This window comes from Dysidea avara, chromosome 13 (genome assembly GCF_963678975.1).
Source record: "Dysidea avara chromosome 13, odDysAvar1.4, whole genome shotgun sequence".
Lineage (NCBI taxonomy): Eukaryota > Metazoa > Porifera > Demospongiae > Dictyoceratida > Dysideidae > Dysidea > Dysidea avara.
Window position 1 is genome coordinate 11,905,380 of NC_089284.1, and position 104,623 is coordinate 12,010,002.

At 37.7% G+C, this 104,623-nt stretch overlaps 6 protein-coding genes across 7 annotated transcripts; 2 read left to right on the forward strand and 4 right to left on the reverse strand.

The window, feature by feature from the left end:
• Positions 1 to 13,712: 13,712 nt before the first annotated feature.
• Positions 13,713 to 24,006, reverse strand: LOC136242241 (uncharacterized). Its single transcript, XM_066033657.1, has 7 exons — positions 23,972 to 24,006; positions 18,283 to 18,694; positions 17,742 to 18,223; positions 16,598 to 16,653; positions 15,857 to 15,967; positions 15,457 to 15,797; positions 13,713 to 14,108 (listed from the first exon to the last, which is right to left on the reverse strand). Exons 1-7 carry the CDS (start codon positions 24,004 to 24,006, stop codon positions 13,713 to 13,715), a joined length of 1,833 nt encoding a protein of 610 aa, XP_065889729.1.
• An 11,604-nt stretch (positions 24,007 to 35,610) lies between these two features.
• LOC136243189 (uncharacterized) lies at positions 35,611 to 37,794 on the forward strand. Of its 2 annotated transcripts, XM_066034708.1 has the most exons (3): positions 35,611 to 35,737; positions 35,795 to 36,106; positions 36,165 to 37,794. In XM_066034708.1, the coding sequence occupies exons 1-3, from the start codon at positions 35,735 to 35,737 to the stop codon at positions 37,710 to 37,712; spliced, it is 1,863 nt and encodes a 620-aa protein (XP_065890780.1). In that variant the 5' UTR covers positions 35,611 to 35,734; the 3' UTR covers positions 37,713 to 37,794. The 2 variants fall into 2 exon arrangements, with proteins under 2 accessions (XP_065890780.1, XP_065890781.1); XM_066034709.1 differs by lacking the exon at positions 35,611 to 35,737 and having other exon boundaries at positions 36,010 to 36,106; positions 36,149 to 37,794.
• Positions 37,755 to 39,867, reverse strand: LOC136243190 (uncharacterized). Its single transcript, XM_066034710.1, has 2 exons — positions 39,451 to 39,867; positions 37,755 to 39,229 (listed from the first exon to the last, which is right to left on the reverse strand). Exons 1-2 carry the CDS (start codon positions 39,659 to 39,661, stop codon positions 37,830 to 37,832), a joined length of 1,611 nt encoding a protein of 536 aa, XP_065890782.1. The 5' UTR covers positions 39,662 to 39,867; the 3' UTR covers positions 37,755 to 37,829.
• Positions 39,868 to 43,415: 3,548 nt separating this feature from the next.
• Positions 43,416 to 70,491, reverse strand: LOC136242970 (uncharacterized). The gene is made up of 7 exons (XM_066034475.1): positions 70,355 to 70,491; positions 48,159 to 48,546; positions 47,526 to 48,013; positions 46,535 to 46,590; positions 45,608 to 45,718; positions 45,210 to 45,550; positions 43,416 to 43,930 (listed from the first exon to the last, which is right to left on the reverse strand). Exons 2-7 carry the CDS (start codon positions 48,540 to 48,542, stop codon positions 43,538 to 43,540), a joined length of 1,773 nt encoding a protein of 590 aa, XP_065890547.1. The 5' UTR covers positions 48,543 to 48,546; positions 70,355 to 70,491; the 3' UTR covers positions 43,416 to 43,537.
• LOC136242242 (uncharacterized) lies at positions 54,095 to 57,164 on the reverse strand. The gene is made up of 4 exons (XM_066033658.1): positions 57,002 to 57,164; positions 56,356 to 56,900; positions 56,074 to 56,284; positions 54,095 to 55,971 (listed from the first exon to the last, which is right to left on the reverse strand). Exons 1-4 carry the CDS (start codon positions 57,162 to 57,164, stop codon positions 54,095 to 54,097), a joined length of 2,796 nt encoding a protein of 931 aa, XP_065889730.1.
• A 5,366-nt stretch (positions 70,492 to 75,857) lies between the features above and the next one.
• Positions 75,858 to 76,604, forward strand: LOC136242243 (uncharacterized). Its single transcript, XM_066033659.1, has one exon. The coding sequence runs from the start codon at positions 75,858 to 75,860 to the stop codon at positions 76,602 to 76,604; it is 747 nt and encodes a 248-aa protein (XP_065889731.1).
• Positions 76,605 to 104,623: the final 28,019 nt, after the last annotated feature.

The following is a 104,623-nucleotide window of genomic DNA, read 5'->3' on the forward strand; positions in this document are numbered from 1 at the left end:
TTGACATGGAATGACCTAAAAGCCATTACTGATTGTTCAGATTGACCCGACAGTGATGTCAGGAGACTGAAAATACCAACAATAGGTAGCTAGATGTTACACTCAATGTAAATGATATTTCCAGTGAAAACAGTTTGTTGTGAGCATGCAAGTCACAATTTATACCAAGATAAATTAAAAAAGAAAATACTTCTATAACAACGTAACCAAGTAATCTTGTGTAGATGGAGCAGCCCTATCTCACTATTTTCAAATTCAAATGTAGCTATAAAGTGTGATATAACTATTATGTACACTGTAGTAATTTCATGCAATTAAGACTTCAGATTAAAAATAGCATATATCTTAACTATCTCTTATATATACATCAACTGCAAAAAGTTTGTAAGTACATGTGTGTGTATGTGCATGTACGAGCTTGGCTCCAGCATGTGTAGTGCATACTGAATTACCTGTGTGCATAAATTATGTAACTTTACTATTTTTAAACACAGACTATAACCATCAAAAAGTCTAGGGGTGCCTAGCTATGTTGTGTCACTCTATATAGCACCTTATACAGTTACAGTTAGGGGTCAACTGAACTATAATGTACATGCATGTGTATAGCATTAATGATTCTGTTACTAATAAATGATTAAATCATATGTACTGCATGCATAGACCATACATTTATTGCTGTATGCCATTGACTATTGCTAAGTAACTAAATCAACCATGGACACCAACAGCTATGTATAATCATATCCATCATGTAAGTCCATTAACTGTAACTGGCATGCATCATTAATATAGCCATGCTTGGGTCATGCAGGTGCTCAGTTCCAGTTATATCACTGGCATTCTTTGCAATAAACTCATGCCAATTACCAAGAGGATAATAATCAATCAATCAACTGAATATTTGCAATAAACTGAACACTGGATCATCAATCTTGAGGAAGTATTATAGTTAATTATTCATCAGTCACAATATTAAATATAGGTAGAGCTAATACAGTCCTAACACCTTGCTTGTTAGGATAGGTAAAATTGATTCACAGTTTATATATTGTCAAGGATTTTTTTTAAAAGCACGAGGCTGCTTGGTGCTTTTTTGTTTTTCATTATGGGTGTTGAAATGTGTAAAACCTTAGAAGCTATATGCATTTCAGCTGATTTGCTCACTATTTTATTGAGCTAAAACAGTAATTATACTAAATATACAGTCAAGTTGGAAGGGAGACACTGGGAATAGTGGGGAAGGATGAATACAGGGTAAAGGGGGAAAAGTGGGAACTGGTAGGTACTAGTGGATTGAATGAAGAGATAAATGGATGGAATAGTGTGTAGCATTCAAGTCAGAAGTCAGTTCGTAAATAGATAGATCTGGTCCAGAAAGTGCTAAAGGTCTACTACTAACTGTAGGCGGATGATAAAGGGGCAATTCTAACAGGTAGTGAGCTCGATACAATTCACTGATTTAGCTATGGTCACTACCACACATATATATATATATATATAACCATTGGATAAGTAACTATAATGGAGCATCACTGCTGGTTTACTGCATATGAAATTACACCGAATCTCTTGAGTACTAAAATGAGAAAGTCTGCTAATTATAAGCTATAAGTACCCAGCACTCATGTCCCAGATTTTCTGTAAGATATGAACACATGTACACACACTACAAGAAATTCGACACTGCTTTATTAGAGAGTTTTGATGATATTTAAAAATATTTCTCTTCTGTTGTCTTAGCAGGAAACCTTATACTTGTAATTCCTTAACAGGTGGTCAGCTAGCAGCTTATCTAGCTAACGAAAGCCATATAAGTGTCAAAATATATTCATAAGAGGTCTTGAGAAGGCACATTGAATTTCTTCGCAAGGCATTTTTTTAATATTGCAATGAATAATATTATCTATATGTCAGCTTACATTACACTATAAGAGGAATAAATAGCAGAGATCAATAACACTTGCCTTTACTCTGATGCAGTTTTAAAACTCTCTAATAGAGCATTCAATAATGACCTCAATTTCTTGTAATGAGGTGCCCATGGAGTAAATTATGAGTTACAACCTATAGACTCACATACGTATGCATTAATGCAGTCTGGCTCACTTGTACCCGACTGTTCTATTAGAGTATTTAAAGTGAAAGGGTTGAGAATCATTGGACTTTCGCTACCTTTTTACTCCTCTATCTGCAAGCTATATGGTATTAATCTGCATAATGAAAATTATGGAGCAATCTTATAATACCTTGTTGGTGGTGATGATAAACAGTGAATTAACTTTGCCTGGCCTCAACTACCTATAATATGTAGCTGTTACCAACGATGTCACTATAGTCAAACTTATTCACTGATTTCAATACATCCACTTATTTTATGAGGCAACGCCTGTCTATATTGTCTTGGACTATATAAATAGTCCAATAGAACACATGCAATACTTGTGCAGAGTCTGTAAGTATGACAAATCAAAAGAAAAGACATAAGCCACAAATCATAATTATATATATATATAATACAGTGGAACCTCCCTTATCCAGACCTCTATTATCCAGGAACCTCCATTGTCCAGACAGCTCAAAGTAGAGTCATGTCTAATGAAAAAAAGGGAAAAAAACAAGGAAAATTGAAACTTTGGTGCCTATATCTCAGTGGAGCGAATTCAATCAAATAAATTTTGCTGTGTAGCCTCACCTGGTATATAGACAGCTACAATGCAAAATGGTATGCTTTGGAGAAGGGATGATGGGTAGAACTACGCATGCATGAAATTGTGTTTTCTTTCTCTTCCTGTCAATATATGCACTGTATGGCATGCCAGTTTCCTTGGCCACAGGACACACTACTTTGTGTCATGATCAACATCAGAGCTAGTATGCAACCCATGCATATATAGTGTACATATATAGGATACTCTTTGCACAAATAAGTATATGGATTAAATGTTTTGTGGACATACAGTGGCACCTCTTTTAACAAACTCCCCAAATTAAGGACACAATAGGAAAAATCTCCTTAATAAGGACAAACATTGTGCAGGTCTGGTTAACAATTTTTTTTATCTCTGAAAGAGGAAAACCTCTATAATACAGCAAAAAGTGGCCAAAATTCTGGGTCCCAAAATGTCTGTAATAGAGAGGTTCCACTGTAAATTGAAGAAAGTGGTTACTCACTGTACCTCCTCTGAAGGATGGCCGGCCCACCAAGTTTACTTTGTCTAGGGCCCCATATATCTAACTGACTTGAAAAGAGTCCATCCGTGCACGTGCATGTCTAGGCATGTGTGCAATAATTTTGGGAATGAATGGTGGCAAAAAGCATTAGGAATAATTCAGGAATAATAGGATCTAATCCAAAACAGCCAAGCTGTAAAAAAAGTGTGCGGCCCTCAGAAAGGCTATGGTGAAAAAAGATGTGAAATCCAAGGTGGCGGCCAAGAAATGGCTGTGATGGTAGGTTAATGGTTACATTTTAATAACAACAATTCAGGTGAATTTTGTGCCACTTGGTCTTGGCACCAAATTCACCTGAATTGTTGTTATTAAAATTTAACCATTAACCTACCATCACAGCCATTTCTTGGCCGCCACCTTGGATTTCACATCTTTTTTCACCATAGCCTTTCTGAGGGCCGCACACTTTTTTTACAGCTTGGCTGTTTTGGATTAGATTTCAATTCTTTTTGTATTTGTATACCCCAAAGCCGGCCTATGGCCAGCTTTGGGACTTTTTTAACCTATGTTTTTTTCTTTACTACAGGAAGAAGAAAAGATGAAGTAGATGTACTTTAAATATTTTATCAGTAAATGTACAAATTATATATACTGTATAATACATATGTGACTGGATTTGCGAAAAGGGGTCTTCCACACACATCCAATTTGCCAACTTTGACAATTGATAACTTCACATTAGAAAGAACTATTGCCTTGAATTTTGGACAGTGGTGAGCACCACTATAGCTGAATACATGGTGAAATTTTCAGGTTAATATGTTACTTGAACACTGAGTTATGGTCTCCAACGGTTACGGAATTGGATGTGTGTGGAAGACCCCTTTTCGCAAATCCGGTCACATAATATTATATTGATTACAGAAATCTCCATGGTGGTTTCTTTGTAACTGAACACTCTACAAGGTGACTTCTTCTAATTGCTCTCTCTACAGGGTGAATTGTTTGTAGCTGAACGATCTACAAGGTAACTTCTTCTAGCTGATCTCTCTACAGGGTGATGTGTTTGTAGCTGAATTCTGTATAGGTGATTTGTTTGCAGCTGAGCTCTTTACAGAATGGTTTCTTTGTAGCTGAACTCTCTAAAAGGTAACTTCTTCTAACTGATCTTTCTACAGGGCAATTTGTTTCTGGCAGAATTTTCTACAGGGTGATTTCTTTGTAGCTGAACTCTCTACATGGTGGTTTCTTTGTAGCTGAACTCTCTACAAGGTAATTTCTTCTAGCTGATCTCTCTACAGGGAGATTTGTTTGTAGCTGAACTATCTACAAGGTAACTTCTTATAGCTGATCTCTCTACAGGGTGATTTGTTCGTAGTTGAATTCTGTACAGGTGATTTGTTTGCAGCTGAGCTCTTTACAAAATGGTTTCTTTGTAGCTGAACTTTCTCCAAGGTAACTTCTTCTAACTGATCTTTCTACAGGGTGATTTGTTTGTAGCTGAACTATCTACAAGGTAATTTCTTCTAGCTGATCTCTCTACAGGGTGATTTGTTTGTAGCTGAATTCTGTACAAGTGATTTGTTTGCAGCTGAGCTCTTTACAGAATGGTTTCTTTGTAGCTGAACTCTCTACAGGGTGATTTGTTTGTAACTGAACTATCTACAAGGTAATTTCTTCTTGCTGATCTCTCTACAGGGTGATTTGTTTGTAGCTGAATTCTGTACAAGTGATTTGTTTGCAGCTGAGCTCTTTACAGAATGGTTTCTTTGTAGCTGAACTCTCTACAGGGTGATTTGTTTGTAGCTGAAATACATACAAGGTGACTTCTTCTAGCTGATCTCTCTACAGGGTGATTTGTTTGTAGCTGAACTCTCTACAGGTGATTTGTTTGTAGCTGAATTCTCTACAAGGCAATACTTCTAGGTGATCTCTCTACAGGATTCCTTGTTTCTAACTGAACTCTCAACAGGGTGATCTGTTCATAGCTGAACTTTCTACTGGGTGATTTGTTTGCAGCTGAACTCTCTAAATGGTGGTTTCTTTGTAGCTGAACTCTCTACAACGTGACTTCTTCTAGCTGAACTCTCTACAGGGTGACTTGTTTCTAGCTGATCTCTCTACAGGGTGACTTGTTTCTAGCTGAACTCTCTACAGGTGATTTGTTTGTAGCTGAACTCTCTATATGGTGGTTTCGTTGTAGCTGAACTCTCTACAAGGTAACTTCTTCTAGCTGATCTTTTTACACTGCATATTTGTTTGTAGCTGAGTTCTCTACAGGGTGATTTGTTTGCAGCTGAACTCTCTACATGGGAGTTTCATTGTAGCTGAACTCTCTACAATGTGACTTCTTCTAGCTGAACTCTCTACAGGGTGACTTGTTTCTAGCTGAACTCTCTATAGGTGATTTGTTTGCAGCTGAACTCTCTACATGGTGGCTTCTTTGTAGCTAAACTCTCTACAAGGTAACTTCTTCTAGCCGATCTTTCTACAAGGTGATTGAGTTTTTTGCAGCTGAACTCTTTACATGGTGGTTGCTTTGTAGCTGAACTCTCTAAAAGGTGACTTCTTCTAGCTGAACTCTCTACAGGATGATTTGTTTGCAGCTGAACTCTCTACGTGGTAGTTTCTTTGTAGCTGAACTCTCTACAATGTGACTTCTTCTAGCTGAACTCTCTACAGGGTGACTTGTTTTTAGCTGATCTCTCTACAGGGTGACTTGTTTCTAGCTGAACTCTCTACAGGAGATTTGTTTGCAGCTGAACTCTCTACATGGTGGTTTCTTTGTAGCTGAACTCTCTACAAGGTAACTTCTTCTAGCTGATCTTTCTACAGGGTGATTTGTTTGTAGCTGAATTCTCTACAGGGTGATTTATTTGCAGCTTAACTCTCTACAAGGTGACTTCTTCTAGCTGAACTCTCAACAGAGTGATTGATTTTTTTTGCAGCTGAACTCTCTACATGGTGGTTTCTCTGTAACTGAACTCTCTACAGGGTGATTTGTTTGTAGCTGAACTCTCTACAGGGTGATTTGTTTATAGCTGAACTCTCTACAGGGTGATCTGTTCATAGCTGAACTCCCTATAAGGTAACTTCTTCTAGCTAATCTTTCTACAGGGCGATTTGTTTGTAGCTGAGTTCTCTACAGGGTGATTTGTTTGCAGCTGAACTCTACATGGTAGTTTCTTTGTAGCTCTACAATGTGACTTCTTCTAGCTGAACTCTCTACAAGGTGACTTGTTTCTAGCTGATCTCTCTACAGGGTGACTTGTTTCTAGCTTAACTCTCTACAGGTGATTTGTTTGCAGCTGAACTCTCTACATGATGGTTTCTTTGTAGCTGAACTCTCTACAAGGTAATTTCTTCTAGCTGATCTCTCTACAGGCCGATTTGTTTGTAGCTGAACTCTCTACATGATGGTTTCTTTGTAGCTGAACTCTCTAAAAGGTGATTTCTTCTATAGCTGATCTTTCTACAAGTGATTTGTTTGTAGTTGAACTCTCTACATGATAGTTTCTTTGTAGCTGAACTCTCTACAAGGTGATTTCTTCTATAGCTGATCTTTCTAAAGGGTGATTTGTTTGTACCTGAACTATCTACATGATGGTTTCTTTGTAGCTGAACTCTCTACAAGGTAACTTCTTCTAGCTGATCTCTCTACAGGACAATTTGTTTGTACCTGAACTCTCACATGATGTTTCTTTGAAGCTGAACTCTCTACAAGGTGATTTCTTCTAGCTGATCTTTCTACAGGGTGATTTGTTTGTAGCAGAACTCTCTACAAGGAAACTTCTTCTAGCTGATCTCTCTACAGGGAGATTTGTTTGTAGCTGAACTCTCTATACATGATTTGTTTGCGGCTGAATTCTCTACATGATGGTTTCTTTGTAGCTGAACTCTCTACAAGGTAACTTCTTCTAGCTGATCTCTTTACAGGGTGAATTGTTTGTAGCTGAACGATCTACAAGGTAACTTCTTCTAACTGATCTCTCTACAGGGTGATTTGTCTGTAGCTGAACTATCTACAAGGAAACCTCTTTTAACTGAGCTCTGTACAGGGTGAATTGTTTGTAGCTGAACTATCTACAAGGTAACTTCTTCTAGCTGATCTCTCTACAGGTTGATTTGTTTGTAGCTGAATTCTGTATAGGTGATTTGTTTGCAGCTGAGCTCTTTACAGAATGGTTTCTTTGTAGCTGAACTCTCTACAAGGTAACTTCTTCTAGCTGATGTATCTACAGGGTCACTAGTTTGTAGCTGAATTCTCTACATGGTGGTTTCTTTGTAACTGAACTATCTATAAGGTGACATCTTCTAGCTGATCTTTCAACAGGGTGATTTGTTTGTAACTGAACTCTCTGCAAGAAAACTTCTTCTAACTGATGTCTGAACAGGGTGAATTGTTTGTAGCTGAACTCTCTACAGGGTGATTTGTTTGTAGCTGATCTCTATACAGGTTACTTATTTCTAACTGATCTCTTGAATTCTGTTCAGGGTGACTGCTCTATTAGGATGACTGCTCTATTAGGATGACTGCTCTATTAGAGTATCTCGATCTCGCACTTGCTACACCAAGTTGGATTTCGTGTTATAACTCCGTGGCTTTAAGTCTGATTCTTCTACACCATTGAAGATCCTTTCTAAGATGATAACTCCATCTGTACAGCAATTTTCAAAGCATTACCACAAGCGGTTTATCTGGTAGGCGTGGCAAGCATAATAATAATAATAATAATAATAAATTTAGCTAATCTCGATTGCGTAATTGTTACACACTGTTGATTTTTTCGCTGTATCTTCCTGGTTTTTAGCTCGATTTCTTTCAAACCACAAAAGGTTTGAGGTTCAATAGTTAACCTATTCACCCACCGATTTTCAGCTTCTTCCCATACGCGGTTTACCCTGTAGGCGTGACAACATATTGGTGTTATTTTTCGTGCATAATCGCTCATAACTCTTTGCCTGTTTATGGTATTCCAGCCAAAGTTGGTACAGAGATGCGCCTTTATATCCCCCTTCTGTGTGCCAAATTTCAATGCAATCGGATAACACGTTCGCGTTTTATAGCAGTTTTTGTAAGTGTGCGAAAAGAGGAAGAAAAATAAGAAGAAAAAAAACGAAGAAACTAAGCCAATTTTTGAAGTCGCATATCTCAGGAATGCCTGAAGTGATTTCGCTCAAATTTGGAATGTGGAGTACTGAAGTTGGAGGGAATGTACACAGCAAAATTTGTCTTGTTTCATCAAGGCAGCACAGAGCTACGGAGGTGCGAAAATTGCGTTTTCTTTCTTCCTGTCAATATACTCACGGGGTTGCGCGCCGGCTTCTTGGGCCGCACGACACACTACCGTGTGTCTTGATGTCAGATCTTCAGCAATATTTAATTTAAAAATTCCATATTTTCCATGAAGTATCAGAAAATGTGCATTGTCAACATTGCTAGCACACAATCAGATGAAAGATTGATAGGTACAGTCACCCAATTCATATGTGACTGTAAAATTAGGGTATCTCAATCTTGATGCATGGTACGGTATTAAATTTATGCTTGCAGATAATCATGCAGAAGAAATTGTATGCATGGGTCTGTTCATTTCAATTGTTCAGTTCCATGAATCTTGAGGAAGAGTACAATAGCTGTACTCGTCATTACGTAGCTACACACTTATACTAGTAATTTCATGCAATTAAGTCTTCAGATAATTATACAAACAACAAATCTAACTATATATTACATCTCATGTATGGCTAAGTATACATCAACTGTAAATAGTTTGTAAGTACGTACATGTGTGCGTGTGCATGTACGAGCTTGGTTCCAGCACGAGAAATACTGTAGTGCACACCGAATTACCTATTATAGACCAGTCACTAGGCTTGAGTCTATTATGCTTCAAAATTTGCCTATTATGCTTTTTGAAATTTCCCTAATTTTCTGTCTATTATGCTTGTTTATGCTTTTCAGAAATGCATTATACTTTTATTTTGTTTTTTTGTGCAGAGAAGTTCCTCATTATGATACAACGTAAATGGAGAAGTGTCACTTCAACTGCAACATACAAATAAGAGCAATAGCTTGAAATTGGATGTGTTCCAGAGTTCATCATATTACAGCAGGGAGTCTGGGGGCATATCTATAATCCCTCATAAGCTATAGACATTTTATTGTCTAATATCTTTGTAGTTTTGTATGCAAATAAAATATTGTGCATCGCTTCTGATTGATCTTCTGAGTTGTAGCAATTGGTATTCAAAGGACAGCAACTGCTCAGTATAATACGTAACTTACATTTGCATCACCATCCCAAGAACATATTAGCCAACTGGGGATATGGTTGTCATTATCTCTGTTGCATTCGATGACTGTTCTATTAGAGTGTTTGACTGTTCTACTAGAGAATCTCGATCTTTTTGAAATACTTTCCTGGTTTGATATTAACCTCAGTCTCACTCCAGACCTCATGTACTATTTTCAATGTCCAGACATTCACTAGCTATCTGACTCAACACTGCTTCTATTGTATTGCTTTCCAATCGAGCTTCCAATAATCATAATCATCATATCATTCAAAATCAGACGATGAGACGTGTTATATAATACCAAATTCAATGATTGAAGCTCAGCTATACTGTTTTGCCATGCCTTGGTGCTAGTTGGGACATGACTGCATGTGTTCTATAAAACTCAAACCCACAATGAAAAATATTCATTTCGTCGAGGTGTAAACATGTAGTTAATCATTTTTCTACTCGTTATCAGGATTGGTTTCACCATCCAAAACAGGTTAGCCCTTGACTTTGTAACTGTTATAGCAGAAGTTATACTTATTGCACGGTGATAAAACTGTCTTGGAAGGAGTACAGCGTAAAGCTGCTCGATTTATATGTAATGACTTTTCAACCTATTCAAGTGTGACATCAATACTGAATAATCTAAAGTGGAACTCTCTGGAAGATAGAAGGACTCAGTCAAGACTTATTATGTTCTATAAAATTATTTATAAGATAGTGGAAGTTAACTTTAACTCATATCTGCACCCATCTGGATCAATAACTCGTGGTCATCAATTAAGGTTTGAACAACTTCAAGCAAGGGTAAACTCATATCATCGCTCATTTCTGCCAGCCTCTATACGTCAATGGAACTCTCTACCAAGAGAAGTAGTTAACTCTTCTAGTTTACATGAATTTACAAACAATTTGTCCAATTTATATATGCACACATACACTCATGTTTGAGTTCTGTGCATTACAAATAAATAAATAAATATTGTGGCGGAAATTTGCCCATTATGCCAGCTTTATGCTTTTCATCCCCTATTATGCCAGCATATAATTGACGCAAGCAGTGTTGGGCAAGTTACTTTTTACAAGTAACTAGTTACATATTACATATTACTTGCAGCTGAACTATTTAGTTACAGTTACATATTACCCATAAAATAAAGTAACTATAATAATATTACATATTATATTACTTTGTGTCCGCAGCCTTAAGCTGTCACGTGTGAAACCATCACCTTATTACGTGACATGATTGCGTTGTTGGACAGTGTGCTATGTGCAAATGTTGGTTATAAGTAAGAAGCTAGTGAATAAGCTTCATTCAGTAGGCTTCATTACTTCGTTGTGGCTAGGCGTTACTCAGTGGATAACTAACGAGATTAGTAACTTTGTTACTTATAGTAATAATATTACGTAATATTAGATTTGTTACAGTAACTATATTGCTTGGTAATGTGTTACATTTGTAAGTACAGTAAAGTAACTTGAGTTATATTACCTGTTTTTATAGCATATTTTGTTATATTACTTAGTTATCATGATAGTAATAATATTACGTAACGCGTTATATATTAAGTAGCGCATTACTCCCAACACTGGACGCAAGCCTACCAGTCACCCACAATGTATGCATATAAACTATGTAACTTTACCATTTTTAAACACAGACTATAACCATTAGAAAGTCTAGGGGTGTCTAGCTATATTACGTCACTCCAGCACCTTACAGCTACATAGTATACTACTGTTGGGGGTAGCTATAGTGGCAACTGAGCTATACCCTGAAAGCTGGGCTTTTGTGCTAGCATTAACAATTCTGTTACAAATAAATGGCACACTGCATGCATGGACCAGCATGCATGGACCATACAGTTATTGTTGCATGCCATCTGTAAGAAACAGACTATAGCTATTTCTAAGCAAGTAACTAAATCAACCATGTGTACTAACAGCTATGTATTATGATATCCACCATTAACTTTAACTGCATCATTAACTATGTGTGGGTCATGCAGGTGCTTAGTTCCAGTTACACCACTAGCATTCTTGTAATAAACTAAACATTTGCAATAAGCTGAGCAATCATCAATCATGAGGAAGTATAGTATAGTTAGTTACTCATCAGCTATTCACTCCTAATATCTTACTTGTTAAGCTAAGCTAGGTAAAGTTGATCCACAGTTTATCATCAAGGGTTTTCAAAAAAGCAAGAGGGCAGTTGGTCATTTTTTGTTTTCACTATGGGGATTGAAATGTGTAAAACTTTATACATTTCAACTGATTTACTTTATGATTCAAATGTAAATGGTCACTGCCGTTTACAATTACCATTGTATAGCAGGCCTTTATCTAGGAAATAACTTGAGGGAGGGGGGAGACAAAAGAGAGTTTTGTGAGAGTATGGGGGGGGGGGGAATAGTGGAGGCATGCCCACCAGAATTTTTTTGTATTTAAGATGCTTCTGGTGTATCCTCAGTTGCCTAAAATCCAGAAATTTTTGGACTTTAGACTCTCTTAGATTGCTTCTGGTGCATTCTCAGGCAGCTGAGAATGAAATATTCCAGAATTTTTTTGCATTTTAGACTCTCAGATTCCTTCTGGTGTATTCCCATGAGAATAACACATGCTGCTCTTGCATTTTAGACTCTCATAAATTACTTCTGGCACATTCTCAGGTACTTGAGAACAACATGCCACTCCAGAAATTTTTGGATATTCAACTCTCTTACATTGCATCTAGTGCGTTCTCAGGTATCTGAGAATAGTATGCCACTCCAGGAAATATTTTCAGATTGCTTTTGAGGCATTCTGAGGCACTTTTATTTCAACTATTGCTTAAAATTTAAGGAGGGGGGGCTCCCCCCAAATGAAACCCTGTGTTGGATGGGGTAGCTGCAATGGAGAATCACTGATACTTGACTGCATAAAGTTATTATATGCAGGTATTATAATGAGAAGCCTGGTAACTATAAGCTACAAGTACCCAGCACTCATGATCATGTCCCAGATGAATCCAGATTGTCCATGAGAAATGCATGCATGTGTGTACAGGTGGAGTAAATCATGAGATACAACCTATAATAGACTATAGCATTAAACTAATTGTCTTACAATGCATGCAGTCTGACTCACTTGAAATCAACTGTATCTGAAGTGAAAGAGTTGGGGTTTCAGTCCACATAACTGCCCTTTTACTCCTCTATGTAAGCTGTATGCTATTGTTAGTATGTTAGTATTCTATATATAATTATTCAAATTGTCACATGATAAAATAATGAATAATGAAAATTGGAGCAATCTTATAATACCTTGTGGGCAGTGATGATAAACTGTGAATTAACTTTGCCTGGCCTTAGAAATTTCTCAGATTATGACAACATGCCAGTCTATACATATTATCTGTTATAATATGTAAATGAAAGAACTGTTAGCGACAATGTCACTAGTTAAAACATATTTTACCTTATACACTGATTTCAATGTATCCATTTATTTTTATGAGGCAACATCACTTTCCTATCACAGACTGGACTATATAAAATAGTCCAATAGAATACATGCACACACATGTGCAGGGCATGCAAGTACGACAAATCAAAAGAAAAGACATAAGGCAACAAATATGCACTCAATATATTCTGCCAGATATACGTAATAACACCATGTATACAATACTTCTCCTTATAATGTCAGATAACACTATTATTTCATGTGCATGTACCTATAATGCTTGTACATATAATATGCCTATTTCACTATGTGATATACACCCAGTTTGCAGGTAAATCAATCTTTTAATAAATTGGTAGGTTTTGTGACCAATGCAAACTGCCATGTTGGTATGATCAGTTATAATAAGTGTACTTTAGTGAGGACTTGTACTACAAATGATAATGTCCAGGGTATTATTTATTTCAGTAGGATATTTTACTTCGTCTTATTACCAAACATGTTTAATTCCAGGCTGCACACTGACTTCTCAAAGTCATACATTATGTCACCAGAGTAAAATTGCATTGCAAGTGCAACTTCTCTACCTTTTATGTCTCTGTTCATTTGAGTATGATTACCAACTAGACTATGTGTGAATAAAGTAATGTTAGGTAATGCCAGTAAATTTAGAAGTCAATTGCAATGCAAGGTAGAATCAATTTATCAATGCAAAACAAGATCATTTAACTGTCATCATAAGCATGGAAGCATTCATTGCATGCACTCATGACTATATATAAAAATAATGTAATAATATCAGTTTATGAATTCGCTGTTGCTCCAACACTACTTTTAAGTCGTCTTGTTAATCTTCTAACAGACTGTTTTACCTCATCATACTGCAAAACTAGTGGTAAGTTTGACAAGTTGAGAATTGCATATGTTGCAATGTTTGCTGCTAACAAGTATGGGTGAGAGAGTGCTTCAAATTGTCTTCTGTCTTCTTCACAATCAAGACCTAAACGAATTCCTCCAAGGTTGCATTGTATATAGTTGGTTATGTGAAATAAAGTTCTCTCAAATGAGCTAATTTGAATACTGGCACTGATCCACAGTAGTGCTAATACTACCAATAAGAAGGAGAATGTTACAAATATCTTCACTTCAGGAATAGAGAAACATTTTTGCTTTAACATTCTACTCTTTCTCTTGTAGTGCTACATAAAACAACGTGTAACTTCACAAAGACACAATACATAGATGAAAGGTAACATTTTTATAACAGAATTTTGTTATTGGGCTTTGACTGAAGCACTAGGCATCAGAACATCAAGTGTTATCCTTTGCTAGTCTAATAAGCCAGCCAGTTTTTATGTGCAGTGTGAAAACTTTCTGACATGTAACCTTCACCAGTATTTTGGGACTGCTAAAATTATGGCAAAAGTCATAGTTGGCAAATGTAATGAAACAGCATGACTTGGTGACAAAACAACTATTGCTAAAGATGCATATATAATTTTTACTGGAGAATAATACTTTCTGACAACAAAATACTCGTGAAAGCTGGTGTTTTATCACATTACATAGATAAATTTCTTTGCAATTCGTACAATCAATAACTGGAACAGTTTACTTAACTACATTGTGCAGTCCTCCTCATCTGTCAATGTTTTTAAGAATTCACTTGACTCTTACTGGAATGATAAACTGTATAATAGTGTGTCTGTGGGTTGTATAAACTTTCATTCTTCTGATGCTCAATCCGCAAACTAGCAAGACTAATCATATAGCATGCAATACAAAATTTTGACAAGATAACTTTGACAATTTAACTCGTTGGCAGTTAATACTTTTGGCAAATTGCTTATGTCATACTGCATTCTCTCTATTTGGTTGGTTAAAGAGTAGACAAGACAAATTGATGTTGATATAGTAAATTTGCCAAATTTTCTACCACCAAAATTTTGTATCGTGCAGTACAGACACTGTCAAGTTTAAAGCTACACACATACATTGGGACAGTCAAAGGCAACACTATAATTAGTGTTGCACCAATAATCAGTACCCCGGCTAATATTGGCTACCGTAGCATTTTAAGTTATTTGTTAATGGTTTAGTTGTGACTACAAGCCATGACCAAAGTAAACTGTGAGGCTTTAGGTTTCTATGTAGTACCAGCCACTTGTGTCAACCATATAGTAGAAGTATAATGTACATAAGTAACTTTTATACTTGTGGTATACATCTAACTTTAAATTTTATTTTCTGGTATGTAACCTTCTTGGCACTTTGGCACTTGTAATAGTTGACAAACATAATGATACAACATGAATTGGTGATAGAATAACTATTGCTAGCCTAGAATGATCTGCACATCAATGCTCGCAAATACAAGTTACTTAATATTGATGAGGATGAGTGTCAGTGTTATTAGTGTATAATTGGATTGGTTATGGGTATTGGCTAAGTTTGTGCTAATATTGGTATTTGGTTATCGGCACAACACTACTATAATTATAGGCAGGCACATGATCTGCTATTGTACTATACATACTGATGACTCACTCCATGTATTCTTTGTAACACAAGTAACATCATGATTAAACTAGCACAATTAATGACAGCAGTTGGAAATATGACCCCATAGAAGTTCACATTAACACCAGCTCCACAAAACAGTGGAGGAAACTTAATAATCTGATACTGTGAGGTTGCCAGAAAATATATATTTGGTGTTGTCACAATAATGATCACAGCTGCCACCTCAATAACATGAGTCACTCTACTGGTGAGTACCTTGTTAACTCGAGATGTTTTAAGTGGGTAGATCATTGTCAAGTAAAGATGTAGAATATAGACAAACCAAAACATACTGTACATGACTATAGTGATGATGCCTATGAATGCTACAAAACACAAAAGTTATGCATTATAGATACTAGAAGTTTACTTGACATGAACCAACCTTGCATATTGCAATATGTTGTTGAGTTATCAGTAACTTTAAAAAGGTATTTATCAGAACACAGTGGATTCCATTCTCCCAGTGTAATGTTTGACAAGCTTCTAAGAATTGCTGTATAGTGATAATTACAATGATGATAAACATCGCACATAGAGTCTCCACAAACAAATATGCATGAAGCATGTTGTGTTGTAGTAATTTAATTCAAAGCAGCTATGCTGTGAAAAAGGGTGTGGCTTTCCAAAAACAGGTTAGTCTGAATAAGGTGATATCAAAGGTGGAAGCTAAGAAATTGCTGCAATGATGTTATAATGTCACTTAATTTGTGACAAATTATTAATTGACATAATATCATTGCAGCCTTTTCTTTGCCACCACCTTTGATATCATATACGGAAAAATAAAATAAGATATTCAAAAGCCAGCACAAAAAAAGATGATATCTAATTCAAAATATCCAAGCTATAAAAAAGGGTGCAACCTTCCAAAAATAGGCTAGCTATATAAAGGTGATATCTAATTCAAAATAGCCAAGCTGTAAAAAAGGGTGCAGCCTTCTAAAAATAGGCTAGATATATTGGAAAGCTGTACCTTATTTTTGGAAGGTTGTACCCTACTTTGTACTTTTATATTTTACTGACGCATGCAAGAAAACAGTTTGTACACTGCCAGGTACATCCATGCATACTACATCACGTCATCAATTACACATCCCAGTGATGCCACAATTACATAACTTACATTGAACAGTTATCAGGATAGCATTTATCACCAATAATATTTGAGGATACTTAAACCTGCAGAATGATTACACCATTATCAAACAAAGCTCTATACATTCAAGAATAAAACAATCATTGTGTCCCATGAATGTATACCAGTGGCGGATACAGGGGGGTTGCAATGGTTTCAGCTGAAGCCCCCTCTGAAAAATTGTACGCGCCCCTAATTTATTCACCAATCGTGTGAGTTATAAAATGACCAACAGTTATGCATAGTGTATCACATTGGGATCCTTTCTACTGGCCAAAATTTCATACTTTACCTTTGAAATCACTAGAAATAGCATTACGGTGAAGCATGGTAAGCGCCTCTAAAGATAATTATCGATTTAGTGCTGTTTTGCTTTAAAACTTTCTGGGAAACAATGTTTTGGAGTGATTTTTACAATTCACTATAGATCTAGGTAGCCATAGGCTACTGAGCTATAAGACTGCGTTAACAACCCCAGCTGGACTCTGGTGGGATCACAGTTATTGAAAACTTCCTGAACTTGAAACCCCCTCTGAAAATTCCTAGATCCGCCACTGTATACACATAGGGTTTAGCATGGGAGGGGGTGCATCATGGTAGTAGTCATATGGAGCAGGGGGTCTGGGAGTGCAGCCCTACCCCAGAAGCTAAAGCGACTTTGTATTAATTGTAATAATAGCAACAAAGTATTTTAATTGTAATTAAATGCTTTGGAAAGTATTTGTATTTGCATTTAAATACTGTCCTGACAAGAGTATTGCAATTGTATTAGGAAATTTTCTAGTATTTGTATTTATGATTAAATACTATGCACTGTATTTGACCCAAAGTCTGATGTTTAGTTTCTCTGTACGGGGGGGGGGGGGGGGGGGGGGATAGCTATTAAGCATATGGTGTCTAACTGTTACAATTTTATAGTTAAGGCCACCAGAAATTTTCAAAAAGTGACACACCAGAAATTATTGTAATGTATGTAAACTGTGCAACACACTGGTTGTCTTTTGTCTTTAACTAAATAACAAAAGAAGCTAGCATAAATGCATAATTTTCTTTTATAGGAGTGCAGTTATAGTACAGCAAATCGCCTTATGTAGTATTATGCCAAATGAGTTAACAATTTCAGTCCACTTACATATTCCTTCTGTTCCAAATAGCTGCTATCAATACAATGATTCCCCCAATTGCATTTATTAGATGAGCCAAGGCACTATCAACAACCAATATAGTGGCAGCAACTTCTCCATCTTGAGAAAATGATTTACAAAGTGGTAGACAAACAGAATCATTGTTGTCAAGATCAAATTGATCAGAACAATTCAGTTGGATAGTCTCTCCATATCCATCACAGTCAAATATCCCTTCAGTTCTATTTGAAACTTCTAATATTCTCCATTCTGAAGTGCAGTATGTTTGTCGTATCTCTTGACACACTATCTCCCCCACTAAAGCTAGGTCATCACATTTTCTCAGAGCATCACAAAACAAGTCCTGTGTTTCTTGAATGCAAAATGGAAATGTTGACTCACTCTCATTACGAAGAGTTTCATAAGTGTTTATGACATCTCTTGTACAACTATTTGCTATTGAAAAGTTGCACACTTCCAATAAATCATCCTAATAATATAATGTATGTATATACAAACAACAATGCATGTGTATGCATGTGTGCATACCATTGACATTGAGGAGCTATTTGCCATGTTACTATCTGGACTAGGTCTGATATAGAAGAACAGAATGGGCAATGCGAACAATCCAACAATAAAACAAATCCCAAGTGTAGCTGCCAATCTGTGTAAGACGGTGAGGTTTAACCCATTAACATGAAATCTTGTAGGCTTCATGTTATCCTCAGCACTTAAATCAATTGCACTGACATTAGATGCAGCAACATTCTCAATAATACTGTTTGTTGAACAATTGGAATTGTACATGACAACATTTTGTATAACCGTATGATGGTTTATGAAGTTGATTGTAGTAAGACTGTCATTTTCAGCAGTGGTACTTACGGTCATTTTAACTTGTAACTGACGTCCACTGTGCTCCTCTGGATCAAACTGGTATGTATTCTCTAGCACAGAACTGTAAATATATAGCACATTACAAACTAACTAACATACTAGTAATTATAATCACAGGGTATATTATGTTACATTATAGAACTTTGCGTAGGCGAGATCAAAGGGAAAAGTGTACTCAGTTTAAATTTCATAAAGTACACTCTCAGCCGGCCAACAGCTTCATCGACCACAAAGAGTACTTTATTGCACGAATAAAGCAAAGAGTGCTTTATTCGACCGCAAAGAGTGCTTTATAAAGCAAAGAGTGCTTCATCAACCGCAAAGAGTGCTTTATTGAACGAATAAAGCACTCTTTGCGGTGCAATAAAGCACTCTTTGTGGGCAATAAAGCACAGTTGCCCACGTGCTCTAGTGCAAGCTAATAGCCTGCAGGGCTCACGCCAGTACGACTAATCACCTAAACCGGTGAAGGCTGATAGCCTTGCCGCGCTGAGTGATCAATCACTCCAGCCAATACGGGTTTCACCATTGGATTGCGTTTATATAGACATAAGAGTAATGGATACTTCACTTTTCAGATGATAATTAATAAGATTGGGGTGCAACACCATTTCTTTTTGGTATGCGTAGATTGTAGAGGTGCTTCCGGAAAAGTACTTGATTCGAAATGCTGTGTAATGGGTTGAACATAGCTGACAACGAAGCGTAATGGATACTTCACTTTTCAGACAATAATTGATATAGCTGGGGGACGCGGTGCCATTTCAGATGTGGTATGCATGGGTTCACCAGTCATAATAAAATTATTTACACAAAAAATTAACAAACAAGTACACGAAAAAAATTGGAATTGTCAACTAGAGTAGGAACCATATAACACATCGATAAAAAGTATTGAAACAAGTTGGAGTAGTCCATGATATTAAATCACAGTAAAACAATAAGAAGTGTTATATCCCTACTGTGCATTTCCGTTATGGTATCTTGAGCACAGTAGGGATATAACACTTCTTATTGTTTTACTGTGATTTAATATCATGGACTACTCCAACTTGTTTCAGTACTTTTTATCGATGTGCTATGGTCCCTACTCTAGTTGAAAATTCCAAATTTTTTTGTGTACTTGTTGCCAGTATAGCTACACGACAATTTACTATGGGGAAGGTGAAAACTATAACAATAATTTGACTTACAGTAATCGCAAGAATTGTTGTATAGCTAAAAGAATTACAGCCAGGGTAAATATTTTCATATGTCTCTGCATGGATGTAAAATATTAATTAATATTTGCAACCCGGTATGACAAAACCAGTCTTTTGGCCTTTCCAGTTTGATAAGCTGTAACTTTTTTTTGCCATATACAGTATGTATCTATTTGAAACTTTACCACATATAACTGTATTATGCAATAGCTTAAACCAGACAAAGTTTCAAGTTGCTACCTTATTCATAAGACTATTAAGTTATGAGTTGTCAAGTCTAATTGGAAAGGCTATATAGGACTGGTTTTGTCAGACCGGGTCACATTTTTGCTCTGAAATTACAGACCATGCATTGGTACATGTGTATGTAGCTATGCAAACATGATGAACTAGGTTCATGTTTATCCATTATATCATGGGATATTCATGGCTTTAACTTGCATATAGTTTCATGCAGCTAAATCACTTTTCGTACTTCTCTTCAGTGTCATAGTATTGGGAATTTATTTCACCAGACCTTTTTCTTCTTGATCCATGACAAAACAAGAAGAGTGGTCTGGCTGTGTGAGGCTATCGGCTTTGTAACATCATGGTCAGTTGGGCTAGTGAATGAATGGCAAACTGCATTTATATGACTTGGTCTGACTAAACCAATCTTATAGCCTTTCCAAGTGGCATGACTTGACAAGTCGGTAGCAACATACCACCTTGAAGTTGTTGCATATACAGCACTAACACGTGTGAGTTTCAAGTAGCCAAAGCATGGGAAGTTATGGGTTGTCATGTCAACTGGAGAGGCTATAAGACAGACTGGGTCACATAATTATGCCCACAGAATGTTATATCACATATTCCACTGACTCAGGAATGGTAATTAGTAGTTATACAATGGGAATGAGTGTGCTGCCTGGTATAAGTGCACAAGCCATATTTATTCCTTTTCTTGATGATGCACAGAAATGACAACGGTTATTAATCCTTGCCAGAACATTAAAATGTGCCATTCTATGGATGATAAGGCATACTCTGTTCGGCAACTTGCATTTGCTGTTGTATGGCAATCAATGGTACATTTAAACCTATTCAAAGGACTTGCATGCTGAGAAATAACTTTGTATTATAGTTAGCTGTAATCAAAATACCTGCATGGCTTGAGAGTTGTTGTACTTCTTTCACCAGAAACAGCAAGATCTTTGTACCAGAGCGATTGTGTAATTTCTAATGTAATTTGAGGTACTGTCTTTCAACTTAATTGTTAGTGATGCTGGAGTGTTTTGAAGATCATACCTCATACTAGATCAACAGTAATGTAATACGTACATTGTTCCTAGTGTGTGAATATGCTTAAGAAAAATTTGTAAACTTAAAGTTATAGATTAAAGGTATGGAGAGCATCAATATATAGGCTACACAAGTGTCAAAAGACAACACTATTATATCAACTGGCTCATCTTTCTATATAACAATAATGTTTATACAGAAGCATTCAACTTTGATGTCATGTAATCCGGCAACATTTAGAAAATGTATGAGTTGTAGCAAGTCTGCTATTGCTTGTCAAACAAAATACTCAAGGTCTATAATGTAAACCTTGTATGTAGGGACTTTTGTTATATACATTAAATTCTGTCCTATACTAAAGCAAGATATTATACGTAAGTGTTTCCCACTAGGGACCTGTGAGAAGACTGAAGCCTGTTAATACAGGGAGTCAAAATCTTGAAATCAAAACTCTGTGGAATACAGAAAATCATCCCAGACCCAATAGTGACTGGATCCTCAAACCTTCTCTGTATTCAACTTAAACTTTATCACTGGCAATGTGCAAATGCTGTGCATGAGAAAGATCTTGACAATGTAATGTTCTGTTGGATGCAGCAGATCCAGTGGTGTTTTGATTCTCAAGCAACAGGCATGCTGAGCCGGCAAAGTACATGACTTGACAGGTTTTCATTAATGTCACACTGCACTACATGGATCAAAAATTGAGAACTCCCACTGTTACAAAATGCCTTTTAAATTGTGTTAGTCTATATTTCAGATTCATACAGATATGGGATACTATAACTTCCCTTTAATACAAGCTATTAATATATTCATTACTTTGTAGTGCAGTATAGTGAGAAGTTGCTACTGTCACTTAATTGCACTCCCTATTACAATAACAGTGCAAAACTAGAACATCTAATGTTAAACTATGTCACAAGGTTTCAAGTACATAACTCAATCCAATAATTGATCTTGCCCTTTTCTGCAGTGCATGCAGTCAAGCAATTTTTTTGTCCTTGTTTTCTTTGTCCTTGTGCATGCATGGTAGGCTTCCTCTCTTGTAATTAGCCATCATTTATTGTAATTCATTTTTAGGTTATGTTACTGCATGCAGTTAAGTATTAGCTATAAAAGTAGTTACAGTTTTCATGCATTTGGCATTGTTGTCATTCAGAGTCATCTTATAACCTTTAGCATCTAATTTTGGATCCCACTTCTTGTATTAACATAATCTGTAGCTACTAAAGTATTAAAAGCAAAGACCCTAGTGCAGCTAAAACTGCATGCATGCATGTCATAGCAATTTACTGCCAGTTAGATTTTGTTGTATGCCTGATAAATGAGTACATGGGCTTGAGTCGATTAAGAATAATACAGATGTATACTATTGACGTTAATGCTATGTAAACATTACTACTAGTTTAAATAACACATGTTGCCAAGTACAAATCAACAAAATTATGAATTTTATACAATGGTTGTAGCTTTAGTAGCTAACTCACAATTCATGGCATAATGGGAATGAAAACTAACTCAACAGGTTGATTTTGCTATAATAGTTCCATAAAGCATAATTTAAAGCATTAACATGCAATGTGCCTATAAGTATATGTTAAAGCATAGCCGCGAGTGCTATATGAAAAATAAAGTACGAGCATCAAGGCCAAGCGCCAAGTACTTTATTTTTCATATAGCACGAGCAAGGCTATGCGTTACCTTCTCCCACCCATCATCGAAGCAGTTAGCTATGTTCAACCCGTTACACAGCAATACGAATCAAGAACTGTTTGAAAAGCACCTCTGCAATCAAAATAGCCACTATGAAAAATATGGACGATTTCCATTTCGAAGGGAAGCCATCACGTGCTCGCGCCAAATCAACACCTTTCCCTGTTAGCAAAGATTAATGGGACACAAAGGAGGACACTGGTAAGTCCATGAAGAATGCATTGTACATACTGCGGTATGCCAAAAGGCACTTGTCAGGCCGAAGCAACGTCGAACAGTGAAAAAATCAAGCCCGTAGCCTTAGCCGTTATTGAGTTACGCTAGTCTGAAGGCATCAGTCAGTTACTTAGTCAGTCAGTAGAAAATTCCATTGAATAAAATTTTTTTAAATTCTGTAACAACTAGTTGAAAGCGTTTTGGGTCGATCTGAAAGCTTGTTTGGGCTTAGTTTTACCTCACCAATACTGCCTCATCGTCATAAGGGAAAATTGAGGTTGGTTTTTGGGTGATATTATTTTGTGGGCCATGCCCACTTCTTTGTGGTCCCTACTATACAGTTACTATCGTACTGTATGATAGCTATGAATGCAATTTTGCTACTGGCAATTGACAGATCATGCAGATCACAAACGATGTAGAGTATGTATGTAAACTTCAACAAGTAAATGGAACTAGCGATCACAATTACAACTAGCTACCATTCACTATACCAGAGACAACATACAAAATTTTCATGAAATATTCATAAAAATTCCCAAGGTTTCTTTGATGAAATTTACCCAAGAAATCTCTGCAGTGCCATGAAAATACCATAAAATTCTGCCTTATGAGAGTACCCATGGTACCCCATGAGATGACTTTCATGCAAGGTAGCTACATTTTCACAACACTCTCACTGACTAGTTGTAGCTAAAGCTACAAACTTCACCGGCCACTAGCTATATGAATATGGATAATGTGCTGCCATGCATACAACATAATTGTGGCCAGAATCACGACACTGTGCACGTACGTATAGCCCATGTGCCACGATGCGACAACTATTAGTGATATGGCCTGTGGTTGTGTGTCTGTGCTGCCGGCAGTTTCTATCAACTCGCCGCCACACTATACGTACGTATTTATGTTCCGGCGCTTACTTTGATGGATCTTTGCTACTGGCCTCGAGCGGCATGTTAGCTGCTGAGCTCGCTCGGCTGAGCTATCAAGTGATCACTGCAAAGTTTTATAATGAAATGAACCTTCCTGCTGATTCCGAGGCTGATTCATCAAAGTTTTGTATCGAGTGAGAAGTTCAGTATCAGGTGATCAGTCACGCTTATAGTTCTAATGCTGATTCAAAGTCAGTGCATAGAGTTGACTCGGTCTGTACATGTATAGCTAGTCCGCTTCTTCGATTTCAACAGAACCACTTACAAAACTCGGGAGCATAAGTGATAATAAATCAATCATCAGGAGTGAGTGGAATGCACAGTCTTGGCGCCACCCACCCGTATGGCGGACGGCGCCAGACTCTGGAATGTATATTATCTATATAATAATTCTGTAACTCTTTTCCGGCACTGTCCCGTCGTTCTTGGTCGGATTCCAATCGGATCGGTACCATTCAAATCTAAAATTTGAGGCGAATCTTTTGATCCCGGATTGGTGGCGATTCGTTGAACTGCGGGAAATATCCTTTAAACCACCGTAGCTACCCGAGGAAGACACGAATGTGTCCAAAACTTTCTGGAGACCTTTATCGTGTTACCAGTCTTCCCCATCCCAGCTTACACCAGACGTTTCTCTCCCCCTGTGGACGACATAACTAGAAACGGAAAATCGAGGCAGTAAAATTTTTAAACAAAAACTCCTCCCTGGTTTTTCCCCCGATTAGCTTCAAACTCGCTAGACCAACTACCCGTCCAAAACAATGTGTCATAAGGTGGTTTTCGTGTCTGTCATTACGTGCTAACCTTGGTTGCGAGATACTTATCACTGTCAATGGCCATTATAAGTTTACGATATGCGTGTACGGCGTTCCGGTATACACGCGTTGCCAATAGTAAATCACGTGACGTATTGGTCTAAAAGCTTACAATGAAATAGGATCAATTACTTTTTCATGATTTAACCAATCACATCAGCGAATTTGATCATGTGATCTGGTGTGTACGCTATCATCCGGCAACTAAAAAAATTTTTTTTTAACACACCCACCAGTATAAAAGGAGAGTTTCGTAGTGGGTGTGGCAAGTCTACGAGCTATGATCGGGCTACTTGACAGTCTACAGAGGGAAGACTCGCCAGTAATACACACTCTGCACCCTGCTGTGCTGTCCACTACAAGGATAGAGAAGTGTCAGCTACTGCGACACGAATATAAGCAGGTCAGGGACTACAGACAGACCTAAAACGGAGGATTACCAACAACACCACTGTAAGGGAGAAGGAAACAGTGGTAGTAGGGGTGGCAATTTAACGAGCTATCATCACTCCAATCAGGCTACAGACTACACAAGGAAGATTCGCCATTGTGAGTGATGAAGAACGGAAGATTACGTTCAACTAATCTAATAAAACATACATCTACCTTACCAAGCTTTTATCTGGCGCCGCCCGCCCCTTCGCATAAAGTAAGGGTCTGGTGAAATACAGATACTAAATCATTTCTAGCGCCCAGATTCGGCGCTAGCCAATTAGTGCATGCCAATGACGCTCACACAGAAATCGCCTTGGCAACACAATGCTTTTGTTCGAATTGAAGTGCAATCATCTGACGTAACAAGCATTACGTGAGCCCTCTAATTGAATTCCTTTTGAAATGATTAGGTATTTGTATTTCACCAGACCCTTACTTTTTGCGAAGGGGCGGGCGGCGCCAGACTAACCAGGCTACGCAACGTGGACAACATCATGAAGTGACTGTTGCAATCTTCAATGTGTAGGGAGACATAAGATACGTTTTCATTCCTTGGTAACTCCACAGGGACAGCTGAAACTTCTAGAAGCTCTATTACTTATCTCCCTTGAACTACCCTAATAGAGCATACATCGCGCTATCTACCCTAATAGAACACACACAACCTCTCTACCAACAATCAATCAGTGAATCTTTCTCTCAACCTCTCTAGAGTAACCACTCTTCATATGAAGGATTGATCTTGGTAATGCACCTTGATTCACAAAGCAACAAAAGAACTCTTCTCTATCTAAATCCGCATGGTTGTGTTGACCTTGCTCAGTACAGCTGATAAACTTGAATACCCATACTCAATACTGTACTGCATACACACTTGGTCATGCGATAAGTAAACATTACACTACCATGACTAGGATGTACAAATAAAACTACAATTACTCAAATTGACTACATAAATATACAAAATGAATGTGTCAAATGCAAGTTGAATTAGAAGCTCATTATGGTGATGCACCAACTATTGGTAAATTGATCCTCATACCACACTCAAAGACTTTGTTAGTTCATGCAACATCATCAAAGTTGAGTACATCCCTGCCATTCAAAACTAATCTTTTTCATGTATGTGCATGGTTGTAATGGGACACATCTTGATACGCCACCTTCATGAGAACTGTGTTCTGCATGAGTACTGTGCAGAAATTCCAGTGTACAAGGCCACCAACATTACACAATTGAGGAAATTATGTATGCACATCAGTAGCTATGTGTAATCATGTCTTTGTTGGTATGTAATGATGTGATTACTCCTTGATCATTAGCAATGTTCAAATTTAACTGTATTCACACAATAGGACATAACAATTGTCTTAGTATCACGCGCATTTTGCGCGGGTACCACTAGTTATTTATTATTGTTACTGAGCAGACAGCACAGCTGATATGCTCAGGAAAAAAAGCAATCATAAGATGAATTTAGCTACGTAGTTACAAAGATTACAGTTATTGAGTTCCATACAATGTTTGCAGTTCCGCTGAAAAAGAGTCAATATTGTTGCTCTCAATGATGGAAGATGGTAAGTTGTTCCAATCCTTAATTGATCTGGAGAAAAAGCTCTGTTGGTATGAATAGGTAGATGAATTTGGTAGAATAAAATGATGTGGGTGATATATTCTGGTGGATCTTGTCATTGAAATAAAATGAGGAGGAATTGACAGTGAATAATCTTGATGTATAATTTTAAAAAGTGCTTGTAATCTGGATATTTTACGTCTCAGCTGAAGGCTTGGCCAAGAAAGATGCTGTAACATAGCTGTGACTGAGCTGAATCGATTGAAATCATTTAGGACCCATCTAGCTGCCCTACGCTGTACTTTCTCTAGCTGTTGAATATTGTTATGGTGGTATGGGTCCCAGATGACTGCAGCATATTCCATTGACGGTCGTACTATCGTAAGGTAGGCTGTTGCTTTGATGTTAGACGAGCAGCAACTCAGATTGCGTTTCAAGAAGTTTAATGTTCTATTGGCCTTAGCAGCTATATTACTAATATGTGGAGACCATGATAGTTTGTTGTCCAATATAACACCAAGGTAGGAGTGTTGGTTTGATGTACCCAAGTTGTGATTGTTTAGCTTGTAGTTGAAAATGATTGGTGATAATGATCTGGTAAACCGCATAATAGTACATTTGGTTACATTGAATCTTAATTGCCACTTAGTTGCCCATTCGTGTAGTTGATCAAGATCATGCTGAAGTTGAATGGCATCCTCCTTGGTGGTGATAATTCTGTAAAGTAAACAGTCATCAGCAAATAACCGTAGTGACGAATTTACATGTTCTGTTATATCATTAATGTATAGAAGAAACATCAAAGGGCCGAGGACCGTCCCTTGAGGGACTCCTGAGTGAACAGCTATCGAGTCAGAAAAAGTACCGTCCAAAGCTACTTTCTGTGACCTTCTGGTCAGCCAAGTATTGACCCACTGACAGATGTGATCGTTGATACCATAGTGTCTTAATTTAGCTAATAGTCTTTGATGTGGGACACTATCAAACGCTTTAGCAAAGTCAAGGAGAATGACATCGGTTTGTTTCTGTTGGTCTAGAGTATGTGACAAGTCTTCTATCAGTGAAATAAGTTGGGTAACACAAGAGTGCTGGGATCTGAAGTCGTGCTGGGTATCAATGAGAATGCTATTTGAGTTTAAATGATTCATTATGGAATGATATATAATATGTTCCATAGTTTTGGAGCATACAGAAGTCAATGATATTGGTCGGTAGTTTGCGGTACTAGTACGGTTTCCTTTCTTGAAAACTGGACATACATTGGCCATGAGCCAATCAGAAGGTAGTATACCTGTGTCTAGTGATTGAGTGAATATAACTTGCAGTATAGGAGATATTTCGTTTGCACAATTCTTCAAGATAATTATATGGATGAATGTTGTCTGGCCCACTGGCTTTGTTGGTATCTAATAGGGATAATTGGTGTTGGATACCAGCCACTGAAAATGTAATACTTGGCATAGTAGGCAGAGCATTCACAGGGTTGTTGCAACCATTCATGGAAGGGATATTAGATAAGTTTTCTTTAGTGAAGACTGACTCAAAATAGTTGTTTAATGCATTGGCTTTACTCTTTGTATCTGAGATAGATTCACCATCTACAATTAGGGTGGAGATATTATGGTAGTCCTTACGTTTTGCTCTAATATACTTCCAAAATTGTCTACGATTTCCATTAAATGAGTTGTCAAACATTCTATTAAAATAATTATTGTGTGCTACTTTAATCTTGCTATTTATAGAGTTTTTAATCTTGCGATAGGCATTCCAGTCATTACTAGATTTTGTTCTTTTAGCTATGTTGTATAATTGTTTGCGTCTCTTCATATCCCTCTTTATTTCTCTGTTTATCCATGGTAATTTGGAGTTGGAACATATAGTTTTGTATGGCACGTGCTTTGCAACACTGTCATTGATTACACCTTTTAGATCAGTCCAGTTTTGTTCGACAGTTTTACAGTAAGGATCATTCCCAAGAAAATAAGTTTGAAATTCAAGTAGATCTCTTTTAATATTCTCAAGATTAGCTCGGTGGTATAAAGCAACTTTGTGTTCAGATTTAGTATTAATATTTGTGTTATCTATATTATGATGAAAGACAACGGCCTCATGATCCGACATTCCTGGTGCAGTAGTTAAGTCCAAAATGGTAGATGAGGTAGAAAGTACAAGATAAAGTATGTTGTTGTTTCTAGTCGGAGTATTGACAAATTGATTAAGGCCAATATCATTAATTTAATCTTTTAGTGCTCGCATGATGCAGCCCACGTAGGCTTGCGTCGATAATTTTTTGGATAAAAAGCATAATGTTGGCATAATGGAGCATAATTAAGAGCATGATGGGCAAATCTCCGCCACATTAAGTATAACTTCTGTTATAACAGTCACAAATTCAATGGCTAACCTGTTTTATGATCCTTGATTGTAGAAAAATGCACTACAGTTTTGGCTACAAGTTTACACTCGACGGAATGAATGATTTTCATTGTGGGTTTGAGTTTTATAGGACACATGTAGTCACTGATGTGCGAACTAGTACCAACGCATGGCAAAGTAGTTTAGGTGAGCTTCAGTCATTGCATGTAGACTATTTGGTATTATATAAAGCGTCTCATCGTGAATAAAATGTAATAATTATGATGATTATGATTATTGGAAGCCATAGGCGGCGGAAAGGGGGGCTAGGGGCTAAAGCCCCCCTCGGTCTGCTGAGGGGGGCTTAGCCCCCCCTCAGAATGATATCACACCGAAATTATCTTTCTTGGAGTGGGGCTGAAAACCGTGATAAAGATCGAGATACTCTAATAGAGCAGTCACTCTAAATAAAGTAGTCAGTGTGTAGCGAGCTATGTAAGGATTTTTATGTACTTTATCAGCTAGAAATGGTAGCTGGTGAGGTGGAAAGCTCTTGTCAGTTGGTTGTAACCTTTTTTTTTTTTTTTTTTGGTCTCACCTTACCAAACTATAGAAGTAAGTCTGGGTCAGCTCAGCGGAACCCCCCCTCATATCAACTACTTCCTCCGCCGCTGTTGGAAGCTCGATTGGAAGACCGTCATAGAAGCTCTGATGATAGTAAAGTTAGTGGTGAGTTAGTATAGCTAGTGAATGTCTGGATATTGAAAATAGTGAAGTCTCTGCAGGTCTGCAGTGAGACTGGGGTAAATATCAAGCCAGGAAAATATTTCAAAATGATCGCGATTCTCTAATAGATCAGTCAGTAAAACGCTCTAATAGAACAGTCATCGCATGCAACAGAGAGAATGAGAACCAATTAAAGTGTTTGTCCCCAGGAGGCTAATATGTACTTGGCATGGTGCTGCAAATTTTTTTTGGTGCTGCAAATGCAAGTTACATATTATACTGAGCAGTTGCTGTCCTTTGAATACCAATTGCTACAAATCAGATCAATCAGAAACCATGCATAATATTTTCTATATAATTCTTTGCATACAAAGCTACAAAGATATTAGACAAGAAAATCCTTATAGCTTTTGAGGGACTACAGATATGCACCCCTTCTCTAATATTTTTTATTTATTTATTTTATTATTACTTTATGGCAAGTATGCCAAGGGTCTGCAAGCAACTGGTGCTTGCAGCCTAAAAACACAAGTTATACATACATTATAATTACTTTAACTAATTATAACTTAGCTATAGTGTTTGAAAGTTTGATGGTGGCGAGAGATCGTGACATTTGCTGCACGGACATAGATAATGGTAGGTACAGTGATTGTCATCGTCAAAATGAGTTACAACTCTGTAGCACATCCCAATTTCAAGCTATTGTCATCGTCAATATATTGTCAAGCTATTTGCTGCACGGACATAGATATTTGCTGCACGGACAAGACATTTGCTGCACGGACATAGATAATGGTAGGTACAGTGATTGTCATTGTCAAAATGAGTTACAACTCTGTAGCACATCCCAATTTCAAGCTATTGTCATCGTCAATATGCCTACCAACTCTGTAGCACATCCCAATTTCAAGCTATTGCTATTATTTGTATGTTGCAGTTGAATTAACACTTCTCCATTTACACTGTATCGTATGAAGAACTTCTCTGCACAAAGAAAAAACACAAAATAAAAGCATAATGCATTTCTAAAAAGCAAAAACAAGCATAATAGGCAAAAATTTTGGGAAATGCCAATAATAGCCGGGCAAATTTTGGGGTATAATAGACTCGATCCTAAGCCCAGGTGAGCTTCATTGTGTAAGACATGACCTATATGGTTATTTGAAGTGTAGTATGTACCACTTTAAGGCCACTCCAAATTAATTCCCAGTTTCCCATCCACTGCCCGCATTAGTTTCGTGTGGCCAGACCCTTTCCGCACAGCTGCTTATCGATAAAGGGTCTGGCCACGCGAGGCTACTGTATAGCTTAAATATTTCGAGGGGCAAATATTTCGAGGTTGAGCAATGTTGCTAAAAATGATTTTTTTTTGCGGATTTGCAAACACTCCCGAAATGTGCGACGGTCAAAATATTTCAAGGGTGAAATTTTCGCTGATAACACCCAAAACCACAAAATCAGTAAAAATTTCCCCTCAAACTATTTAGGTTGTACAGTATCTTGGCGATTGTAATTTCCAATCGATAAGCAGCTGCACAGAAAGGGTCTGGCCATACAAGACTATACACCCACATATGGTTTCTGTCAACTCCAAATATTCCATTATTTTCCAGTTATTCTTGCATTCTCTACAGGCTCAGTAAAAGCCATCTTGTAACAGTGTCACCTGAGCTCACGTGTCAGCAATGCTAGCTACAGTGTTGGGAGTAACGCGTTACATAAGTAACGCGTTACGTAATATTATTACTTTTGTGGTAACAAAGTAATATAACGAAATACGCTATGAAAACAGGTAATATAACGCAAGATACTTTACTTACAAACGTAACGCGTTACCTAAGTAATATAATTACTGTAACGAGTCTAATATGACGTAATATTATTACTAAAAGTGATGAAGTTACTAATCTCGTTAGTAATCCTCTGAGTAACGCCTAACCACAACGAAGTAACGAGGCCTACTGAATGAAGCTTATTCACTAGCTTCTTACTTATAACCAAGATTTACACATTGTCCAACAACGCAATCATGTCACGTGATAAGGTGGTAGTTTCACACGTGACAGCTTAAGGCTGTGGACACAAAGTAATATAATATGTAATATTATTACAGTTACTTTATTTTATGGGTAATATGTAACTGTAACTAAATAGTTCTGTTGTAAGTAATATGTAATATGTAACTAGTTACTTTTACAAAGTAACTTGCCCAACACTGGCTAGCTATCAGGTCGGCAAAATTCATGTTCGTGTTATTTATTTAGGAAAGTACAAGCATTAAGCATGTTTTTGTGCAGCTTTTGATGGTTGTGCAAATTATGGCTTAAAAAGCTGCAAATCTTATAATGGAAATGGACAGCCTGCCCGCATGCAAATATGCCTGAGTCCGGGACGGGAATTATTTGGAGTGGTCTAATAGGCCTGTCTGGTTGACTTTAAATACGTAGGTCAAATCAAATCAATCACTTCAAATAAGGCCACTCCAAATAAATTCTCCCGGTGGTTCCCATCCTGGACTCAGCCGCATGTGGGCGGGCGGTCGGTCCATTTCCATTATTTCATTCTAAGATTGGCAGCTTTTCAAGCTATTATTTGCATAGCACAACCATAAAAAGCTGTATGATTAAGCTTATTCCTTCCTTTTTAAGTTGCAAAAATAACACAAACATGAAGTATGTGCCGACTTGATATAGCACTGCTCAGGGGCGGATCCAGAGTTTGGAAAGAGGGGGGCACCTTGCTGAAAAAAGTTGAAGAACAAAAAAAAAAAAGGTCAACAATAATAGCTAGTTATTCTTTACCACAATTATATATTATATCATGTATGTTATGCAAAATAAAATCCTATTTATAGCTTCATAAGTAAGTTGCACTGCCTCATGAACATTGTGACTGCTTTATTAGAGTAATTGACTGCTCTATAGAGTATCTCGATCTTGTATGCAATTTCTTGAAGGGGGGGAGGGGGGCATTTGCCCCAAATGCCCCATCTTGGATCCGCCATTGCTGCTGACACTGTTTCAAGATGGAGCCTGTCAGTATGCAAGAATAACTGGAAAATAATGGAAAAATACAGAATAATGAAATGCTTAGAGCTGATAGTAACCAGATGCGGGCGGTGGACGGAAAACAGAGAATTTATCTGGAGTGGCCTAAACTACCACATGCATATCCTCGCCACATATGTCCAAAAACATGTAAAAAGTTTTATGATTGCCATCTTTTCTGATTTATTAAGTCGAATCAAGTCAATCAACTCACTAAGGTTATTAAGTCAAGTCACTGTGCACTCACATACACTTTTAAATTATGTATGTGACTGCATTAGGACTCCTCAAGGAGGACACCCTGAACTGTGGACACCACCTTGATAACCAGGACACTTGTTCATGGTCCCATTTAATCCTAAACTCGCACAAATAGTTATGCACGCAAAATTTAAGGTAGTTAGTTAACACATTTATTTCCTACATGTGTATCTGCACAAATACAATTTAAGACTTGCTTGTTCTGATATTTAATTTACAGATGGGAATAGAATACTTGAAATGCTGTAGCTAGCAGTTACTTTACTCATTGAGTTACAAGTAATGTACATGAGTTGTGGAGCCTTTCTCCTGCATGGAACCATGCATATTAGAGAAACTAAAGAAGTTGATAAAAAATGCATGTACACCATCGATAATGGGACTAGCTAACTTTCTTACAATGCATGCAGTCTAACTCAGTTGTACCCGACTGTTCTATTAGAGTATTTGAAGTGAGAGTATTTGAAGTGAAGGAGCTGAGAACCACAGGGGCTTCACTCCTTTTTCACTCATTATTATTGTAAAAAAGTATTCTACACATAATTATTCAAGTTTCATGTCATGTGATAAAACTAGACATATTAAAAAATTTAAAATTTAAAATAAGAAATAGGGATCGCTGAAAAAAGCCACAAAACAAGAAGGGATCGCTGGGGTGGTAATGTAAACCACAAATCCCTATTTTGACTCTCTATAAATGCTCCATTTGAGTATAAAAGGTCAAAATAGGGATTTGTGGTTTACATTATCACCCCAGCAATCCCTTCTTGTTTTATGGCTTTTTCAGCGATCCCTATTTCTTATTTTAAATTTTTAATATGTCTAGTTTGTGTACTTTTTCCAAATCCATTTATGGATTATAAGTTAATTGGCACATTAGTGTAGTAAGCTAACAGAGACTCCTTGGTTTAAAAGGCTAACTCATTAGATATGTTAATGCAATATTAATTTTGTAATCTATGATAAAGACTGTATTTTCATCCTGATTCATTTGTACACACACAAAATATAAGGCAGGATACATTAATTCCTAGTCTATACTGAGTGTTTGAGCCATTATCGTCACACTTTGTGCCATCGCTGAAAACACACTGCTATATGAGCTACATGTACCTACCTGTCAGAAGAATTACTGATTGTGCACCTATCATACAGGAGGCAGTGTTGATGGCAGCACAGGAGACTTGAAGAAGAACAAGATGTCTTAGGTGTTTATTCTAACAGAAGGGCAAGAATGAAACTCTATGATACAAGTTATAAGAATGGTAACTGTTAGTGTTATAATTCCTGTAGAGTCCAATTTTTTTCATAAATTTTCACGTGATATAACGATGCATACATCAAGCACGTACATTATAGGTGTAGAGTTGTCTAGCAGAATAGGTAGTGAAGAGATAGCTATACATTGTAGCTGTAGTGCTATTATTGTAGCGATGACGCTTTACAACACCTTTGTATAAATGCATGTATGAGCAGGGCTGAATACAGCAGCAACATTGTGAGTTGGTATTAATCAAGCTAAATAGGAGATGGCTAGGGTTGGCCGAAAAGTCTTCCTATGCCGGTGTCTGCATGTACAAATCACAATGTCACACTACCAGTGGCCAGTGGTGTAGCCAGTCTTACATGATTACCAGGGATTTGGCAGTCATTACCCATACATGAAAGAGTACTTTAAACTGGCATATTGAGTTCCAATTGCCAGGACTTAGACTGGGCTTTAGCCCTGGAAAGCCTAGGTGTAGCCTGCTAGCAACAGTGTGTCACAAAGTGGAACACCATAGGTATAGTCAGCAAAGTCTGGTTAGCATGCATGTGGTCATGGTTAGAAATGTTTGCAACTGTCAATATCACTAGCTGATCGGAGAGTGTGCTAGAATATGTACACAGTAGCTAGTTACAGTGACATAAGCACAGTATCCCATATAAGACTGTCAGGCTTCACACTCTGTAAGTTGTTTATGACATGGATACCATATGGGAGGGTTGTTGATGATATGTGGTTAGACCGCAAAATATTTTTAAATGATAGGGATGTAATCAACACCCCACCCAACCTTTTTTGCGTATGAAAAGCAGCCATGATATCAGCGCTACCATTTATCTTCCATCTATAATGGACAAACAAAGCACTCACTGTGATGGCTAGGAAGAATAAACTAGATGCCTTGCATGCGCGCTTGAACGACTTCTCGTAGCGAAGACGGGCAGCTCACTAGAGACCCTATTATGGCGATCTTGTAAGGTAAAAGCATAGATAATCTATGGTAAAAGAGTGCTGCACAACTTCAATCTGCCATCTATTAACGTTATAAAGACTATAGTCGAACAATACGCATCCCTGAGCACATGCACAAGATCCCGTAATTTTGTTCTTCTACGGCTTCTTCCGTATACGAGAGCGTTTGCATATCCATGGTAACCGTAAATGACGTTGACTGACACACCTCCGCCGCCATATTGCTGTACCACCTGTTATACGCGTGGTCCTATGATTGTGGTAACCGAAGTGGTAATGACTGTTTAGATAGTGAATATGGTATGAAATCAATGCGAATACATAGTAGTGCTGTTACTATTGCATGGCTGTTGATAGGATTCATCTAGTGATGTTTGTCTTAGTCAGCACGCACAGCTATTGAAAGTGAGTGATAAACGAAGGTACCTGACAAAGATAGCGGATGTTGGCGATCCCTATTGTATACCAAGTGCACAGCTTAGTAAGGAAGTTATCCCGTCGGTCACAAACACAGACATCTTCAACTATCTTGTTTTGACTACAAGCTTCTGTACCTCTGAGATGTTTAAAGCTTTTAAAAGCTTTGATGCTTACAAGTACTTTATGTGTGGCTTTGTGAACTGTTTGGGATCAAAGAAAATTGGTAGTAAAATAGTTACAGTTGCCAAGGTATGTAAGAAAGATAAGTACCCATATTATGTAGTATAGTAGTTTAATACAATTACAGGTGAGACATTCGCAACGAGCTAATGACCCTCCACTTGAATCATGGGTGATGAGTCTACTTGATGGAACTGTTGATTGTGGACATTGTACCTGCATGGCAGGACTTGGAGAAGTTTGTTCTCATGTAGCAGCAATCCTTTTCTACCTGGAATCTGCAGCTCGATCAAAACTAACTTGCACACAAACTAGTTGTATGTGGAAGGAACCTACCTTTGTTGATGCTATTCCATACTTGCCAATTTCAGAGCTGCCACTGTCCAAACCAAAGCCTAGAATCAGCTGTAACAAAAGGAGAGGGGCTCATCATCTAAGTGACATTACACCACTTGAGGATATGTTTCAGGTAGCAGAAGAATTGCCAGTTTCTGAGCACCCATCCACTAGTTCATCAGCCTGTCAGTCAACAAGTTCCTTGTTGTGTGTTCCTCCATCTGCTGAGGAGCAAATGGTCTTCCTTAGAGGTATTGCTCACAACCGACCGGAAATTTGTTCAATAGTACCTCCATTTTCTAATGAATTTAAACCCACAACAAATACTATTCAGCTACCTCCATCACTGCTTGATCTGTACAATCCAGAAAATGAAGAATTGCTTTACACTGAGTTGTTGGAAGTATGTGATGAATTGCAGTTATCGGTTACACCAGAAGAGGTACAGAATATTGAAGTTTACACTCGAGAGCAAGCCAAGAGTCCAGCTTGGTTTAAACAAAGAGCAGGAAGGATTACTGCATCAAAAATGAAAGCAGTTTGTGCCACAGACCCAAGCCATCCTTCGCAATCATTACTAAGCCAGATCTGTTATCCACATTTGAAAAAGTTCACAACGCCAGCAACCACATGGGGGTGTGAACATGAAGCTGTTGCAAGATTGGCATACATTGAGATGATGAAACCCATGCATACAAATTTTCAGTACAGAAATAGTGGATTCGTAGTAAGCACAGAATATCCATACATTGGTGCCAGTCCTGATGGAGTGGTGCAGTGTGACTGCTGTGGATGTGGGGTACTGGAAATCAAATGTCCATACTGCGTCAGAGAGAGCACTCCAGATGAAGCACCCTATCTCAATAATGGTAAACTCTCTGAAAAGCATGGATATTATTACCAGGTTCAGACACAACTGCTTGTTTGTTCAGCAAATTATGCTGACTTTGTTGTAGCTACATTCAGTGATGCTTCCCCCAATTTGTCATGTGAACGCATCTTTCTAAATGAAAGTTTTATAGAACATGTTAAAGCTGCCGAAAAGTTTTTCAAAATTTGTCTTTTACCAGAGTTACTTGCTAAGTGGTACTCTCGGAAGGCAGTTATGCCTGATCAGACTGCTGCAGCTTCAGTGGTATCTGCTGAATATACATACTGTTACTGTAAGGAAGATAAGGGTGGTGAAATGGTTGGATGTGACAATCCTAATTGTTTATATGGCTCATGGTTTCACCTTGAATGTCTCAAGATACCTAAACCACGCTCCAGTAAGTGGTATTGTCCAAACTGCAGGACAATGCCTGAGTTTTCCCGTAAACGGCAGCAGACTAAGCAGTGACTTCACCTTGTGTTAGTTTATTATTAACTATTAAAAGTTTGTATAGGTTTTTTAATGAAGTAAATAATAACATGACAAAGTTCATCTATTAATAATAATAATTGTTCAATTACATGACTATTCTACTGGTACAACTGAAACACAAAGATTGTTCAGGGCTGAACACACTAATATTATTTTATCGATTGGTGGTTTGTCACCAGGGTGTTTGGGCTTTAAAAAATCAATAGGGATACAACTCATCAAAATTGAGTACCTCTGACGGGTAGCTCCAATGACACGTTCTATGTGTATCCGTACATTCGCTAACTTCCTTGTTGCCTCAACATCTATGGGTGAGAGTTGGGAACAGTCTCTTGTAAATGATGGTATATGAAGTGTTGCCTGCATTCTGGCCACATCTTCAGCAATATCAAATCCCCGGTCCGCAAGAACACAATCTCCTGGAAGTAATTTGTTTAAAAATCCAGAGTTGACTGTCAAAAGTTTGTCACTGACTCTTCCACCCCAGGCAGGTGAAATGAAGCTTGTTACACCTTGTGGACACATTGCAATGAACACTTTTGCTGTATTTGCATGCTTGTATTGAGACCAAGTGGATGATTTTGCCACTTGATGACTAGGGGTTTCAATTTTAATCTCAAAACAATCAATTACTGCAACAACCTTAGTGCCATATGTAGCCCGAAAACAGCTGGGCATAGTCTTCCATAATTCCTCTCTTTCAGGCCACTTGATGAGCCACTCCAAACGACAAGACATTATATCCAACATTTCATGGAAACGCCTACTGACAGTTGATGTACAAATTCCTAACCGGTAAGCAATGTCTTGTAATCCCAAGTTAAGCCTCAATTTCATGAGCACTATCATGAACGACCTCCAATAGTATGAACGTTTATCACCTAGTGCAAAGGAGCCCATCACTAGCTCAAATGTTTTTAACAGGAGAAGGCTAGTAGCTAACCCAGTGTAGTATTGTACCTTGGCATCATCAGACATAATGTTGTTCTCACAGAAAAAATTATCGTCATCCGTCTGTACGGCTTTGTTACACATTTTAGGTGGCCTTGGAGTTTGAGTTTCACCATCAGCTGTCTGTATTGCATGATCTATCAGCCCACTGTTTGAATTAAGTGACAACTGTCCTGTTGTTGTACTGGTTGAAGTCAAGGTACCATTTGTCAAAATAAAGGTTGGGTTAGTGATCAAGGTACTGTTTGTTGTAGACGTTATGGTTGACATAGTGGTTATTGTAGAGGTACTGGTTGAGGTACTAGTTGTTGTAGTTGAGGTACTAGAGGTAGTTGCCAAGGTAGAGGCTGAGGTACTGCCTGATGTACTAATATTTGAATTCATCTCGAAAACTCTTTTGTTCCTCTCTTTGGCTCGTGCTTCTCTTTCTGAGGCTCTTTCACTAGCTGCATGTACTACTGCCACATCTAGCTTGCTGTGTCCAAGTTCCAGTGTGGGGAACCAATCAACATTATGCTTATCCATTGTGTCAGCAGGCTTCCCTACAGAGCATTTGATGGTGTGACAAATGTTAAACTCATGAGTATCAATGATATCAACTTAATCATGGATTATAAATTTCCTAGCTACTCAGGAAATGTATAAGCTGGACTGAAAGCCAACACGCATACAGTGTACAAGTATAACAAATAATACACTATAAATATTTTGTATATAATCAATGCATATCAATGCATGCACTTTCAATAGATACTGTACTCACTAGCCACAAAATGACACTCGCAAACCCAGACATTTGCTAGCTTCTCCTCCGTTAAATCCTCTCTCGAAATAGCTTTCAGCCAGGCCCTCCTTCGCTCTCTATTAATCTCCAACATTTGCTGACCTTGATGCTGAATAATGGCTGGAAGCCTATAAAATGAACATTTAGTCTTGGATGACGGGAGCTGTTGGAGCAGTTGATTATCGCACATCCAACCATATTTAAGCAACAAATAAACAAACAATTAATCCTTGAATAAGCCGTAAAACCTTGAATAAACAGTAAACCACGAGATACGCCACTCACTAACTACTGTCCACGTGTTTCGTGACACAGTGCGGCAACAGGTGGTACAGCAATATGGCGGCGGGGGTGTGTCAGACAACGTCATTTACGGTTACCATGGATATGCAAATGCTCTATGAAGAAGAACTTAGAAATTTATCGAGGTGGAGGTCGGTTAGCGATCTGTGGAGTACGGGTTAATTAATGGGTCATGGACACGCGGAAGGACTCAGTGAGTAAGGCTGTGTAGTTTTTATCGCGAAAAAATGGAAGCCTTGGGCTGTACACGCCGTGAAACAAAATAATAATAATAATAAATTATGAAACGCAATTTTTGAATGTTTCTAAATTTCGTCTAGACCATTTTTACTGCTATATCACCATTTGTCTGAGTTCAGTATTTGATAATAAGCCATCTGAGTGTTGTTTTGTGCTCGAGTCTGCTTTCTAAGGCTGGTTTTAGGTGACTGCTCTATTAGGATTTTTAAAAAAAATTCCACTGCGATTCCTATGATGAACCCACTATCGTGGTTCATGATTGTGAATAAGGAGCAATCTTGTAGGCAGTGACAATAAACTGTGAATTAACTTTGCCTGCATGGCCTTAGTAATTTCTCAGATTATGGCAACCTACTTATACCAGTCCACATGTTATCTGTTACCAGGACCGCCCACAGGGGGGGGGGGGGGGGGGCAACTGGGGCATTTTGCCCCGGGCCCCAGCCTGAAAGGAGCCCCAGGAGGCCCCACGAAGGGCCCCCTGAATACTTGTTTAAAAGATCGATATACTCTAATAGAGCAGTCACAGTATTCTTCAGAGGAGCAGTGTAGCAAGCTTATAGATAAGGAGATATGGTTGGTGATGGGTAGTTATTGTCATTGCCAGCAGGTTGTGACCTTTTTTTTTTTTTTTGGTCTTCACCTTACAACTTGGGTGAAGGGCCCCACTTTAACTCTTTGCCCTGGGCCCCTTAATTTCTCTGGGCGGCCCTGTCTACATCATTACCAACTTTGTCTGTAGAAGAAGGGAAATGACATTAGGATTAAAAAAGGAAAATGGGAATGCAAATTTAAGGTAACATGGTGCAGCAGTGAAAAGACTGCTGCTGTTAAATAGCACCAAAAGTTGTCAGCCATCTATTAATATATGATTTAGCATCAGAAAATCAGGAAAATATTGGTACTGTCATTTTGCAATTTCAGTATTTGTGAACGCATCAAATAAAAATCAGGAATTATTCACACCCAATATTTTTTTCTCTTTATTTAATAATATCACTACACAAGGAATTAGCTACATAGTATTAAGTTTTGATGCAATTTTAATGCAATAATTTATGGCATCATGTAAAATTTTGACTGTGTACATATTTTTATTGAAATTCTTTATCAAAATACAAATAGCAACAACTTGCATTTGCTATGGTGCATAGACTTGAAATAAAGTTCAACAGATTCGCTACATCATTTACAGCAAGATGCCATTTAGTTTTTGTTGATAGGACCAACCATTCCAAAGATATGAATACGTTAAAACAATGTATGAAAGTTGAGGTAATGAAGGACAACTAACTTCAAGAACTTGTTCTCGGGATTTCTAAAACGTGTTTTATTCCTGAAATTTACTTGATGCATTCACATTTATAAATATTGCATTTCTAGTACATCTGTATTAGAAATGCAATGTTATAAAATACTGAAATTGCCAGGTGACAGCACCAATATTCTCTTGAGTTTCTGATGCTAAATCATTTATTACTAGATGGCTGACAACTTTTGATCATGATACTATTTAACAGCAGCAGTCTTTTCACTGCAGCAGTCTTTTCACTGCTGCACTATGTTACCTTAAATTTGCATTCCCATATGTTTGCAATACATTATTTTTTCTTTTTTAATTGCAACCTTATGTCCATCCAAACTTGGTAATATGTAGCTGCAAGAACTGTAAGCAAATAAAACATCTTTATATCATTCACATATTTAATTATTATGTTTTACTTAGTCTATTATACTTCAAACTAGATTGCTTTGTAATTGCTAATTTTCACATCTAAAAGAGAATTATTATGGTATACCCTTAATTTGAGGTAGCTACGTAGTTAGCTACTTGTAAAATTTTGAATTTCTGTTTCAGTAATACATACTTCATGCATCATGCATGTACTTTGTCTACCAATGCATGCACTTTTATGTTCACCCACAGTTCATATCAGATGCAACAGTTGTCCTGAAATATGGCATGATGCACAAGTATATACACAGGCATACACAAAGTATACACAGGTACAGTTTGGATTCTAGACCTGACCTACAGGGGGGCCAAGAAAGGAACAGCATAACTATTGGTGTTTGGCTGTAGTATAAAGTAGAATTTCAGGGGGGTCTGAGGGTGCAACCCCCAGAAGTTGCAGGATTTTTGCAATTTAAAGGCTTGAAAACAGCCAAAAATCTATGCTAAAAACATGAAAAATGAAAATGCCAATCTATACCGCAACTTTTCCCCCAAGATTTTTAAAAGTTATTTTTCAGCAGGAGGGGGCCATGTCCCCCCCTCCTAGAATCGCCTATACACAGGTATACACAATATAGTGTTTGTGTGTATACCTGAACTGTATATATCTGGTGTATACTTGTAACTTGTGTGTACGATACACACATTTATAATCTAACTCTCCTAACCTTAACAAAGCCTACCTTCTGAAGCTCCTAATCTTGGTATTGAGTCAACTACTGGATGTAGTTCCTAATCCGTATACTGGATCAACTACTAATTTCACTGTTCTCTTTAGCTGTATGTAGGGTTACCCATTGTGTATACTTGTATACCTGTAGATCAAGGAAGTTTGGCTCTTTATAGTGCCACTAGCTCGTGGTTGTCCTGGACTATATGTAACAGTCCAATAGAACACATGCACACACCCAACACTTGTGCAGGGCATGATACAGTATGCACTATGCAAGTATGACGAAGCAGCAAAAGAAAAAAACATTATATGCGCTCGGTACACTCTGCCAGATACAACAACACTGTGTATACACTATAATGTCATCATACTAATATATATATGCACTTATAATACTTGTATATACCCATTTCACTATGTGATATATGCAGCTAAATCAATCTTCCAATTGCAGATTGTTGGCTTATGTGTACTATGACTTTTATGAGGGTTTTTACTACAAATGATAATGTTATTTATTTATACTTTACAGGACTGTACAAATCAATGTACAAAATTAAACTAAAGAGCTTAACAATTAAATTACAGACCTGAAGGTCTACCAGTGTCTTGCACTGGTAGCCATAATTAATTACTTACAAATTACAATTAGCTATATTAATAATTACAAGGGATAGCTATAAAGAGTACAAGTTAAAGAGAGCTTGAACTGATGTTTAAACATTTGGAGCAGGGGCAACGGAAGTAAAAAAGTACATAGATTATGTTCAGAGGTATTATTTATTTCAGTAGGATCCTACAGATTTAGTAGCAAACATGTTTAATTCCAGGCTATGCAAACACTGACTTCTCAAAGTCATACATTATGTCACAAGAAAAAAAAATTACAGTTGGATGTTAACTACAAGTACAGGTGTACAACTTCTCATTTAGGTCTCTGTTCATTTGAGTATAATTACCACCTAGACTATGCATGAATAAATAATGCTAGGTAATGCCAGTAAATTTAAAAGTCAACTGCAATGTAAAGTAGAATTAATTTATCAACACAATACAGATTATTAAACTGTCATTGTAAATATGGAAGCATTCACCATGACTATATTAAAATATTATCAATTGGTTGGTGCTCCAATACTACTTATAAGTCGCCTTGTTAATCTTCTAACAGACTGTTTTACATCATGGTATTGCAAAACTAGTGGTAAGTTTGACAAGTTGAGGATTGCATATGTTGCAGTGTTTGCTGCTAACAAGTATGGGTGAGAGAGTGCTTCAAATTGTCTTCTGTCTTCTTCACAATCAAGACCTAAACGAATTCCTCCACGGTTGCATTGTATATAATTTTTTATGTGAAATAAAGTTATCTCAAATGAGCTAACTTGAATACTGGCACTGATCCACAGTAGTGCTAATACTACCAATAAGAAGGAGAATGTTGTAAATATCTTCACTTCAGGAATAGAGAAACAGTTTTGCTTTGACATTCTGCTTTTTCTCTTGTAGTGCTACGTAAAACAACAGTATAACTACATTAAATAGATAAGAGGTAAACATTTTCATAACAGAATTGGCTTTGACAGAAAGCTAGCCTTTGCTATAGTCTTATAAGCCAGCCAGTTTTTATGTGCAGTGTGAAAACTTTCTGGCATGTAACCTTCACCAGTATTTTGGCACTGCTGAAATTATGGCAAAAGTAAATATAATAATACCATACAACATGACTTGGTAATAGAACAACTATTGCTAAAGATGCATATAATAATTTTTAAATACTGTGGAACCTCTTTTATCTGGGTAGTCTGGTACATACTACAGTCCGTATCTCAGAAACATCCGAAACTAAAAAATGCATGCTAATATGCTGAAGTATTAACTGTTTTAAATGCCATTATTGCTATCAGTTTGTACTATACAGTTTAGTGGGTAGAGGAGAAAGACACTACAGGGCATTCATGGTATGTTTTATTGCCTAGCAACCAAGTGGTAGTTATTATTAGTAGAATAAACAAGTCACCTAACAGGTAAACAACAACCTTTAGGCTCCCTCCTTGTGCTTTCATCTAACCCAAACTTCATTATCGTAAACAGACTACAAGCCACATGACTAATTTGGGCTGTTTGGTCAATGGAGGTGCCTGGATAATAGAGGTCCACAGGCTCTACTGTACTAGGCAATGAAATACTGGTGAAAACAGATGTTTATCACACCACATAAAATAAATTTCTTTGCAATTCATACAATTATTAACTGCAATGACTTATCTTTCTACATTGTTGAGTCCTCATCTGTCAATGCTTTTAAGAATTTACTTGATCCTTATTTGTATAATATTGCACGTACAATAATTCTACACATGGGATTGTATTCATGCCTCTAATATTCAATCATAATAAATCCCACTACCTACCAAGACTACAGTGGAACCTGTTAATCAGGACACTCAAAAATGAGGACACCTGCATAATCTGGACACTTGGAAGTGGTCCCAAAGTATCCCTTAGCATGTAAACCGACCTGAAAAATCAGGACACCTTCAAAACTAGGACACTTTTACTTGGTCCCAAGGTGTCCATAATACACAGGTTCCACTGCAATCCTATATACACACCATCAAGCTTAACCAGCAGACCAGCTAACTCAAGATAGCTAGTACATAGCTACAGTAATTAAATCAAACAGCTACATCCACACACATTGGGACAGTCCGAGGCAAATATATACAACCTAGGCAGGCATATGTATCTGCCATTGTACTATACATATACATCATACTGATGACTCACTCCATGTATCCTTTGCAACACAAGCAGCATCATGATCAAACTAGCACAATTAATGACAACAGTTGGAAATATGACTGCATAGAAGTTCACATCAACTCCAGCTCCACAAAACAGTGGAGGAAACTTAATAATCTGATACTGTGAGGTTGCCAGAAAATATATATTTGGTGTTGTCACAATAATGATCACAGCTGCCACCTCGATTACATGAGTCACTCTACTGGTGAGTACCTTGTTAACTCGAGATGTTTTAAGTGGGTAGATCAGAGTCAAGTACAGATGTAGAATATAAACAAACCAAAACATACTGTACATGACTATAGTGATGATGCCTATGAATGCTGTAAAATACAGAAGTAATGCATTATACTAGAAGTTTATACTGGACATGAACTGACCTTGCATATTGCAATATGTTGTTGGATTTTCAATAGCATTAAAGAGGTATTTATCAGAACACAGTGGATTCCATTCTCCCAATGTAATGTTTGACAAGCTTCTAACAATTGCTGTATAGTGAATTAATATCTTGATGAACATTGCACATAAATTAAAGTCTCCACATACTGTACAAATGGCTATACATGAAGCATGCTGTGTTGTAGTAATCTAATCCAAGCTGTGAAAAAGAGTGTGGACCTCCAAAAATAGGCTAGTATGAAAAAGATGTGATATCAAAGGTGGTGGCCAATGCAATGATATTATAATTTCACTTAATTTATTAAATTAATTGGCATAATATCATTGCAACCATTTCTTGGCTTCCATGCATGCACCCTAGTCTCACCATCCAGTCTGTATATATTTTTCTTTTTTGTCATTTGGTTGGGAAAAAGATCCTGACCAAAATTAATGACAAAATAATTAAAATACAGGCTGGCAAGACTAGCTGCTATCATTTATATCACATTTCTTTCATACTAGCCTATTTTTGGAAGGCCACACCCATCTTCACAGCTTGTCTGTTTTGGATTAGGTATCACTTATTTTGTATTTGTATATGCTGGCTTTGACTATCTTTTTTACTTTTCTACAGAAAAGCAGAAGAGCTAGTGACATTTGTACTATTTTGAAATTAATTTTTGGATTATTTTGAACAAGTTGTTGAAAAGTAAGGGATCTCAAAAAGCACTGGTTAAGTTTATGTATGGTTTGTTTCATGTCACAACTCATTGATGTTTAAACAGATTTCCATTCATTACTGAAGCTTTATACCTTGATAGTATGCTGACACGTGTAAGATGATTCAACTAGTTTCCATACGTAATACATCACATCATCCAGTACACATGCCACAATTACAGTCACAATCACAAATAACTTACACTGAACAGTTATCAGGATAGCATTTATCACCAATAATATTTGAGGATACTTAAACCTACAGGATGATTATACACCATGGTCAAACAAAGCATTCTACAATGTCTCCCATGGATGTATATACATGCACGTAATTAGTATCTCTATTTTGCTGAATGCAGGTTAAAGGAAAAATAGGAAGCTAGTGTTGGTGGTTCATTCCCAGAAGCAAATGTTATGTTTATTAGTGGTATGTAGCTATTTGTCTTTCTGTTGCTGTTTCAAACTGCAGGATAGAAGACAACCTACACATATAGAATAGATATAGGTAATTCTGCCTTGGGTAACCATACCATATAGCCTTCAAGGGAGGAAACTTTTGGTTATGGGAGTTAACAGCAAAAATTTTATCCTTGAAATATTTAGACGTCCATATAGTCCAATACATTTTGGGAACGTTTGCAAATCCGCAAAAAAAATTTTTTTTTTTAGCAACATTGCTCAGCCTAGAAAAATATTCCCCTCAAAATATTTAGGCTATACAGTATCATGTATCCACTCAGATCAAAATGAATAGTCATTATAATCTCACAACTAACTGTTTCTAAAGTTTTAATGATGTGTATATCCAGGTATTACACACTTGAGTTGCCACTGAATATTGGAACACTTAATTGTGGTATACAAATTTTAAAAATCACTAAAAAAGCTGCCAAATTTTCATCCTCCTACATAAATACATTTCTACAAAGTAAAATATAGCTGTGTGCAAAGCTCAAACTTGCACAAGGTAGCCAAAATAACAAGGTCTAGAAATCACGATGCATGTTATTTTCTCTGCAACAGCTATTAGGCATCTCTAAATGTTACAATTTTATAGTTTGCAATTGAGCCACTATAAATTTTCAAAAAAGTCTTTGTAACACATATATATATACAGAGGTGTAGTTCAGTTGTACACCAAATCGACAAAGTGTTATGTCAAGGAAGTTTACAATCTTTCGGTTCACTTACATATTCTTTCTATTGTAAATAGCTGCTATCAAGACAATTATTCCCCCAATTGCATTTATTAGATGAGCAAAAGCATTATCAGCAACCAATATAATGGTAGCAACTTCTCCTTGCTGAGAAAATGATTTACAAAGTGGTAAACAAACAGAATCATTTTTGTCAAGATCAAATTGATCCGAACAATTCAGTTGGATAGTCTCTCCATATTCATCACAGTCAAATATCCCTTCAGTTCTATTTGAAACTTCTAACATTCTCCATTCTGAAGTGCAGTTTGTTTGTCGTATCTCTTGACACACTATCTCCCCCACTAAAGCTAGGTCATCACATTTCCTCAGAGCATCACAAAACTTGTTTTGTGTTTCTTGAATACAAAATGGAAATGTTGACTCACTCACATTACGAAGACTTTCATAAGTGTTCATGACATCTTTTGTACAACTATTATTTGTTATTATTGAAGTGTTACACAATTCCAATAAATTATCCTGTAAAATGTATGTATCCATACACCATGCAAACAACTACAAATATAAAACTTTGTACAGTCATGCGGTGCCTGTGCATGCATGTGTGCATGTGTGTGTGTGTGTGTGTATGTGTGTGTACATACCAAGTTACCAAGTAACACACCATTGATGAGCTATTAGACATGTCACTATCTGAACTAGGTCTGATATAGAAGAAAAGAATGGGCAATGCAAACAATCCAACAATGAAACAAATCCCAAGTGCACCTGCCAATCTGTATAAAACAGTTATCAACTTGAGGTTCAACCCCTTAACATGAAATCTTGTAGGATTTTTATTATCCTCAACAATTAGATCAGTTTCACTGACATTAGATGCACCAACGTTCTCACTAAAACTGGTCGCTGCACAATTGGAATTGTACACAGCAAGATTCTGTACAACAGTTTGATGATTTATGGTAGTAAGACCGTCATTTTCAGCAGTGATATTTAAAGTCATTATACTGTGCTCCTCTGAATGAAGCTGGTCTGTATCCTCTAGCATAGAACTGTAAATATATAGCACATTACAAGCTAACTAACATACTAGTCAATTTTAATCACAAGGTATGTTATGTTAGGCAGGCTGCATGTTAATGCTTTAAATTATGCTTCATGGAACTGCTATACAGGAAAGTCAACCTAGCTTTCATGTCTATCCATTCCCATGAATTATACCATGAATTGTGAGTTATGTAGCTACTAAAGCTACATGCAAATTTGTTGATGATATAATTTCTAACTGGCAACATGAACTAGCATAGATGTTTATGCATCAATATCACAATGGTACATCTGTAGCAAGCCCGTGCATGACTCACTCTCTTCTCAGGTGAAGGTAAATTCCCCAGCTGTAATTCCAGGCTTTAGCTATTTAACAATTCTTGTGGTTATGTGCAGAACATTAGTTGTACTAGGTGTACAGTGCACCCACATGTAATGTGTATTATATGTATTACTAACTTATACCCTCTGTATTGCATCAACTAATCAAACTGGTATTACCCTTGTTACCTATTGAGTTTGTGTGACTGTGACCTGCACTAAAGGCCCGATTCATAAACCCCAGTCTCAGTCTCAGTCAGTAAAATTACTGATGAATTAATGGTGCATGTTGATAGTACGAAGTTTCCAATAACTGCTGCATTTGTACATTATACACCACTTTTACCACCAAATTAACTGGCAATTCATCGATTTTATCACTATACTGGCACGAAATAGTGTGGAGACTCCGAGTACAATGTAAACTCAATTGTTGGTACTGAATGTTGCAAGTAGCTCTAGTACAGCTGCCACTGAACAGGATGGCCTGGACAGCTATCTGGGTCTGGATTAATTAAAACTGGGGCGTGTGCCAAATGGTACATTCAACTTGTTGCAACTGTCAATGACTTAGCAGAAGCCCTAAACAAGGGAACTCAGGTTAATGTGATACTCTTGAATCTTGCAAAGGCATTGACACTGTACCACACACTAGATTGGTTTAAAAATTAAGTACATATGTGACTGAATTTGACAAAACAAGGCTTCGATGCACAAAGCTTTGTTAGGAGATATGGCGATTTTAAGGAATCATTGTGTAATAACTTCCCAGTGCCTACAGCTGTGCAAACAAAATTTGCACCAATTGTTCATCTGTTCACTAGCTATCACTGAGTGGGTGTATACATTTCTGATACCCAAAATTTGCCCTGTTTTGAGCAGCTTTTTTCGAGCGGGTAATAATATCACAGATGGTAGTAATAGGGTGGGAGGGTGGGGGTGGACGGTGGTCTTAATATACGGGTATAGAATGAAGTAAGAAGACGATTGGAATCCAGAGGCCAAGTTTGGGCTCTCCATGGCCCTCCATGGCCCTCCATGGCCCTCAAATTACTCCAAATTGACTGAAAACACTATTGGCGAGCTCTCTGTGAAGTCCCAGCTCACTACACACCATTATCACAAAGCCATGGCCATTTAATGGTGCCAATCTCACACTCGTGGCTTTGACAGGGTTGGAAGAAAGCTGCTACAGAAACCAGACTTGCCAGTGCTGAAGGAAGTACAGTGTGAAATATGATAGTGTATTAGACCAGCAATCCATTTCTGGTAAAATCGTAAGTTTGATTTTGTGTGTGTGGAAGCCTTGTTATATGAAATCCGGTCACATATACAGATGGGATATATTACATGGGAATCATTGCAATGGATTGAGTCCTTCCTTACAAACAGATCTAAGCTTGTCACAATTAATGGTTGGCTGAACAGTACAACCCAGGAGTCCCCCAAAGGCTTAATACTGGGACCTTTGTTATGTGAATGACATGCATGCCTGAGTCCGCTATAAAGTTGTAGGCAGATGATGTTCTTCTCTACAGAGAGATACATTCTTCAGAGGATAGTAAAACCCTATAGGTTACAGGAATGCGTCGAATGCTGCATGGATGATGAAATTTAATCCTGTAAAATGTGAATAACTAATAGGTCTTCACCTTTTGCTGCACAATATTTCATTAACAATATTAAGATTCAGCAAGTTCCACAATCCAAAGTTTATATTGACGAAACACTTTCATGGAATATCCCCATTAATTTTGTATGCAATAAAGCAATTAATGTCAGAGCATAACTTAAGACAATGTACAATAAGCGTAAAGGAAAGATGTTATCTTTCTTTAGTGCGGCCCATACTAGAGTACATGCCTGTGTAGTTTGGTCGCCCTCTATACTCTAAGTAATATATAATCAAAAACAGCCGAGCTGTAAAAAAAGGTGCGGCCCCCAAAAAGGCCATGGTGAAAAGATGTGAAATCCAATTTCTGAATGGCTGACAAAACGAACACAAAGAGTACTGGTGAATGGTAACGAATCTGATTTTGTTTCAGTTATTTCTGGTGTCCCACAAGGTACTGTATTAGGGCCTCTTATGGTCTTACTATATATAAACGATATTAACAGTAACATCTTGTCATCTATTCGACTTTTTGCGGATGATTGTGTTGTCTACCGAACAATTAGCAATGAAGATGATGTGGTTCTGTTGCAGAAACATATTGATGAAATTTCTAGATGGGCACAGAGGTAGCAGATGAAGTTTAATATCAACAAATGTGTCTTACTGAGATTTACGTACGAGACGTCATCTACCTCTCATAAATAACTATACTTTAAACAACCAGGCCATCAAATCCAGCAACACATACAAGTATTTAGGGATACTTCTAGACAATTCACTCTCATGGGCACCTCACATTAATAACATTACAAACAAAACCATCAGGATGTTGAATTTTATAAAAAGAAATCTAAGTAAATGTAACTGTAAGGTTAAATCAGACGCTTACACAACACTTGTGCAACCAATTCTTGAATATGCCACTCAAGTCTGGGATCCAGAACTTAATTTACAAACTTGAAATGGTTCAGAGGCGCGCAGAGAGGTGGATGCAGTCAGATTACAGTTTTCAGAGTAGTGTAACAACAATGCTAGACAATCTTAATTGGACCACACTGGAACAGTGACGTAAAGCATCTAGATTTTCTTTATTTCACAGAATTATTCACCAGCAGGAGCCAGCATTACAAATACCCAATTACTTTCTGCCACAATCCACCAGCACAAGACAATACCACCCACTCAGACTCATACTGCCAGCAGCCAACACTACCAAATACCAAATGAATTATTTTTACAGAACTATTAAAGAATGGAACAATCTACTCTCCTTATGCTATGACAAAGACTTTGTAATAAATGCACACACTCTAGCTAGTTATCTGTAAATATCCCCAAACCATTTTTATATCTCTTTTTTTCTTCATTGGATGTAATCAGCATTTTGCTTCCTTCCAATTATCACAATCATAATCATAATCATAATCCAAGGTGGTGGCCAAGAAATGGCTGTGATGGTAGGTTAATGCCTCGGCTTCAGTCGGTAGAGTCTTATTCTAGCCGCTCGCTTACGTTCCTCCTGCCTCGTGTTGGGTACTGGAAAAACTCTCTAATCAATCATTAGAAAACATGCGCACGTGCACAAACATAATTATTACATAACAAAAATTCTAGTCCATTACACTCCCTGTGTTTGAGAGTGTAGCTATCAAACAGTTATATACATAAAAGGCCTAAAGGATCTACAAATTTCTAATACAATCCAACAATCTAGTTCAAGTGTTCATTCTTCGACAAATCTCTCCAACTATTGCCGCTTCTCTTCTCCTTCGAGTATTACTCGGTTCTGTCACCTCATCTAAATCATTCACTGGGTTTCCCTCACTGCTGCTGGAGACGACACGATCACCCGTAGATACTTCTATTGGGTATAGATGCTTGATGCTATGACGAATGACTTGCACACGTCGATCAGAGTGACCAGCCCTCACCTTAGCAGCACGAACATGTCCATCAGACCCACTCGACAGTTCTTCAACAACACCAAGCTTCCAAAAAGATCTCTTGGTCTGGTCATCCTTGATCACAACAACAGCAATTTTTGATCCTCCACTCCCTCTTGATCTCTGGTCAGATTGGTGATTCTCACTCAAACTCATCAAGTATTCTCGTCGCCTTGTCTAGTAAATTGACTTAATAAATGTTTCTGCTGCCTTGCCCTTTTCGTCAAAGTGTCATTAGTACTGATCACTTCAAAGTGTGAATCATTGAGAGCACTAGTGATTTTCCTACCATATATCAGATGTGATGGAGACAGAACATAACTTGTGCCACTAGTATCATCTTCTACATATATACCACTTTGACACCTCAGATCAAAGGAAACCACAGGGTCATATATCACATATTTCCCTGACCACAGGGCGATATCTAGATATTGCCCTGTGGTTAGGGCAATATCATGATATCAGCCCTGACCACAACTGCCTTTGATGCTGAGGCAGCTACAAAGCATCAGTTCCCTTTGATTATTTATATAGAGGTGCTTAAAGTTTTGCATTGTGGGTTTGAATTAGAGCTGCTTAAAGTTTTGCATTGTGGGTTTGAATTAACATGTTGATTTAGTTAGGGGCATTGTTGTGAAGTAAAAAGAAATGAGTGAGTCAGCATTGCACAGTTCAGTTACTAAGCATCACTAAATAATCATTTTTGCAATGTGGGGATTGTTTTTCTACAGAGTACATTTCAACTGCACGAAACGATGCCTCAAACATTCACAACCTATATGTCTAAGTGTTTATTTTAGCACCTTAGGTAACTTTATTCATCCACAAAGTGGTTATTTGGTTTAAAATGGTATCACTACAACCAGTGAAACCCACAATCATTTCTTTTTTGTGCCCACAATCGATTTTTGCAAACCTCTGTATAAAAGTAATGTGGTGAATGCAGGTTTGTCTTCCTTCACCTATTAGGTGAGCATGCCAGAGTGGTATATATTACTTATACCATGGCCACGAGGGATTTGCCTGATATATATGCCCAAGTCCGAGGGCTTGGGCATATATATCAGGCAAATTCCTCCTGGCCATAGTATAACTATTAAATGTCAAAGTTCTAGAGTTAACAACCCCTTCTACTTCAACTAAAAGTGTGTTCAACTGGTCGAAATTCAATGTGGAGCGGCCAAGGACCTTTCTGAGACTTTGCTTTACACTATGAATCAAACGCTCCCAAAATCCTCCCCACCAGGGAGCCTTCTCAGCAATGAACTTCCAAGAGGTATGGTTGTTTGCCAGGTATCTTTGAACTTCGAAAGATCGGGCTACCTTAGATACTTCTTTGCTGGAGGATCGAAATGTCTTAGCATTGTCAGAAATCAATGTTGCTGGCAAACCTCTCCTGCCATCAAATCTCCGGAAACATAGTAAAAATGATTCAAACCCAAGGTCCCGTGCCAATTCCAGATGTACAGCACGGGTGGCTGCACATGTGAAAAGACAAATGTAGACTTTTTGTGGTTGGCCATTTAAGTTTATGTACAGAGGGACCAGCAAAATCTAACCCTGTGTGGGAAAATGGTGGATCTTCTGACACTCTTTCGGGAGGCACATCTGCAACTGGGCATGATCCATATGGCTTGCATTCTAGTTTTCTACAAATAACACACACAAGCTCTAACTATAGCCTGCCTGACGACCTCGCAAGATCCAGTATCTCTCTCTTAACAAGGTGAGCGTTTCATTCACTCCACCGTGCTTGCAGCGTTCATGCAATTGCCGTATCAACAGGGTAACAAAAGGATGTCTCGTTGGCAAGAGTGCCGGTTTCTTGCTCCCAAATGACAACTCTGGTGAATTGCTTATTCTCCCTTGGCATCGCATCAACTGTCTGTCATCAATAAAAAGGTCGAACTGATGAACCAAGATAGGACAGGCACCCTTATGATTCAACAAGTACTGTATTTCCTGATTAAAGCAACTCTGTTGCACAGATATGATCCATGTGGCCTCAGCTCTCTTGATGTCTCCAGCATCAATCAGTGGCTCATCATCACTTCTGAGACTTCTGCATTGCTTCAGTCTTGCAACAAACAACAGCACACATGCAGTAACACGAAGCAAGGTATCTAGAGTACTATAACGAGTGTAGTCAATCAAGTTGTCTAAGCGCATCGCCTTATGCTCTTTGTTCATGATGAACAAGGCATGGGTAGATATACACTGTGACTTGGTCAATTCTGCCTCCACCTCACATGAAACATCCACATCTGGTAGCATGGGTTGACTAACAGTCTTCTCAGCAATAATGTTAGGTCCATGCCACCAAATTGAACTATGTACAAGTTCCTTAGCAGACACTCCTCTAGAGGGCAAGTCAGCAGGGTTCAATTCCCCTGGGGAGAAATTCCAATCTTCACCATTCGTCAGTCCTTTGATCTCCTCAACCCTATTCTGAACGTACTGTTTCCAAGCTCTTCTGTTGTGTATCCAATGCAGCACTACCATGGAGTCCACCCACAAGTGAACACTGTTCAATCGAGGTAGGCAAGCTACAACACTGTGTACAAGCCTGGCCAAAATCAGTGCCCCCAGTAGTTCTAAATGGGGAATAGTTTGCTTCTTAGTTGGTGCTACCCTGGTCTTCGAACACAGCAGATTAACTTCAACTTGACCATCAAGGTAAGTGGAACTAAGATACAACACTGCCGCATAGGTATGCTCAGATGCATCACTGAACCCAAGTAGTGATGTGGAAACAGGATGAGAAGATATGAGAAAACAACATCGGGGAATCTTCAATTCAGAAAGCAGGATCAGATCCTTCATCAACTGCTCCCATCGAACTTGCGTATCTCTATGCAAGGGTTCATCCCAATCGGCCTTACTGGTACACAAAACTTGAAACAACATCTTAAGAGTGATAGTAAGGGGACTCAATATTCCCAGAGAATCAAAAAGACTTGCTGTCACCCTCAAGATTGATCGTTTGGTATGCGGTAAGCATTTCATTACATTAAGTTGTTCTGTAAAATCAAACGTGAACTTATCTTGCATCTTATCCCAAGCAACTCCCAGCAACTTAGACATATCTGTTCTATTATCATCAACCTTAACAGTTTCATCACAAGGGTCAGTGCCAGTACCTTCCACAGAGGATGCCTCAACTTGCTCAATCATGTCATTTAAAGTCTTGGAATTTGTATTCCATTTTCTCAAGTTAAAGTCTCCATGATGCAAGATCCATTTGGAGGACTTGTAAACTTCAAAAGCTTCTTGTACGGTAGCACCGCCAGATACCAAATCATCAACATAAAGTGTCTGTTCTATCTTGTCAATTACTTGTGGGTGCTCAGATCGATACTTCTCCAAGTGATGGGAAATCACAGAGCCCAGAATGGCCGGCGACAGCCTCAATCCGAACACTAGTCTAGTAAATCGAAAGTGTAGAAGTTTACTGCTCTCTTGAAGAGGGTCTTCAAGCCAAAGAAATCTAAGCATGTCTCTATCTGATTCACGGATGCTTATCATCAGAAAGGCCTTCTCAATATCACCTGTAAGAGCCACTTGATAACATCAAAACCTAATGAGAACATTAAACAACTTAGGGATCAGATTGGGTCCAACCTGCAGACAATCGTTAAGTGCAATGTTACATTCATGTGAGGTAGCCGAACCATCATATACAACATGCACCTTAGTCGTGCTGCGGCCTTGCTTGACCACCGGATGATGTGGCATATAATGGATGAACGTATCAGAAGACTCATTACTGTTGCCCACAGGTTTGATAATATTGTAGCGCAACTGTTCATCTATTGTGCTTTGATATTCCTTCAAAATCTCAGGCTGTTTAATTAGACGTCTCTGCAGATACCTCAACCAATTATAACACAAGTTAAAGTGGTCAGGTATATTCTAATCCAAGGGAGTCCGACCTCGTAAAGACCCTGCACAAATGTGACTCCATCAAGAAATGACACGGGCTCCTTGCAATATTGGGCATCATAGATTCCTAAGGATTCCAACTCCCAGAAGGACTTAAGAATGTCATTAAGGCCACTGAGTTCATTGGTGGAAGGTTCCAACTCATTGAATCCCTGGCATACGGCCAAGTGAGAGAACGTCGAGACATGAGAGTGCGGTGAAGTAAGAGGACCAGAAAGAAGCCAACCTAGTTTACTCCTAACTGCAGTAGGGCCATTGTCTGTGCGGATAGTTTCTTCCTCTACAATGTTCCAGTAATGATCGGAGCCAACAAGGAGATCAATGACTTCAGTGCTCTTGCCAGGAGGGTCAGCCAATTGTAGATCACATAACTGAGGGTATTTATCTAAGTATACCACATTCGGCAGGGAGGAGCAAATGGTCGGGAAACTAAGTGCCTCCAGCACTAAACAATCAGAACTGCCAATCTTCTGTAACTGTATCTGAACCAGATCACAAGTCTTGCCCTTAAATGCAATCTCTCCTTCTTTACAGGCTTAAGACATAGGCGGCTGCAGAGAATTTCTGTTACATAAGACCTCTGGCTCCCTGTATCAAATAGAATCCGGATATTGACTGATGCTCCACCCTCTTTACCGGAAGCCATGGCTCTTGCTGTTTGCAACAACACCAATCCACTACTTCGTGCCACATTAGATGTGTTGTTGATAGTCTCTAAAACTTCAGGTGGCTTAACAGAATCCTGTGGGTGTACCTGGTCACATATCATTGGTGATGCTTCTTGTGACAGTGCCTGCATTTCTTATGTGAATCACAATCTTTGGCACGGTGATGGGGCCTCAGATAGTTAAAGCAGCGACCTCCTCTAATTAGGATAGCCCGTCTATCCTTCACTTCCTTAACCAAGGTACACAAGGAAGAATAATGTTCTCCATTGCAATAAGGACATCTTGGAGCAGATTACCAGCATAGAATGAATTAGCTGTAGAAGGAGGTGGTTTGGGTGGATGGGGGAGTCGAAAGGTATTGGACTTTATCAAATCGACCAATACTAGTTAGATTCAATCGAGCTGTTGACTCTTCACTTTTGTTATCCAAGGCCAGTGCATTGCCTAAAGACATAAGAGTTAAGCCTGACATGTCCAAGGAAGAAAGACTTGTAGAGTCACTCCTTCTTAAAGTAAGACGGCAACAAATTGACAAGGGAATTGAACGCAAACATATCAAAATACATAACAACAAGATCTACATACGAAATAAGTTACATGGTCAAGTTATCGATTCAGTATTTGTCCCGTCTCGGTCTCAACAAGATAGAGATGAAATAGATGCCACCCACAACAAAGTTACTGCTGACCATGATTCTCCCACTCAAATGGATTCATCATCAAACTGACTACCTAACAGACAAGCTCATGATTCTACAAATTACACACATAATCACACAATCAATTTCAATGAATCAGATACTAGAAATGGCAGCAGTAATCTCAAAGTTCTCCTATGGAACGCACGTAGTTTAAATAAACAAATTAATGCTTTTCAATCGTATGTGTACTCTCAATCTTTTGACGTAATTGGAGTAACTGAAACTTGGCTCTCAACTAACATTTTTACTAATGAAATATTTCCCTCTTGCTACACTGTTTTAAGAAAGGATCGAGATAGTAGAGGTGGTGGTGTATTATTAGCTTTCAAATCTTTCCTTACAGTAACGCAGTTGTCCTCTCCAAATGATTTAGAAATAGTCTCTGCTGAGATAGACCCAAATTTGCTCGTGTGTCTGATATATTGTCCACCTAACTATTCTGATCAATATAATACCTCACTCATGGCATACCTCAATTCATTCGATAGTACACAAAACATTGTATTATTGGGAGATTTAAATTTTCCTGACATAGACTGGAGTATCTACAGTGGTAGTTCCCCCACAGCTGATGATTTCGCAGAAGTAGTATTTGGACTCAATTTGATTCAATGCATAACTGGCCCCACGCATCGCGCTGGGAACACCCTAGACATAGCCTTGTCTAATATTAGTGGCCTTCAACATATTGAAACCTGCACAAACTTACCACCCAACCTCTCATCTGACCATTATTTGATAAATCTTCTCATTAACCATGTCCTCAGCAAACCTACAAAAATACGTATACAAAGATTAGATTACAATAAAGTTAACTGGGAGGACATGAACCAATTCCTTACAGAATATGACTTTACCTTAGCATTGAATTCTAAAAATGTCGAGTTTATCTGGCTATACCTGAAAACTGCCACAAATAGTGCTTTAAATCTATATGTTCCTAAGATCTCTATTAAAGAATCAAATCATCCCAAGTGGTTTAACCCAACAATCCGTCACAAAATCAAGTGCCTCCGCACTGCTAAGAGACAACTTGTGAGACATCCTACAGAAAGGAAAAGACTTAAAGTGGAGGATCTACAAAGGGAATTACAACAGATGATAACTGAAGCAAAGCATGATTATGAAACAAATCTAGCTTTAAATTATGCTCACAGTAATAGTAACAAAATTTTTAAATATATATCAAGTATCAAAGGGCGAGAAAGCTTTCCTGCTAAAATGTACCACATAAATGAATCAGCATCCACTGACTTGGAAAAGGCTCAACTATTTAACAATTATTTCCACTCAGTTTTTTCTACATTTACAGGTTCAACATCATCTGTATCTGACTTACAATCAAGCAGTGTCACTCCTCATGTTCAAGATATTCTGTTTTCTGATTCTGACGTCCTTGACTTACTTATATCTCTTGACGAAACCAAAGCTTGTGGCATTGACAGCTTTAGCCCAAAAATCTTCAAACACTGTGCAGGGCCACTACTTCATATAATTTGCCATCTTTTTCACACGAGTATATCATGCAGTTTTATTCCTCTTGACTGGCGCACTCATTGTGTGGTTCCTGTGTACAAATCTGGGGACAAAAGTTCTGTGAGCAACTACAGACCCATCTCACTGTTATGTATTTTATCGAAGGTTCTAGAAAGAATTGTGTATAATAATATAATTAATCATGTCAGAGAACAATCCACCAAACATCAGTTTGGTTTCCTTCCTAGAAGATCTACGTTACAGCAGCTACTAGTATTTGCAGAAAAAGTCTTTGAACCTAACAAATGTGAAGTGAATGTAGTATACATGGATTTCAAGAAAGCTTTTGACTCTGTCTCTCACCACCACTTACTTGGCAAATTACAAACCTTTGGAATAACTGGTAAAGCAAGACAGTGGTTTGAAGCATATCTACACAATCGCTATCAATGTGTCAAGATAGGAGATTCACTGTCAGAATTATGTTATGTACATTCAGGGGTGCCCCAAGGAAGTGTCTTAGGACCTCTGTTATTCGTCATTTTCATTAACAACCTACCCGAATTCATTCAATTTGCAACTCCTTTTATATACGCTGATGACACCAAACTTCTATATGCAATTAGATCCCGTGAAGATACTGCAAAGTTACAAACTGATATCAACAGAGCTTCTAATTGGAGCACCCTGACTGACTTACCTTTCCAGGATCCAAATTTATTCATTTACGTTTCTTCTCGACTACAACAGTCCCCCCTACATACACCATCAATGGAAATCCTATTAAATGTCTAGCACAGCATAAAGATCTTGGAGTAACATTCACATCTGACTTCAGCTGGTCAGCACACTATAACAACACATGTACGAAAGCTTACCAAACCTTAGGACTTATCAGAAGAACATTCCAGGTTAACAGTGCTGAGGCAAAGAAACGTCTATACCTAGCACTAGTCAGATCACAACTATTATATTGTTCACAACTATTGAGGCCTCAACTAATAAGAGACATTACTGCACTAGAACGCATTCAACGAAGAGCCACTAAATATATTCTTAACGATTATACATCCTCATACAAACTCAGACTGGAACAACTGCATCTCCTGCCTCTCATGTATCACTACGAACTCCAAGATATACTGTTTCTAATAAAATCAATAAAGTCACCCACTGATAATTTTAACATCTACAACTACATTACTTTTGCAAGAGGCAACACCAGATCTGGGATTAACCAAAAACTGAATCATCCAAGGACATCATCAGTAACACAACATCATTTTTACTTTAACAGGATAGCCAGACTATACAATTACTTACCAGTCATTGATCTTTCACTATCTACCAACACAATTAAATATCGTTTAACTAACTACTTATGGTCGCATTTTACTAATAACTTCAACCCTGAGAGAGCTTGTACATTTCACCTTTTGTGCCCTTGCCACCGCTGCTCTAGAGCGCCAATTTCTACCAATTTTAACAAACTCTAGCTATCTATTGTAATTATAAGTAACTAACAGTTGTAATTATTAGTTATTGTTCTGTATTGTATGTATGCTTCTTTGGCAGTGGGTATCTATTACCCACTGACCTTTAATGCAGTCCTGAACTGCATTAAAAAGTATTAAAATAAAATAAATAAATAATAATAAATAAATTGCTGGCCTCTCTCGCTTCAGCTTCCACCTTGATTGTTTCTAAGAGATCCTCCACCTTCCAAATGGTGCCATGATGCTGATGTGCCATGCGAAGGCGGACTTCATTAGGCAGTTTCGGCATAACAATTGGGATCAAAAGGCTACCATAGTGACATAGGTCTATTCCCAGTGAACTTAAACCCCTAGTATGAACAGTGATTCGATCGTAGATATTACGAAGTGCAGAAGGCCGATCAGCTGTACAGTCTGGTAACTTAAGCAACTCGTCCATATGAGCTGCTATTATAGCTTGTGGATCACCGAAACGTTCTTTCAACATATCAAAACTCGTGTCAAATTAACCCATACATTACAATTTTGCGTAAAACAGCCTATATGGAGGTAAGTTAGTTTTTTAAGTTACATTATTCATCATAACTCTGGTTCTGAAGGCGGTATCAAATTTGTTCGGCCGCCATTACACACGCATAACACTCCTCTATCCGATGGTAATAAAATCTATTCGAAGCTAAAGTGTTTATAGCTTGCAAATTTACAACTAACAATGGTAAGTAGCTAGCAACTTACGCAATACAAGATCCATTGGAGAGCAAATCACGAATTTCGCGTTATAATTAAATAGCGGCATCACGCCGTTACCATGGTGATTACGAATTTTGTTCGGCCGGAATCGGATAGAGCAATTCATAAGGAGTTGAATGATATCAAGTTTTATAGTATTTGATCGTGTCTAGTGCTTGCAATTATTGAATATACAAAATGATGTAAAACGTATGGAGTTTGTATTGGAGAAATTGAAAAAGTGATCCATCCATCCTGAGACCTTTGAAAAAATCAGTGTTTAATCAGTCCATTTCATGATCTAAGGGCAGAAAACAAACAAAGGACACTGGTAATGTACAATATTGCTGATAAAACGATTACTGGCTGTAAATTTGATTTTGCCACTTTGCCATCTTGACTTTACAAATCCCAATAGCATGTTTTGATATGACATAGCAATAGCAGAGTCGTAATTACCCTCAGTCAGTCCAAGACCTTGAATGGCCTTACTGGCAGTACCTTCTAAAGAAGAGTTTAAGTATTGGAACTTATCTATCTTACATATGTCGGTGTTTTCATGGACAGCCGACTTGAAAGTGTCCCAGGACGTTGTCCAGCCAGTCACATCTCCCCTAAACTTGCCCAGTTCCAAACGAGGTAGACGCGTATTCGCAACAACAGACGACGGAGGTACAATTGTGGGCGTGCATGGTCTCAAGTGCTGGTGGAGGTTTCAAGCACGCGTCAATACGGCGTTTATAATCAATCACTGTGGCGTTAATAGTCTCTGATTCATCAATTTCGCGTGCTAGATCGTCGGTTTCGCAGAGAGTCAAAATGTCGGCATCGAATTTTTGCAACACGCTTAATTTATTTTTAAATTGTTCATTAATCACCTGCAATCTACCAATATCTCTTGGCTCACCCACCAGCAGCATATCTAGCTCTCTTTTCAACTTCGTGATGACTCCCCGGTGACCACCTCTTACTGACCTAAGCGGACCTAAGCCTCTCCAGATTCACGATTTTTATTTTTATTTTATTAAAGCTTTACAGTACTTGAAGGCCTGTAGGACACCTAGTCCTACAGCCTGCTCTAAGACATTAGACACTAAGACATTAGCTACTTAAGGTGTGTTTGAAAAGTTGCAGAAAAGAAAAAATCCATGACTGGACCTATAGGTAGCCTCGAACCTGCAGCCACCCGATTTACGCTCGAATGACGTCCGGATCTTGCCTAAGGGTCATTCCATGTCAAATCAACAAGGAATTTAGGGTCACCTCTTGGATTTTGACGAAACTTGGTGTGTTTGTAGTACCTGTGGTGCTTATCACTCATGCAAATTTTTAGCTCCATACATTCCATAGTTTCTGATTTATGACCACAAATATTTTGAATATTTCATGAAAATTTGGTCCATCTCTAGTTATAAAATTGACTGCAACTTTGTACTGTGTAAATATTTTTAAATACAATTTTCACTGATGGAAGACTGTTGATTTACCTTTCCAGTGATCCCTAAATTATGGGATATCCACTTAATTATGGTTCAAAACTACTTCATTGAAAACTTTAATCCTTTATATTTTGAAAAATGCTGCTTGAAATTTTTCAAATTCTTTTGTGAATAATGATTGGGTCATAATCTATGTTTGATAAAATTTTTGTGGTGGGACCACAATGGGCTCAATAGATATAATGAATTATGTTGTGGTATGCGGTGGAATTTGCAGGCTATCATTGCTGTATTGGAGTGTACACCTCCAATAACCACTCACAACAAAGCCATGCCAAGTTTGTCTTACAGAATGAGGGTGTCTAGGTACATTGCAACCTGTATTAGTGACCACCTGTATTGAAAGGCCATTTATGTGCTGCAGTTAAGTTATACTTCTTTAATGTATAGCACCAAAGCATCAACCCTTTCTAGCAAATCCAAAAATGGTCCTTATTAGACAGGTTGACTATAAATTATAGATCTGATCACCATGTGTCCATAAACATCATGTAAATGTTGTATACCATCTCTTCACAAGTACCTTCTTTATTAAGTTGAATCCCACTGTAGTGGACTTAGCCATATTTAAGTTCCATATGTGTCTGCATGTTAGAGTTAAATCACCGCCGTGCGTGTGTACGGAAAATACAGTACGAGGGGGTGTGTCAAGAGGCTAATACAACACGAAGTGAAGCCGAGTGCTGTATTTACCTCGAGACACCCCCCACGAGTACTGTATTTTTCGTACACACAAGCAAGGCGGTGCTTTAAGTGTTATATTGTACTTCCTGGTCGTCTGGCTCGGAGCGATTTTCTCTAGTACTCAAACCACTGCGATTTTCGGTGATACGGATATCAGTAAGTGTTCATATAATCTATTTCTAGTCGTAGAACGAACTAATAGGATTAGTTTGGCTAGTTTTAGCGATTTACAATGTCTCGCATGTGATCAATAGTGCTGTCTTAGTGGAGTCGTGTTTTAAAAGCTTCGTGATCAGACGATCAGTAAGTATTTATACAATCTATTTCTAGCCGTAGAACGAACTTATAGGATTATTTTGGCTGGTTTTAGCGATTTACAGTGTGTTGTTTACGTAACATTCCTTAAATAAATTCTCCACATAACTGTACTATATTTTCCCAAGTGTGTTGTATTTGCCCAATTAGCTGCATAACTTACTGTATGACTCATACAGTAGTTATGCAGCTGATTAGTACTGTATGGACAATACAATACGCGGCATCGCTTTGATCCTCCCACGCAAAGTACAATATAGGTACATACAACAGAACTCCTCAAAAGGGATACCTGGATACCTTGATAACCAGGACACCTGTTTATACACTGTACTCCCACTCTAGCAGTGCACATAACATTTAGACGAAGACACTTCTGTGGCTTCTGTAATATGAGCACTTTATTATGGTTCTAGCAATGGAGGGGTTTACCATATACATGCATTAATTGTACCTCAATGTGTGAAAGTAATTGCTACATTACTTTATATTCACAACCACTTTGAAGATCAAGTCATAAATTCATACACATACTCACATAGGAAGTAAACATGTTGACCACATATTTAACATTTACCTGTACTGATCTTCAAAACGTGAACACAAAATACTTTGAAAAACTTTAGTAATTACAGTACTATAAATCACGCATTGAGGTGCAAGTAAGTGTTAATAATATAAAAACTCTTGGTACAAGTACTGCATTTACTGTATATAGTGTAACTCTTCTATTCCCTGGACCATGTTAATTTTTGAGAAAACACAGACTTGTCTTGAGTCCAAAATGTATGTACAATTATAAAGTAAGATCATGAGGCTATCAAGGTACTCAGATATCCTTTTTGAGGAGGTCTATGCAGCCATGTACGTAACTTGAATAGTGTAGAGTGGGGATTGTATGTAAGTGCACTATGGCAAGATTTTACTTAATAAATAAAGTATAACTGAAGAGATGGTACAACATTAATGTGCATGATGATCTCATTTATAGTCAACCTGTAATAAGGACCATTTTTGGATTTGCTAGAAAAGATTGATACTTTGGTGCTATACATTAAGATCCAATTAAAGTATAAATTAGCTGCAGCTTATAGATGATCTTTCAATACAGGTGGCCATTAATATAGGTTGCAATGTACCTAGACACCTTCACTCTGTAAGACAAACTTGGCATGGCTTTGTTGTGAGTGGTTATTGGAGGTGTACACTCCAATACAGCAATAATAGACCACAAATTCCACCGCATACCACAACATAATTCATTATATCTCTTGAGCCCATTGTGGTCCCACCACGAAAAGTTTATCAAACATAGACTATGACCCAATCATTATTCACAAAAAACATTGAAAAATTCCAAGCAGCATTTTTCAAAATATAAAGGATTAAAGTTTTCAATGAAGTAGTTTTGAACCATAATTAAGTAGATATCCCATAATTTAGGGATCACTGGAAAGGTCAATCAACAGTCTTCCATCAGTGAAAATTGTATTTAAAAATATTTACACAGTACAAAGTTGCAGTTGATTTTGTAACTATAGATGGACCAAATTTTCATGAAATATTCAAAATATTTGTGGTCATAAATCAGAAACTATGGAATGTATGGAGCTAAAAATTTGCATGAGTGATAAGCATCACAGGTACTACAAACACACCAAATTTCGTGAAAATCCAAGAGATGACCCTAAATTCCTTGTTGATTTGACATGGAATGACCCCTAAGGATAAGGGAACGAGCGAGAAACGATGTAACAAACTATGACAAGTACCTCTAAGGGTGCCGTTACACCCGGCACCAAGGATTTCGAGTTTGTCTTCAGATTATCGTGCCCCACGTTGGGCGCCACTTGTCTCGGCTTCAGTCGGTAGAGTCTTATTCTAGCCACTCGCTTACGTTCCTCCTGCCTCGTGTTGGGTACTGGAAAAACTCTCTAATCAATCATTAGAAAACATGCGCACGTGCACAAACATAATTATTACATAACAAAAAATTCTAGTCCATTACAGTTAATGGTAAAAATTTTAATAACGACAATTCAGGTGAATTTGGTGCCGCTTGGTCTTGGCACCAAATTCACCTGAATTGTTGTTATCAAAATTTTTACCATTAACCTACCATCACAGCCATTTCTTGGCCACTACCTTGGATTTCACATCTTTTTTCATCATGGCCTTTTTGGGGGTTGCACCTTTTATTACAGCTTGGCTCTTTTTGATTAGATATCACTTCCTTTTGCATTTGTATACTGCAAAGCCGACCCATGGCTAGCTTTGGGGCTTTTTAACCCATCTTTTTTTTTCTTTATCATAGGAAGAAGAAAAGAACTTAAAGAAGATTTTTAATACTTCAACTATTTTTGATTTTATTAGTAATTATACAAATTATATACATATATTTATTACATGCCAATTACAAGATAATTTGTTTGCAGCTGATCTTTCTACTGGGTAATTTGAAATGTAGCTGAACTATCTACAGGATGGTTTCTTTGTAACTGAACTCTCTACAAGGTTACTTTTTTCTAACTGATCTCTCTACAAGGTTACTTCTTCTAGCTGATCTCTCTGCAGGGTGACTTGCATTTAGCTGAACCCTCTACAGGGTGATCTGTTCTCCACTGAACTCTCTACAGGGTGATTTGTTTGTAGCTGAAGTCTCTATTGGGTGACTTTTTTCTAGCTGATCTCTCTACAGGGTGATTTGCTTGTAGCTGATCTCTCTACAGGGTGACTTTTTTCTAGCTGAACTCTCTACAGGGTGATTTGATTGTAGCTGAACTCTCTACAAGTGATTTGGTTGTAGTCGAAATCTCTACACGGTGATTTGTTTACAGCTGAACTCTCTACAGGGTGGTTTCTTGTATAGCTGAACTCCCTACAAAGTAACTTCTTCTAGTTGATCTCTCTACAGGATGATTTGTTTCTAGCTGAACTCTCTACAGTGTGATTTGTTTGTAGCTGAACTCCCTGCAGGGTGATTTGTTTATAGCTGAACTCTCTACAAGGTGACGTCTTCTAGCTGTGAACTCTCTCTTGTTTCTAGCCGATCTCTCTATAGAGTAACTAGTTTGTATAGCTGAATTCTTTACAGGGTGGTTTTTGGTTGCTGAATTCTCTACACGGTGACTTGTTTGTAACTGAATTCTGTAGAGAGTGACTTGTTTGTAGCTGAACTCTCTTCAGGGTGCATGACTTGTTTATAACTGAAGTCCCTTCAGTGTGACTTGTATCTCTACAGCGATACATTTGTAGCTGAACTACTGCAAGGACTTTCTACAATTATTATTCCAGTCACATACCGATTTTCAGCTCATTACTCTAAACGGTTTGCCTGGTAGGCATGAAAATTATTGGTAATTTTATTCATGAATCTCAATCGGGCAATTGTTACACACCTTCGGTTTCATGTCATATCTCCATGATCTTATTTGTGTAATTAATTTTTAATGTATACTCAGTGTCATTAACATGTTATAGGTTGCATTGTACAACAGTAAAGGGACAACCTGAGACTGGCAATGATGTACAAAACTGCATGTTAATAATCTTGTTGAAATGAAACAGGGAACTGCAGTATCTCATTAGGAATAATTTATGTACCAGAGGCCATTCAAATAGATTCAAGTAACCATTAAAAGAGTCAACTCATTTAAATATTCCTTTTACCCAAACACAATTATAGCTAAGTTGTGGAACAAATTGCCAGACACTATAGACCCTGTGCGCACTAAGGTGTGGCACTTTATTACATCATCAAAATAACGCATCCGCCATTTTTTGAGGGCAAAAAACATACGCATTCTATGCCTATAAAATTTTTTTAATGCTAATACGAAGGAATCGTGCTAAAAGATAGAGTAGCTCTGGTATAAAGTAAGTTACTGGGTAAAAGTATATAACATATTTGCTGCATGGCGAGTTATTCCGCCTAGGTAAGGTTTTCGCAATAGAACGCTCGATGCTTTTGCCCTCATTTTTCTCGTAAACTATCATGAAACTTGAAGCTGTAGCAACTTTTTTCTAGTTTTTGCCAGACCACGCCTTGGTACACACAGGGTCTATACAGTGATATACGTATATAGATTAGATTAGATTAGATTATCAATTTTTGTCAAAAGACGTGGGTACACAGAAGGCTATAGCTTGCAATAGCTACGTACCTATACAATATTAACAGTTCATACTATCTGCACACACACATTTATACACTCACCTGTCGAGTTCTGTAGTTACATTAATCAATAATAAGTTACACAGCATATACAGCCATGCAACATAGCGAACTTTTAAATAATCGGTGGGCATGCAGAATCATCTATTATATGTGACCGAATCTTGGAAAACCTAGCTACTTTTTGGGCACAAGCAAAACTTTTGGGAAAACTCAAATTAAAATTTCAACTTAAAAATTAATATTTTTTTGCTATTAAACCTTCTTGTTGTGAAGTTTCACACCAAAAGCGTTTTCTTCCTAGGAGACATGGATGATTATATCAGACTATGTAGTAATTTCACATGCATGGGACAACAATTAACTTACAAATTGGGCGATTTGTTCAGGTGCTGGAATGGCTAAAACTAAGTCTTAAACAATGATACATGCCATTTAAGTGCAGAAAAGTACCAAGAATTAAACTACTGTAGATGGTAGGAATGAAATTATTGGTAAACAAAGTGATTTTTGTCACCATTTGTCACACTTAATCACTCACAGAACTCAATGCATTACCATAAAAGTTAGTTTGTAATGTACAGGACAGAAAATTGGCCATATCTAAGGAATGCTTAAAGATATCAAGCCAAAATTTTAACACAAGATAGATAAACACCCAGTACCTCATTGAAGCTATAAAACAGAAAATTGACCAATGTGCTAAAAAGGTATATAGGTTCCCAAGATCAGGTCACATATGACCAAGAGTAACAAAGAGCACAAATTTGAATTGTATGGCTTTCCTACTACAGCTGCACCATGCATGCATGAAACTTACCAGTATACATTACTGAAGCACTGCAAAAACCATGACTTATAGCTACTGTATAATTTGTAATTACCATGCATGTATGCACATGTACAATGTTTATGAGCTACCGGTATAGCTATATAGTATATACTACATAAAATAATGTAGCTACACAATTTGCCTGTCTATGCATATCATCACAGTGGCCAGTTGTTTTGTCTGTGCACTACACAGTACTGGGAAGTCTGGGATTCAATTGCACCAACCCCGACGCTGGCTCACCCATATTTAGCTATAGCTACAACGTTAAATTCACTTACTTTATGGATTGCTGACCTTAAGCGGCATGTTGCCAGTGGCTGCTGAGCTGCAGGTGAAGTTTTACTAGCCTCTCCTGCTAATTCAAAGTTTTGTGCCAGTGATCGAGTTGTGTCTGTCACTCAATATCAGTCTGCTCCTTCAATTTTCAACAGAACCTCCATGGCCACTAAACCTGAACAATTTCTGGCTTGGACTCACCACAGTTCCCTTGAGGCAGAGAAACTCTGATCTCTGTGATACACGGCCAACTAGAGCAAGGTTGTCGCGGCTCAATTTTCCTGTCTTTGTAGAGATTTAGCTCTGTTCCCACACACACTGCTCAACACACTGACTGACCATGGGTGGGCTGGCAGTTATACCACTAAACTGTTGTGCAATAGCTAGTGGTATGTAGCTAGCACCTAAAAGAATGCTATGGTGGCTAACACCTAAAAGTACTAATTTTTACTGCTTCTCAGTGTCAATAATAGCACCTAGCAATGGACGATATCCACAATGACGTAATAATTGACAAAATGGCTGGGTTAGTGTGGGGGCTTTACCATGCAGTATTCAAAATGAATTTTGTCTGTAGTTTTCTGCACTTGGGACCACGAGATAATAAAAGTAAGAAACAGTACACATACCTCTCAGATATCAATCGTAGAGGGGATTTAATTTACACATACACATTATTTCATAACATGCTGAACATGCATGGATAACTCATATTTATTTACCCTTCAATCATCTCGAGTCTTCTTCTATAACAAGGTCATAATTTAAAGACCTACACTAACATTAACTGAATCATGTGAGAGTCCATTCCGATCATTTATAACTCTTACTGAAAAGAAGAGACAGCGTGGCAAGCAGACAGCGTGGCAAGCAGGTAGCATGTGGTTTGTATTCAACCAATTTGGGTTTAAGACACACCTTGATAGATTTTATTATGATTAGCTACCAATATGATATTGTATAATTATTGGCTTGATTATGTTTAGATCAGGCTTTTCCTTCTTACCTGTACCCCCAATAATGTAATAATAATGTACAGTGACGATGCAAAACGCGAAGGAAGCAGACCGAAAATTTTTAATTCAGACACAACTAGGCTTATTTTGTATTGCATTATATATTATAAAGTAACTCACCTAATAGGACGGGCTCCAAAATCGGACGGGATTACTCGAGCTACAACAGGAATTTTTGAACAACTTATATGTCTTTAGATAGTTCAAGGCTGTAGGATTTTGGACACCAAGTATCAGCTTGTCGAGTCGGCTTCTTTGTCTGGTAGCAGCAGCCCTGCAAAGTCATTTCCGATTAATACGTGTATTCCGGGAAAAAGTCGATTCACGGACACCCACAGTTTACAAATAACACTTACATCCAATCAACAGTTTTACATGTTCACTTGTTAAATCAACTCATCTACTTTCTAAATATCCCCAGTTTATTTAATCAAATCCTTTAAATCACGAATTACAAATCAAATAAAATGAGACATCACTGGAGTAATAATTGCACCATAAATTTAAGTATACGGAAACTTGATTAAGTATACGTTGTTTTAAAACACCGTATACTTCCGTACGCTTAAACATAGATTATCGATAATCTATGACTTAAATTCATGGTGCAATTACTACTCCAGTGATGTCGCACCATGAATTTAAGGTGATCATGATTATTATTATTACTGAGCAGTCAGCCCTGCTGGTGTGCTCAGATTTGCCCAAATACATGCAACACGATTACAATAATGATTGTAGTCCAGTTCTAAAAATGTCGGCATCTGCAACTTCAATAAGATCTACTGGTAAGGAGATCCAATCATTAATTGTTCTTGAAAAATAACTAGAGTAAGCCACCAATATTCGACCACCATAGGTTCGGACGCGATTTTTCTTTAAACCCACAAAGAAAATTTCTACTTTTGCTATACCTTTGGAGAGGTTTAAGTCATAAACGCTTGCATGCAAAATTTCAGACCTGCAATTTTCTTCGTCTGGCTGCAGGAGCTGCAAAAGTGACCTGTCCAAATGTTCTCAATTCTCGGACTAAAATATGTATTATCGGTCGAGTGGCACTGCTCGTAATGCTTGAAGCTGAAGGATCAAGTCTTTCAGTGCTTGATATGAAAGAGCAGTTCTTATACTCTTCAAATATATGCAGATATTTGGCTTAGTCTTTATTGACTGTGAATTACAAAGCTCCAAAGTCACCTCTGTCATGCAATCTTAAATTCGGCCACATGTGAAGTTCGTGCAAATCAAATAGTTACCTATATCGATTTCAAAGTTGTTTCTATGAGCATTGAGTGCATCAGCTATCGTTCAATAGTAAATAGTTACATGTACAATGACGCCACCTTGATTTTTGCCCGAATTGCTACATCAAGACTCACGGTAGTGAGGCGCGCGGCCAAGAAACTACGAAGCGCACGCGACGCGGCCACTACTGTGAGTTATTTACGTGTAGGGTCGGTTTCGCAACATTAGCCCTGGATTACGCAACATCTCTCAATGGATTTGTATTGGGTTACGTAATAAAAAATCTTTAGTCGTCGTCGTTTTCTTGCGACCTTGCTAAAATAAAAGGTATAGCCGTATTTAGACATATTTCACTTTATTTCTCTACCTTGTGTTACACGTATCGTCACGTTACACCAGTCATCTTACTCGTGTTTATACCGGCCATCTAGGCCTGACATTATCTAATTCTGGTTGGCCCTACGCGTATTTTCTCCATTCAAACCTGTAATCCCTACAATAACTTTTATAGACACGATGTGGACACAAGCCCTAATGTCTGATAAACAAGTTGCGAAAGCGTGCAGACCCGTAAGTTCCTTGGGAAGGCGTTTTGAGCAGAAATCTTTTAGAGTCCATTTAGTGCCACGCCCCATGCGAGCGTTTATAATCGGCAGATGTCTTATAAACAAGATGTTTGTTTGTTTTTTTGTATATTATTAGTTATTGTATGTGTCTATTGTATGTTTGTTCAGGGTTCCACTGAAAATCAGTTTTACTGAGTGGACTCCCTGCTTAAAAATTACAATTACAATTACAATGTAAAAGCGTGAAGAATGTACAGACTCTATAAATCATTAGTCAATACTCCATTTAGTGTCATGCACCATTTATGATACAAGAAAGTTGTGTGGAATGATCAAAACTCATGTACACAGTCACAAACCATGAACCACATTCCAGACAAAACTTTGTTGCCCTACATTACTATATATACATAATGAAAGCCACTACAGTCCACCTTAAACTGATGGTGCTTTGTGGAAGTGTTAACTGCCGTGACACAACAAATGAGGCAATTCTAATTGTGGATAAGATGGCTGCAAAATTCATAAAAATTTCTTTCAGTAGAGTAAACATATAACAATGCTATTACAAAATTTTAATAAACATCAGTTTAACACCAAGTGATTATTTCTTGGATATCTGCATGATGACATAACATTAAGTGAGCCCTGTAAAAGAATAAGCAGGTACTGAATTAAACATTTAAAAATTATATTTAAGACTATAAGTGAATCTGGTGTACCAGTGGCAGATACAGGGGAGTTGCAATGGTTTCAGCTGAATCCCCCTCTGGAAATAGCATGCCCAAAATTTATTGACAAGTCGTCGTGTGGGTGCATAATGAAAAAACTTAATACTTTAGCCTTTGAAATCACAATTACGATGTTCTACAGCAGGTTGTGACCTTTTTTCTTTTTGGTCTTTGACTTATAGCTAGGCTGAAGTTGAGTGGAATCTGAAACCCCCTCAGAAATTTCTAGATCCACCACTGTGTACCAGAGATAGCGTATAAATGTGTTTTGGTGCCTAAGTACGTAAACATGAACACAAGGAGACCTGTCAAATAACACGTGGCCACCAAACAGAATGTACAACACGGTAAATATGTGACCGGATTTGCAAAAAGGTACCTTTATCACACATAAAATTTGACCCATTTTTTGAACTTTTAGGCTTCATAACTTTTTTTATCATGGCATACAATTGCCTGAACTTTTCCATGGTTGTAGCTACAGTATCTGGCTGCATTTTGATACTATGAGCAAGTTAATCAGTGTAAGGAGTCAAGTGTTACATGATTTTGTTTGCTGGTATGTAAAATGTGTGGAAAAGGTACCTTTTCGCAAATCCAGTCACATATATTTCTTAGCGATGCAACAGGAAATTCAGGATTGCAATTGTACCAATTCCCACTTTTAAGCTAAGTGAATTAATACCTAACAATATTGTTTAACCCATTTTAAAACCAATACCTGATCTTAAGTAACATTAAGTTACACTCGTGCATAAAAGTACAACTTATAAAGTAATTGCTGTGAGCTTGTGTACATACCTTTAGTCAAAACTGCTAATCAGACAACTGGCCAATTATCACTAGGGCTGGGTTTGTGGTCACCGCAAAACACAACTTGCTTGGTAATCTGACAACACAAGAGACCAATCGTATGAAATTCACAATACTAATAAAAGTCCTACCTGGTCCAAACTTAAGTATCACAACCACATCCACTGTTAGTGTGTGAATCACTAGACTAGATTGCCTGTAAAAATAGATAGGTGAGCATTAAATGCAATACACTTAAATTTATCCTTTTATACAAAATAAACATTTGGGGATTTTATTCATTTAATTTTGTTACACAGAGACCTGAATAGACAGGCATATCAAGAAGTTTTCAGACATTTGCTATACTTTTGAAAAATTCCAGCTGGAACAGCATGTCCAATACATTTCAATTGAAAAATCATAAATTAATTATCATGTACTGCCTACTTCGAGTCTGTTTAGTAACTTTCTGAATTTGATACATGTAGTGCAACTCTCTGCGAGTACAATAATGCCAAAAGAAGTCCAATTCACGGAAATTTTGGCTTGTCAAAATGGCCTAAACTGACTGGGTGTTGCAAATTCCCCCATACATTTTGTATTGAGTGTTTTGGGGTCATGCAATAAAAGGCATAATAACCCACGACACGTGATAGATACCTCAGATTTAGAACCGGATTTGAAAATATCAGTGAATAGTGATTAAGATGAGCTATAGTAGAAGGAAATCAGAGGAAATTTAAGTTTGTCATTTTAGGGTTGAAAATTACTTACTTTTTCTATAGCAAATTGAATGCCGGATATTTGGAAAGGAACGCTCTGATCTAGTTTGATGTCTTGACAGCCATTATTAATCTTCACTACGTTAGTGTTACAATTGAACAAAAGCACTGTGAATTGTGACCGGATTTGCGAAAAGGGGTCTTCCACACACATCCAATTTACCAACTTTGACAATTCATAACTTCAGTTTGGGACAAGTTATTGCCTTGACATATGGTCAGTAGTGTGCACCAACATAGGTTAATGAATGGTGAAACTTTTAGGCTTGTACCTTTCTTGAACACAAAGTTATGGTCTTCCAAGTTCATAGAATTGGATGTGTGTGGAAGACGACCCCTTTTCGCAAATCTGGTCACAATCAGTGATCTATTTTGATGTCTTGACAGCCATTATTAACCTTCATCACGTTAGTGTTACAATTGAACAAAGGCACTGTGAAGTAGTTCTGCAGGTTAGTTTGTGAAAATTACAGTGTACGTGATCAAGCAAAATAATGTCCGTGCCATGCAGCAAACTTCTGTTTCGCTGTATGGTAATTTAGACCAGAACATGTGAATGGGTATACTTTTTCATACAAACATCAATATCTGACACAGATTCACTTACTGACTTTTCACCTGCAGCCACAAGTTCTAATAGTATAATTAAGCTTTGCCAACTCTAGTGTGAGATTTACTGAGCTTATGTGCACATGCAGGGCTATTTAATTTGATTGAATGCTTTAGCTATGGTGACCAGCACTGAAGTAGTTTGCTATGTCACTATCTTGGTTGCTCATGCAAGTGAAGTATGTACAACTCAAGATCTAGGCATTTTCTCATCACTACTGAGATCACTACAAGGAGAGCTAGCTCTTAGTCATGATTACTTACTATGTGAGGTAACTGTATAGATGCATTGGGAACAGTTCCATTAGCTATAGGCTAACTTGCTACGTGTCAGCGGGCAAAGCCGCCAATTTAACTAGGCAAATTAGCCACACATACTAAGCTCTATTGCTGATAGTATGCAGTATTGCAATAGCTAAAGAGTAGCCTCTTCAGTAGACTCGTACCTCGACTCATGCCAGGCACTAGTCTCGCGGCGCCCGACCCTAAAAAGAGGGTCTGGTGAAACTGTGTACAGCGGTTTTATTAGATCTTGCGCGACAACAAATTTAAAGCGGAAGTCACGTGCAATGAGAAACGTCCAATCACATCGCTTCATTGTATAAACTCAAATACGTATTTTGGCGCCTCTACCCGGTTGTTGTTGCAGTGGTTCTTTAAGCATGGATTCGTGTGAATCTGGCCGTAGTAGCGCCTACAGTGAAGATCTCAGATGGAGAATGGTTTGGCAAAAGCATGCATGCCTTGGGATTGAATTCGCTGGACATAGCAAAGAATTTGAATGTACACAGATCAACTGTAGACAGAGTTTTGCAAATATTTTTTGAGTACTGGCTGTGTATCAAAGAAGAGCTACCCTAAGGAGGCTGCTTTTCGAAAGATAACTCCTGTCTGTGCAATGTTTATCTTAAACTTGGTCATCAGCAACCCAGCAATCTATCTACATGAAGTTCAAGCATCTGTAGAAGAGTTCCTTTTAATTGATATTCATATATCAACCATTGCCACCTTTCTGTCATCAAGTGGATTCTCCAGACAGAAGCTACGTCAGATTGCATTACAAAGGGATGAGTTTGAGAGGGCACAGTATGTATCAGATGTATCAGTATATTCAATGGAAATGTTTGTTTTTATTGATGAAACTGGTGCTGATCGTAGAAACATGTTGCGTAAGCAAGGGTATAGTGTAAGGGGAAAGCCACCTCAAAACCATTCACTTTTAGTAAGAGGAGAGAGAGTATCTGCTATTGCCTGTATGTCAGCTATGGGTATCCTAGATGTAAAAGTTGTAAAGGGAACCAGTAATGGTGACACATTTTACGACTTCTTACATAGCCATTTGTTGCCTCATCTTTTACCATTTGATGGTAGGAACCCTAACTCAGTGGTAGTTCTGGACAATTGTTCAATTCACCGCATCAGTGAGGTGCAGCAAGTGCTAGAGGAGGTTGGTGTGCTGGTACACTACCTCCCACCATACTCACCAGACTATAATCCAATAGAAGCTTTTTCAAAAGTAAAGCAAACTTTAAGGAGTGAAAGTGATGAAGCCCTTGATGTAGAGACACAACTATATTCAAGTTTTACATCTATATCTTCAAAGGACTGCACACAGTGGATTAAGCATTGCACTATTTGTGACTGATAGTTAATTCAAGCACAAAATTAATCAAAAACATCATGTGTGATTATCAAGTAATGTAATTATTAAGTCATGTTTACTATTTATTTTAACTTATTTAAAATATCTAAAATGCTCCTTTTCTGTTCAGCATACTGTGCTTCTGACAGTATTCCATCATCCAGCAATGATTGCAGGTACCGTAACTGCTCAAAGTTCTTCATTCGTAGATCAATACATTTACCAGGTGACATCCCTGTTGACACAGGTGCTGCACTTGTTCCAGTCATCTTGCCTTTGTCTTGCAGTGCTTCCACAATAGCAACAGCAGCACCACTAATGCTATCCATCACTGTCTCCTTACGTACCCTCTTACTCTTAGAAAAAGCTGGTATGTCTGGAGGCTCATCATAATCATCATGGATACCAGCTGCAATCATTCTGGACCATAACCGAAGCCTTGGTGTGTCATACTTGCCAGAATGCTTCTCATGTAAGTCCTTAAAGATGGATTCGTTTTCATCCTCCTTTGCCTTACGGTGAGAAGACTGTTCTGCAGCATCTCCTCTCTTCCTCTTATTACCCCCTCCATCAGCCAAATCATAATTTCCCTCGCACCAGAGGTTAATTGCCCCTCCTTTGGGATACTTTCTGTACATAGCAGTCAGGTCCTCTGTTGTGTACAACCATACCTTCGCCTGTTGTGAGCCATCCAAGTATCCAAGAGAAAAGTCTGGCAAACTTGACACTTGGTCACCAAATTGCTCCTTGAACTTTCCTCTTGCCTCTTGAATGCTTCGAAATTTCGAAGTGAAATTGTTCAGTTGTCTAACAATGGAGTCACTCTTTTTATTAGAGTTAATCAGCTTCACTCTGTAGTAATACTCCACGCCTATTGGTGCTGCATCATGGTCGTTCGTATCCCAGGACGATCTATTTTGAGAACTTGGGACATTCAGTGGTGCTAGCCTACTTATAAGGCTGGGGCCACCAGTGCTAACTACAGTCAACGGTGATGAAACAGTTGTATTCACCACTGAGCTCGCTGCTGAATTCACTGCTAGTGGTGGTAACACAACGCCGTTATGCTGCGATAGCTGCCGAAGCATTTGCTGCAAGAGCTCTGTGTATTGGCTCATTCTAGCACCAACATTCACACTTGACTTGGTTCAGTCCGCCAAAACTAAGGTTTCAAATAAACCGCGCTCTATGTACACGTCATAACAATTAACATGCACGTGACTTCCGCTTTAAATTGTTGTCGCGCAAGATCTAATAAAACCGCTGTACAAAAAGTTTGGCGCTGCCGGAATGTTGGAAGCTCCAATCAGATCGCTCCATTTCAAATTGATTATGTAATGCGTACATTTCAAAAGATTCGCGGCTTACGGTTAATTACATCCGGTGACTCTGCTGCTTAAACTCATTGAGAAAACAGCCATACAATTCTGTTGGGTTCGTTTTAATGTTGAATAAATAAAGTAGCGCTATTGGTTTGGTGATGCTGTAAGCGGATCTTGTTGAATTGATGTTGTGACGTAAACAGTGCACTTACGTAACACGTAAAACGTCATCCAATAAACATTCCAGAGCTCAAACTTTTTGTACACAGTTTCACCAGACCCTCTTTTTAGGGTCGGGCGCCGCGAGACTAGCCAGGCACAGAATACGGCTCCACAGCACTACAACATAGTACAGTGGATCCTCACTAATCCGAACAGCTCTGTTCTCAAGTTGACAAAAGTCTGTTCAGATTAGTGAATTTGTTTGGATTAGTGAACCCATTGATTATATACAGAACCTAATTCAATTACTCTAATAGAACATACATTTGTTTGCAAATACTCTAATAAAACAGTCATTTGTACTGTTCGGATTATCGAGCGTTCGGATTACTGGAGTTCGGATTAGTGAGGATCCACTGTATTTCAAATCTTAACTGAAATCTTAAAATTACCCTTTGTGTATACTTACCTGTAGACAGTATAGATATCAAGGAAATTTGGCCCTTTATCATGCCACTAGTGGTTCGTGGTTGTCCTGTCACAGTCTGGACTATATGAAACAGTCCAATAGAACACATGCACACACCCAACATTAGTGCAGGGTATGATATGCAAGCATGACAAAGCAGCAAAGCAATAGGCCATATTATATGCGATCGATACACTATGCCAGATACAATAATACTGTGTATACACTATAATGGGGTACTTTGAGATAAGTCACTCTCTAGAGTTCCTTGGATACATATACATGAAATTGACAAGGAGAAAACATCCTGCCGGACTGCCTGGCAGACTCCTGTAAGCGTTCGAGCATTAATCAGATGGCTGCAGGTTTGAGGCTGCCTAGGTCCAGTCATGGATTTTTTCTCCTTTCTCCACACAGTTTCTGTAACAAGTTTAAATGGGCTGTCTTTAAACGGGCTGTAGGACCAGGTGTCCTACAGACCGTCCTACAGACCATCAGCACTTGTGCTGTAAAGCCTTAATAAATAAACTAATATCCATTTGGTTCACATGGGGTACTTTGAGACAATAAGTCACTCTCTAGAGTTCCTTGGATACATATATATATACATGAAATTGACAAGGAGAAAGCATCCTGACTGCCTGGCAGACTCCTGTAAGCGTTCAAGCGTTAATCGGATGGCTGCAGGTTCGAGGCTGCCTAGGTCCAGTTATGGATTTTTTTCTCCTTTCTCCACCTTTTCAAACACATTTTCTGTAACAACTTTAAACGTGCTGTAGGACAGACCTTCAGCACTTGTGCTGTAAAGCCTTAATAAATAAATACTAAATAAATAAATAAATAACTTATACTACAATATACATGCACTTATAATACTTGTATATGCATATTTCACTATGTGATATACACCCAGGGTGCATGCAGATAAATCAATCTTCTAATTGTAGATTGCTGCCATTTGCTGGCTTGTGTGTACTATGACAAGTTCACTTTTTGTGAGGGTTTTACTGCAATTATTAATTTTATTTATTTATTTATTAATACTGTACAGGACTGTATATGTACAAAATTAAACTAAAGACTTAACAATTAAAATTATACAGACCTGAAGGTCTACCAGTGTCTTGCACTGGTAGCCATAATTAATTACTTACAAATTACAATTAGCTGTATGTTTACAACTAATAATTACAAGGGATAGCTATAAAGAGTACAACAGGGGCGGATCCAGAGTCTGGAAAGAGGGGGGGCACCTTGCTGAAAAAAAAGTTGAAGAGCAAAAAAAAAAAAAAAAAAAAAAAAAAGGGTCACAACAATAATAGCTAGTTATCCTTTACCAAATATATTATATCACGTGTGTTATGTAAAATAAAATCCTATTTATAGCTTCCTAAGTAAGCTACACTTCCCCATGAACACTGTGACTGCTTTATTAGAGTGATTGGTGATTGACTGCTCTATTAGAGTATCTCGATCTTATATACATTTTTTTAAGGGAGGGGGGCACGTGCCCCCTGTGCCCCCTCCCTTGATCCGCCACTGTACAAGTTAAAGAATAAAATAGTATGTAGGAGCTTGAATGTTAAACATTTGAAGCAGGGGCAACAGAAGTAAAAAGTACATAGATTATGTCCAGAGGTATTATTTATTTCAGTAGGATCTTATAGATTTATAAGCAAACATGTTTAATTCCAGGCTACACAAACACTTGACTTCTCAAAGTCGTACATCATGTCATCAGAAAAAAAATGCAGTTGGATGTTAATTGCAAGTACAACTTCTCTTTTAGGTCACTGTTTTATTTACCAACTAGACTATGTGCGAATAAAGTAATGTTAGGTAATGCCAGTAAAATTAAAAGTCAACTGCAATGCAAAGTAGAATTAATTTATCAACACAATACAGATTATTAAACTGTCATCGTAAATATGGAAGCATTCATCATGACTATATAAAAATAATATCAATTGGTTGGTGCTCCAATACTACTTGTAAGTCGTCTTGTTAATCTTCTAACAGACTGTTTTACATTATGGTACTGCAAAACTAGTGGTAAGTTTGACAAGTTGAGAATTGCATATGTTGCAGTGTTTGCTGCTACCAAGTATGGGTGAGAGAGTGCTTCAAATTTTCTTCTGTCCTCTTCACAATCAAGACCTGTACGGATTCCTCCAAGATTACATTGTATGTAGTTGGTTATGTGAAATAAAGTTCTCTCAAATGAGCTAACTTGAATACTGGCACTGATCCACAGTAGCGCCAATACTACCAATAAGAAGGAGAATGTTAGAAATATCTTCACTTCAGGAATAGAGAAACAGTTTTGCTTTGACATTCTGCTCTTTCTCTTGTAGTGCTACGTAAAACAGTGTAACTACATTAAACAGGTAAGAGGTAACATTTTCATAACAGAATTTGTTATTGGGCTTTGACTGAAGCACCATAGGCATGAGAACATCAAGTGTTATCCTTTGCTAGTCTTATAAGCCAGCCAGTTTATGTGAAAACTTTCTGGCATGTAACCTTCACCAGTATTTTGGCACTGCTGAAATTATGGCAAAAGTAAATGTAACGATACCATACAACATGACTTGGTGATAGAACAACTGTTGCTAAAGATGCATATAACAATTTCTAAATACAGTGGAACCTCTCTTATCTGGGCAGTCTTGTACATACTACTGTCCGTATCTCAGAAACATCCGTAACTAAGAAATGCATGCTAATATGGTGAAGTATCAACTGTTTTAAATGCTATTATCACTATCAGCTTGTACTATACAGTTTAGTGGGTAGAGGAGAAAGTCACTACAGGGCATTCATGGTATGTTTTATCACCTAGCACCAAGTGGTAGTTATTATTAGAATAAACAAGCCACCTAACAGGTAAATAGCAACCTTAAGGCTCCCTCCTTGTGCTTTCATCTAACCCAAACTTCATTATTGTAAATAGACCACAAGCCACATGACTAATTTGGGCTGTCCGGACAATGGAGATGCCTGGATAATAGAGGTCCAGAGGTTCCACTGTGGGAATGAATTACCAGTGAAAACTGATGTTTTATCACACTGCATAAAATAACTTCCTTTGCAATTCATACAATTATTACCTGCAATAACTTTAAGAATTTACTTGATCCTTATTTGTATAACTGATATTGCAATTCTATGCATTGGATTGTACAGGTTTTCATGCCTCTAATGTTCAATCATAATAAATCCCACTGCCTACCAGGACTAATCCTCTATACACACCATCGAGCTTAACCAGCAGACCAGCTAACTCTACAGTATATTTTATAGCTAGTACAATTAAATCAAACAGCTACATCCACACACATTGGGACAGTCCGAGGCAAATATATACAACCTAGGAAGGCACACACAATCTGCTATTATACTATACATATATATACATCATACTGATAACTCACTCCATGCATTCTTTGTAACACAAGCAGCATCATAATCAAACTAGCACAATTAATGCCAACAGTCGGAAATATGACTCCATAGAAGTTCACATTAACACCAGCTCCACAAAACAGTGGAGGAAATTTAATAATCTGATACTGTGAGGTTGCCAGAAAATAAATATTTGGTGCTGTCACAATAATGATCACAGCTGCCATCTCGATAACATGAGTCACTCTACTGGTGAGTACCTTGTTAACTCGAGATGTTTTAAGTGGGTAGATCAGAGTCAAGTACAGATGTAGAATATAAACAAACCAAAACATACTGTACATGACTATAGTGATGATGCCTATGAATGCTGTAAAATACAGAAGTAATGCATTATACTAGAAGTTTATACTTGACATGAACTGACCCTGCATATTGCAATATGTTGTTGGATTTTCAATAGCATTAAAGAGGTATTTATCAGAACATAGTGGATTCCATTCTCCCAATGTAATGTTTGACAAGCTTCTAACAATTGCTGTATAGTGAATTAATATCTTGATGAACATTGCACATAAATTAAAGTCTCCACACACTGTACAAATGGCTATACATGAAGCATGCTGTGTTGTAGTAATCTAATCCAAAACAGCCAAGCTGTGAAAAAGAGTGTGGACCTCCAAAAATAGGCTAGTATGAAAAAGATGTGATATCAAAGGTGGTGGCCAATGCAATGATATTATAATTTCACTTAATTTATTAAATTAATTGGCATAATATCATTGCAACCATTTCTTGGCTTCCATGCATGCACCCTAGTCTCACCATCCAGTCTGTATATATTTTTTCTTTTTTTGTCATTTGGTTGGGAAAAAGATCCTGACCAAAATTAATGACAAAATAATTAAAATACAGGCTGGCAAGACTAGCTGCTATCATTTATAACACATTTCTTTCATACTAGCCTATTTTTGGAAGGCCATACCCATCTTCACAGCTTGGCTGTTTTGGATTAGATATCACTTATTTTGTATTTGTGACTGGATTTTGGAAAAACGATCCAAATCGCACATTAGAAGTTCCGAGATAAACGGTTTTAAAGAATTGAAGCCAGCATAACTCTTCAAGGATAGCAAGCACGCGTATGAAATTTACACAAAAGATGCATCAATCTGTTACCTTTCAAGCCACTTCCAGTACTTGTAGCTGCTTGTACAGTTTCCCGCCAAATAAGATAGAAAATCTGAGCAGTTGGACGAGTGAAGTAGTATCACGAGTGCTCACAAAGGGGTGGAGGCTGGGGGGTGGAGGCTGGGGGGTGGAGGCTGGGGGGTGGAGGCTGGGGGGTGGCGGGGAGGGCAAAAGTTAGACCTCAAAATGGAGGCAGACCACGATTGGAGTCCAGACACGAGATTACAGGGCTGTGCTGGCTCCTTAGTGGCTGATATGTAGCAAAATCAACAGAGAACACATCTGGCCAACGTTATAAGGCTGTCCACCAGTAAACCACTGACTCTTGCCAAGCCAGGTCCTTCACAAGGCCTGAAACCGCCATTTGAGCACTCCACACCACCCAGAAAAGACGTGTGTAAAAACCAGCCTCGTGTAGTTTGAGTAGTGCTGAGGGTCAAAACTTGTAGTACGATAGTGTAGCTATCCACTGGTGGTGTTAGTTTGATTTTGCCTGATGTGCGATTTGGATCGGTTCTGTAAAATCTGGTCACATTTGTATAATTATGCTGGCTTCGACTATCTTTTTTACTTTTCTACAGGTAAGCAGAAGAGCTAGTGATATTTGTACTATTTTGAAATTAATTTTTGGATTATTTTGAGCAAGTTGTTGAAAAGTAAGGGATCTCAAAAAGCACTGGTTAAGTTTATGTATAGTTTGTTTCATGTCACAACTCATTGATGTTTAAACAGATTTCCATTCATTACTGAAGCTTTATACCTTGATAGTATGCTGACACGTGCAAGCAGGGGTGGATCCAGACCTATGGAAAGGGGGGTCAAAATGAAACCGAGGCACTACATTGACTGGTTTGGTAAGGTGAGACCAAGAAAAAAAAAAAAAGGTCACAACCAGTTGACAATAGCTGCCCACCTCATCAGCTACGCATTTATAGCTGATAAAGTACATAAAATCCTTACATAGCTTGCTACACACTGCTCTAATACTGTGACTGCTTTATTAGAGTGACTGCTCTATTAGAGTATCTCGATCTTGGTATACTAAAAGTTTTTGGAGGGGTCAAGAGCCCCCTTTTATCCCCCCACCCCCTGTATCCACCCCTGCATGCAAAACAATTCAACTAGTTTGTACATTGCCAGGTACATCCATATGTAATACATCACATCATCCAGTACACATGCCACAATTACAGTCACAATCACAAATAACTTACATTGAATAGTTATCAGGATAGCATTTATCACCAATAATATTTGAGGATACTTCAACCTACAGGATGATTATACACCATGGTCAAACAAAGCATTCTACTTTCAAGAACAAAACAATGTCTCCCATATATGCACATAATTAGTATTTCTATTTTGCTGAAGCAGGTTAAAGGAAAAGTAGGAAGCTATAGTGTTGGTGGTCCATTCCCAGAAGCAAATGTTATTTTCATTAGTAGCATGTAGCTATTTATCTTTCTGTTGCTGTTTCAAACTGTGGGATAGAAGACAACCTACACATATAGAATAGATATAGGTAATTCTGCCTTGGGTAACCATACCATATAGCCTTCAAGGGAGGAAACTTTTGGTTTTGGGAGTTAGCAGCAAAAATTTTATCCTTGAAATATTTAAACGTCCATATAGTCTATTACATTTTGGGAATTTTTGCAAATCCGCAAAAAAAATTAATTTTTAGCAACATTGTTCAGCCTAGAAAAATTTGCCCCTCAAAATATTTAGGCTATACAGTATCATGTATCCACTCAAATCAAAATGAATAGTCATTATAATCTCACAACTAACTGTTTCTAAAGTTTTAATGATGTGTATATCCAGGTATTACACACTTGAGTTGCCACTGAATATTGGAACACTTAATTGTGGTATACAAATTTAAAAATCACCAAAAAAGCTGCCAAATTTTCATCCTCTTGCGTAAATATGTTTCTACAAAGTAAAATATAACTGTGTGCAAAGCTCAAACTTGCACAAGGCAGCCAAAATAACAAGGTCTAGAAATCATGATGCATGTAATTTCTCTGCAACAGCTATTATGCATCTCTAAATGTTACAATTTTACAGTTTACAAATGAGTCACTAAAAACTTTCAAAAAAGTCTTTGTAATGCATGTATATACAGAGGTGTAGTTCAGTTGTACACCAAATCGACAAAGCATTATGCCAAGGAAGTTTGCAATTTTTCGGTTCACTTACATATTCTTTCTGTTGTAAATAGCTGCTATCAAGACAATTATTCCACCAATTGCATTTATCAGATGAGCAAAAGCATTATCAACAACCAATATAATGGTAGCAACTTCTCCTTGCTGAGAAAATGATTCACAAAGTGGTAAGCAAACAGAATCATCATTGTCAAGATCAAACTGATCAGAACAATTTAGTTGGATGGTTTCTCCATAATCATCACAGTCAAATATCCCTTCGGTTTTATTTGAAACTTCTAATATTCTCCATTCTGAAGTGCAGTATGTTTGTCGTATCTCTTGACACACTATCTCCCCCACTAAAGCGAGGTCATCACATTTGCTCAGAGCATCACAAAACAAGTCTTGTGTTTCTTGAATACAAAATAGAAATGTTGACTCGCTCACTTTACGAAGAGTTTCATAAGTGTTTATGACATCTCTTGTACAACTATTATTTGTTATTGAAGTGTTACACACTGTCGATAAATTATCCTGTAAAATGTATGTATGCATACACCGTGCAAACAACTACAAATATAAAACTTTGCGGTGCCTGTGCATGCATGTGTGCATGTGTGCATGTGTGCATGTGTGCATGTGTATGTGTGTGTGTGTGTGTGTGTGTGTGTGTGTGTGTGTGTGTGTGTGTGTGTGTGTGTGTACATACCAAGTAACCAAGTAACATACCATTGACGAACTATTAGACATGCCACTATCTGAACTAGGTCTGATATAGAAGAAAAGAATGGGCAATGCAAACAATCCAACAATGAAACAAATCCCAAGTACACCTGCCAATCTGTGTAAGACAGTTATCAGCTTGAGGTTCAACCCCTTAACATGAAATCTTGTAGGCTTTTTATTATCCTCAACAATTAGATCAGTTTCACTGACATTAGATGCACCAACGTTCTCACTAAAACTGGTCACTGCACAATTGGAATTGTACACAGCAACATTCTGTACAACAGTATGATGGTTTATGGTAGTAAGACCGTCATTTTCAGCGGTGGTATTTGATGTCATTATAACTTGTCCACTGTGCTCCTTTGAATGAAGCTGGTCTGTATCCTCTAACATAGAACTGTAAATATATAGCACATTACAAGCTAACTGACATACTAGTTAATTTTAATCACAAGGTATGTTATGTTAGGCAGGCTGCATGTTAATGCTTTAAATTATGCTTCATGGAACTACTATACAGGAAAATCAACCTAGCTTTCATGTCTATCCATTCCCATGCATTATACCATGAATTGTGAGTTATGTAGCTACTAAAGCTACATGCAAATTTGTTGAGGATAATTTCTAACTGGCAACACATGCTATTTTAACTAGCATAGATGTTTATGCATCAACATCACAATGGTACATCTGTAGCAAGCCTGTGCATGACTCACTCTCTTCTCAGGTGAAAGTATATTCCCCAGCTGTAATTCCAGGCTTTAGCTATTTAACAGTTCTTGTGGTTATGTGTAGAGCATTAGTTGTACTAGGTGTATGGCGTACCCACATGTAATGTATATATGTATGACTAAACTTATACCCTCTGTATTGCATCAACTAATAATCAAACTGGTGATTATCCTCGTTACCTGTTGAGTTTGTGTGACTGTGACCTGCACTCGTACTGCACAATTCAATAAATCTAAAGGCCTGATTCATAAACCCCAGTCTTGGCCTCAGTCAGTAAAATTGCTGGTGAATTAATGGTGCATGTTGATAGTACGAAGTTTCCAATAACTGCTGCATTTGTACATTATACACCACTTTTACCACCAAATTAACTGGCAATTCATCGATTTTATCACTATACTGGCACAAAATAGTGTGGAGACTCCGAGTACAATGTAAACTCAATTGTTGGTACTGAATGTTGCAAGTAGCTCTAGTACAGCTGCCACTGAACAGGATGGCCTGGACAGCTATCTGGGTCTGGATTAATTAAAAATGGGGCATACACCAAATGGTACATTCAACTTGTTGCAACTGTCAATGACTTAGCAGAAGCCCTAAACAAGGGAACTCAGGTTAATGTGATACTCTTGAATCTTGCAAAGGCATTTGACACTGTACCACACACTAGATTGGTATGCGAATTAAGTACATATATATGGTATATGAGAATCATTGCAATGGATTGAGTCCTTCCTTACAAACATATCTAAGCATGTCACAATTAACACCTCTTCTCTTCCTTATTTATGTTAATGACATGCCGGAATCCATCTCAAGTCATGTGTTTTTATTTGCAGACAATACCAAGCTTATACAAATCATTTCTACATTGGCAGACCATGTACAACTTCAAACTGATTTAAATAATCTAGCCAAATGGTGTAATGCGTGGCAACTGAATTTCAATGTTACTAAATGTAAAGTGATTCACTTTGGTCGAGCCACACATAGCTTTGGAGGCTACTATCTTAATGGTGTCTCATTGGACTCAGTTAATTGTCATAAGGACTTGGGCGTTATATTTGATGCGAATTTAAAGTTCCACCAACACGCTTGTGAAGTAGCTATGAAAGCGAACAGGGTATTGGCTTGTATGAAAAGAAGCTTTATCAATTTGAATGAATTTGTACTGCCACGATTGTACAAATCAATGGTTCGACCAATATTAGAAAACGGAAATGTAATTTGGGGACCCCATTTATTATGTATTAGATCAATGTAAACTTGAGGGTGTGCAATGGTGTGCTACAAAACTAGTACCATCTTTAAGAGACAAGTCTTATATAGATCGACTGACATCAATGAATTTACCATCTCTTTTGTACAGGCACAGCTGACATGAATGGTGGGCAGGGGGCTTAAGTAATTTATATGCATGACCTCTAGTTTGTGTATTGTGGAAAAGAGTGAAAAAGTTGGGGTGATCCAGATTGAAGTAACCATTCAACATCTTGAAAAGAAATATTAAGTCACTACGTGGTCAACTATTTTGGTACTAGAGTAATTAATGACTGGAACAATCTTACAAGTGATATTGTAGGAAATTCTTCATTAAATAATTTTAAATCAGCTGTAGATAATTACTTTTATGACTTTAGATTTATGTTAATGTAATAATTATATTCATAGTTAATTTTTGTTTATTGCATCTAATTTATGTATGTATATATGTATGTAATTGAATGGGTGTACAGGCTTCTAAGCCTCAACCCAAATCACATCATAATAAAAAAAAACAGTTGGCTGAGCAGTACAACCCATGGAGTCCCCCAAGGCTCAGTACTGGGACCTTTGTTATGTGAATGACATGAATGCCTGAGTCCACTATAAAGTTGTATGCAGATGATGTTCTTCTCTACAGAGAGATACATTCTTCAGAGGATAGTAAAACCCTATAGGCTACAGGAATGCATTGAATGCTGCATGGATGATGAAATTTAATCATGTAAAATGTGAATAACTAATAGGTCTTTGCCTTTTGCTGCATTATATTTCATTAACAATATTAAGTTCCACAAGCCAAAGTTTATATTGATGAAACACTTTCATGGAATATCCTTGTTAATTTTGTATGCAATAAAGTAATTAATGTCAGAGCGTAACTCAAGACAATTAATGTACAATAAGTGTAAAGGAAAATGTTATTTTTCTTTAGTGAAACCCATACTAGAGTATACGCCTGTGTAGTTTGGTCACCCTCTATACTATTGTGTAATTAATTTTCAATGTCATTGGACAACCTGAGACTGGCAATGAATGACATACAAAATTACGTGTTAATAATCTTGTTGAAATGAAACAGGGAACTGCAGTATCTCATCAGGAATAATTAACGTACCAGAGGTCATTCAAATAGATTCAAGCAACCATTAAAAGAGTCAACTCATTTAATATTCCTTTTATCCAGACACAATTATAGTTAAGTTGTGGAACAAATTGCCAGACGTACCTGTACAATATTATAAAACTTTAAAGATCTAATTAACAGTTAATACTATTTGCACACGTGTACACTCGCTTGTCGAGTTCTGTAGGTACAATAATCAATAATAAGTTACAAATGCATGCAACATAGTGAACTTTTAAATAATTCGTGGCCATGCAGAGTCATGTATCAAGACACACGGTAGTGTGTCGTGCGGCCCAAGAAGCCGGCGTGCCACCGGTGAGTATATTAACAGGAAGAAAGAAAACGCAATTTTCACACCTATGTAGCTCTGTGATCGCTTATCCGATTGGAACCAAATTTGCTAGAGAGGTGCCGGCCAGCAAGGGGAGTCTACACACCAAATTTGAAGAAAATCGCTCCAGCCATTTCCGAGATACGAGCGAACAAAATTTCGTTTTAATTTCTTCGTTTTTTTCTTCTTCTACTTCTTCATTTCGCACACTTCGCAAAATCCGCCATAAAACACGAATGCGTGCTCGGATCGGGCTGACATTTGGCACACTTAAAGGGCTCATTAAGACGGATCTCTGTACCAACTTTGGTAGGAATCCGATGAACATTCACGGAGTTATGATTGATTATTTGCGTAAAACAAGGTCGAAGGTCTGTCACGCCTACAGGGTAAACTCCTTTGAGGAATCAGTCGAAAATTGCTATGTAGATGGAGCAACCATCGTAGGAATGCCTTTTTGTGGTTTGAAAGGAATCGGGATAAAGACCACGGAGATATGACACAAAACCCGACCTGTATCAAAATTACGCGATCGATTTTTATGAATAAAAATACTAATAGTTTTCATGTCTATCAGGCAAACCGCTTAGAGCAATGAGCTGAAAATCAGTATGTAGCTGGAATAATCATCATAGAAAGTCCTTGCAGTAGTACAGAAGAATCGGGTTACAAACCACTGAGTTATGATTCGAAAGGCAACTACGTGTAGCAAATGCGAGATCGAGATACTCTAACAGAACAGTCACCCTAATAAAGCATTCAGTTGCACTTATAATTTACTCAATTATATTACATTGCAAGTTATTCTGTAGGGAATTCAGCTATAAACAAGTCACCCTGTAGTCAGATCAGCCAGAAGAAGGTACCTAATAGAGAGTTCAGCTACAAAGAAACCATCAAGTGGAGAGTTCAGCTCAAACAAATTGCCCTGAAGAGAGATCAGCTAGAAGAAGTCACCTTGTAGAGAGTTCAGTTACAAAGAAACAATCATGCAAAGAGTTCAGCTGCAAACAAATCACCCAGTAGAAAGTTCCGCTATGAACAGATCACACTGTAGAGAGTTCAGTTAGAAACAAGTCATCTTGTAGAGAGATCAGCTAGAAGAAGTCACCTTGTAAAGAGTTCAGTTACAAAGAAACCACCATGTAGAGAGTTCAGCTACAAACAAATCACCCTGTAGAGAGTTCAGCTACAAAGAAATCACCATGTAGAGAGTTCAGCTGCAAACAAATCATTCTGTAGAGAGTTCAGCTATGAAAAGATCACCCTGTAGAGAGTTCAGCTAGAAGAAGTCACCTTTTAGAGAGTTCAGCTACAAAGCAACCACCATGTAGAGAGTTCAGCTGCAAAAAAAATCAATCACTCTGTAGAGAGTTCAGCTAGAAGAAGTCACCTTGTAGAGAGTTCAGCTGCAAATAAATCACCCTGTAGAGAATTCAGCTACAAACAAATCACCCTGTAGAAAGATCAGCTAGAAGAAGTTACCTTGTAGAGTGTTCAGCTACAAAGCAACCACCATGTAGAGAGTTCAGCTGCAAACACATCACCCTGCAGAGAATTCAGCTACAAACAAATCGCCCTGTAGAGAGACCATGCAGCTAGAAAAAAGTCACCCTGTAGACAGATCAACTAGAAGAAGTTACCTTGTAGAGAGTTCATCAGCTGCAAACAAATCACCCTGTAGGGAATTCAACTACAAACAGATAACCCTGCAGAGAGTTCAGCTAGGGTCAAGTCACCCTGTAGAGAGAATCCTGTAAAGTGTTCATCTACGTACAAGCAGATCACCCTGTAGAGAGTTCAGCTACATTTCAAGTCACCCAGTAGAGAGATCAGCTGCAAATTATCCTGTGGGGATTAATTGACATGTAATAAATATATGCTCTCTTTTTATATTATGAACTCATAATATATGCATTATATATATAATTTGTACATTTACTGATAAAATCAGAATGAGTTAAAGTATTTATAAAATCTGCTTCATCTTTTTCTTTTTCCTGTGGTAAAGAAAAATATATAGGTTAAAAAGCCCCAAAGCTGGCCATAGGCCGGCTTTGGGGTATACAAATACAAAAAGAAGTGAAATCTAATCAAAAACAGCCAAGCTGTAAAAAAAGGAGTGCGGCCCTTGAAAAGGCTATGGTGAAAAAAGATGTGAAATCCAAGGTGGCGGCCAAGAAATGGCTGTGATGGTAGGTTAATGGTAAAAAATTTAATAACGACAATTCAGGTGAATTTTGTGCCAATTGACCAAGCGGCACCAAATTCACCTGAATTGTTGTTATTAAAATTTTTACCATTAACCTACCATCACAGCCATTTCTTGGCCGCCACCTTGGATTTCACATCTTTTTTCACCATAGCCTTTTCAAGGGCCGCTCTCCTTTTTTTACAGCTTGGCTGTTTTTGATTAGATTATATTACCAAGAGTAACAAAGAGTGCAGATTTGAATTGAATGGCTTTCCTACTACAGCACAGCTGCACCATGCATGCATGCATGAAACTTATATCAGTATAGCTATACATTACTGAAGCACTGCAAAAACCAATTCAATTCAATTCAATTATTAGCTTTATAGTGCAATGTTACAGGTGTACATGGTTGTACAACAATAAAAGTGAGTTTGTATACAATTGCACTAAAGGTAATCTGGTAAGTACCAGATCCCATAACTTAAATTAAGTACTTATCATTACTTATATAATTACAATTAGCTGCTAAATGTATCAAAGTTAGGTGGCTTGGGATGTTTGGAGCAGATGCTACAAGGACATGTAAAATGGAAACTACGCTGGTTGTCTGGATCGAAGTTTCTTATAAAATGCTGCCATAGGATTTTAGTTAGTTGAAATTTAATGGTAACCATGACATATAGTCTATAGCTCCGGGATAGTAATTTGTATTACAAATTACCATGCATGAATGCACATGTACAATTTTTATGAGCTTCCAGTGTAGCTGTAGTATATCAAGGAAACACCAAGTAAATGAAGCCATACTCATCAGTGCATGTTTCAAGGGCATACACATGTACATATTCTTTTGTGTAATGTGTTACCATATGGCTGATATGCATAATATAGAAGGAGATAATTTTGGCGAATTGATTTCAGTTGCAATTTGCCGGCCTATGTAGCTATGTAATCACAGCGGCCAGTAGCAGGGGCGTACCGAGGGGGGTTTCCAGGGGTTTCAGAAACCATTTTACACACTACTTGAAACATTAAGAAATTAAAACTTCAGGATTCCAGAATTTGGAATCTATCATGAAACAGGACATATTTTAAACTTTTATCTTAGTTAAATAATAGTTTCTAACATGAAAGCAACACTTATAGCATTGTTCTGAATTATGATTTTGGTGAAAAGATCGAGATACTCTAATAGAGCAATCAGGTAATATTATCTACTCTAATATAACAGTCATTTAGCTGTAGTGGAAACCCAAGTTTCTGCGTACGCCCCTGAGTAGTTTTGTCTGTGCACTACCATAGATGTCTATGGCACTATACACAATACTGGGAAGTCCTAGTATTCAATCGCACCAACCCCGACGCCGACTCACCCGTATTTAGCTATAGCTACAGCGTTAAATTCACTTACTTTAATGGATTGCTGACCTCGACGGCTGCTGAGCTGCAGGTGAAGTTTTACTAGTCTCTCCTGCGACTTCAAAGTTTCAGTTGTGCCGGTGATCGAGTTGAGTCTGTCACTCAATATCGGTCCGCTCCTTCAATTTTCAACAGGACCTGCATGGCCACTAAACCTGAACACAGGATCAATAATTTCTGGCTTGGACTCACCGCCGTGCCCTTGAGGCAGAGCCGGGGGAAACTTTGATCTCCGCGATACTGACTGCCAACTAGGGCGAGGTTGTCGCAGCTCAGTTTTCCTATGTCTTTGTAGAGATTTAGCTCTGTTCCCGCACACGCTGCTCGACTTTTTTTTTTTTTTTTTTTGATCGCTGGCCGGCGGATATACTATAGCTATGACTGAACTGTTGTGCTATACGACTAATTAGTGGGGTATAGCTAGCACCTAAAATGAATGCTATTGTATGGTAGCTAACGCCTAAAAGTGCTAATTTTCACTACTTCTCAGTGTCAATAATAGAAGCCATCGAAATTATAACCCAGAAGTTGTTGCCGGAAAATTTAGTAGAAAATCCGGTGCTGATCAGATTTTTTAACCAGGCGCGCGCCGGCTGTGGGCGCGCCTGGTTTACTATGATTATGATTAAATAAGGGTAAAGGAAAAGCCTGTATACCCGATCAATGCATTAACATTAAATCAAAATCTAGTAAATAATTATCTAACAGCGATTTGAAAGTGTTAATTGAAGTATTTTTTACAACAGAGGTAGGTAAACTGTTCCAATCATTAATCATTCCGGCTAGCTATTCTTAACTGAAGTAATTTGATCTGCACAATAATCTTGAATGTTGTTTAAAGTTCCAGGGGTAGTGGAAGAATGAGGGGGCCAGGCCAGCTGTAAGCTGAAGACAAATATAAAAATAACTACCTGACAATAGCTATACTTTCCACCAATTTATCTCCTTATTTATAACCGTACACATACGTAGCTAAGTACTAAAGTGGCTTGCTACACTGCTTCTCTTAATACTGTGACTGCTCTATTAGAGTATCTAGATCCCATTAGAGTATATATCTCGATCTTTTCTTGCAAACAGTGTTCCATAAAAGTAGGGCCCCTGGCCCCCCCGTCTCCACCGCCTATGGTTTAAACGATTAAGATTTAAACTGGTGCCCCCTGGTAGTAGTAGTGGAGTAGGTGTAGATCTATAGATAGGCATTCCAGTATCCGAGATTTTTTAATAATAAAATTCTCCGTATATTCCCCAATAGAACCCTGGAACAAAACAACAACTCGCGTTTAACTTGTGATTGCTCTGTAGTCCGAGCTCCAATGAGGATGAAAATCGCTATGGGGTTTGTCCACACGCTGATCATCATGAAAATCTTAGTTTTGTCGTGCGCGTTTCATATAAGTAAGTTTTGTGTTGTTTTGTAATCTTTTCAAGCCTTGTAATGTATGTAGAATACTTTAAAACTTAAAAAAACGTAGTGTCGGGTGGAAGGTAGTCACTGTTGCTTACTTTAAAGTACGTAGTTACTTTGCTCGGGTTAGCGATTTTCAGCTCCAGAGCAATTTTCTGATGGCTGTGTCATCAGAAAATACTGGAATGCCTCCTGTACCTATAGCCTCAAAAATACAAACCACTTCAAAGTCAGCATAACAATGCTGTAATTGAAACCACAACTCCACCTTAGGTATTGTTGCATCTTTGTGGCACCTCCACTTTAGTTGTTTACCTTTATAAGTTGTTAACTTGATGTTTTTACTTACTTGAGATAGCCTCTTGCCTGTGGGTATGCACCATTGTATTGAGAAGTGTGCAGTAGGTGAAACATATTTGCTCATTACACAGCATACAAAGATCGCTGAGATCCGATAACATCTGAAGTTACTCTCATCATATGTACAAACTTGCAGCTAGAAGCAACTGCAGTTTCAAGACAGTCCAGATTGCTAGATGGCTTCCTGATTCAATTGTGCCTTTTTTCCCTTTAAAATGTATGGGGAGCCCCGGAGAAAAAATGTACCTTTTTTCAGTTTTAAAGCACTGTGCATGCCAAAGTAGTTAATTCCAACCCAACAAACTATATATTTCTGAGATCGTCAATCAATACTCTATCTGTTGAGCGTATAAAAAGTCCATTTTTCCAAAATTTAAAAATCGGGCTGGAATGCCTACTATAGATTAGTAAAGTCAATCGTTAAGAATCTTGCATAGAAAAATTAGATCGCCCCTCTGACGTCAACATGCAGTGATGGTAAAGATAGTAGTGTTTTATAAGAGATTGGCCAACCTTTTGAGTGCAAAGCACAGTCTTTCCTATGGAATAGTGATGGGATGGCTGAGATGTAAATTGAGCTTCTCTTTGTTGAGGTCTGCAAATATGTGCATTCGCGGAGCCAGGTCCAGTTTGCGCTGTCCCATTGCTGAGGCACCGATTGCTGTGCAGGTCGCTGAGGCCCATATATAAGATAATTTGTTTTTGTTTATTATATGTACTGTTTTATCTTATGTCAATTGTCATTAATTTGAATTAATAATCTAAAAAGATAGTAGTGTCATGTAATCATGTGATGGGAGGAGACGCGGGTAACTCTACGTTGCACCTTTTCAACCTTTCTCTGATCAAGGGTAAATATAGTGGTCCCCAAATGGCACTATAGCTACTGTGTTCCAAACTAGTGTGGTAAACAACTTAGACAACATATCAGAGTCAAGATATTCAAAGGATTTCTTGATCATGCCAAGTACTCGATTAGCGTTGGTTGTAACTTTAGTGGTATGATCATGGAACTTAAGCTTGTCATCAAAGAGAATTCCAAAGTCATTGTGGGATGTAATTGTGTCACTGAATTGGAATTCCATTAAAATAATAGATGCCATGCATGATATCGATGGTGAGCTGGGCCAAAATGGAGATGCTTACATTTGGAGATGTTCAATTGCCAGAGCTGTGACCATCTGTAAAAGCGATTTAAGTCATTCTGTAATGTAATGTAGCCTTCTTTGTTTCTTATCACACCGAAAATCTTTGTATCATCTGCAAGCATGAACACAGGGCTAGACACAATTGATGGAATGTCATTGACAAACATAGTGAAAATTAAAGGACCTAACACAGATCCTTGAGGGACACCGCTGGAGACTGGAGAGGAATGAGACTTAGCTATATTCATTCAATACAATTAACTTGTTGTTTCTGTTAGATAAGAAGTTTTTAATCCATTCTAAGAGATTGCCATGAATGCCAAAGGAAGTCAACTTTTGCGATAAACGTTGCATGGTATGGGACAGTATCAATTGCTTTCTAAGTAGATTACATCAACACAATATCCATTATCCAAATGCTGAGTAAGGTAATCCAATACCTGCAATAACTGGGTAGAACACGATCTTCCAGGTATAAACAGGAGAAATTAGGGAGTTAGTGTGTGATCTTATACTATAGATTCCATCAATGCATGTACTGAAGATTGAAGCTAGACTAACTATAGTCTGTAATTCCATGCACCTTTCTTATGAATTGGTGTTACATTGGCACACTTTCAGTCTGTTGGTAAAGATAATTTCCAGAGCAGAGTTCAGTATCAGTAAAGAACTTTGAATATTAATTGAGAAGTTTTATTTAAGTGCATTTTGACTGTTCCTCCTATTATTGCTCAATTATCTGATGCCTTGTTGGTTTACCTCCATCCTCCATATTGATCCCTCTTTTAATTCTATTACTGATTCTATATGACCTAGCCTATCTGTACACCTTGTCAATTAATCCATGCCAGTCACAACAGTTAATCTAATGTAACACAAAATAAGAACACCTGCATAGGGAAATGATGATGCAGTTATTCAGAAGAGGATGGTGTTTCCCTACAGTGCCACAACACTTAAACATTTGAAATGTAATCTGAGACTTACATGTATATATAGCTGCAGTTAACTAAGTAAGATCACTGTAGCTGCTGATAAGTATTGCATCGTACCACCATCCATCAAGTGCTTGTGCAATAAATTGTCTGTACATAAGAACAAGCTATGTAGTAAGTGTGAACTATTTATCTGGCACCCAGTTACAGCTTAAGTTTCAGCATAAGATGCCTGAAGTATTTACCACAGATATGTGATGTAAAATTTTGTAAATAGTACATTATAAATGTCACAATAAAGATAAATCTGAACATTCAATAGCTAGCTGTGTGAACTAATTAGGCACTTGCCAATTATGCAAGCTTAATTTTGAACATATAAGGTGTCTGAAGCATTTATCACAGATATGAGACATTGTAAGATAGTAAAGATAGATCTATATACTCTAATAGAACAGTCCATCTATTCTGAGCTGTAAATTCATACTTCTGTATTTACGGTGTAAGCAGTCAGTAATGTGTATGCCTTTTTTATAATACTGTCAAACAAGATGATGGGTACATGTTTGACTCTCCAAGATAATAATATGCATTTTAATTGCTAATTTCCAAATATCAGTCATCTAAAAATTACCATTTTAACAATTCCCAGTGAGATTATCACTAACAAAAATGAGTGATATCCACCCAAAAACGCCTCTGCTATAAAAAGGCAACTACAAGTATCTGTAACCCAATGTAAAAACAGCTCTTGCAGTTGTGAGAAAGACATCATGAAAGTAAAAATAACTGGTAACCTAAAGAGCTGATATCTGGAGCGGCCAAGAATCAATTTTAATCCAACTAACTATATAATTACTAAAGTCTTTAATCCTTGTAAGAACACCTTGGCTGTAAAACAAGCGCACCCATGAAAGTAACTGGAAACTGAAAAAAGGCAGCCAAATTACCAGCCAATTGGAGTTAAAAGAAATCAATTTAGGATGCAGCAAGAGTGAATGTAGGACATGCACAGCTGAAAGATAAAGGTTCAATGTTAAACGTTTTGTTATTTTCAATTAGTTGTATATCAACATTCATTCTTGGCTGCTTCAGATATCACCTATTTATATTGCCAGTTACTTTCATGGGTGCACTTGTTTTACAGCCAAGGGGATTAAAAACTTTAGTAATTATATAGTTAGTTGCAATTGGATTAAGATAGGATTGATTCTTGGCTGCTCCAGACATCAGCTTTTTAAGTTACCAATTATTTTTACTTTCATGAAGTCTTTCTCATATCTGAGCTGTTTTTACATTGGGTTACAGGTACTTGTAGTTTCTTGGATGTGCCTTTTTTACAGCGAAGGTGTTTTGGGTGGTATAGATTACAACAAACATGCACTATAGTATCATACAGTACAATAGTACTGTATAGTAGGGACCACAAAGGAGTAGGCGTGGCCCACAAAATTGCATCACCCAAAAACCAGCCTCAATTTTCCCTGACGACGATGAGGCAGTATTGGTTAGGTAAAACTAAGTCCAAACAAGCTTTCAGATTGACCCGAAATGCTTTCAACAAGTTGCTCCGAAATTTTAAAACATATTTATTTAACGAAATTTTCTAGCGACTGACTGACTGACTGAGTAACTGACTGATACCTTCAGACAAGCATAAATCAATAATGGCTAAGGCTACAGGCTTGATCTTTTTTAGTGTTCGACGTCGCTTCAGCCCGAGAGTTGCCTTTTGGCAAACCACAATATGTACAATGTATTCTTCATGGACTTACCAGTGTCCTCCTTTGTGTCCCATTCTGACAACAAAAAGTGTTGATTTGGTGGTAGCACACGATGGCTTCCCTTCGTAACGAAAATCGTTCGTATTTTTCATAGTGGCTATTTTGATTGCAGAGGAGCTTTTCAAACAGTTCTTGATTCATACTGCTGTGTAACAGGTTGAACATAGCTGACAATGAAGCATAATGGATACTTCACTTTTCAGATGATAATTGATATAGCTGGGGTGCACGGCGCCTTTTCAGATGTAGTATGCATGGGTTCACCATTCATAATAATTGTTTACAAAAAAAATTAACAAACAAGCACACAAAAAATTGGAATTTTCAACTAGAGCAGGGACCATAGCACATTGATAAAAGTACTGAAACAAGCTGGAGTAGTGCACGATATTAAATCACAGTAAAACAATAAGAAGTGTCATATCCCTATACTGTGCATTTCCATTATGATATCCTGAGCACAGTAGGGATATAACACTTCTTATTGATTTACTGTGATTTAATATCATGCACTACTCCAGCTTGTTTCAGTACTTTTTATCGATGTGCTATGGTCCCTACTCTAGTTGAAAATTCCAAATTTTTTTACTTGTACAACAACTATAATGACACATTACACAATAATAATTACAGTTTGCATATGTTACACACCACATTACTTTTATACAGAGGTTTGTAAACATCAATTGTGGGTTTAAATTGTGGGCACAAAAAGAAATGATTGTGGGTTTCACTGGTTGTAGTGATACCATTTTTAACCTAATAACCACTTTGTGGATGCCTAAAGTAACCTAAGGTGTTAAAATAAGTACTTAGGAGTATAGGTTGAGAATGTCTGAGCCATATCATTTTGTCATATGGTTGAAATATGCTGTGTAGAGAAACAATCCCCACATTACGAAAATGATTATAGTGACTGAACTATGCAATGCTGACTCGCTCAATTATTTTTCCTTTAAGAGAATGCTTAGCCTAACTAAACCAACATGCTAAACTCAAACCCACAATGCAAAACTTTAAGCAGCTCAATGTAAGGGAACTGATGCTTTGTGTTAGGGTGATATCATGATATCACCCTGTGATGATATCACCCTGTGGTCAATGCAATACATGAAAATAATGTAGCCTTTTATTTGAGGTGTCGAAGTGGTATATACGTACATGTTAGTACAGTTACAACACACCACCAGTACACTATGGCTGGCTTAATTTACTCACGTATATATAATCGTAGGATCATGGTAGTGGATACAGGTAGTTACAATGATTCAATCAAACCCCCTTCTGAATGCACACACCCGGAATCAGTTTGCAGGTGATATCTATCTTCATGCAGTCAATAGTGGTTTAATACTGCATCTAGAATATATTATCATGTTTACCATTGTTACCACTAACCAAAGTAACCAAGTAACCAATATTTAGATATTTATCTTCAAAGCATCACATTACCATACATAACTCTTTGAATTATTTGGCTACTTAGTTACTGTGTCAGAATTTCAGTTTACATAAACACTATTACACTATAATGCAGTGTACATAGAAATTTCTATTTAGTTATTACAGTGGTCAGACAGTTTATGATGTCATGGTAATTATCAGGTAATTGAAAATGATGGCCGGTTTCAAAGTTTGCACCACTGTGGGATAGTACATCTATGAGTTTCAGAAACAAGATTATGGTATATAACCAAGGGTAACTATATCAGCTAAATGTCATTATTTATATAGTAACTGTCAGGCAACTGAAGAAAAAGTCAACAAAGTTTATGCCACTGTGGGAGCAGTATGAGTTACGTAAAGTAGCATGATTACTAACCAAGTAACAAGGTATGTAACTACCAACCAAATGTCCTGGTTTATATAGTAACAATCAGGTAACTGAAGAAGAGAAACAAATTCATTACACTGTGGGAGTAGTATGAGTTTAAGCAGCTGTCCTACAGCCACTCCACTTGGGGATCCACCTAAGATTGAAATACTCTAATAGTACAGTCACCTATACTCTAAAGCAGTCAAACAGTGAGAAGGAATTGTATGATTTAGAGTGTTGAATTTCAAGATTTTCATAATATTTCTATGTATGACATTGTGGCTAGGTGATGGGCTTTAATATACTGCTATAGTCTACAATTTTTCATTGTGCATAACTGTCAGATTTATATCATACACTAGACACATTTGTGATAGTACTACGCAGGTTGTGAAAATTAACTTTACCTGGCTTTAACTTGCCAGCAATTGGAACAAGGTTTATAAATTGTAACCTTTAATGTGGCCTCGAGCTCATGCCAAAATTAATAATCGTCAAGTTTATGAAGGGGAAACTAATTTAAAATAGCTAATTAAATTTCTAATCCTGTTGAATGTGCATTTTGATTCAATGCGCTGTAGCAACAATAAACTGACTTCCTGAAGGCAGCCATCTAGTCAATGCTCCATAGGTGTATTAACCATTATAAAACTCAGTCTATGATAAAACAATGCTCTCATCTGGCTTCACCTACAAACCTCGCCATTGACGCATACACTATATCACAGTAAAAACAAACTAGTGAAGGTCACTACAAATTTCTGCCACAATACTCACTATTTTTGTGTAGTGACAATCACTACTTTTGTAGTGACCTACACTACTCTTGTAGTGACCATCACTACAAAATTAGTAGTGAACGTCACTACACAAAAATAATGAGTATTGTGGCAGACATTAGTAGTGACCTTCACTACATTTAGTAGTGATCTTCACTAGTTTGTTTTTACTGTGTAAGCCCTCTAGAATATAATTCATAAACAGCTCAGACCATGAAGTTGTTGCAAGCTTGCATGAAGAGGGTATAACATCAAGCATATCAATGGTCCAACTCTCCTCTACCAAATTAATACATGAGTTCAACTACTCAAACACGAAGGAGGGATCAATTGTGGTTATACTACTGGAGTTTGCAAAGTTAGAAAGAGAACTGGCCATATACACTATTTATATGCTCGACTGTTCATCCTTGTCATACAATTCTAAATAGCTTGCAACCACTTTGTGGTCTGAGCCATTTATGAATTCTTCTTCATTGACATGCAAGGAAACCATAGCTACCAAGGCATTTTTTTGCATCAACACTTTATTTCTTTACAGGAGTGTATATATTTAAAACTACTTACATGTATATTGTGATCGTACATTACCCAGCTGGGTGATTACAAATAAACAAACTATTTGAAGCGCTTAAGCCATTGTAGGTGGAATAGATATACGTGCATATATATAGCTGGACTTATATAACCAAGTGCACAACTATCACTGATCCAAATGCCCTACTGAAATGATCAGTCAGGTAATTTGCATTATGGACATACAGCTATTATGTAAGATGTTAAAAATCAAAATGGAAACAACTTACCAACAAAAGACGACCTAGATAGTAGGCTTGCTAGATGACAAGTTCATTACCAAATTCTCTGCAACTCTAGAAGATAATTCATAATCATTTGTTGAAGACCCCGGCAATGATTTTACCCAAACTTATGAGCCTCTTGTGCATAGCTATAACTGAAGCAGAAAGATCATTATCTTCAAGTTCATTTATGGTTACATGTTGCCAAATGCCTACCATGACTAAGAAACTACCATGACAGATGCCAATGCAGGAATTTGGCTCTCCACTAAATCAATGTGGTCAAAGGATTTGTAACTTGGCATAATAGAAGAATGTGCACGTAAAGTGTTTTATAATGATGATTGCATATATGTGATTTCCATATTAATCTGCACAAATGCAATAGTACATTTCCATGTCACATGGCCGTGGGTGACCAGAATATTATCATTCATTAATAACATAATGTATGTCTTGGTAGTTTCTTAGCCAAGCAAGGGGGTGGCTAGCCCCTGTATCAGCCACTTTACAAAAAATGAAAATTAAAGCATGGGAAACTCCAGGAATTTTGGTGGTGACTCAGTGCATGGTGGCTTAGCAACAAACCCAGTGACATTTTCATGTAGAAAGGAAGTATGCACCTCAATGTGAGAAGCACTCTATAGCATGCAATTTTATAGGGGATGTAGCCTATAGGGGCATGCTCCACCCCATCCCTTGATCACTTCTATTCACTGTAAAACACATGCAACAACACACCTATGATTAGTACTTTGATTGCTGCACACTAATTAATATAACAACTATAAATATAATGTTCCCCACGAAAATTTTTGAAAGTCAGATCACTGAAGCAGGCAGGGGTGGATACAGGGGGAGGGGGGCTCTTGACCCATTTTTAGTATACCAAGATAGAGATACTCTAATAGAGCAGTCACTCTAACAAAGCAGTCACAGTATTAGAGCAGTGTGTAGTGAGTTATGTAAGAATATGTACTTAATCAGCTATAAAAGCGTAGTTGGTGAGGTGGGCAGCTATTGTCAGGTGGTTGTGACCTTTTTTTTTTTAGTCTCACCTTACCAAACCAGACAATGTAGGGCCTCAGTTCATTTTGACCCCCCCCCCCCCCCTTTCCATAAGTCTGGTCCTGGAAGCAGGCACTAGTCAATCATGCTGAAATGCTTGACTGCTATAGCTATAGGTTAAGCTAGATATTGCCCAGTTTCTAGAAACCCCCTGGAGTAGCCGTACCTGGGAAAGTCACTTCAGTCTTGTTAGTAACCAATACTAACTGTGGAGGGGTATTGGTAAAATCAGGAACGAGGAAATAGGAAACAGGAAATGAGAAAGGGGTGGAAATGGAATTCCCTCGCTGCAAAACACGTTTCATTTGTAATTGAAGGAGCAGATTTCCTCAAAACATTGGCAGAAGTTTTGTAAATTTATTTTTGTTTTGTGTGCTGTACTATTTTGTGTTGTTTGATTGCATGTAATTTCACAGGGCACAGCTGAAAAACAACCTCTTCGGCTGATGCTGTTTTCCCTGTATAAATACTACTAATTAATAAATAAATAAATAAATATAAGTGACTGCTCTATTAGAGTGTTTTGTAACTTAATTGTTAATATATGCATGTGTATGTAGAATGGATTAACAATTGATTTATTGCAATTTTCCTTGTCACGCCCATTTTTGACATTTGCCATACGTGAGTTCGAGGACACATCACATGTACCATTCTTACTGAAGTGTATTGTTCATGCCTTTTACATCAAATAATGATGATTTTCTCCTACTACCAACAGAATGGTGATCATTTATTTTATTTTTAAAACTTTATGGCGTGAACACACCAAAGGACTGAAGGTAATACGCATCGACAGCCTTGTACATTACCCTATGTTACTTATTTACATACTATTTACATAAATACATACATACACACAGCTTAGATTGAAGGTGGGTGGCTGTGACTGATGAATTCATGAGCAAAAAATTAAGTAACATCTTATCATTGAAGTTAATAACTGAAGGATCATCGGTGGTAACTGGAGTCATTACATATGATTGTGACCTTTCAGTTGTGCCAAAGAGACTCTTATTGACATAAATGTTATCATCCTCTTAGCTTGACAAGTTTCTTTTCAGTGCCATTCTGAGCTAATTGCCACCAGATAGACTGCTTCGATTGCTCTTCCTTCTCTGGTAGGGACCCGCCGATTATGCTCATTATTTTACCTATTATGCTATGCTGCACTGCTCAAAAATTTACCTATTATGCTTAAATTAATGCTCAATATTCACCTATTATGCTCAAATTATGCTCAATATTATTACCTCAGTTCCCATGTTTTTCTAATAACTTTGTATTTTATGGAAAAGCAGTAAGTGGTTGAAGCACAGACTGTAAATCCTTGCTTGTCAAAATACATGTCACAGAAAAGATCGATATACTCTAATAGAACAGTCAGCTACCTGATAATTTTATTAGAGTTACCGACTG

Bases quoted from the DNA above. Each gene is read 5' to 3' on its own strand.
- LOC136242242 (XM_066033658.1), bottom strand. From the start codon at position 57,164: ATGCAGGCACTGTCACAAGAAGCATCACCAATGATATGTGACCAGGTA. The intron at 56,901-57,001 runs GTAAAGAGGGTG...CTATGTCTTAAG, and splicing joins AGCAAGAGCCATGGCTTCCG to CCTGTAAAGAAGGAGAGATT. The intron at 55,972-56,073 runs GTAACATTGCAC...TGGCTCTTACAG, and splicing joins TTCGGCTACCTCACATGAAT to GTGATATTGAGAAGGCCTTT.
- LOC136242241 (XM_066033657.1), bottom strand. From the start codon at position 24,006: ATGCCGCTCGAGGCCAGTAGCAAAGATCCATCAAA. The intron at 18,224-18,282 runs GTATGCACACAT...TTATATTATTAG, and splicing joins ATAGCTCCTCAATGTCAATG to GATGATTTATTGGAAGTGTG. The intron at 16,654-17,741 runs GTAAGTGGACTG...ATCATTCTGCAG, and splicing joins ATTTGGAACAGAAGGAATAT to GTTTAAGTATCCTCAAATAT.
- LOC136242243 (XM_066033659.1), top strand. From the start codon at position 75,858: ATGTTTATCTTAAACTTGGTCATCAGCAACCCAGCAATCTATCTACAT.
- LOC136243189 (XM_066034708.1), top strand. The intron at 36,107-36,164 runs GTATGTAAGAAA...ATACAATTACAG, and splicing joins AAATAGTTACAGTTGCCAAG to GTGAGACATTCGCAACGAGC.
- LOC136243190 (XM_066034710.1), bottom strand. From the start codon at position 39,661: ATGTGCGATAATCAACTGCTCCAACAGCTCCCGTCATCCAAGACTAAA. The intron at 39,230-39,450 runs GTGAGTACAGTA...AATGCTCTGTAG, and splicing joins CGAGTGTCATTTTGTGGCTA to GGAAGCCTGCTGACACAATG.
- LOC136242970 (XM_066034475.1), bottom strand. From the start codon at position 48,542: ATGCTAGAGGATACAGACCAGCTTCATTCAGAGGAGCACAGTATAATG. The intron at 46,591-47,525 runs GTAAGTGAACCG...ATCATCCTGTAG, and splicing joins ATTTACAATAGAAAGAATAT to GTTTAAGTATCCTCAAATAT. The intron at 45,551-45,607 runs GTCAGTTCATGT...TGTATTTTACAG, and splicing joins AACATATTGCAATATGCAAG to CATTCATAGGCATCATCACT.